Source organism: Scyliorhinus torazame, chromosome 9, assembly GCF_047496885.1.
Source record: "Scyliorhinus torazame isolate Kashiwa2021f chromosome 9, sScyTor2.1, whole genome shotgun sequence".
Classification (NCBI taxonomy): domain Eukaryota; kingdom Metazoa; phylum Chordata; class Chondrichthyes; order Carcharhiniformes; family Scyliorhinidae; genus Scyliorhinus; species Scyliorhinus torazame.
In genome coordinates this window covers 236,521,604-236,665,782 of record NC_092715.1, presented here as the reverse complement: position 1 = coordinate 236,665,782, position 144,179 = coordinate 236,521,604, and the positions used below count along the sequence as shown (strand labels likewise).

Sequence of the window (144,179 nt, the reverse complement as noted above, 5' to 3'; positions counted from 1 at the left end):
CACGAAACACGACAGTGTTGCCATTGCATTTTATGGAAACATTGCCGATCACAGCCTCGCAGCCTCACAGTGGTGCAGTGGTTAGCACTGCTGCCTCACAGCGCCAGGGACCCAGGTTTGATTCCGGCCTTGGGTGACTGTATGGAGTTTGCACACACTCAATGTATCTGCGTGGGTTTCCTCCGGGCGCTCCAGTTTCATCCCACGGTCCAAAGATAGGCAAGTTTAGCTGCATTGGCCATGCTGAATTTCCCTTTAGTGTCCAAAAATGTTTAGGTTATGTTATGGTGTTGCGGGGATGGGGTAAGGGAGTTGGCCTTGGTCTCGGTGGGGTGCTCTTTCAGAGGGTCGGCGCGCACTCGATGGGCTGAATGACCACCTTCTGCACTGTAGAGTTTCTATGGTTCTGTATTCAATTGTAGATGGCAAACCGTAGAAATGTCCCCCTCCAATATGGCATGGCTCCTTTCGATGGCAGTAAAATGCCAGCAGGAGCGAGAGGTAGCCCTTAATTGGGCATTGAAGAGGCTCACTTTGGCACCCAATGCTTAGCCACGCCACTGAGGTTCCTGCTAGCTCCCTTCCCAATACCCACATTGGGATTGGATAGGCAACATTGCCCCTAGATGAGGCTACGGGGATAGGGTGGGGTGCTCTTTCAGAGGGTCGGTGCAGAGTCGATGGGCCGAATGGCCTCCTTCTGCACTGTAGGAATTCTATGATTCTAAATCCCCAAACCTCCCACCTCCCAGTCCAACTCCAATGTACTGGTAAAATTCAGCTAATAATGAATAATTAGCCACTGTAATTGGCTAATCTTGTTCATTTGAACTTAAACATTTGTAAGTGACGACACAAACCAAACCAGCTACCCCTTTAAGACATTGAACCTGGTTGATACATGTACGGAAATGTTTCCTGACTCACAAACATAATGTACAGGTGTGAATGAGCCACCATTTCAGTAGTTCGGAAATTGATATGCCATCCAGTGCTCTCCCAAAACTTAGCAGCTGTTCTTTTAGTATTCCACATCTGCAATTTGAACATTTATTATTTCCTATACACAAATACTGATCATCTGCCTAAACTATTTATATCTTATAAGCTGTCTACTTCATTTCTTCTCCACCTCACTTCGATGTCAAGTTACTCTTCCAGTTTGCTATCAGACAGTGGTTACATCTTCACCCTTGAAAATGAAACAAGATTATGAGGGGCATAGACAGAGTGGATAGTCAGATACCTTTTCCCAGGGTAGAGGGGTCAATTTCTAGGGGCATAGGTTTAAGGAGCGAGCGGCAAGGTTTAGAGGAGATGTACGAGGTAAGTTTTTTACACAGAGGGGAGTGGGTGCCTGGAACTCGTTGCCGGAGGAGGTGGTGGAAGCAGGGATGATAGTGACGTTTAAGGGGTATCTTGAAAAATACATGAATAGGATGGGAATAGAGGGATATGGAGCCCGGAAGTGTAGAGGATTTCAGTTTAGACGGGCAGCATGGTCGGCACAGGCTTGGAGGGCAGAAGAGCCTGTTCCTGTGCTGTACTTTTCTTTGTTCTTTGTATGAACATGCTGCAGTTTCTGGCAAGTCCTTCCACAGTGCTGTTCTTTCATTCTGTGGATACTGTGTTAGTTTAGGGGTTCGGTGGTGCCAACATGGTTTGCCAGGAGGTAATCTCGACACTGCGTCCAAATGCAGGTTTAAAGGCAATACTGAAGTGGAGCTGATGAAGTGAGATAATTCCTTCAGTAATGTTTAGACGCTTTGGATTCTCAGCTGGACAGAAAATCGGGACCTCTTTTGAAAAATTCATGGATAGGCAATACTGATTCTGAGTAACTGTCATATTCACTGCTGGTAGCTTGGATACTGCCACTGGCACTGATTTATCTGATGTGCAATAATTAGCCAAATAATAACAATGCTCCAGAGGACTGCAAAACTGTTCCAATTCTCTTCCCACAACGAGCGATGCACTGAGGTAGACTTTTGTTCATATCCATAATTCTAATTCCTGGAACAGGTCTTGAGAGGCTTATATCTTGGGGCCACGCCTCCACATCAAGCAGGGCTGACCAGGAGTCTCTCCCGCTCTTGCCTGCAGCCATTAGCATGTTTGGAAGGATTTGCAGGTTGACACTCATGCTGTTTTGGATTGCATTATGAACATACCTTCCTTAGCCATCAAGTCCTGGGACGGGATTCAAACCCAGAGCTTCTGGCTCAGAGACAGAGATGCCACCCATTGAGCCACAAGACCTACGATGTTAAACTTTAGCACAATACAAATGGATTCATTGCACACAACATCAACATTCTTTAAAATTACTGCTGCTACCTAATTATAATATATCGGTAATGCTTCAATACATGTTTGACATTGTAAATTATTTCTAGTTTATCGTATAAATAGCAATGCGCATAAGAGTTAGAATGAAATCTATTCTTTATGATGTTTTTAATCCTGATAACAATCATTTTGAAAGAGATTAATGCAGTCAATGAATTGTGAACTGCTCCCTACAATTTGTTCCCTTTATGTTTCAATGCTTTAATTGTTAATAAACTGTTGTTACCATTGAACTAAGTCCGATCAAGAATGTGGTATTAACACTATTAGCTCAGTTGGCTGGTTTGTGATGTGGAGCTACACCAACACCATGGGTTCAATTTTCATACTGGCTGAGGTTATCTATGAAGGCCCTGACGTCTCACCTTGTCCCTCACCTGAGGTGTGTTAACCCTCAGGTTAAATTGTCACTAGTCTGCTCTCGCTCAGAAGGGGAGAGCAGCTTGTGGTCCTCAGGGACTGCAGCAACTTTCAATTCATTAGCCCCATATGGGCAGCTCGGTAGCACAGTGGTTAGCACTGTTGCTTCACAGCGTCAGGGACCCGGGTTCAATTCTCGGCTTGGGTCACTGGCTGTGCAGAGTCTACATGTTCTCCCCGTGTCTGCGTGGGTTTCCTCTGGGTGCTCCGGTTTCCTCCCACAACGTCACAAAAGACGTGCTTGTTAGGTGAATTAGACATTCTGAATTCTCCCTCAATGTACCATAGTGTGGCGACCAAGGATTTTTCACAGTAACTTCATTGCAGTGTTAATATAAGCCTCCTTTTGCCTCTAATAAAGATTATTATTATTAGTAGTAGATGGTGGTCTAGTTGAGGTGTTTGAAATTATAAAAAGAGATTGATTCGGTGAATACAGAGAAGTATTTTTATTCTTCGGGAGAAAGAATGCAGTAAAAGGGGGCACACCTCAAGTTGGAGTTAGGTCACACAGGAGTGAACTCAGGACGAACCTTTACATGGAAGTGGTTGTAGAAAACTGGAACTTACTCTCCTGTGGATACTTGGTCAACTGAAATTTTCAAAATTAAAATCAACATACTTATATTAAGTTGCATCGAGGGATATGGTTGAAAAGCAGTTAAGTGGAGTCAAAATACAGATCAGCTACAATAGAATTAAATGGTAGAAAGACTCAAGGGATTGAATGGCTTACTCTTGTTTCCAAGCAGCACAAAAATTAGACTATTATACATGTTTATTATTCTTGGAACTAGATGCATTAACCTATATTTAACTATATTAAAATCCATCTGCCAATTCTCAGCCCATCTGTATAGTTGGTCCAAGTCTCTCTGAGGATCGTCAACTTCCTTTCTGCTTTTTTGTGCTTAATAGTTTTGCATTATCATTATTACTACAGGCACCCAGTCCCACATCATTCAACATTATTGTGAAAAACAGAGACTCAGAGCAGATACAGCTGGAACACTGGCACTCCATGGCAGAGAATAGTCCATTTATCGTCTGTTGTTCATCCAATTTACACATTACCTAAATCTTCAATTCCATGAGTCTAAATTGTATCTATTAGTCTTACAGTAAGGAACTTTTTGAATATTTCATCCTTTGCCCTGTTGTTGGCAGATTGTTATTTTGGCACACTTTCACACATGACAACATTTCAAGGTTACATTTGGAGTAGATCTTGCCAGTCTTGCATCTGCTGAAAATGTATTATTAGAAAGAATAGCCTTCAATTTTCAAGCTGCCAACAATCTGGCAGTGTTCTAACTGAACAAAGAATTCTTCTCTCTTATGATTTGTATTACGAAGGTATATCTCGTTGTTACTTTACCGAGAACTGTTATTCTCCGTCCTTTACAAGCCAGTCCTATTTACAAAGATCAAATGATATTTGGTTGTTAAGAGGTAAATGATTATGTTAATAGAATGGTGTTTTCTGTGGACTTGTGCCATTGCAATTGGGGACACATCATAGGGACCCTTGAACAGTGCAAAGGGAAGATGAAATTATGGAGTAAATGGCTTATTACCTGAAAGGTTTGTTGCCCAATCCTGATTGCCCTTAAACTGATTGGCTTACTCGGCCCTTTCAGAGGTTGGTTAAGAGTTCACCACATTGCTGTGGGTCTGGAGTCACATGTAGGTCAGACCAGGTAAGGATGGCAGATTTCTTTCACAAAAAGACTAGTGAATCAGCTAGGTTTTACAACAAAAAATGATACTGAGACTAGAGCAACAATTCCAAATTTATGAATTAAATTTAAATTGCATCAGTTGCCATGGTGAGCTATGAACCCATGTCCCCAGGGCATTAGCTTGGGCCTCTGGATTACTAGGCCAGTGACATCATCACTATGTCACCATTTCCCTACTTACACTATCCTGGAGTTCCTTGTGAATCGTCATCACTCCAATGCTTTCCTCAATGGAAACAGCTACAAGCCTCTTTCCGAGGGCCGGTGTGGACCCAATGTGCCAAATTCTGCACTGTGGGGGATTCTATGATTCTAAGGTTATTTTCATAGCTACGCTTCCCATTAAAATCAATGGTGGTTGCAAATTTGCAAAATAATGCGAATTTTCAAATTGCTTCTTGCGAGATTTAAATCTACTTGGCGCCCTGGTTTCTCAGTTAGTTCCTTTAAGCATAATACTTGCATGATTATATTGTTAACCAGCAAAGTGTTACGTTAGCTTACACATTCATCAACATTAGCAACATCCAGAGGCATTGCCGCTGTGCATACAAAACAGGTTCAGTACATAGCCAAAACCATTGGATTCAAGAGTTTAAATAGAAGGAAGTCAACATTGGGATCTTGCTGATCCACTGATTCCACTGAGAAGAGCTTGTCCTGGTGCAGTGAGTGACCTGTTTTGACTTTGTATATATAAAAGGTGTAGCCACCTAAAATGGCTGATTCCCGATTAATTTAGCCAAAACCCAATGTAAAATGGCTAACCGAAAAGGCTGATGGGAAAAGCAGCCAACAGAGCACAAACAGACAGCTGCAGACAGAACAGCGTGTTCGGCTCTGGGGAAGTCTGCCCAGACATCTGCAGTTTAATCGGCTATCCCCGGGAACAATTGCAACATATTAGCAATTGAATGCCGATCCAGACCTCTCGGCGCCAGCAGTGGCCGAGACAAAGAAAGGTGAACGACCACCCCCCGATCAAGGAATCACCCCATTATTGGAGCATATCGAACTCAGTGATTGGGAACAAGTCCAATCATTTGGGACAAGGGTCAAGGTCCGCCCCGAGAGGCGGGAAGCCCCCGGGAACTATAAAAATAGGGGCCAAGTTCAGATCGACCCTTCTCTTCCTTCTTCTCCTGTTCGCAACCTTCACAAGAACCATCGACCAGCAACCGTAAGTTTGACTCCTGCGATCGCTACCCGATAGAGACCCCTAGCCATCGACCTGTATCAGCCTTTGAATCCCGCAGGCCAGACCCAATTCGATAAGCCATTCGTTTCCCTGACCTGGTGGGCCATTCCCAAAAGTTAAGTATTGGCCAGTAGTGGTAGGTAGTAGTCTAGAAAGTAGGATTATTGTGTAAGTATTTATTGCTGTAGATAATAAATGACTGTTGATTTTAATCTTACTAAGCGGTGTGCTGTCTTATTAATCATAACTAGAGCTTGAACCACGTGGCGGTATCAGAAAGATACCTGGCGACTCGTGAGCAAAGGTGACAGAATTAGAGCTAATAAAACTAAGGCTAATAAGAGCAACAAAGGGTACAGGAAAACATGGAGGATATTACCGATAGAGAGACTCACAGATTAGATTATTGTCAACTTTTAACAAAGGGTCACCTGGACTCGAAAAGTTAGCTCTTTTCTCTCCCTACAGATGCTGCCAGACCTGCTGAGATTTTCCAGCATTTCCTCTTTGGTACTCGATTGTTAAATTGTGCTATTGTCAGAAAATCTGGGCTGGGAATTTTTAACAATATCAACTAGCGTGAGAACCAAAGAGGGCAGTTGGGTGGTCAGCAGTTTAGTGGAAAGAGGATTGAGAGAGTAGGAGGAAGGTGTTTTGGCTAAGGTGAGCTTGAGAGGGCACGGGGATATAGGAGAGAAACTAGAGAAAGTTGAGAGTTCAGGGCTAGGTCATGGGTGAATTTGAGAGGAGGTTTCATCAGGTGGACAATCTTAGTGACTAAGAAATCCAACTCTTTGCACTACTGTTGGAAGTGAGGGTGAGGAGATGGAGGAAGATAGGTTTAAGAAGATGGCTTGCAGTGGAGAAAAGTGGACAAGGATTATTTGTGCATTCCAGAGTGATCCTGGAATTGTGTTTCATTTGGTCTGGCCAAATCTGGTGATGAATGACTAAAACAATGTCCACCATAACTGTTAAAATTTGCATCCTGCGATATACTGGTAAGAACTGTAAAGAGAGACAGACATGAGATTGCAAAGTCACATGTTCAATGATGTCATCACATACTGGGCATGCTCACAAATATGAATACATTGACTGCTTCCCCTTCATAAAAAGGACATTTTTCAATAAAACAGCTTCACTAAACTACACAATTTAAAAAAACAAACAAACAAACCTGTGTGCCTATGTACACTTGACATGAATACAACTGGCTTTTTTGTTAATTCAAATCTATAAATCAAGTCAAGCAACTGGCTTATGGAGTCTTCCTGACTCTCTCACAGGTTTCGATATTGAGTCAGGTTTTAGATTGGTTTCAATTTAGGACTTACACGGGAGCGTGTTTATTTTCCTGAAACTGGTACTCCAGACACTGAAGTGTGAATTGGTTCAAACCCAGGCATAAGCTCATTCATGTCGATCATGCTCGGTCTTCAGAACTTTCACTGGGATCATGTGATCTACATGAATGCTTCTCACTTTTCCAACAATTTAAACGAAGTGTCGCTTGGTGCTGCAAACTGCTATGACGTTTCCCACCTAATCCCCTACTTGTGTGATCTATGAGGGGTCTGAGAACACAAACATCTTCGCTTCTCCTGAAACGATGTTGTCTTTTATTTGTGTCGTACTGGCATTTCTGAATTAATTGTTTTCATTCAACTTTAGCAGTCAAATTTGGTAGAACTAAATTCAAGCATATTCTTAATCTTTGCTTCATTAAGAGCTCAGCACAGGTATAACCTTCAGTGGAAAGTAGAGTTCTCTACTTCAGGAGAAAATTAACTTATCTCCGTTTCAGTTGAAACTTGAACCTACGCTGCACTTGCTTGCTGAGTGCTTCCTTGTATATTCTCTCAGATCTTTCTGCTGCTTCATTGGACGTCCGAATGAGGATGTATTTGACACTATTTTGTTTTATGAACGCCTGGAAGGGAATGTACTGAAATTGAGGGTCGTTATCTGAGACAAGCGCCTCGGATAAACTATGGCAGGCAAAAATGGATTATAATTCATCTATGCTCCTTTCAGCATTGACACTTTGACCACATGCTTTTACTTCAATCCATTTACAATGACTGTCAATAATCACAAAGGTTGGGAATTTAAGGTCCTGTCGTGGTGGGACGCTCCGCGGGAAATGTTGTGGGCCAGTCAAAATGTCATTGACTTTTGGTAGGATCAGACGATCCTGCCGGCAGGTGAGGCCGGATGATCCCGTACAAAGAAATTTCCATCAGCCGGGGTATTGCGTACAAGAGTTGGGAAATCATGTTCAGCTGTATAAAACATTGGTTAGGGCGCATTTGTGTGCAGTTCTGGTCGCCATGTTATCAGAAGGACGTGGAAGCTTTTGCGAGAATGCAAAGGAAGTTCACCAGGATGTTGCCTGGTCTCGAGGGTGTTGCCTGTGAGGAGAGGTTGAATAAACTAGGATTGCTTTCACTGGAAAGACAAAGGCTGAGGGACGACCTGATAGAGGTCTACAAAATTTTGAGAGGCATAGACAGAGTGGACAGTCAAAGACTTTTTCCAAGGGTGGAAGTGTCAATTACAAGGGGGCACAGGTTCAAGATGAGAGGGAAAAAGTTTAAGGGAGATGCGTAGGGTAAGCTTTTCACGTAGAGAGTGGTGGGTACCTGGATCGAGCTTCCAGAGGGTGTTGTGGAAGGAGGCACATTAGCAACATTTAAGAGGCATCAGGATGGGTACATGAATAGGGAGGAAATAGAGGGATATGGACCGAGTAAGTGCAGAAGGTTTTTTTTTTAGTTAGGGCATCATGGTCGGCATAGGCTTGGAGAGCCGAAGCGCCTGTTTCTGTGCTGAACTTTTCTTTGTTCTCTTTGTTCTTTGTTCAAACGGTATGTTTGTGATGTCCAGCTGTAATTTCAGTTGCAGTGGTTGGGAAGTCATCATCCAGGACTCCTATTGTTCAGATTGTAACTTCCCTGCATTTTGAGTCTTTGTTGGCAAGCACAACAGTTAAAGCTTTCTCCTTTGAATCAGAAAGTGAAGAGAGAACAGAAAAGACAATGGGCTGGATTATCCTATCCCCTAGCCGCGTGTTTCTCGGTGGCGTGCCATTGGCTGGCGGAGGGATTCTATAATGAAATGTCCCATTAGAACCACACATACCGCCAGGAAGCCTGCGGGAAAAGTGAATTGCAAGGGCAGCACGGTAGCATTGTGGATAGCACAATTGCTTCACAGCTCCAGGGTCCCAGGTTCGATTCCGGCTTGGGTCACTGTCTGTGCGGAGTCTGCACATCCTCCCCGTGTGTGCGTGGGTTTCCTCCGGGTGCTCCGGTTTCCTCCCACAGTCCAAAGATGTGCAGGTTAGGTGGATTGGCCATGATAAATTGCCCTTCGTGTCCAAAATTGCCCTTAGTGTTGGATGGGGTTACTGGGTTATGGGGATAGGGTAGAGGTGTTGACCTTGGGTGGGGTGCTCTTTCCAAGAGCCGGTACAGACTCGATGGGCCGAATGGCCTCCTTCTGCACTGTAAATTTATGATCTATGACCTGGAGATTTCTAGTTAATATCGCAAAAAGCTCAGATCTGACTACGCATTACACTTCCTCCCCTTTTGAAAAATTTCCACATTGAAATGTAAAATGGTATATGTACACAAGATCCTGGCTCATTTTGCTCGGCATGTGGATTATGTAATACTGGTAAACATTCATTTTCTCTTTGACTTTCATTTTCTTTCTGACTGTCACTATGGGCTGCAGGAGGAATTTGGAATATAGAAGGTTTATCATGCTCTCCCATTGTCAGGTGTTTCTCTTTCAAGCAAATCATGATAACCTCAGAGGCTCCGTCCCATTTTCCTGCAAATGTAACTAGCCTCTTTACAACAACCCCAGTCATATAACCCTTATTACCATGGTGGCTTTTCACCATGACTTCTGATGAGCAATGAACTCTTGAAATATCATGCCTGAAATATCATGACTCATTGTGTTTGACTTGCTTTTCCTAACTTTGTTATTTTTGCCAGACTTAAGCAAACTAAAGCACCTTTAAATGAATGCTTGTAAGGTATTGCACAACTGCAGATATTCTGTAAGAGAACAGAAAGATTTAGCCTGTGTTGAATGGAAACTTTGAATTTACTGCCCAGACTGTCACCAAGCAAATATAAAGGTAATTACTTCTTCATAATCTGTATGCTTTTGTCAACACTATTTGAAATTGGGTGATATGGTGTCATGAGAGTGTTTTTGGCTCCATTTTTAGACAGAAATGTTTCAAATTCTTCAGATATAAACTGTAGACCATTGTCTGACACTAACTCTTCTGGAAACCCATAAATTGCAAATCAATTTCTTGGGATCATAGTGGGTTAAAACAGCTTCATTACTCAGTACTTTCTCCAATTCTCCACCTTACAGTAGCTGATACAGTGGAGAGAATTAGGGATGAGCTTAAACAATACACAACAATCCTTGCGATTGTTCTAAATTATTCTTTGTTTTCTGGTCTCTTTGTTTTCAAAATCCCCTCAACCTTCTCCTGCATTGAATGGATACCTTCATCATCTGTTCAGTGATCCAGGTATGTTACATTTGACACCATAAGTACACTTGTGCTTTTTAGTTTTGATGCCATGTTCCTGAATTCGATCTAGGGCTTTGTTCAACTTTACGATGTGCTCTTTTTCTGTCTTACTGCTAATTAGAATGTTATCTAAGACAAAACACATTCCTTTTATCCCACCTGATACATGATGCTCTAGAACATTGCAAGACCAGTAGGCGCTCCAAATGGTAACATTTTATCCTGGCACAGCTCTTTGTGTGTATGGATGATAAGCTAAATTAATTCTAATTGCAATTGTAATATGCATTTGACAAATCCATCTTACTGAACACCTTTTCGCTGACTAAATTAAAAAGCAAATCTTCACTGGTAGACAGTGAGTAAGTTCCATTCCAGATCACATTATTTGCTGTTGACTAAGAATTTATCTTTGTTCTTTAGGGTTTTGGCAAAGATTGGTATCATGACCGGTACAGGCTTGGAGGGCCAAAGGGCCTGTTCCTGAGCTGTAATGTTCTTTGTTCTTCACAAATCCAGATGGACCCATTTGCTTTTTGAATGACAGCAATAGGTGCATTTTTAAAATTACCCCTATTCTGTCGAATCTATTCAGTTCTTCATTTTTTGCTTCTAACTGTGCATAAGGCACGGGTCTCACCTTGCAAAATGTCAGCTGTAAAATGTCTTTTATCTTGATTTCAGCTGTGTGATGCTTAATTTTATCATTTGGTCCTCCTTGCCCAATGGCCAGTTTCTGCTCTCTTAACGTTTCCTCAATATCAGTCACACTCTTACTGATCCCGACTGTAAGTAACTCAGCCCAGTTAAACCTTATCTTCTCAAGCCAATTCTGTCTTTGTTCCCTCTTACTACTATCAATGGCAAGTAATTGGCTGTATTATCATATTGCAGACTCAGACTTACTCCACCGACGACTGGAGAATTGTTATTGGAATAACTGTTCGGTTTCACAGCGGTTGTTCATGAAGGCATGTAACTTTGAGGTTTCTTGTAGCCTTCTGAAATAACAGATATGACCGCAGTTGTATTAACAATGAAAGTAACTTGTGAATCTCTGTCTTTAATTCTACTTGGGCATTGGAATTTTATGCTCAGCCCTATTGCACTCATCTCCCATGTGTTATTTTTCTTTATCTCTGACAGGTAATAACTCTCGATATCCCTGCTTGACAACATCAACTTCTGTTTCCATATCTATCACATGCATTCAAGAATTTCCAGATTCCTAAATGAATAATCTACCATGACCTTGACCTGTTGTAGGGTTGCGTGCTTTAGCATGACCTGGAACATTAAGTTTTATCGACTCATACATGCCACGTAAACATTCATAACATTCCCCACAGTTATAGCACTTTGACTGGGAATGGGGGCACTTAATTGGTTGGTGGCTACCATAGCAATGGACAGCATAGAAGGCAACTTAACAAAATGTTCATATCTTACAATATACTACAGCAAATACAGTGGACTAAATTGAAAGTACTTGTAATTTTCTGCTTTACCTGTATTATGAACCTGCTGATGTTCAATGCGAGGGTATCCCAAATTCAGAGAGGAATACTAGTTTAAACTAGTATGGCAGGGGGGTGGGCACGGGAGCAATAGGTCAGAAGGTGAGAGCATTGAGGGAGAACTAGGGAATAGGGACAGTGTGGCTCTGAGGCAGAGCAGACGGGGAGAAGTTGCTGAACACAGCGGGTCTGGTGGCCTGAAGTGCATATGTTTTAATGCAAGGAGCATTACGGGTAAGGCAGATGAACTTAGAGCTTGGATTACTACTTGGAACTATGATGTTGTTGCCATTACAGAGACCTGGTTGAGGGAAGGGCAGGATTGGCAGCTAAACGTTCCAGGATTTAGATGTTTCAGGCGGGATAGAGGGGGATGTAAAAGGGGAGGCGGAGTTGCGCTACTTGTTCAGGAGAGTATCACAGCTATACAGCGAGAGGACACCTCAGAGGGCAGTGAGGCTATATGGGTAGAGATCAGGAATAAGAAGGGTGCAGTCACAATGTTGGGGGTATACTACAGGCCTCCCAACAGCCAGCGGGAGATAGAGGAGCAGATAGGTAGACAGATTTTGGAAAAGAGTAAAAACAACAGGGTTGTGGTGATGGGAGACTTCAACTTCCCCAATATTGACTGGGACTCACTTAGTGCCAGGGGCTTAGACGGGGCAGAGTTTGTAAGGAGCATCCAGGAGGGCTTCTTAAAACAATATGTAAACAGTCCAACTAGGGAAGGGGCGGTACTGGACCTGGTATTGGGGAATGAGCCCGGCCAGGTGGTAGATGTTTCAGTAGGGGAGCATTTCGGTAACAGTGACCACAATTCAGTAAGTTTTAAAGTACTGGTGGACAAGGATAAGAGTGGTCCGAGGATGAATGTGCTAAATTGGGGGAAGGCTAATTATAACAATATTAGGCGGGAACTGAAGAACATAGATTGGGGGCGGATGTTTGAGGGCAAATCAACATCTGACATGTGGGAGGCTTTCAAGTGTCAGTTGAAAGGAATACAGGACAGGCATGTTCCTGTGAGGAAGAAAGATAAATACGGCAATTTTCGGGAACCTTGGATGACGGGTGATATTGTAGGCCTCGTCAAAAAGAAAAAGGAGGCATTTGTCAGGGCTAAAAGGCTGGGAACAGACGAAGCCTGTGTGGCATATAAGGAAAGTAGGAAGGAACTTAAGCAAGGAGTCAGGAGGGCTAGAAGGGGTCATGAAAAGTCATTGGCAAATAGGGTTAAGGAAAATCCCAAGGCTTTTTACACTTACATAAAAAGCAAGAGGGTAGCCAGGGAAAGGGTTGGCCCACTGAAGGATAGGCAAGGGAATCTATGTGTGGAGCCAGAGGAAATGGGCGAGGTACTAAATGAATACTTTGCATCAGTATTCACCAAAGAGAAGGAATTGGTAGATGTTGAGTCTGGAGAAGGGGGTGTAGATAGCCTGGGTCACATTGTGATCCAAAAAGACGAGGTGTTGGGTGTCTTAAAAAATATTAAGGTAGATAAGTCCCCAGGGCCGGATGGGATCTACCCCAGAATACTGAAGGAGGCTGGAGAGGAAATTGCTGAGGCCTTGACAGAAATCTTTGGATCCTCGCTGTCTTCAGGGGATGTCCCGGAGGACTGGAGAATAGCCAATGTTGTTCCTCTGTTTAAGAAGGGTGGCAGGGATAATCCCGGGAACTACAGGCCGGTGAGCCTTACTTCAGTGGTAGGGAAATTACTGGAGAGAATTCTTCGAGACAGGATCTACTCCCATTTGGAAGCAAATGGACGTATTAGTGAGAGGCAGCACGGTTTTGTGAAGGGGAGGTCGTGTCTCACTAACTTGATAGAGTTTTTCGAGGAGGTCACTAAGATGATTGATGCAGGTAGGGCAGTAGATGTTGTCTATATGGACTTCAGTAAGGCCTTTGACAAGGTCCCTCATGGTAGACTAGTACAAAAGGTGAAGTCACACGGGATCAGGGGTGAACTGGCAAGGTGGATACAGAACTGGCTAGGCCATAGAAGGCAGAGGGTAGCAATGGAGGGATGCTTTTCTAATTGGAGGGCTGTGACCAGTGGTGTTCCACAGGGATCAGTGCTGGGACCTTTGCTCTTTGTAGTATATATAAATGATTTGGAGGAAAATGTAACTGGTCTGATTAGTAAGTTTGCAGACGACACAAAGGTTGGTGGAATTGCGGATAGCGATGAGGACTGTCTGAGGATACGGCAGGATTTAGATTGTCTGGAGACTTGGGCGGAGAGATGGCAGATGGAGTTTAACCTGGACAAATGTGAGGTAATGCATTTTGGAAGGGCTAATGCAGGTAGGGAATATACAGTGAATGGTAGAACCCTCAAGAGTATTGAAAGTCAAAGAGATCTAGGAGTACAGGTCCACAGATCACTGAAAGGGGCTACACAGGTGGAGAAGGTAGTCAAGAAGGCATACGGCATGCTTGCCTTCATTGGCCGGGGCATTGAGTATAAGAATTGGCAAGTCATGTTGCAGCTGTATAGAACCTTAGTTAGGCCACACTTGGAGTATAGTGTTCAATTCTGGTCGCCACACTACCAGAAGGATGTGGAGGCTTTAGAGAGGGTGCAGAAGAGATTTACCAGAATGTTGCCTGGTATGGAGGGCATAAGCTATGAGGAGCGATTGAATAAACTCGGTTTGTTCTCACTGGAACGAAGGAGGTTGAGGGGCGACCTGATAGAGGTATACAAAATTATGAGGGGCATAGACAGAGTGGATAGTCAGAGGCTTTTCCCCAGGGTAGAGGGGTCAATTACTAGGGGGCATAGGTTTAAGGTGAGAGGGGCAAAGTTTAGAGTAGATGTACGAGGCAAGTTTTTTACGCAGAGGGTAGTGGGTGCCTGGAACTCACTACCGGAGGAGGTAGTGGAGGCAGGGACGATAGGGACATTTAAGGGGCATCTTGACAAATATATGAATAGGATGGGAATAGAAGGATACGGACCCAGGAAGTGTAGAAGATTGTAGTTTAGTCGGGCAGTATGGTCGGCACGGGCTTGGAGGGCCGAAGGGCCTGTTCCTGTGCTGTACATTTCTTTGTTCTTTGTTCTTTGAAACTTGGAATGCCAGTTCTTAACAGTTTATTATTGCAATTTGAAAAAAATATGAGAAAAGAGATGAAAGCAAGTGAGGTCTTGTTGTAACTTATTCAAATAGCAACACAGAATAGGAAACAGTAAAGAAAATTTACAATTAACTACAGTAATAATAATTGCTTATTGTCACAAGTAGGCTTCAATGAAGTTACTGTGAAAAGCCCCTAGTCGCCACATTCCAGCGCCTGTTCGGGGAGGTCGGTACGGGAATTGAACCTACGCTGCTGGTCTTGTTCTGCATTACAAGCCAGCTGTTTAGCCCACTGTGCTAAACCAGCCCCTAGTCTGGTTACCCAGACAGCATACTTGAATTACCCCCAATTTAATCCATCTACTCTCCTAAAATCTGAGAATACACCTTCCACAAAACAACAGCCGATTGGTTTTAACACTATGAGCCAAATCTTTTAAATACTTACCACACACGACCTGTAGCTTGCTTTTGGGAAACTTTTCTTCCTATTTAGAATGTCTGTTATCTAACACAGACTGCTTCTTCAGATTTCAGCAGTTTAACTTTCTGAGAGAAAGGAAAAGCTGTTTGCAAACTGGGCATAGGTATGATCTAAGCCACTAGACCGCTCGGCTTCACTTTGCTTTACAAAGCATCGGTTTTACCCTGTTACTAATCTAATCTGCATTCCACAAGTCCTCAGTGCAGCTACTTGCCTATCTTTACAAATCTTTACTTTACATCTCATTCCAACTTCCAACACCTGGAGGAGTGCTTTTTGACCTTGGATGGTGAGGAGAGAGCAGGTAAAAGGGAAGGTGTTAGATCTTTTGCATTTGCCTGAAAAATTGACACGAGAAGGGGACCAGGTCTCAAACTTCAATTTCCATGTATTTGGGCAATATTTTTGAAACTTTCAATGACTTCTATTTACATATGATACGCTTTCAGTAGTAACCTTCTTTCAAAATGGCATACTCATCTTTAAGTTTAATATGGAGTAAAATATTTTTGGAGGGATTATTCACCTTGCTTTCTACACCAATAGCTGAGCTCACATTCTGAACCTGCACAAATCGTGGTCATGTTTCCTGTTGCAACACAGGATATATTAGAAACCTATACAAGGGAGTACCTCTTCTTTTCGTTATGTTAATTTAGATGGCCGAGATGTACAGATTTAAACTGATTCTTCTATAACTCGCTCTTCAAACACTTATTAAAATCCACCATTATTTGTGCTAAGTAATACCATAAATTTGAAGACTTGAAGACAAAAATTAAAAGTTTAGACAAGTAACTGGACTCCTATTCCTGATAAAGACATACTGAAGCTTCCTCTACATCTTGAATTATTATCAGAACTGGATTCTGGGTGCCGTTGATGGAAGAGTGCTGTTACAAACTAGCAAACATTTTTGACCATTTAAACTATCTGAAGAGACAGATGTTAGCACGTGAGAAACTTCTTTGCTCAGCTTCCAGCTATATGTGAACTGACACCATCTGACACCACTGATGATGCACTCTAACTATTAGCCCATTTGACTCAGCATCTCTGCAAAGTTTGAAGAAAAATAGCAAATAAAGTAGTCACTTGGTAATATAATACTTGAGTCATGTTGAAGCTTTTCATTTTGCCCTCATCAGTACACTTGGCAGGAATACTGATGTAACGGGAAAATGATAATTTATACTGTACAATTTATACTACATAGACAATTCATAGATACATGGATACATAGAAGATAGGAGCAGGAGGAGGCCTTTTGGCCCTTCGAGCCTGCTCCGCCATTCATCACGATCATGGCTGATCATCCAACTCAATAGCCTAATCCTGCTTTCTCCCCATAGCCTTTGATCTCATTCTCCCCAAGTGCTATACCAAGCCGCCTCTTGAATATATTCAAATTTTTAGCATCAACTACTTATGTGGTAATGAATTCCACAGGCTCACCACTCTTTATGTGAAGAAGTGTCTCCTTATCTCTCTCCGAAATGATTTACCCTGAATCCTCAGGCTGTGACCCCTGGTTCTGGATACACCTATCATTGGTAACATCTTCCCTGCACCTACCCTGTCTAGTCCTGTTAGAATTTTATAAGTCTCTATGAGATGCCCCTCATTCTTCTGAACTCCAACGAGAACAATCCCAACCTAGTCAATCTCTCCTCATATGACAGTCCTGCCATCCCTGGAACCAGTCTGGTAAACCTTCACTGCACTCCCTCGAGAACAAGAACATCCTTCCTCAGAGAAGGAGACCAATACTGCACACAATACTCCAAGTGTGGCCTCACCAAGGCCCTGTACAATTGCAGCAACACATCACTGCTTCTATACTTGAAACCTCTTGCAATGAAGGCCAACATACCATTAGCCTTCTTTACCGCCTGCTGCACCTGCATGCTTACCTTCAGCGAATGGTGCACAAGGATACCCAGGTCCCGCTGCACACTCCCCTCTCCCAATTTACAACCATTCAGGTAGTAATCTGCCTTCCTGTTTTTGCTTCCAAAATGAATAACCTCACACTTATCCAAATTATACTGCATCTGCCATTGGTTTGCCCACTCGCTCAATCTATCCAGATCTTGATGTGGAGATGCCGGCGTTGGACTGGGGTGAGCACAGTACGAAGTCTTCCAACACCAGGTTAAAGTCCAACAGGTTTGTTTCGATGTCACTAGCTTTCGGAGCGCTGCTCCTTCCTCAGGTGAATGAAGAGGTCTGTTCCAGAAACACATATATAGACAAATTCAAAGATGCCAAACAATGCTTGGAATGCGAGCATTAGCAGGTGATTAAATCTTTACAGATCCAGAGATGGGGTAACCCCAGGTTAAAGAGGTGTGAATTGTACCAAGCCAGGACAGTTGGTAGGATTTCGCAGGCCAGATGGTGGGGGATGAATGTAATGTGACATGAATCCCAGGTCCCGGTTGAGGCCGCACTCATGTGTGCGGAACTTGGCTATAAGTTTCTGCTCGGCGATTCTGCGTTGTCGCGGGTCCTGAAGGCCGCCTTGGAGAACGCTTACCCGGAGATCAGAGGCTGAATGCCCTTGACTGCTGAAGTGTTCCCCGACTGGAAGGGAACATTCCTGCCTGGTGATTGTTGCGCGATGTCCGTTCATTCGTTGTCGCAGCGTCTGCATGGTCTCGCCAATGTACCACGCTTCGGGACATCCTTTCCTGCAGCCTCTGTCTGGACTGCGCTCTAGCTTACAGACAGGGATCTCTCTTCTGGGGGGCTTCCAGGCAGGGGTTTCTCTTCGAGGGGGCTTACAGACAGGAATCTCTCTATTGGGGGGCTTCCAGGCTGCATCCCTCTTCTGGGGGGCTTCCAGGCTGGGTCCCTCTTGCGGTGGGCCTCCAGGCTGAATCCCTCTTCTGGGGGGTGTCATAAGAATGTCGCTTTAAGAAATGGTTAGCTGCTCATGTTACTGCAGTGATGTCAGAGTGTGGGTGGAGCTGAGCTTGGGTTCTGCTTTTTAGTTTCACTTTGGGAAAAAGCTCGGCGTGTCTGGGTTTTCCAGTGAGCTGCAGCTGAAGTTAAACAAAGAGCTGTCCTGTTGATCTCTGCCACCCAAAGACTATCTCTGGATCATTTGGTGAATTCAGAATTATAAAAGTTCTCAATAGTGAATGTGAACCTAATGTGCTCCTGTTTAAAGGTTTGTTAAGTCGTTTGGATGTTAAAAGGACAGCTTAAAGGATTACTTAGTGTTGTAATCTTTGTATATCTTTGAATTAATAGGTGCTACGGTATGCACTGTTTGTTTTAAAAAGGTTAACTTGAGTTCATAGAATAAACATTGTTTTGTTTTATAAAATACTGCTCCATTTCTGCTGTACCATATCTGTAGAGTGAGCCGTGTGCTCCCCATACCACAATCTATTAAAAGTTGTGGGTCAGCTGAACTCCAGGATACACTTTGGCGTTCTCTAAACTCTGACCCATAACAATTGGGGGCTCGAGGGGGATAAGTCTATCTACTGGATTGGCTTAGTGAACTTAAAGACAGTGAGGGGTGAGCACATTGTGGTTGCTTTTTGGGTGTGGTATTTTAGTTTAAGTGGGGAGTGTGTTGTGGACAATGGCTATTTCAGAGGCTCAGAAGCCTTTGGGGGTGGAGACGCTCACACGCAGTACCTTACAGACAGAGACTAAAAGCAGACTGTTAGATTTGGCAAAAACATTGCAGTTAACATTACCTGACAAAATGAGAAAAGATGAACATAGAACATAGAAAATACAGCACAGAACAGGCCCTTCGGCCCACGATGTTGTGCCGAACCTTTGTCCTAGATTGATCATAGATTATCATTGAATGTACAGTGCAGAAGAAGGCCATTCGGCCCTTTGAGTCTGCACCAGCTCCTGGAAAGAGCACCCTACCCAAACTCAACACCTCCACCCAACACCAAGGGCAATTTTGGACATTAAGGGCAATTTATCATTGGCCAATTCACCTAACCTGCACATCTTTGGACCGTGGGAGGAAACCGGAGCACCCGGAGGAAACCCACGCAGACATGGGGAGGACGTGCAGACTCCGCACAGACAATGACCCAAGCCGGAATTGAACCTGGGACCCTGGAGCTGTGAAGCATTGTGCTATCCACAATGCTACCGTGCTGCCCTTAAGAACAAATAAATCTACACTATATCATTTTACCGTAATCCATGTACCTATCCAATAGCTGCTTGAAGGTCCCTAATGTTTCCGACTCAACTACTTCCACAGGCAGTGCATTCCATGCCCCCACTACTCTCTGGGTAAAGAACCTACCTCTGATATCCCTCCTATATCTTCCACCTTTCACCTTAAATTTATGTCCCCTTGTAATGGTTTGTTCCACCCGGGGAAAAAGTCTCTGACTGTCTACTCTATCTATTCCCCTGATCATCTTACAAACCTCTATCAAGTCACCCCTCATCCTTGATCGGACCTACCCTCGCTCTAGTCATTCTCATATTTCTCACATATGTGTAAAAGGCCTTGGGGTTTTCCTTGATCCTACCCGCCAAAGATTGTTCATGCCCTCTCTTAGCTCTCCTAATCCCTTTCTTCAGTTTCCTCCTGGCTATCTTGTATCCCTCCAATGCCCTTTCTTTTTCTTTTTATTCTGCTAGGGCTATTCTTTCTTTCCCCCTTTCTTCTCTCTCCTTTTCTTTGGCCTCTCTATCTCTCTCTCTGAGGTAATTATGGTGGTGGTTAAGCATTTAAAGTTGCCTGGATACAGTTTGACTCATTGGAAATGGCAAAAAATTCAGTTACAAATTAAACAAATGGAACATGAGAAAGAATTAAAGCAGCTTGAATTCGAAAGAGAGGAAAAAGAAAAAGAAAGAGAGAGAGATAGAGAGGCCAAAGAAAAGGAGAGAGAAGAAAGGGGGAAAGAAAGAATAGCCCTAGCAGAATAAAAAGAAAAAGAAAGGGAGATACAGATCAGGGAAAAAGATAAAGAGAGAGAGTTTGAACTTCAGAAAATGGCCATGAAACATGACAGTCAGTTAAAATTGGCAGACGTAAAGGAAAACGTACAGTTGGATGATAGTGATGAGGATAGTGAGAAGGAGCGTCATAGTCAAAGGCGTGGTGGGAATCTATTTAAATATGTCCAAGTATTGCCAAGGTTTGACGAGAAGGATGTAGAAGCCTTTTCATTTAATTTGAGAAGGTAGCTAAACAAATGAAATGGCCACAGGGCATGTGGGTATTACTGATTCAAACAAAGCTGGTAGGTAGGGCTAGTGAAGTGTTTGCATCACTCCCAGAGGAGGTATCTGGGATGAATGAGGAGGTGAAAAAATCCATCTTAAGTGCATTTGAACTAGTGCCTGAAGCTTACAGATAAAGGTTTAGAAATTTAAGGAAATAATTTAGTCAAACATACATAGAGTTTGAAAGGCTCAAACAGAGTAGTTTTGATAGGTGGATAAGGGCTTTGAAAATAGACCAAACGTATGAAGCTCTCAGAGAAATTATACTTTTGGAGGAGTTTAAAAATTGAATTCCTGATGTAGTGAGAACTCATGTGGAAGAGCAGAGGGTTCAAACTGCGAGATTAACAACAGACATGGCAGATGATTATGAATTAGTTCATCAATCAAAGCTTGGTTTCTGACATCAGTTTCAGCCTGTGAGGGATAGAAACTGGGGACATGAGAAATACTCAAGTGGTAAAGGTAAAGGTGATCTGATGGGAGATAATAAGGAGAGTATACCTCAGATTAAAAAAGAAATCCAGGAGGGTGGAAGAGCAATGAAAAGTTTCAAATGTTTTCACTGTAATAAACGAGGCCATGTAAAGTCACAGTGTTGGTGGTTGAAGAAAAGCACTGGGAAGGCTGATGTGGTAAAACAGGATTTGACAGTGGGGTTTGTTAGAGTGGCAAAGGAAAGCCCAAGGGAAGCGAAGGAGGTGCAAATGATTGTACAGACTGTTCAAGAGTTGATTGATAAGGAGGTGCCAGATATCTGTAAAGAATTGACTTGTGTGGGTAAAGTTTACTCATGTGTATCAGGAGGAGTAGGTAAAGAAGTCACAATTTTAAGAGATACGGCAGCTAGTCAATCTTTAATGGTAAGAGATGAGGAGTTATGTAGGTTGGGAAGAATGTTGCCAGAAAAGGTGGTAATATGTGGAATTCAGGATGAGAGGAGTAGCATTCCATTATATGAGGTAAGGTTGGAAAGTCCAGTGAAGAGTGGTGAAGTGGTAGTAGGAGTTACAGAGAAACTATCTTGTCCAGGAATACAGTTTATCTTAGGTAATGTAGAGCTGGATCGCAAGTGGGAGTGATACCTACTGTGGTTGATAATCCAGTGGAAAATCAGACAACTGAAGTGTTGAAGGACGAATATCCTGGGATGTTTCCGGATTGTGTAGTAACAAGGTCGCAAAGTCACATGTTAAGACAAGAGGAGAAATCAAAGAGTGAAGATGACGTGGAAGTGCAATTATCAGAAACCATTTTTGATCAGATGGTTGAAAAAGAATAAGAACAGATGGAGGATGAGGCAGATATTTTTAGTTCAGGAAAATTGGCGGCGGTACAACAGAAAGATATAAAAATAAAACGGATGTACCAGAAAACATATACGGAAGAGGAATCTGACTGTATACCAGAGTTTTATTACCATAAAAGTGATGCCTTGATGAGAAAATGGAGACCTTTGCATATGCAGGCGGATGAAAAGTGGGCAGAAGTTCATCAAGTAGTATTGCCGGTAGGGTATAGAAAGGAGGTGTTGCGAGTTGCACATGAGGTACCAGTGGGAGGTTATTTGGGGCTAAGGAAAACTCAAGCTAAAATCCAGAAACATTTTTATTGGCCTGGACTACATAAAGACGTAGTTAAATTTTGTCAATCATGTCACACATGTCAAGTGATAGGGAAACCTCAGGCAGTCATTAAACCTGTGCCCTTAATACCCATTCCAGCATTTAAGGAATCTTTTACAAGGGTCCTAATTATTGCGTCGGACCACTTCCTAAAACAAAAAGTGGGAATCAACATCTTTTGACTATAATGGATGTGTCTACTAGGTTTCCAGAGGCCATTCCAGTACATAATATTACAGCTAGAAAGATTGTGGTGGAGTTACTTAAATTCTTTACTAGGTATGGACTACCCACAGAAATACAATCGGATCAAGGATCAAATTTTACCTCAAGGTTATTCAAAGAAGTACAGGATAGCTTAGGAATAAAACAATTTAAATCAACTGCGTACCATCCAGAATCGCAGGGAGCGTTAGAAAGGTGGCATCAGACATTAAACACAATGTTGAGGGCTTATTGTCATGATTATTCCATTCATACTGTTTGCAATTAGGGATGCACCTAATGAGTCAATCAAATTTAGTCCTTTTGAACTCATTTTTGGTCATGAGGTCAGAGGACCACTTAAATTGATTAAAGAAAAATTGGTGGGTGAGAAATCGGAAATTACATTATTGGATTATGTGTCAAATTTTAGGGAATGATTAAATAGAGCAGGTGAATTGGCCAGACAACATTTGAAAGTTGCACAAAATGTGATGAAACGGGTAGCGGGCAAGAAATCCAAAGTTCGTAGTTTTGCCAGTGGAGATAAAGTTTTAGCATTGTTACCAGTGGCAGGTGAGCCTGTAAAAGTTAGGTTTTGTGGACCTTATCAGATTGAAAGGAAATTAAGTGAGGTCAATTATGTGGTAAATACACCAGAAAGAAGGAAAATTCACCGAGTGTGTCATGTGAATATGCTTAAAAGGTACTTTAAAAGGGAAGGAGAGAAAAAGGAGGAGGTTTTAATGATTCTAACTCAAAGTGACGAACCAAATCCAGATGACTGTGAATTTGACATGCCTCAAATTAAATTGGAAAATGAGGATATTCTTAAAAATTGGGATAAATTGTTGAGTTATCTTCCAGAGGAAAAACGAACTGACCTGAAAGAGTTATTGATATCACATGGGCAAGTTTGTGGAGATAAATTGGGAAGTACTAAAATGGCTATACATGATGTAGATGTGGGAAATGCTGTTCCAATCAAACAACATCCAGAGAGACTTAGTCCTTTTAAATTGGCACAGGTTAACAAAGAGATTGAGAGTATGCTTAAAAATGGCATAATTGAAGTCGGTTGCAGCCAATTGAGCTCACCCATAGTGCTGATACCTAAACCAGACGGTACCCAGTGGTTGTGTGTGGACTATAGAAAGGTTCATGCAGTTACAAGAACGGACTGTTATCCTATCCCACGTTTGGAGGATTGCATTGAGAAATTGGGACAGTCCGCTTTTATTTCCAAATTGGATTTACTTAAAGGTTACTGGCAGGTACCTTTATCCGAAAGGGCGAAGAAGATTTCAACTTTTGTGGCTCCAGATGGTATATACCAATTCAGTTATGCCATTTGACATGAAAAACTCCCCAGCCACATTTCAACGGTTAACTAACAAAGTCATTTCAGGATTACCCAATTATGCGGTTTCCATCGACGATCTGGTAATTTTCAGTCAGACATGGAAAGAACATTTAAAACATCTGATGGAGTTATTCGATCGACATCAGGAGGCGGGTTTGGTGATAAACCTAACCAAAAGTGGATTTGGAAAAGCCCAAGTTACTTTCCTTGAGGAGTTTTCGATACCCTCAAGACAAAGGGAAATAATGCGATTTCTTGGCGTGAGTGGATTTGATCAAACATTTGTGAAAACGTTTTGTAGTATGATTGCTCCACTGATCGATGTGCTTAAGAAACGTCAAAAATTTCAATGGACAGCGGACTTTCGACAGGTATTTGACTGCCTGAAAGCTGCGATAACCAATGCTCATGTGTTGGAGAATTGCAAGGGACTCTGTGATCAGATTGAACTAAAGTATCTGACTTTAAAGAGAAATGCCGAGGCGTAGAGAAATGGACAGATCGTGCCAAGTCCTTCTTGTTAATCGAGAAGGATTTCAGTTGGAGGAAGAAGAATGATTAAAAAATGGACTATATTATTATACCTGTTTGAGTGTGTTGTTTTTTTGAAATGAAAAGTATATTTACTGTGTGCATTTCTTAAAGACTGGTGAAAAGGCGAAAAATGAAACCATCTTGAAGTTGATGGGTTTTTTTTTCTTGTGGGGAGGCGTCATGAGAATGTCGCTTGAAGAAATGGTTAGCTGCTCATGTTACTGCAGTGATGTCAGAGTGTGGGTGGAGCTGAGCTTGGGTTCTGCTTTTTAGTTTCACTTTGAGAAAAAGCTTGGGGAGTCTGGGTTTTCCAGTGAGCTGCAGCTGAAGTTCAACAGAGAGCTGTCCTGTTGATCTCTGCCATCCAAAGACTATCTCTGGATCATTTGGTGAATACAGAATTATAGAGGTTCTCAATAGTGAATGTGAACCTAATGTGCTCGTGTTTAAAGGTTTGTTAAGTCTTTTGGATGTTAAAAGGACAGCTTAAAGGATTACTTAGTGTTCTATTCTTTGGGGGTTATCTTTGAATTAATGGTTGCTAAGATATTCACTGTTTGTTTTAAAAAGGTTAACTTGAGTTCATAGAATAAACATTGTTTTGTTTTAAAAAACACTGCTCCATTTCTGCTGTACCATACCTGTCGAGTGAGCTGTCTGCTCCCCATACCACAATCTATTAAAAGTTGTGGGTCAGGTGAACTCCATGATACACTTTGGGGTTCTCTAAACTCTGAATCATAACAGGGGCTTCCAGGCTGAATCCCTCTTCTGGGAGGCTTCCAGGCAAGTGCCTCTTTTCTGCGGGGCTTCCAGGCAGGGGTGTATCTATAATGAATCTCATTATGGGTGGATCTCTGGTGCAAGTCTTTCTAAATAGGGGGTCTCTGAGGGGGAGCTTCCCTAAATAAAGTGTTTGGTGAGGGACTCTCTAATTAGGAATCTCTGGTGGGGATCTTTATAATTCAGGGGTCTCTGGCGGGGGGAAGTGGTGAGGGGGGTCGGGCCACCTCTATACTATCGGGATGGAGTTGACCCAGAAATTCCGGGAGCCTCAAATGCATTGTGGGATGCCCAGCTACCAGCCCTCGCTATTGGGCCGCCCACTCAAAATAGTTGCGCAATAGTGGGATTCCTGAGAGAATCCCTTGCAATCCTCTCCAAACATAAATTTGCTTACAGCGTGAGCCCAAATCAGGTGCAATTTACCTCAGGCTGGAGAACATAGGGCTGGATTCTACAAAGCAGCTTTGACAAAGGGTCACCTGGAGTCGAAACATTAGCTCTTTTCTCTCCCTACAGATGCTGCCAAACCTGCGGAGATTTTCCAGCATTTTCTCTTTTGGTTTCAGATTCCAGAATCCGCAGTAATTCGCTTTTATTAAGTTAGGTGGGCTTATGGGATTGCGGGGATGGGCGGGGGAGGGGGTGGGACCGAGGTAGGTTGCTCTTTCAGGAGGTCGGTGCAGACTCGATGGGCCATATGGCCTCCTTCTGCTCTGTAGGGATTCTATGGATATGGAAAGCACTTCACAGCCAATGTACTCTAAAATGACAGATATTGTGCACCACACTGTTTTATAAACAGTTAGAAGATAATGACTAGCTAATCTGTTTATTGAAACAAAACAGAAAGTGCTGGAGATATGCAGTTTATCAGGCTGTAAATTTGCCTACACAGTAATGTAAGAGCACATTATCCAGTTCATAGGTCAGTGTGATGTTGGATAAAGCCCTTTGTAGAAGTATAGCGATTAGCACAAAGCCCTCTGTAAGCATGGAGACAGCTCCTAGTTTGGACCTTTGTTGTACCCATGTACATAGTTTCTGGTAGTCAACAAATAGAGTCATACGGTACAGAAAAGGCCCTATGGCCCATTGAACCTGCACCAACAAAAGTGGACTAAATCTAGTCCCACTTTTCCACAGTTGACCCATAGCCTTGGAATGGTGTGACATTTTAAGTATTCACCCATGTTTAAAGCTTGTGAGGTTCCCCATCTCTACCAGCCTCCCACGCAGTGCATTCCAGCCTCCCACCACGCTCTTAGTGAAAATATTTATCATCAAATCCTCTCTAAACCTGCTGCCTTTCACCCGAAAATTATGTCCCTTGTATTATTGACAATTCAACTAAGGGGAACAGCTGCTTTCTATCCACCCTATCGATATACTTCATGCAGGCCCTTGGGCCAGTTTAGCTCAGTTGGCTAGACAGCTGGTTCGTGATGCAGAGCGAGGCCAGCAACACAGGTTTAATTTGTGTATCAGCTCAGGTTATTCATGAAGGCCCTGCCTTCTCAACCTTGCCCCTCACCTGAGGTGTGGTGACCCTCAGGTTAAATCGCCACCAGTCAGCTCTCCCCCTCAAAGAGGAAAGCAGCTTATGGTCATCTGGTACTGTGGCGACTTTGCGTTACTTTTATCTGTCTAATAATCTTATACACCTCAATCACGTTCCCTCTTCAGCCTTCTATACTCACCCGGACATATCCAGCCTCTCTTCATAGGTCACATGCTACATCCCAGGTAAAATCCTGGTGAATCTCCTCTCCAGCTCAATCACATCCTTCCTATAGCAAGGTGACCAGAAATGCACACAGCACTCCAACTGTGGCCTAACCAAAGTTTTATACATCTCCAACATAGCCTCCCTGCTCTTATAATCTATGTCATGACTGATAAAGGCAAGTGTCTCCTATGCCTTCTTAACCAGCTGACTAACCTTACTTATTGTTGAACTACCGAAGACTATGAGGGATTTGAAATGTGGATGAGGATTTTGAAATCAATTCCACCATTTCTGTAGATCCATGCCTTTTCCCTTCTCAGGTCTCTTCCCATTTGGTGTTTTCATCTTTTATTTCCCTTTCTTACTAACTTTATGATCATCAGTTGCCAGATGTTCTTCCGATGGAAAACACTCCAGTTGCCCTACATCATTTTATCGAACTAGCACTGCCTCGTTGGGCCAGAAATGAAGCTGAAAGGGGGAAAAGGTGCAGAACACATTGCCTCTTCGGAGTAACAGGAGGAGGAGGAAGAACAGGATGTGGCCTTAGCGTCAGCAACTGTGTACAATGCTGCCCGGAATAAGAACATAAGAACATAAGAATTAGGAGCCAGAGTAGGCCATCTGGCCCTTCGAGCCTGCTCCACCATTCAATGAGATCATGGTTGATCTTTTGTGGACTCAGCTCCACTTTCCCACCCGAACATAACCCTTTATTCCTTTATTCTTCAAAAAACTATCTATCTTTATCTTGAAAACGTTTAATGAAGGAGCCTCAACTGCTTGAATGATCTCATACTGGCCAGTTTCAACGAAGCTACAGCAGTGCAGCCATTTGGCAGTCACATGTTGAACCAACTCAGCACACAACCCTCTCCTGACAAAACAATCCTGCCTGTTTATGACAATCGACAATGGTTTCATGGTCATCATTAGACTTCCAGATTCTTTTTTAATTCATTTCATATTTCACCCTCTGTCATGGTGGGATTTGAACATATGTTCCCAGAACACTACCCTGGGTCTCTGGAATACTAGTCCAGTGGCATTACCAGCTGTAACACACCCTTTTGTACACCCTCGTGCAATTCCTGAGGTGCTCTTGGTTGACCGCTTCTACAGTTTGGGAGCCTTTAAGGACACTATTAAAGACTGCATTGGCACTTGGGCCACTCTCAAGCATCAGGGCATATGGCAGTAGGTGGCGAATTGAATCAAGTGGGAGCAACAGCTGAGAAGTGAAAGCGCTGTAGTGATCTCTGTATGTATTAATACATGATCAGACTATGTTAAGCAGGTACAGGCAATTGAACACTAGATGGCCACATTATCAGAACCTATATGAATGTTTTCCCGCTCTCTTTCCAACAGGAGTATGTGTCAGGATTGCAGAGAGAACAGAAATGAGAAAGCTAGAGAGAAGAAGTTATTAGTTATCAGAGTATTGTATCATCTTATTTAATAGTTTATTCTACAGTTGTTTGTTTCACTAGTTTAGTCTTAAGTAAAAGGAACTCACAAGATTATTTTATATTACTCATTAAATTACTTTATCATCACTGGAAGACTACGGCTATATTTCAACAACTCGATAAGACAAAAAAGAGTAATATATATATTACAACATCGTAATACAACATGCTGCCAGGACTGTAAAGATAATATAACAAGCGCTTTAAGAAAATTCCCATTTCCATATCCCCTTCCTCCACCTTCCGTCTCATGGCCATCATGTTCCCTGCTGATATTGAGGTCCTGCCATTAAATTCTGCGTAATCTCTGCTTCTCAGACCTCACCATGTTTTTCCCATTTTCCCCTGCTGCACCCTATAAATATCAGAGCCACCAACTTGTGTTTCATTTTAGGCAGATGCTGCACGATCCACTGAGTGTGTCTGTTTTTATTTTTCTGGAATTTGATGAAAGATTCATAGTATGGAAAATGCAGGAAAGTTGACATACACATTTGATGCGGTGTTGGGGGCAATAGGTTTGTGTAGTCCAGCTAGATTCTGCTTCATATTTCAAGGGATCTGCTGAAAGAGAAACAGAAGAACGCAAGGACTTAAGAAATAGGAACAGCAGTGGACCATACGGTCAATCAAGCCTGCTCCACTAGTCAATATGGTCATTGCTAACATTGAGCTTTAAATCCATTTTTCCACCTGCTCACCATATCCCTTGATTCTCTGAGAGGCCAAACATTTGTCAATATTAGGCTTAAATGTCTTCAACGATGGAGCAAACAGCCACAATCCTCTGTGTTAGACAATTCCAAATATTCTCAATCCTTTGTGTGGAGTAATTTCCCATCATCTCATTCCTAAATGATTGGCCCCTTATCCTGAGATTGTCCACCTGCAATTTAGATTCCCGGCCAATGGAAATGATCTCCCCATGCCCACCCCATTAGGCTGCTTCGGAATTTTGTAGATTTCAATGAGATTGTCTCTCATTCCTCTAAACTCTGGAGAATATGATCCCGATTTACTCAGCCATCCTGAGAGCACAACCCCCTCATCACAGAGGCCAATTTAGTGACCTTTCGCTGCACCATTTTCGATGCAAGTATCCTTTCTTATAGTGGAGGCCAAAACTGCACTCAATACTCCAGATGTGGCCTCACCAAACCCTGCACTGCTGTAGCATGCGTATTTATTCCTGCACTTCAATCCAAGAAACAGTGTTGATGATCATTATTTTGTAAAGGACTATGCACTAACGTAATCAGATCTCCTGGTCAATTAAAGCTGTGCCATTGAGCAAAATGATTATCAGTCCTCAGACTGTCTGAAAATTGCCGATTCTAAGGTAGACGTTACTTATTTATGGATTTGGACTGGAAGGTCAAAGTGCCAGAGCATTTTCTTTCCATCGGGTCTGTCTATGCAACATGAATTCAGAAAATCCATGTAGATTATTCCCGTTCTTTGACTCCTTGGGGTGAGACTCCCTGGCCTCCCGATAGCATGTTTCCCAGCAGCAGGAGGTGGCCCACTGTTGTTCGACGGCAGCATCTTCTGGTCCCAATTTATTCCATCCCAGGCCACCGTGGGGTTGTACCATCGGCAGGACTGGAAGATCCCAACAGCCTGAAGATCTCGCCCTTGTTCACACTATCAGGTTCTTGCAGAGTTAAATGGTCCCATAATCTACTGCTCCCAGAGATGATGATGCTCTCAAGGGAGCACATTTTACAAATTTCCACGCACACAATCCATGACTTTTTATCAGATAAAATTAATGGATAAAAATATAAAGTCTGCATCTCCCAAGCTCTGCTTCGTTGCCCCTAGAAATACTCATTGCCCCTAGAAATACTGAACTGCAGGCTCTACCCATTTGAATATTATTGATGTTTTTACATGTTTGCATTGTGAAGCAGAGAGAAGTAGCAATATTATGTTACTGCACTTAGTTTCTGGGCGCAGAAAATAATTCCAATTCTCTTCCTGCACCGAGTGCTGCACTAAGGCAGACCTTCATCCGTTTCCATAGATAGTAATTCCCAGAACAGGTAGCTAGTCTTGTCAGGCAGAGACGCGGCTTACTGCGCCGCAAGACCTCCTCACAGAAAACAATGGACTTACGCAAATAGCACAAAGCTGATGAAAGAATGTTCCATTGCTAAAGTATGCCCGTACCAATCTCCCCGAACAGGCGCAGGAATGTGGCGACTGGGGCCTTTTCACAGTAACTTCATTTGAAGCCTACTTGTGACAATAAGCAATTTTCATTTCATTTCATGTCACATTGGGTGTGTTTGCGGGAATGAGTCCGAAAGAATCACGCGACACTCGGGTCTTCTCCAAACATCAAACAGTTTATTGTTGTAGCACCGGCAGGGGGAAGGCCTCTGGGCAATACCAGACACCCCTCCACTGAACAAAGGGAATCATCATCATTTATGCAGTTTTAAATAGTTAGTTAGCCCACCTCGGCTGGACATGATCCAATCACAATGATAATAAATGACAGTTTTACCATAAGATCAAATGAAATTGGTTACTGGGCAGCAAGGAGCTATATGATCAGCTCATGGACAGCTAGGGGGTTACTCATGAACTCATGATGTGTTCCAGAACCCCTTCCTGACTGTCCTTGGGTCTTCTGCAGACATGACTCCCTTACCTTAACCTTGTTACTGCCTGGTATCATTGTCAACATTTCATGAGAGTATCTGCCCAGGGACTGTTGAAAAGGAGCATTCTGCTGAATGAGCCATTTCTGTGTGGATCTGTGTAAATCAGCCCTTACAAGGAATGTGGTCAAGTTAGTTACCTAGGCTCCATGATGCCTCGCGAACATTTCATTGCTAGGTAGGATTATGCATGCTATTATCATTGGCATGAATTACATTGTGCTTTCAAAAATACTTGTTGTTTATGTAATATTTATTGCAGGTGCCTCTGCCCTGGGAAACACACTTCAACAGGTGCAACCTTGTTGAAGCTTCACGGGTCACTTCTCTGGAAGCCCGTTCAACCACAAGCCAAACAGGCAATGGAGAGATCAGTGGTGGGCCTTCCCTTGGAATGAAGACCCTGGGGCAGAGATCTCACCCAACCAGAGCTGTCAACCATTCACCAGCTCCACTGCCAGAAGGACAGGCACCGATTCCCAGGATCGTGGAATGATCCAAGCCTCAGGTGAATAATGTGTGGGTGTGGGACAGATTAGGGGTCATGGGGGATGGTATGCAGACGGTTCAGCAGCAAGGGCACGGGGTATTTTTCAGCACATCCTCGCCTCCCGATGTCCAATCGCCCGATCAGGCACTGAGTGCTTTTCATCGAGGGACCTCTCTTGCACCACTTCCAGTCTATGCCTAAATTCCTCCTTCCAAAGCGCGTAACCTCACACTTTTCCACATTGTATTTCATTTGCCACTTCATTTCCCACTCTCCTAGCCGATCCAAATTCTTCTGCAGCCCCCTTGCTTCCTCAATACTACATGTACCTCGACAGATCTTTATATCATCTGCAAACTTAGCAACATTGCCTTCTGTTCCTTCTTCCAGATCATTAATGTATATTGTGAAACGTTGTAGTCCCAGCACAGACCCCTGAGGCACACCACTAGTCACCGGCTGCCATACTGAAAAAGACCCCTTTATCCCCACTCTCTGCCTTCTGCCAGTCAGCCAATCCTCTATTCATGCTAGGATCTTACCCTGAACACCATGGGCTCTTAACTTATTTAACAGTCTCCTATGCAGCACCTTGACAAAGGCCTTCTGGAAATCTAAATAAATTACGTCCACTGGTTCTCCTTTGTCTAACTTCCTTGTTACCTCCTCAAAGAACTCTAATAAGGTGACAGGGTTCCAGTACATTACTATCATGCATAACTAACTTGTCTTTCCTGCCTCCAAGCACACCAGCAGCAAGAACACAAGATTCCAGCCATTGTATTTGGGAAAAGCATTCTGCACCGAGGAGCTTGCTGGACAGAAAACAGTCAGGAAGGAGCAGAGAGCAGATCGAATGTAGCAGAGAAAAATGGGCAGGAGAAGGGGGAGAGATGTAAGAAATTGGGTGGCACGGTAGCTCAGTGGTTAGCCCTGCTGCGTCACGGCGCTGAGGTCCCAGATTCGATCCCGGCTCTGGGTCACTGTCCGTGTGGAGTTTGTACATTATCCCAGTGTCTGCATGGGCATCACCCCCATAACCCAAAGATGTGCAGGGTAGGTGGATTAGCCATACTTAATTGCCCCTTAATTGGAAAAAAAAGAATTGGACGCTTTAAATTTTTTTTTTTTAAATAAAGAAAGATGGAAGGAATGGAGGAGCCAGCTGGAAACAAGCGTAGGAGGTGAGAAGGTGGCAACATTTTTTCCAAAACATTGGTCATTTACACACGGAAACAAGCCGTTCATTCCAATGCATCTGTACCAGTAAAAATAGATCTACCCAACCTAACCCCACTTTCTTGCTCTTGATCCATTCCCCTGTCAGTTGCAGCACTTCAATCAAGTACGTTTCTAAACACAATGAGGGTTTCTGCCTCTACAACCTTTTCAGGCAATGAGTTTCATACATGGAGATCCTCAACAACCTTTTGTGATTTCAACACTGCTCTCAGATTAGGCAACAATGTTATGTTCCGACCATTATTCAGCTGGGAAAGAAGCTGAGAGTAGTCATCACTCAGTTGTGCGCTTCATGTATGTGTGGGCATTCGATGCTGATCATGTAGCCAATCCCTCTGCCAACGTGGAGACAGAAGCGAGAGACAGAACACAAAAGAATATAAGAACTAGGAGCAGGAGTACGCAATCTGGCCCTTCGAGCCTGTTCCGCCATTCAATGAGATCATGGCTGATCTTTTGTGGACTCAGCTCCACTTTCCCGCATGAACTCCATAACCCTTTATTCCTTTATTCTTCAAAAGCTTTTTACCTTGAAAACATTTAATGAAGGAGCCTCAACTGCTTCATTGGGCAGGGAATTCCATCGATTCACAACCCTTTGGGTGAAGAGGTTCCTCCTAAACTCAGTTCTAAATCTACTTCCCCTTATTTTGAGGCTATGCCCCCTAGTTCTGCTTTCATCCGCCAGTGGAAACAACCTTCTCACATCTATCCTATCTATTCCCTTCATAATTTTATATGTTTCGATAAGATCCCTCCGCATCCTTCTAAACTACAACGAGTTCAGTCCCAGTCTACTTTACCTCTCCTCGTAATCCAACCCCCTCAACTCTGGGATTAACCTCGTGAATCTCCTCTGCACACCCTCCAGCGCCAATACATTCTTCTTCAGGTAAAGAGACCAAAACGGAACACAATACTCCAGGAGTGGACTCATTAACACCTTAAACAGTTGCAGCATAACCTCCCTCGTCTTCAGCTCCATCCCTCTAGCAATGAAGGAGAAAACTCCATTTGCCTTCTTAATCACCTTTAAACCAACTTTTTGCGACTCATGCACGAGCACACCCAGATCCCTCTGCACAGCAGCATGTTTTAATATTTTATCATTTAAATAATTATCCCTTTTGCTTTTATTCCTACCAAAATGGATAACCCCACATTTGTCAACATTGGATTCCATCTGCCAGGCCCTAGCCCATTCACTCAAACTACCCAAATCCCTCTGCAGACTTCCAGTATCCTCTACACTTTTTGCTTCACCACTCATCTAAGCGTCGTCTGCAAACTTGGACACATTGCACTTGGTCCCCAACTCCAAATAATCTATGTAAATAGTGAACAATTGTGGATCCAACACTGATCCCTGAGGGACAGAGCTACTGATTGCCAGTCAGAGAAACACCCATTAATCCCCACTCTTTGTTTTCTATTAATTAACCAATCCTCTATCCATGCTACTACTTTACCCTTAACACCATGCATCTTTCTCTTATGCAGCAACCTTTTGTGTGGCACCTTGTCAAATGCTTTCTGGAAATCCAGATATACCACATCCATTGGCTCCCCATTGTCTACCACAGTGGTAATGTCCTCAAAAGATTCCATTAAGTTAGTTAGGCATGACCTGTCCTTTATTAACCCATGCTGCGTCTGTCCAATGGGACAATTTCCATCCAGATGCCTCGCTATTTCTCCCTTGATGATAGATTCCAGCATCTTCCCTACTACCGAAGTTAAGCTAACTGGCCTATAATTACCTGCTTTCTGCCTACCTCCTTTGTTAAACAGTGGCGTCCCGTTTGCTAATTTCCAATCCGCCAGGACCATCCCAGAGTCTAGTGAATTTTGGTAAATTATCACAAGTGCATTTGCAATTTCCCTAGCCATCTCTTTTAGTACCCTGGTATGCATTCCATCAGGGCCAGGAGATTTGTCTACCTTCAGCCCCATTAACTTGTCCATCACTACCTCCTTAGTAATAACAATCATCTCAAGGTCCTCACCTGTCATAGCCTCATTTCCATAAATCACTGGCATGTTATTTGTGTCTTCCATTGTGAAAATCGACCCAAAAAGCCTGTTCAGTTCCAATAAGGACCAATATTTACCTTAGCCCCTTTTTTTTGTTTTATATATTCATAGAAACTTTTACTATCTGTTTTTATATTCTGAGCAAGTTTACTCTCATAATCTATCTTATTCTTCCTTATAGCTTTTTTACTAGCTTTAGTAGCCCCCTAAAGATTTCCCAATCCTCTAGTCTCCCACTAATTTTGCCACATTGTATGCTTTTTCATTCAATTTGATACTTTCACTTCTGTCCTTAGATATCCACGGTCAATTTTCCCTCTTTCTACTGTCCTTCCTTTTTTGTTGGTATAAACTTTTGCTGAGCCCTGTGAAAAATCAATTGGAAGGTTCTCAACTGTTCCTCACCATAAAGTCTTTGCTCCCAGTCTACCTTAGCCAGCTCTACTCTTATCCCATTGTAATCTCCTTTGTTTAAGCACAAAACACTGGTGTTTGATTTTACCTTCTCACCCTCCATCTGTATTTTAAATTCCACCATATTGTGATCACTCCTTCCGAGAGGATCCCTAACTTTGATTAATCAATTCTGTCTCATTACATAGGACCAGATCTAGGATCGCTTGTAGATAGGTCCCATTACATACTGTTTTAGGAAACTATCACGGATACATTCTATAAATGTCTCCTCAAGGCTGCCTTGACTGACCTGGTTAAACCAATCGACATGTAGATTAAAATCCTCCATGATAAACTGCTGTACCATTTCTACATGCATCAGTTATTTCTTTGTTTATTGCCTGCCCCACCGTAATGTTACTATTTGGTGGCTTATAGACTACTCCTATCAGTGACCTTTTCACCTTACTATTCCTGATTTCCACCCAAATGGATTCAACCTTATCCTCCATATTACCAATGTCATCCCTCACTACTTCCCGGATGTCATCCTTAAATAACAGAGCTATACCACCTCCCTTACATCCACTCTGTCCTTCCGAATAGTTTGATACCCTTGGATATTAAACTCCTAGTCGTAACCATCCTTTAACCATGTTTTAGTAACGTCCACTAAATCATAGTCATTCACGATGATTTGCGCCATCAGCTCATTTACCTTATTCCGAATACTACGATCATTCAGGTAAAGTACCCTTATGTTGGCTTTTGTACCTCCGTTTTGAATGTTGACACCTCTATCAGTAACCTCTACTAAGTTATTTTTTCTTTCAACTTATCTCCTAATTTTCCTTATCGTTGAACCCATATCTTCATGTAATAACCTATTGCTTTGCTTTCCAGTTCTGTTTTTACTTCCCGTTTTATTCCTTTTAGTATTACTGGACTTATTCACTGAGCCCTCCTCAGTCACTGCACCCTGTACTGTGGCCCTTTTTGATTTTTGACTGTGTCTTCTCTGCCTTATACTTTCCCTCTTACTGCCTTTTGTTTCTGTCCTCAATTTACTTCCCTCCGACTTCCTGCATCGGTTCCCTGCCACATTAATTTAAACCCTCCCCAACACTGAGAAGAGGAAATTGTCTTGGCTCTGTTGGTGCTGACAGAGGCTAGCTGTAAAGTTTCCTTGCAGCAAATGACATTGTTCTGCAACAACCTCTGTGTCGATCCGAAGAATGTAGATGCAGCTCCCTTGAGTCTTTAACTGGTGAATGTGCCTCAGCTCATGTACAGCTGCTGGCACAATGACAGGAATAAGGGGGTCCAGCTCTACTGCCAACTGCTCCACCAAGCAGATGCTTCTTGAGACCCTTAATCAGATTGAATGATGTACTTGGAAGAAGTACTTGAAAAATAATTCTCATACCTTGTGAAATAAAATGTCTGTTTCAGAGTCCCCTTTCCAATGATTGTGAGCCTTTCTGTCTTTTCTTGCGTATTCTAAATGGATAAGCCAGATGATTAGAAAACAGGGATTCTTCATTCTACAAGAACATCAAAAGAAATAGAAGCAACCCATCCAGCCTAGTATCAGATCCCACTGGAATCAGATCCTACTGGAATCAGATCCTACTGGAATCAGATCCCACTGGAATCAGATCCTACTGGAATCAGATCCCACTGGAATCAGATCCCACTGGCATCAAATCCTACTGGAATCAGATCCTACTGAAATCAGATCCCACTGGAAACAGATCCCACTGGAATCAGATCCTACTGGAATCAGATCCTACTGGAATCAGATCCCACTGGAATCAGATCCTACTGGAATCAGATCCCACTGGAATCAGATCCCACTGGCATCAAATCCTACTGGAATCAGATCCCACTGGAATCAGATCCCACTGGCACCAAATCCTACTGGAATCAGATCCTACTGAAATCAGATCCCACTGGAAACAGATCCTACTGGAATCAGATCCTACTGGAATCAGATCCTACTGAAATCAGATCCCACTGGAGTCAGATCCTACTGGCATCATATCCCACGGGAATAAGATCCTACTGGAATCAGGTCCTATTGGAATCAGAATCCACTGGAATCAGATCCCACTGGCATCAAATCCCACTGGCATTAGATCTTTATAAACATTAATGGAACATTAAAAAAAAAAACAATGGTCCTTCCTGGCCAATACTCCAGATTAATCAGAATGCCAACAAGAGTTGAACTCTTCATCTCTGAACAGCAGGGTCACAGAGTTCAGTTTGTGGAGTTTTGGCTTCGGATTTCTCATGACCACGTGGCCCAGATTGCTTTGTCTGCCAGACACAAAAGGGATGTTCCCCTGCTCATGGCCTCTCAAACTCAGGAGTGCTGTCTTAGCAGTCAATTCACCTACTCTGCTGCCACTTCCTCGTTCTATAGCTACCATCAGAAGTTTCTTCCTGCCCAATTAGTGGCCTCAGCACCTCAATTCTGCAACTCACCAGTCTCAAAGTTTTGCACTATGTCCTTGCTGCTGCACTGCTTCCCCCTCCACCCCTCTCTCCATCAGGCCCATTCTTCAGTCCTTGTTCTATGCTCCAGCCTCTGCCTCCTCCTTCTTCAGCCCACACTCTGCATTCAAGCTCCACCCGCAGCCTGCCAAGGATTTTGCCACTTGTCACAAGGGGGGCGGAAAGGACCGACCGTTTCCCCAGCCTGGCATCCCCCACGGCCTGCAACCTCTCTCAGTTGGGACCTAGTGCCCTGCCATGGACATTGCGCAGTGTGTGGGACCTGGCATCCGACCCCACTCCAAAGTCCGAAGTCAGGGTGATAAGGACCTGCTTGTGATGTTCCTTGTATAGTTCTCCAAGATGTCTAAAAGTCGTAGTGTTGACAAAGAATATCAAGCTATGTATTTGAAACAAAGCTAGTTTGTTTTACACTACTTCAAATGGTGTGCACACTTCACTCAGTAATAGCTAATAAAACAACAGTATAAAATTTTTGTTACAGAAATCTATAATATCTTTTCAGTACAATTAACACTCTATCTCAACCTCTCACTATCCTTCTTCACAACCTTCTCCCAGAATACCTAGAGATGCAGTCTTTTATAAGACTGCTCTGTGGTGCCATCTAGTGTTGAGATACATGAACATTATCTTGTTAACCCTTTACACTTGTTACATTATACATATCATTACATCCACTTTCTTTTAGACTTTTGTACAGTATGTTTGTAATATAAGTAATGATATTACATGATACATTGATATGTATACCAAAAATATAGCAAGTGAGTCAAAATTTGTTTAAGTTTTTTTTACAGATTAAGTCTTTCAGGTGTCTTTCTGATTCTTGATGATCTTCTCAATCCAGTCAACTGAGTTGCAGATGTTTCCAATGTCTTCTGGAAGTCACCTTGTTTGTTATCAGGTCTTGCAGGAGTATGCAATAAGTTACCATCAAACTGAATACATGGAAACAAAGTTTGAGAAGACTTGACTTTCAAAAGAGCTCGTTGGTTTCTTCTGAGAACAGAACCATCAGTCGCTTTAACAATATACTAGTGAGTTGCTGCTTGGCGTATGACTTGAGCTAAGTCAGACCATCCGCCAGTGGGAATCTGAATTCTCACTAGAACACCTGGATCAAGCGGTTCCAGCGACTTTGCATTCTCATTGTCGTATTTCTCCTGAAGATGCTTTTGATGATGCATGTTCTTGATGACTTGCTGAAGATCAAGATCAGCTAGTTGTAAACATGGAAGAGTTGCACGCAGCGATCTGTTCATTAACAGCTGTGTAGGAGACAAACCCGTTGAGAGAGGAGTAGCCCTATAATTCAATAAAGCTAAGTGCATATCTGAGTCAGAGTCAAGTGCTTTCTTTAAAAGTTGTTTCACGATGTGAATGCCTTTTTCTATCTTGCCATTAGATTGCAGATAAAGAGGACGAGACGTGATATGAGTAAAATTATACTTTTGAGCAAATTCTGTCCAATTATTACTATCAAAGCAAGACCCATTGTTTGCCATAACTGTGCAAGATATTCCATGACGGGCAAATATTTCTTTAGTTGCTTTGATCACGGATTTGGAAGTAGAATCGGACAATGATCAATACATAATCACAACTATGAAAATGAAAAAGATCAATGCCAACTTTCGACCACGGAATCTTCACGAGATCGTGAGCTGTGAATTTCTCTTTTCTCTGTGTTGACTAATTACGCTGGCATGTGTCACATTCTAACACAAAATTGGTTATGTCAGCATTTATTCCAGGCCAATACACTGCTCAACCCTTTACAGTGCTGACATGATACATATCATTTCACTGCTCACTTCCCCCGTTGCATTGGATGTTGTGCAGGAAATGCTAGAAATTACGATCCTTCTCAATGTCTTCATTTGTGAGAGCAAACAATGGTGCTCGGAAAGTTCCGATGCAATTTAACAGTGAGTGAGAAGGAAGATAGCATGTGCCTCAGGTAGCAAAGAAAAATAGTTCTGCAGTTGAAGGAGGCTTCCAGTTTCTTTTCTCCCATTCCCATACTTTTCTAACAGGTAATTATATCCCTGGTGGCCGCCTCATAGTAAATCAGGGGTTTTGAATTCCTGGCTCTTTTCCAATTCAGGTCAGTTACCTTATCTTATGTGAAAACTTGTCATGGAAGCAGAAAAGTGGCCTTGAAATGCTGTAAGGAACAGAAATAATGACAGAGCGTGTTGAACAAATGCATTACAGTCACTGTTTTTAGGCATGAAGAAACAGGAGTATGTAAGGAGTATGAGCCTGTTCCGTCATTCAGTTTGATCATGGTTGGTCTGTACTTCAATGTCAATACTTCATGAAATGAGTGCATCCTCAGAGGGGGAGGAGGGGAGCTGCGTATCCTGGTGGAAGTTAAACAAGCTGATGTTAGAACTACCATTCTGCCAATCTTCTCTGTCACATCCCCCGGGATAGGGCACGGTCAATTCCAGCCTCACTTGATCCAGAGTCACAACACAAGTGAAATTAGATGTTATTTTAAAATACCCGCGGTCCTTGGTTGAATCCAATAAACTACAATCACCAGGTTTGTAATTGTAATACAAGTAACCTTTTATTATGTACTGTATTATAATTAAACTGACAATGTAACTGACTATCTAATACCCCTTTCCCACTCCCTTCCCTTTCTAACTACCCCCACTACCACCACGCTCGATGCATAAACACAAAACACAGAGAAGACAGGATGACTAAGAGGTAAAGAAAATATTAATAAAATAAAAGGGTAAAGGACCTTTGATGCTCTAGAATGAATTCAAAGTAATGTTTTTCTGAAGATTAGGCCTTCAGTTCGGTACTTTCTTTTCTTTGAGCTTGTAATGATCTTCACTGCAGACTAATGAGGACAGCAGGCAGCTGGTACCAGAGAGAAAGAGAGAGAGAGAGAAACCACAGCTCCTCTTCCTTCGAGGATCTAGAGGCTTCTTGCAAAGTTGTCTACTTTTTCTGCAGATTCAGATTCTTCTCAAGCGACGGTGTGATCCAGATCGCACTGGGCATAGCTAGTCGGGTGCATCGCGATCGGCTCAACGCCTGAAGCGAAACCCATTTTTGGTCCCTATCACAAACTACCCGGCACAACGGGATCAGCACCGGGCACAACGCACCTGAAAACCAAATCTGATAGAGCATCTCCCCAATTCACTTGATTAGCATACTTTGTAAATCACCATCAAGACTCGCATTCTTAAGATCATATTGTGGTCTCCACTGAAAGGCCTCCCAATCAATAGCAGGTAGATTGAAATCACCTGCAATGATTGTAAAATCTCTTTTTTGATCACCCAAATAAATACGGTAGTATGATATCACTTTCTTCTGTCGAATTGGGTGATTGGTAAAACACTCCTACTGTTATTGTAAGACTATTAGGGAGAGTAACAATGGCCCAGTTTGAATCTTCAAATCCAACATCATTCATCTGTAAACAAGTCAATGAGATAAAATCCCTTCTAACATAAAGCAACACCCCTCCTCCACAATCCTTTTGAAAGCAATAATAATTTGGCATAGCAAAATTGGCATCAGGGTGGTACAGTGGTTAGCACTGCTGCCTCACAGTGCCAGGGACCTGGGTTCAATTCCGGCCTTGGACGACTGTCTGTGTGGAATTTGCACATCCTCTGTATGCTCCTGTTTCCTTCCAATTCCGCATGGATCGGCCATGCTAATTTGTCCCTTTGTGTCCAAAGATGTGCAGATTAGGTGGAGTTACGGGGATTGGGTGGGGAATGGACCTAGGTAGGGTTCGTTTTCAGATGTTCGGTGCAGACCTGATGGATTGAATGGCCTCCTTCTGCACTATAGGGATTCAATCAATTCTATAACTGAGGAGTTGCCCACGATTCATTCACTACTACAAAAGCAGGTTTCAAGTCAGTCATGTAAATATACAACAAATGCTATTTGTTACAAATACCACGAGCATCAATTACAAGCATTTTAAAGGTCCCATCAACGTTTACTTGTTTCCCCTACCAGTAGTACATCGTTTCCAAGAGCGGTCATGAACTCATTTCCTATCATTTCCCTGATGGTATTTCTAAATCTGTCCATCATCACACAGACTGGAACTTTGCTATCGACCTTGTTATCTCGCTCTTTTATTGAGTTCATATGAAAGTTAACCATTCTTTCAAAAAACAACTCGCTCATCTCTCTTACTGGCAGGGCCACATATGAATATTTGGGAGACTGATGCCTCCTCTCCTAGCTCGGTCAAAACAAGCACGGAATACCCAAGCATCAAATTGGGTTGGAAAACAATAAAACATTTTTATCTTCACAAACAACTGTTTCCCTGTTCTCCAGCTATCTTGACTGTCAATTGTCCAGCAAAAAGTCACAACTGAATGACTTGATTTTGAACTGTATTTACAGGATAACATCCTTTATAACAGATTCTAAAAATGAATAGAATGATCAAACTCTTACACCTAAGGCTCCAGACTCGATTTCCTCTGGCCCTGACATCACACCTGTTGATTTAGGGAAGTGGAATTCACTGCACGATTTAGATAAGGATTAGAAGATAAAATAGGACTGGGTTTTGGGCTGAGCTCCCAATGGACGTTTCTCTCTCCGCTACATCCCAGCCCGTCCCTCCCATTTAAAATTGGGAACAGCCTTTCTAAACTATACTGTAATTGCCCTTCTCAAAGGCAATTTAAGATGGACAATAAATGTCCATCCCATTGTAATGATATGTATATTGACTGGGATTTAAGAGTTAACAAGTTAATGGTAATGCTTCTCACTACACGAGGAACCACAGAACAGTCATATATATATCATGTGCTTTGGGGGATTCTGGGAGTTAGGAGTTAGAACGAGTTAGAAGAGTGTCAGGCATAGAGAGCAGTTGTGTACTTGAGAGTTCTGCAATTATAGATAGCATAGTTTAATATAGAAATCTTCTACTTTAGGGATGTGAACAAATCTTTGTTCGTCATGTAATTAAATTTATAATTTTGTTCATTCACAAAGCTTTGTGTTCTTCATTCAACACTACGCATCCAAACCATCCAGTTGAAGCAAAATAGAGAATACAACACCCATGAAACAATTATTGTAAAAGTGTTAAATATAACTTCACTGTACTATAATTTTTAAATAGTATATATTTCACAGGATGTGCAAGGCCAGCATTTATTGCCCATCCCTAATTGTCACTGAGAAGTTGCTGGTGATCGGCCTTCTTGAACCATTCTAGTCCATGTGGTGTAAGCACACCCACAGCACTGTTCGGGTGGGAGTTTCAGGATTTTGACCCAGTAACAGTGAAGGAACAGAGATATAGTTCTACATCAGGATTGTGTGGGGCATGGAGGGAAACCTACAGTTGGTGGTGTTCCCATGCATCTGCTGAGCTTGACCTTCGAGGGGGTAGATGTTACAGGTTTGGAAGGTATTGTCGAAGACATCTTGACGATCATTGCAGTGTATGTTCTAGATTGTTCACACTGTTGATGCTGTACATGAGAGGTTAAGGAAATGAATGTTTCAGGTGATGGAAGGAGTGACAAGAAAGTCGGCTGCTTTGTCTTTGATGGTGTCAAGTTTATTAAGTGTTGTTGGAACTGCACTCATTCATTCAGGGAGGCAATATTCAATTACATTCCTGACTTGTGTCTTGTACATGGGCTTTGGGGAGTCAAGAGGTGAGTTTTCTCGGCACTGAATTTCCAGTCATTGACCCGTTCTTGCAGCTACAGTATTTATGTGTTTGGTCTAGTTCCGTTTCAGGTCAATGGTAATCCCCAGGAATGCAGGTTTTAGTAATAGCAATGCCATTGAATGCCACAGGACGATGGTTAGATTATTTCTTGTTGGATCCGGACATTGCCTGGCAGATATATGTCATGAATGGTACTCGCCACATATCAGCACATGCCTGTATATTGTCTACTTCATGCTGGATGAAGGCACTGACTCAGTAACCAAGAACTTGCAAATAATATACCCAATACTAAGGGCAATTTTGGACACTAAGGGCAATTTATCATGGCCAATCCACCTAACCTGCACATCTTTGTACTGTGGGTGGAAACCGGAGCACCCGGAGGAAACCCACGCACACACAGGGAGGATGTGCAGACTCCGCACAGACAGTGACCCTAGCCGGAATCGAACCTGGGACCCTGGAGCTGTGAAGCAATTGCGCTATCCACAATGCTACCGTGCTGCCTTGATCTGTCGTTGAGAGCGCCGCAGTGCTGGTGGCGACTCCGGCGGCGGCTTGGTCTTCGGAGACTCCGGGAGCGTGTCGAAATCCTCTTCATCCCCGGGTGTGAGCAAGGGGAGGACGGATTGTCCCGGAGCGGGGGCTGCAGTGGTGTGCGCGGGGGGGGAGGGTGGCACCGGGTTGGAGAGGGGGAGTGTGTGTGGAACCAACTGGTGCCAGGTCCCTGAGGGAGACTGTGTCTTGGCGACCGTCGGGGTACGCTACGTGGGCATACTGCGGGTTATCGTGAAGTAGCTGTACCCTCTCAACCAACGGGTCCGCCTTGTGGAGTCGAACGTGTCTACGGAGGAGAACGGGTCCTGGAGCTGCCAGCCATGTCGGGAGTGAAACCCCAAAAGTGGACTTACTGGGGAAGGCAAACAGATATTCATGGGGTTTTCATTAGTTACGGTGCACATGAGCGACCGAATGGAGTGAAGTGCGTCGGGGAGGACCTCCTGCCAGCGGGAGGCCGGGAGATTTCTGGATCGTAGGGCCAGCTGGACTGCCCTCCAGACCGTCCCATTCTCCCTCTCCACCTGCCCGTTTCCCCTGGGGTTGTAGCTGGTCATACTGCTCGAGGCAATTCCCCTGTTGAGCAGGACTGGTACAGCTCATCGCTCATGAATGAGGATCCCTGGTCGCTGTGGACGTAGGCGGGGAAGCCGAACAGAGCGAAGATGGTGTTGAGGGCTTTGATGACGGTGACAGACGTCATGTTGGGGAATGGGACGGCGAAGGGGAATCGTGAATATTCATCGACCACACTGAGAAAGTACGTGGTGCAGTCGGTGGAGGGGCCCTTTGAGATCCACGCTGAGGCGTTCAAAGGGGCGGGAGGCCTTCACTAGGCACGCATGGTCAGGCCGGTAGAAGTGTGTTTTACACTCCGCGCAGACCTGGCAGTCTCTGGTGATCGCCCTGACTTCCTCGATGGAGTAGGGCAGGTTGCGGCCTTGATGAAATGATAAAACCGTTTGACCCCTGGGTGACAGAGGTTGTCAGGCAGGGTCCGGAGTCGGTCCACTTGTGAGCTAGCACATGTACCTCGTGATAGGGCATCGGGGGGGCGATACAAAATCTCGTAATTGTAGGTGGAGAGCTCGATCCTCCACCTCAAGATTTTATCGTTTTTGTTCTTGCCCCGCTGTGTGTTATTAAACATGAAGGTAACCGACCAGAGGAAAGTGAATCTCCGGCCGACCAGGTAATGCCTCCAATGCCGCACAGCTTCAATGATGGCTTGGGCCTCTTTTTCGACGGAGGAGTGCCAAATTTTGGAGGCACGGAGGGTGCGGTAAAAGAATGCCACGGGCCTGCCTGCCTGGTTGAGGGGGCGGCCAGAGCGATGTCTGTGGCATTGCTCTCGACTTGGAAGGGGAACGTCTCATCGACCGCGTGCTTCGCGGCCTTGGCGATGTCGGCCTTGATACGGTGAAAGGCCTGGTGAGTCTCAGCCATCAGAGGCGAAACAGTGGATTGAATGAGTGGGCGGGCCTTGTCCGCATAGTTTGGGACCCTCTGGGCGTAATACGAAAAAAACCCCAGGCAATGTTTGAGGGCCTTGGGGCAGTAGGGGAGGGGGAGTTCCATGAGGGGGCGCATGCAATCAGGGTCGGGCCCCAGAACTCCGTTCTGGACCACATAGCCGAGGATGGCTAAGCGGTTTGTGCTGAACACGCACTTCTCCTTGTTATACGTGAGGTTGAGGAGAGTGACGGTGTGGAGAAATTTGGCAAGGTTGGTGTCATGATCCTGCTGATTATGGCCGCAGATGGTGACATTGTCAAGGTACGGGAAAGTGGCCCTCAGCCCGTACCGATCAACCATTCGGTCCATCTCCCGTTGGAAGACCGAGACCCTGTTGGTGACGCCGAAGGGAACCCTAAGAAAGTGGTAAAGGCGGCCGTCTGCCTCGAACGCAGTGTATGGGCGATCCGCCTTGCGGATGGGGAGCTGGTGGTAGGCGGATTTCAGGTCCACTGTCGAGAAGACCTGGTACTGTGCAATCTGATTGACCATATCAGATGTGCGTGGGAGGGTGTACGCGTCGATCTGCGTGTACCGATTGATGGTCTGACTGTCGTCAACAACCATCCTGTTTTTCTCCCCAGTTTTGACCATTTCCACTTGGGCTCTCCAGGGGCTGTTGCTGGCCTCGATGATGCCTTCCCGAAGCAGCCACTGGACTTCGGACCTGATGAAGGTCCTGTCCTTGGCGCTGTACCATCTCCTCCTGGTGGCGACAGGTTTGCAATTCGGGGTTAGGTTTGCGAAAAGGGAAGGTGGGTCGACCTTAAGGGTCGCGTGGCCGCACACAGTAAGGGGTGGTAGGGGCCTGCCGAATTTCAGGGTTAGGCTCTGGAGGTTGCACTGGAAGTCCAGGCCGAGTAGCAAGGCAGCGCAGAGGTTGGGGAGGACGTAGAGGCGGAAGGCGCTGAACTCCACACCCTGGACAGTGAGAGTGGCGATGCAGTACCCCCGGATCACCACGGAGTGGGACCCGGAGGCCAGGACGATTCTCTGGTTAGTGGGGTGTACCGCGAGGGCGCAGCGCCTTACCGTATCAGGGTGAATGAAGCTCTCAGTGCTCCCGGGGTCCAGCAGGCAGGAGATCTCGTGCCCGTTGACCTTCACTTTAGTTGAAGCAGTCGCGATGTTGTGTGGTCGAGACTGGTCAATCGTGACCGAGGTGAGACGCGGCTGGTCGTTGGCGGTTGCAGGTGATGATTGGCTGGATGAGTTGCCCGACGGGCATGGGTCCTGAGTCGGGTAACATTGCGGCACCCACGGGCCATACGTGTCGTGGGTGAAGCAAGATGGCAGTGCCCATTAGTCCTGGGAGGAACAATGTGGCGGCGCCCACAGGCCACACGTGTTGCGAGTCGAGCAAGATGGCGGCGTCGACTGGCCACTCATGGTGCTGGGAGGGGAAGATGGCGGCGCCCACTGGCTGCACGTGGGGGGTGCCGGGACAATAGCGGCGATTGAGCGGGCCTGGCACACTGCAGCAAAATGACTCTTCTTGCCACAGGCCTTGCAGAGGGCGCTCTGCACTGGGCAGCGCTGTCGGGGGTGCTTTGACTGCCCACAAAAGTAGCATTTGGGCCCCCCGGGGTTGGTTGGCTGCCACGCGGCCCAGGCGTGGGATTGGCTGAGGGCGGTCGCTGATGGGGTCCAAGATGGGGCGGCCACCTGCGGAGTCCACGATGCACAGTGGGGGGGGGGGGCGGGGGGGGGGGGGGGAGGGGGTGGGGGGGCGCGTGGTCGGGGGCATAGGCCTGAATGTTGCATTATGCGACCATAAGTGAAAGCGCTAGTTTTTTGGTCGCCGCGAGGTCGAGCGTGGCCCCCTCGAAGAGGCGCTGGCGGATGTAGTCAGACCCTATGCCTGTAGCAAATTCTAGTGTTCCGTGGCCGAAACGGCCTGACAGTCACAGTCTCTCACTAGGGGGAGCAGGACGCGCCTGAAATCTTCCGCCGACTCACCGGGAAGTTGATGCCGCGTGGAGAGGCGGTGCCTGGCGTAGAGTGTGTTAGTCCGCTGAGCGCAATTTTCCTTCAGTAGCGCCATGGCCTCTGCGTATGTCGGCGCCTCCGGAAAAGAGGAAAGACATTGGAGCTCAGCTGCGTGTAAAGGATCTGGAGCTTCTGTGCTTCTGGAGTTTCGTCTGGGGCAGACCAGATGTACGCTTCAAAACAGCCTAGCCAATGTTCAAAGTCCTTTTTGGCGTTGTCTGCTTGCGGATGCAGCTGCAGGCGATCCGGCTTGATGCGGAGATCCATCTTCTGAAAAACTGAGTGTAATAAATTGATGCACGATCAATTACACAAAGACGAGAGTAGGATGTAATCGAGGCTTTATTACACTGAGACGTGTGGCCTCCTGCAGCAGCTGATGAAATGGCTGCTGTACTGGGAGCACACATATTTATACTCCGCCTACTGGGTGGAGCCAGCAGGCAGGGATCTACCCCCGTACCTGTAGTACAGGGGCCTTACCGTAAAGCACTATATCAACATCCTATATATACAATATATACATCAGTGGTGACTACCCCAGTAGCATTGACAAGCGGCAGGAACAGGAACATGCGAATGGCATGTTGCTGAGGAACACACGGCTGGGAGATCGGAGAATCCAGCCCAGTGTGTATAAGGTGATTGTGAATAGATACCATCAACCTTCCATTGGATTGTGATAGTCTCATTCATCTAATTTGGACTAGGGAATCTCAAAGTGTCAAAGAACAACACAGGATGATTGCAATTAACATATACATCACCCTTTTGTTTGGAAATAGGGCTTTGAACTTGTGGAAGTCACGTGATGAGGGGACCAGTTTGTTGTTTGCTTTAAGAAGTAGCAAGGCATAAAGTTCTATTAAAAGCCACCAACCTAACTAGAAGTCACCAAAAGCTCCCAAGCTAATAAACAACAATCCTGTGAAAATGGGAATTTCTCTGAAGTCCCCAATCCATTTATTTGAGCACAGTACGAAGTCTTACAACACCAGGTTAAAGTCCAACAGGTTTGTTTCGATGTCACTAGCTTTCGGAGCGCTGCTCCTTCCTCAGGTGAATGAAGAGGTCTGTTCCAGAAACACATATATAGACAAATTCAAAGATGCCAAACAATGCTAGGAATGCGAGCATTGGCAGGTGATTAAATCTTTACAGATCCAGAGATGGGGTAACCCCAGGTTAAAGAGGTGTGAATTGTCTCAAGCCAGGACAGTTGGTAGGATTTCGCAGGCCAGATGGTGGGGGATGAATGTAATGTGACATGAATCCCAGGTCCCGGTTGAGGCCGCACTCATGTGTGCGGAACTTGGCTATAAGTTTCGGCTCGGCGATTCTGCGTTGTCGCGGGTCCTGAAGGCCGCCTTGGAGAACGCTTACCCGGAGATCGGAGGCTGAATGCCCTTGACTGCTGAAGTGTTCCCCGACTGGAAGGGAACATTCCTGCCTGGTGATTGTTGCGCGATGTACGTTCATTCGTTGTCGCAGCGTCTGCATGGTCTCGCCAATGTACCACGCTTCGGGACATCCTTTCCTGCAGCGTATGAGGTAGACAACGTTGGCCGAGTCGCACGAGTATGTACCGCGTACCTGGTGGGTGGTGTTCTCACGTGTAATAGTGGTATCCATGTCGATGATCTGGCACGTCTTGCAGAGATTGCCATGACAGGGTTGTGTGGTGTCGTGGTCACTGTTCTGAAGACTGGGTAGTTTGCTGCACACAATGGTTCGTTTGAGGTTGCGCGGTTGTTTGAAGGCAAGTAGTGGGGGTGTGGGGATGACCTTGGCAAGATGTTCATCGTCATCAATGACGTGTTGAAAGCTGTGAAGAAGATGACGTAGTTTCATCTTGCCAAGATCATCCCCACACCCCCACTACGTAGGTTTCGCCCCCACAACCCAAAGATGTGCAGGCTAGGTAGATTGGCCATGCCCCTTAATTGGAAAAAGTGAATTGGGCACACTAAATTTTTTTTTAAAACATGGAAGGTAAAAAAACCAGAAACAGCTTAACCCACATGAGCAGAGCAGGGAACAGGATAATGGCTTCACAACTGGCTTTATACAAACATTAAATGAAACTGGATACTCATACCGTCCCACCAGATACTGAGGGAGAAACAGGATAGGATCATAAAAACATGACAAAATGGCGCACATCCGTCCACACCGCACAACACCACAATCATCATGGGACATCAGGATAAACTTCCCGCGCCTTGATTAAGCAGGCACTAACATACATCCTCCCGACTCAAGCAGCAACAATGGCATCAATGACGTAGCACAACCTCCTCCTTCCAATTCAAGACCGACTGCCCCCATGTAGGGGCAAGGAACAGATTTGGCAGAGCCACCTTGGCAAAAACAATAGAAAATAAATGAAACCTCCAGAGCTGCGGGGAGTTACAAGCATTAGGCACAACGCAACTAAACCCCAAAAGTAGCCCAAAGCAGAACCATAATTATGTACCCTCAGTGAACCCGAACAGGCACCGTAGTGTGGTGACTAGGGGATTTTCACAGTAACTTCATTGTTAATGTAAGCCTGTTTGTGACACTAATAAAGATTATTATTATGATCATATTGATCACGGACAGTTAAAGGAAAAACAATAATTCCATTTGTGAGACCCCACTTCACACTTCAAAAAGCATTTCATTGGCTGGCTGTAATTCACTTTGAGACATCCTATAGTTTGGAAGTTGCTACATAAATGCAAGTCTTTCTTTCTTCTGTACATCACTTGGATTTCACTCAGCGACTGGGAAATCTAGAACATGGGGGCGCAATCTCAATATAAGGGGTTGACCATTTCGAACTGAGATTAGGAAGAAGTTCTTCACTGATAAGATTGGGAACCTTTGGATTTCTATAACCCAGAGGATTGTGAATGCTCCATTGTTGAGTGTATTCAGGGCCAGGATAAATAGATTTATGGCCTTTCAGAGAATAAAAGGATTTTGGGAGTAGGCAGGGGATCAGCCTTAATGACACTGAATGGAGGAACAGGCTTGGGGGGGCCATATCGTCTCTTGATCCTATCTCTTCAACGGTTTATGTTACTGCTGTTCTGTGAGTTAATGGGTTGAATCTTCTCGGGAGAGGCAACCACTGTCACTTTGCTCCTATTTCTTAACCCTAAGTTCAGGATCATTGGGGAAGCAAAGCCATGCCCACACTTACAACCCTAGCTGCCATATTTCTGTAAGTCGAGAGTTTCAACGTCCTAAAGCCACTTTGAGAAGCTATGGGAGAAGGTAAAAGTGAATGTGGGGATAGGGTGGCAGGTAAGTGGGTGAGAGGGTAGACTGGCGGGTGAGTGGGTGAGAGACTATGATGCCAGGTGAGTGGTTGCAGGGGTCAGATGACAGACAAATGGATGAGTGGGGCGGGTGGCAAGTGGGTGGCAGAGGGGGTTGGGTGGATGGGTCCGGAAAATTGTGGTCAGTGGGGAGGTTGGATGCTCAGGGATAGTTGGGTGGTTGGCAGAATAGATAATGGTCAGGGGTTTAGTCGGGTCAGGGTAGCTAGCCGGGGGTCGGGAGGGTAGTTGTGGCTCCAGTGGGGAGTTGGGAAGGAAATCGAGGAGTTGAGTGGGGGTGCGTGGGAAATCAGTAGTATTGTTAACTTGGAGTTAGAACTGGTTTGAATCCTTCCAACTATTACTTGGTAATTATTCTGCTAAGTGAGTCGAAACCGTCCGAAGTCACAGACTTTACCTCAATGTTTCAAAGGGTTTCAGGCGCAGTAGAATTGCCCATTGGAAGTTCAATGGTCCTGGGCGAATCCCACATAGGCCGTCTTTCAAAGTGTCCTCAGCTCATCTTGGGGTTTATATCCTGGTTACAACCATTGGGAGACCAAGGTTCTGGGCCATTTCTCCTTCTTGTAGGTGAGGTTAAGGAGTTTGGCGGTATGGAGGAATTTTTGGAGGTTTACGTCATGGTCCTGCTGATCGTGGCCGCAGATGGTGACATTATCTAGGTATGGGAACATGGCCCGCAGCCCGTACCGGTCAACTATTCGGTCTCTCGCTGGAAGACCGAGACCCCATTGGTAACGCCGAAGGGAACTCTAAGGAAGTGATCGAAGTGGCCACCTGCTTCAAACGCAGTGTAATGGCCGGATCGACCTTAAGAGTCGTGAGGCCACAGACGGCGAGGGGGGGCAGGGGTCCGCCGAATTTCAGAGTAAGGCTTTGGAGGTGGCACTGAAAATCGAGACCTAGTAACAGGGCAGCGCAGAGGTGGGGGAGGATGTAGAGTCTGAGGTTGCTGCACTCTACACCCTGTACGGAGAGGGTCGCGACGCAGTACCCCCAGATTTACACGGAATGGGATCCGGAGGCCAGGGAGATTTTCTGAGTGACGGGGAGAACTGGGAGGGAACAGTGCCTTACCGTAGCAGGGTGGATGGAACTCTCTGTGCTCCCGGAGTCAAAGAGGCAAGTCGTCTCGTGCCCGTTGATCTTTACGGTCGTCGTAGCGGTCGCGAAGTTGCGGGGCCGAGACTGATCGAGGGTGATGGAGATGAGCTGCGGAAGATATTGGGAGTTGCTGGGCTGATCAGCGGTGGCAGAGCGATCGGCGGGCCGTGAACGGCCGGGCAAGCAGGGGTCCTGAGGCGCGGTCCAAGATGGCGCCGGAGATGGCGGCGCCCACGGGGCGCACATAGCAGACGACATCCAAGATAGCTGGCTCCACGGGCCGCACGTGTCGTGTGGTGGCGAAGATGGCGACGCCCCTGGATCGCACGTGGGGGGGTGCAACAATGCTGGGCCTGGAAACGGCAGCGACCGATCGGGCCTGGCAAATGGAGACGAAGTGGCCCTTCTTTCCACACCCGTTGCAGGTCGCGCTCCGCATCGGGCAGCACTGCCTGGGATGTTTGCTCTTGCTGCAAAAATGACATTTGGGCCCTCCGGAGTTGGCTGGCTGCCATGTGGCGCAGGCTTGCGGTGTACCCGAGTCGGCAGATGGTGGGGCCCACGATGCCCACGAGGGTGCCGCGCGGTCGGTGGTGTAGGCCTCCAGGTTGCGGGAGGCCACTTCTAGGGAGTTAGCAAGTTGCACAGTCTCTGTAAGGTCGAGCGTACCCCCTTCCAATAACCGCTGGGGAACGTAATTAGACTTAATGCCCGTAACATAGGCATCTCTGATTAGCAGTTCTGTGTGCTGGACTGCTGACACTGCCTGGCAATTACAGTTCCTACCCAGTATCCGCAGAGCACGCAAGAAATTGTCCTGGGACTCCCCCAGGAGTTGCCATCTCGTGGCTAGGAGGTGCCTGGCGAACACTTGATTCACAGACCTGAGGTACTGTCCTTTTAGTAGCGCCATCACTTCCGTGTAGGTGGGCGCGTCCCGAATGAGGGGGAAAACTTGCGATCTTCGTGAGTAGAGGATCTGGAGCTCCTGCAGGTCTGAGAGGGCTTCTGTGGATGCTCCAAGGTATCCTTCAAAGCAGGTTAGCCAGTGTTCGAAGGTGGCTGTGGTGTCGGCTGCGTGAGGGTTCAGCTCCAGGCTTGATTAAGACGTTCATCTCTAAACATCTTGTGCAATAAATTGATGTACTATCAATGACCACGAGACGAAAATGGTGAAACTATTGAGGCTTTATTGAACAAGAAGTTGAGCCTCCTGCAGCTGGAACCAGAATGGAAGCAGCTCAGGAGAGCATACACTTTTATACAGCGCCTGCTGGGAGGAGTCAGCAGGCTGGGATTTACTGTGTTACCTGTAGTACAGTGGCAGCACCGTAATACACGTAGTGTGTTACCAGTGGCGTTTACCACACAAACAAGCTCAATTTACCCGTAATTATTTATTCACAAATGGTGGGTGGGCTGCCAACTTCTGCCCACTTCCTGTATTATGAGGCATAGCTTGGGGGTGGGTGAGAAGGTGGATGCCAGCCCTTGTATTTTATGTGCCTTGTAACCACTGTCCCCCCACACTACCCCCTCCCCCACCCACCCCCCCGCAACACAATATCCCCCACCCCACCGCCGAAAACATGCCCGATAGCCGGGGCTATAAAATCCATCCCAGTGATTTTAGGAAATTAAAAGTAGACCCTAATCTAGTTCTGATGTATAGGAGAGAGGGCAAAGATTGACCTGATACCCGTAATCATACAGGGGCTGAAATGATGGATCCTACATGTCTTGCATTCTATGCATGATCTAACGTTCAGAATGCTCTTACAAAACCATGTGCATTCCAGAATCATTTGATAACAATCTGTGGGATTTGGCAGGAACGCAGAAAGTATTGAGAATTCTACCTGCGTGCCACATAAAAATTAAAGCACTCTGTGATGCTTTGTCAGGTGGCTCGTTCCTTTGTGCTGCCCTGGGTCTGTATGGACAGGTCTATGTTATTTAGGTTGCCAGTAAAGGGTCCTAGGCTGCCTGCTGAATCCCCAATTACAGACAGGGTGCATGCATTACCTGCTCTAATTGGCATGCCCGTGTATACGTTGTGTGAAGGATTGCTCTGTGGCACATTGGAAGAATGCTGAGATTGCTTTCTCATGTAATTTCACTGTCCTAAAAATACCAGACCAAAAATAATCCTGCTTCTCAGTGAAATATGCCAGCAGGTGATTTTTTGCAACTGGAATTTGCTGAACACTGAGCGTTTTATGATTCCCGTAGAGACCATTAATGTTTCAAGAGAAATTTGAAATCCAAATTGTTTCCTGAAAGATTGAAGTCCAACAGTTCCAGGATTTAAAAGAAATGAATGTTGCTAATCAATGAAACACAAAATAAACACTATTTCAGGTAACTACCTATGCTTCACATCGAAAAGCACAATGAAACACAGTCGAACATACTTTATGTTAAACTCTTCAACAGAACATTCTCCTTTTCTGCTATGACTCCCCGAGGAAGTCTTTGGCTACTTATTTCTTGGGACCAACTCCAATCTTTTTTGCAGTGACTTTGTTTTTCACACAAACATGAACTTCAATTGCAACTCTTGCCCAGTGATTTTGACAGAAACTTAGAGACGTCCCCACTAGACTTCCAGTGATTCTCTTCACCTGGTCCACAGCTCTCGGAACATTCCTTTCTGCTACGTTTTGAACTCGGGGGCGCGATTCTGCGGACTGAGGTTAAAGTCTGCTGAACGGCACGTTTAGCGAGTGTTGGTCGGCACTGAGAAATATCTCGCTATCCATCGACACTTAGTCTTTTTTTGGCCTCGGGGAGTTTCTCACCATCGAGGCTGTACTTAGAGGGATTTCCTGAAGCTCACCAGCAGGAAAGGTTCCTCGCAGATTGGGGTGCCAATTTGTCTGGCAGTCCTAATCTTTGCCCCCCACTCCCCCTTTTCAGGCCTTCCCTCAATCTTTTGACCCATCCCCAAACCTGGGGAGGTTGCCAGGAACATCCCTTCATCCCCTCTACCAGGCAAGGCCCCAGGCCTGATCCCTGTCAGTGCAAACCTGGCACCTGGGCACCATGGCAGTGCCCCTGATAGCCTGGAAGTGCCATCTAAGCACTGGGGTAGTGCCTCAGTTGCATGCAAGGGTGTCTGGGTGGCACTGCCTATGTGCCAGGCTGGCAGTACCAGGTGTGCCGGGGAGTGCCAGGGTACCATTCTGCCCTGTCCCCAACCACTTGGGGGTCTCCAATAGCCTGGGGGACCCTCCCCAGGTGTTGTTATGCATGATCCATATATGTACGGACCAGGACTAAATGCCGCCCTGGTGAGGTCTCCCAGGCATGGCTGGTGAGTCTCTGCAGCAGATGAATCTGATGTCCGGGTATTTAACTAAGACGGTAGGCTCATTTAAATATTTAGGTGTGGATCTCGCCTCGTGAGGGCAAGAGTCAGATTGCGTGGGGCGGAACAAGTCCATTGACCTGCGATCGGCACAGTGACCAGTGTGGAGTCCAATTTGGGGCTTGCAAGCAATTCACCCGTCACGCCCAGATCCGCGCCGGGGACAACAGGTTCACTGAATCGCGTCCCAGAGCTAACACCCACCTACTTGGATGCTTTCAGCTCCAACCCCAGAGACCTTAACACTTCTCCAAATTAAACTGTTTGTCCATGTCAACAAAACACACAGATAAGCCCGATACAAAAGGGTAGTTCCTGCAACCTACCTCTATGCCAATGTGACATACCTGGGATGTTTCAAACAGAAATTTAGATTAATAAATTTTTGGCTTGAAAATAAAACTGCTGATTCTGACAGCCGCATGGATAATGTGATGAAAGATGTTAGGCAGGATTCTCTGTCCAGTGATGCCGGATTGGCGAAATGTGATTCATAGTATCATAGTATCATAGAATTTGCAGAGCAGAAGGAGGCCATTCGGCCCATCGAGTCTGCACCGGCTCTTGGAAAGAGCACCCTACCCAAGGTCAACACCGCCACCCTATCCCCATAACCCAGTAACGCCACCCAACACTAAGGGCAATTTTGGACAATAAGGGCAATTTATCATGGCCAATCCACCTAACCCGCACATCTTTGGACTGTGGGAGGAAACCGGAGCACCCGGAGGAAACCCACGCACTCACGGGGAGGATGTGCAGACTCCGCACAGACAGTGACCCAAGCCAGAATCGAACCTGGGACCCTGGAGCTGTGAAGCAATTGTGCTATCCACAAGGCTACCGTGCTGCCCCAATGACTAAGGGCATAACCAAATCAAATGGGAACTATGTTCCATAGCGAGCGAGTCTGGCCACATGTTTTCCGGCACTTGCAATGCCGAGAAACATGCTATCTAACGTGGCTCCAGTTAGATATAGGGCCTCTGCGAGGAACACCCAGCCGAGGCAGCACTTTGTCCCGTTTCCAGCACTGAGGAACCCCGCTCGCTGAACCTCCTCAGTGTTGGGGGAAAATCGGGACAGCATTTTTAAATGGCGCTCCGATCTCTCGAGCCCATGACGTGACCCCCCATCGCCCCCGCGCCCAATCACCACCGCACAAAAGATGCCAACTTGGAACCTTGGCAATGCCAGCCTAGCACCCAGGTGGTACTGCAAGGGCTCCACCCTACTCAGAGGGCATGCACCTGGGGGTGCTCCAATCCCCTGGGAGATTCCCACGAGTGCTGTTCCATCTGGTCCCTGTTTGGGGAGACCAGTACTGAACAGCACTTGCCCAAGGTCCCCAATGCGACTTGGGTGGCGAATCATGTGAGAGCCGAAAATTGAGGCTGGCACGGGCGCCTAACAGAATGCCATGCTCTGCTGCATCGACATGCATCCTATGCAGGCGTGGCCATGCAAATTGCAGAGTAAAGACCATTGGCATATAATAAAAACACCCATCCCTGCATTCCACGGGCCTTCCGCGATGCTCTGCCTCCGCCAGACAGAAGTACCGGCGGCAAGGTTCGCTAGTGGTATTTAAAATCAGGTAACAGGTGCCATGGTTGATGGGTGTGAGACCTAAGGTCAGACATGGTTGCAAAGATGCAGCCAATAGCTTGAAATCCTACGGCTGGCTGGGGGAGGGAAGGGGTGGTGGTGCCTGGCAGACCAGGGCCACCATGCAGCCTGTCAGACCTAGTTAGGCACTGGATACTCGCCATGCTATCATGTCTGGCCTTTACTACCTGCAAAGTTTGGATTTCAGTATCCAACCAGGAATGGTTGGGATCTGCCTAGCCGCTGCAGCCCTGGTGGATGCACTGAGGCTGTACGAGCAGGAGCTGCTCGGGGTGGGCCCTGGAGCAGTGGAGCCTGCCTTAGAGGAATAGGAGCCAGCCAGTGAGAATGGAGAGGCAGGCACCCAGCAGTCCAAGCAGGAGATGGGAAGGTGGCACCGCATCAAGCCTCTTGTGTACTGGCAGCGCCTGTCATTCGAGGACCTACTGGACTGGCAATGTCGTCCAAGGTGCCAGCTGACAGGATAGTGGCGACAAACCTCCCACATCATGGTGCACCAGGAACCATGGGGATATGAAGGCGGACACCCGTTCACGGTGGCCATCTAGGTGACAGTTGCCCTGAACGTCTATGACAGGGGGTCCTTCCAGGACCGAGTGGGAACCTGTCGGGGATCTCCCATACCTCAGTGCAAAGGTGCATCCGCGCCGTCACAGAGGCCCTGTATAGCCAGTTGGCGCAATACATCAGACTGAATATGGACCGAGTCCACAAGGTTGCCAGGGCAGTGGAGTTCACAGCCATTGCCGGGATGCTCCAGATCCAGAGCTGATAGACGGGGCTCATGCCCCCTATGAGCAGCACCACATGAGAGGGTGCACTTCATAAACTGCAGGGGGCACCATTCGATGAACGTGACCACAAGATGCACATCTGTGGCCGATACCGAGGCTACATGCACGGCGCCTTCAACCTGGAGCACTCGACGGGACTGACACTTTTGCAGTGCTCCCTCAGGTGAGCAGGGTGACAGGGGTTGCCCGCTGCGGTCGTGGCTGATGCCGCCTATCTGGAGGCCACAGACCAATGCTATAATGACATCCATGAAGCAACCAGGAGTGTGATTGAGCAGTGCATCAGCCTGCTCAACATGCGGTTCAGGTGCCTTGACCGCACTCGAGGAGCACTCCACTATAGCCCGGGGGGGATTTTGCATATCATAGTGGCCTGCTGCTTTCTCCACAGCATTGCGCAGCGGGGGTGGGGTGGGGGGGACATACTGGAGGAAGAGGAAGAACGGCAGGCCCCATCCAACGAGGACGATGCGGAGGGGGGCCAGAATGGTGAGGTCATGGGGCCCGGGCAGCCACAGGAGGCCACACAATGTGTGCGCCAGGGTTGACCCGCACATGGCAATCTAATCACCACCAGGTTCACCCAGCCACCCCTCCCCATCCCCTGCAAACCCCCCCCCCCACCTCCCCTGTGCTTCCTACCTGCTTCACTAAAGGGTGGTGGTCCTGGGTTGTACACAAAAGGGTGGTGGTCCTGGGTTGGCCTTATCAGCGGGTTGATCCATGTGATGAAGGATGATGATGACCCACTTCACGATGAGCTCTGGAGCTCCATATTGTTTGATGAGGTCTGATTCCTGCTCTGGGTAGCACTTCCCACCATCCTCCCGGGTGATCCCTGCATGTCTGCTGGCCATTCCATCTCACAGTCCCATCAAATCACTGGGATGGTAGAGGTGGGGATGGTATGGGGGTGGGTGGCAGCCGAGCATCGGGGCTGGCACTGGGGCGGTATACGATGATGGGTCACTTTCTCTGTAGGCCCTCCTACCACATGTCCCGCCCACATATCTGGCCCCATCCCCTGCACCCCCGTGGTCAACATCGAGGGTTGCCGCCTACTGCCCTGGGGGCCCTGACCCGTGCCCACCTCCAAAGCCTGCGCCCCGCACCAGTGCCTCCCCCACCCGGCACACCCACTCACCCCATCCCTCACCCTCTTCAAACAGAACACCAAGGCAGGTCGGAATGAAGGTGAACAGCTGAGTTTTGAGTTATGTACAAGTATTGTGCCGTAGCCCCTATTGCTAACCTATGTGCTTCACCCATGCCAACTTAACTGGTATCTAACTTCCTAGCCTTACGGGCCCTAATGCTCCTTCTAGTGGGTCCCCCAGGTGGTACAGCAGAAGTGGAGGTGGCCTGCTACGATTCCCACCCTGTAACCTGGGTCCTCTTTGGTGGCTGTCCTCCAGGACGGCCGGGTTGCCTTCCGGGTGTCACGGGTGGCATGGTGCCATCCTGTTCTGTCCGCTGCCAATCAGGTGTGCCAGGGACAGGTGCTGGGGATTCAGAGGCACTGCTTATATGCATCTCCAGCTGGACAGGCTCTTGAATGCCAATCCTAGCCCCGATTAATCACACACCAGTAATCGTTGAAATTGGTCTAGTTCTCCGTGTCTCCTGTTCTAGCGCATTAGGATGCACGGAATCGCTTCAAAACCAACGCCGCTTCCGGGTCCATAGAACTCACGTGATTCTATCCCAGCGTCAGCACTTAATCTCTGAAGTGAAGAATCCAACAGTTGTTATTTTTATTATTTTTAGCATTTATTGTGTTATTCTGTAAAGGAAGCTTGTGATTCTATGCATGTCTGTGTGTACACATAAGTTCATTAAGCTTGAGACTGATTTTCTGCAAGGTTTGGGAATCATGAGTTTTAAACACATGCATTTGAAGTAAATATAGCAATGTTGAATTTTCTATCAGTACAAAAGCAGTGGATAGAAATTTGCATTAGGAGATCAGGCAGGGATTGTTGTTTTCAGTTGTTAAATTTCAAAGAAAAGCAAAAGACAGTTAATGCTTGCAAAGGTTTCATAAACAAATAATTTTTTTTTGACCCAGATATGGAGGCAATAGGGAGAAAAAGAAAGCGGTTTATATCCTGGGTAAGTTGAGCTGCAAAGATGGGCAAAAGGTAATGGAATCCACTACGAAAGAGCAAAAATACTACTTCAGGAGAGATGTTTGAAGCTTGGGTGGAGTTATCATGTGAGACATCCTGGGTGCATTCTGTGGTGGGAAAACATCTATAAGGGATCATACCTGGTGGGTGTTTATTTTTAAGTTTAACCAAGTAAGAAGTATTTTAGGGGAAATGTTCTGTAAGGCTAAGCTGAACTGTGTGAATGTAATCTTGAATGTTTAAGTTTTCTTTTGTTTTGTCAATAAATGTTTTAATTCAATGTTTAAAACCCCATAAGCGTTCCTGGAATTTGTGGCTTCTGAATTCAGTAAACTTATCTTCTCGTGGTCAAAGTATAGAAAAGAAACAAATCTATGGTACATAGGCCAAGTTTGCCTTTGGGATTTGATTTTTCTGGCAGTTGCCATCTGTCGGATCATAACAATAATTTAAAATTCTAATTAAGTCACAATAATTCTCCTCAGACATAGCATCTGCAGTTCCCCCGTGAAATGAAGGCCACTGCCATTTGTTATGATTTTCACCCTCCAAACTCCAATCGCATAAGTGCACACGTAAGCTTCTTGCATGGTCTAGCACCTTCTGACCTCCAGAATGTAGTGTTCAATTGTTCTGTGTTTGATTATATAAGTCTGGTTACTATTGGTGCTCACTATGTTTGATTGGTTAAGCCGGGAAGTGCATTCATAAAAAAGTAAAACAAGTTCTCGAGAGAGCTGGAAGCTAGAGCTAGTCACCTATAGTGGCTGACACAGTAGCACAGTGGTTAGCACTGTTGCTTCACAGCGGCAGAGTCCCAGGTTTGATTCCCAGCTTGGGTCACTGTCGATTGCCTTTTGCCCATTCCCGTGTCTGCGTGGGTTTCCTCTGGGTGCTCCGGTTTCCCCCCACAAGTCCCGAAAGACATGCTTGTTAGGGGAATTGGACATTCTGAATTCTCTTTCAGTGTACCCGAACAGGGACCGGAGTGTGGGGACTAGGGGATTTTGACAGTAACTTCATTGCAGTGTTAATGTAAGCCTACTTGTGACAATAATAAAGATAATAATAAGAATACAAATATTAAAACTTTGTGAACATTGAAACTAATGTCATATCTACATAGCTCTGAGATATATAAAATATACAACACAGAGATTTAATTACCTTTCATTTAAAATCTTAATTCATCAACTCTAACTGTTATGCCTCTAAAATATTAATATTAACCAGGAAACCAGATAATTATGATGGCATCATTAAAATGAGAACTCCTTCTTCCACTGCATTTAGAGCCTATGGTTTGTCTCTTGAATATAGCTGTAACTCTTCAATCACTTTCTTTGTCTTTATTCTTGTCTGCAGTTTAGCAGTTTTTAAAAATTCTATCAAAAGTGCAATAAAAACCAATGTAACCAAAACTAAAATGAGCTGCTTAGCTACCTTAGTGCTTAAGACAACCCAGCAGACATTGAAAACTCAACCTCTATAGGTCTCAGCGCATTACAAGTTCAGAGGCTCACTCTGATCATCTTGATAGTCTCAACCCAATAAATTCAGGCAGCTGCAACCAAGTTCATCAAACAAATATCCCACACATCAACCGTCTTTTAGCCTTTGTGATATAAGTTTGAATCCAAGGTAGACTTGTTGCCTTTTTACCCTTCAGTTGAACCACAAGCTGTTTCTTATATTGACCAAATGACCACACAACCAGTATGTTAGCTCAAAACACAGTTTTTTAAGAACACAGGACTTGTATCTCTATGCAGTAATACACGCGGCTCCGTACTAAACTACACCTAATAACTAAGATGACCTTTACTCAACTTTGAGCGACCGGCACTGTGCGAAATAAGGCCTTTATCCGGGTCCACGTGATCGGTTGGAAGTTGTTGGGTTCGTCTCAGCTGGGCTCGTCCTTCAGGAAATGGTCGCGGGTCCTTGAACTTGGTTGTTCTGCTACCGTTGGCCGCGCACCGGCCGGTTCCAAAAGAGGCCGATCCCTAGTGCGCAGGGCTTTTTATCCTTTGTCGCTTTCGCGCCCTTTTGGGAATTCCTTACACCAGGACCAATGGATCGATAGAGTTTCGATTACCCTCATCGATATTAGCCAATTAGGGGGTGGATACCTCGATGGTTGGGCGGGTCCTAACTATCATTGTCCCAGGCACATAGGTCTTTCCAAATAAGGGGGGGGTGGCGCCAGTTAGTCTGCTATCGTTGATGGTCCTTAATGCGAATGCTATTGTCTTGGGGAAGATGGTGAACTGGGAGTTTCTTACCAGGTCTGGTTTCTTTGCACAATAGACAGAGGCTGTGTACCTGTCTGTGCCCCAAATTGTCCACTTTTCCCACAGTCCTTTGCAGTTGGTCATTTTAAATGAATGAAATGAAAATCGCTTATTGTCACAAGTAGGCTTTCAATGAAGTTACTGTGAAAAGCCCCTAGTCACCACATTCCGGCGCCTGTTTGGGGTGGCTGGTACGGGATTTGAACCATGCTGCTGGCCTGCCTTGGTCTGCTTTAAAAGCCAGCAATTTAGCCCAGTGTGCTAAATGGCTACATTCCACCCTTTTGATCCTGAATGCGAAGCGTGGTGGATCACAGTCTTGAACCCGTAGTCTGCCTTATCAAGCCGGCCACTGGTCAATCAAGTTCAGGTCCTACTCTACTCTGTCCTAGAATTCATTGTACAATTATACCTAATACCTTATCAAAAACATTCATTAAATCAATTCACTACCAATGGCTATTTTACATCTAAATTAAAGTCATATAAATTAATTTAACTTAAATTCTTACTAAACAGTTGGTTGCTAACTAAACTTTCTATGCTACACTCATGCTGCTGTTTTTTCATAAAGAACATATCTACAACACAAAATCTACAAACTTAAGCAGCAGCACCACATTCTTCCTTCTTAGCATATTTCATCAGTACAGAGGCACAGAGGGTCCATTTAGCAGCGGTTGGTACAGTTTTTTTTAATAAGTTGTACATTCTTAATAGAGCTCGATTGGATTCCAAAAAGGGGGGCTCAAACTGTGTATATAGGGGGCTGGGAGGCTTTTGCCTTCCATTTACGGAGTTTGATTGTGAGGGCTACCCTATAGATTACTGCAATCAGGAGGAGGGTCTCTGTTATGTATGAGAGTGGGTTCCATTTTGCAATGCCTTCCCACCAGGTGGAGGTTTCGGTCTCTATCTCTAACAGTTGTTGTGTGGTATCATGACTGGTGGTGGTCCGTGGGGTGGTGACGTTCGGGGCTGGCTTAGGGCCTACTCTAATTATGTGTGTTGCCAAATTACCTTTAGTGGGTGTCCCGGGGCAATTTTGTCCGATCCTTATTGTGTTCTCTGCAATTTTCTTTAAACATCCAATTTCGGGGCATCCTTCGTTAGTCAGTTCCCACCAATCTTCTGTTCTGGTTGTGCTAATGTAACATTCTGCTGTGGACCTGTTGGGCTTTGTGTATGTTGTCCGTTGGTTACTGCACCCATATATGATGCTTTTGTTCTTACGCACACATAGGGTGCCACTCACATTCGTCTGCATCTGGGGGACGGTACCACAAGCTGCCGGGCTGTGGAAAGTCTTGGGTATCTTGGGCTCGGAGTTCGGAAAGTGCGGCAACTATCCAGATGGCGATCATGGGGGCTGGGTTCATCCTGCGGTGTCTGGGGTCCGTGTAATCCGAGGGAATCAAGCATAGTGTCATGTCAGTATCGTTGGTTAATATCTGTGTGTGTTAGTCTCTCTCTCTCTCTTTTAGTTCCAATTTCCCTTCATGATTGTCACCATGTGTGACTCCCCCATTTTGTTTTTAAAATAATTTTTTTTTTGAGAGGTACTGATCCAAGTGTCTCAATTCAAGTATTCAAATGTCTCAGAGCTTGTGTGGTCGATGCGAGGAGTGGGTGGATGCTTTCTTTGACCATTCTCCATCTTTACTAGCAACCAAGGAGGTTGAGGCTTTGCTTAACCAGCCGAATTTCAGGGCGGCCAATTTTATAGTGTTTCGTCCCTGGGGTTCAGAGGTAGCAGAAGTCATCAACAACCATTGTGTTTTAAGTGTAAATAGCATTCGGAAGTGACCCTAAGGGGTCTAAAGAAAGGTGAAAGAAGTAAGGGTTTAGACTGTGGAGTGAAAGGAAGATTCAAGACCTGCCCAGGTCATTGTCGTGTGTAGTAAACCTTTCCAGGGAGCATGAAGGGAACATGCGGCGCGTGTGGGCCGCTGCGGGATAAGAATGGGTGGGATCCCCGGGTAGGGCGGGGGTTAGTGCCGTTGCTCCACTATCCAAGCTTGACTTGACCGGATAATTCTGGGGCCCTCAGGTAGGGCGGGAATTAGTGCCGTTATTCCCTACTTGGGTGACCGAAATAAGCGGGAAGAATTTGTAGCCATATGAGATTCAACAAGTGTGCATTTAACAGCCATTGGTCAGTAGCACGGTTCTGTGTTTCTGTGAAAAGAGTAACTATGACTGTATCAAGAAATCGGGTGTCATGCCGACATTAATTAAATGGAGAAGGAAGGTAAGGTAGAAAGAAGAAGACAGGCAGGCTCCATCAGAAATTTGGACATGTTAATTATTAGGTAGTGTCCGTTTCTCATCATCTGGACACCTCAGATATTTGCGTGCATCAGTTCCGTTAAATCATTTCCCAGAAGGGGCTCATCGCGTAAATCATCACCTTCTCCTGGTTGCCAGACTCGTGTCTGCAGATTTCGAGCGTTAACCGCGTAGGCCTGTGGATGGTCCAATTCGTCATGTCTTACCAACCTGTAGGAATTGTCACAGTGCCAAAAAGGAGTATCGGGGTTGTGGTGTGACGGAGGGTAGTCGGGAACTGGTGTACTGGAAGTGGAAGCAATGTTGCTGGGAGTGGGCGTAGGAGAAGTCGTTGGGCGGGGACGGTCGTACAAGGTGTCGGGAAAATCCAAGGTGTCATTCCAGGGGCTAGGGTAGCTGATGGTGGGGAGATCGCAAGGGATGGTAGTCAAATCAAGCCATAATAAATATTCAATGCCTTTCATGAGTCTCCCTGTCATAAGGGTGTGGTGGGTGAAACCTGTGGAACTGGAAACTGTGTTCCTGATAATCATAAGAGCAAAGGTTAGTACCGTGTCCCAAGTGGAATTGTTCTGCTGTACCGTTTTCCTAATGGTTGTTTTTAAAGTGCGGTTCATGCGCTCTACTATACCGCTGGACTGTGGGTGGTAGGCTATGTGGAATTTCAGATTGATACCGAAAATGGTCATATCATTTTGCATTACCCTGCCGGTGAAGTGGGAAACTTGATCTGACTCAATGCTGCGTGGAAGACCCCGACACGTCAAAATGTTAGCAGTGGCCTTTGCTGTGTTTGTCCGTGTGGGGGATGCTTCAACCCATTTTGTAAAGGCGTCTATAACAACCAGCACGTACTTGAAACCGTTTCTGCAGGGGGGGAAGGGACCGATGTAATCAATTTGCAGATTTGTCCAGGGGCCTTCTACAGGTCGGGTGTGTCTTAATTGTTCCTTCTTTGCATAATGTTCTGGATTGTTCTGGGCGCAAATGAGGCAATTCTCAACATAATGTGTGACATCGCTTTTTAATTCGGGCCACCAGCACAAGGGTCTTAAATGGGCAATGGTTGTGTCTATTCCCTGATGTCTGTGTCCGTCATGGAATTGGTAGATTAACTGGTTTCTGTCTTGGGTGGGGACCACATTAATTCCGTCCTTTAACACTATTCCGTTCTGTATTGTGAGTGTGTCCTTTTATTTATCACAGGGGGCTGGGTAGGTGCCGTTTAGTATCTGTTTAAGGGAGTCATCTGCTTTCTGTGCCTGAGATAAATTCTCAATATTGGTTTGGGAGACCTGGATTGAATGTATCTGTTCACACTCGGGGGGTTGCCAGATGTGACCAGTGCATGATCCAGCTTTAGCTAAGGTGTCGGCCTTGCGACTACCAGGGGAGGGGAGGTGCAGTGATAGATCTTTACTTTAATGATGCTGTATGTTGCGGCCGGTGGCTTTTCTAAGAATATGTTTCAGGAGTGGGGCGGAGGGTGGGGGCTTTCTGTCTGCAGATACAAAACCTCGAGATTCCCATAGGGGAAGGAATTTGGTTGAACTGTTGCAAACATACAAGCTGTCGGAGTATATGTCCGCGGGCGTTGGAAAAGAGTCTGGGTGATCAATTACATAAGCTACGGCTGCCAGTTCGGCTGCCTGTGAACCCAACTGGCTGGCTAATTTTAAAGATATCTCTTCTAGTGGGCGTCCCTGTGAGTCCCCCATGTAAATCCCGCATCCTGTGATTCTTACTCCATCCTCAACAGTGGAGGAGCCATCTACATAGATCTTTACTGTGTCCCCTGTGTCTTGGGAACTTAGTGTCTCACCGTTTACATGTGGTTGTAGCGATTTGGGAACAAAGGGTCCTGTGGGGTATGTGGCTGCAATTATCTGGCATTCGTGTGGGGTCCCTGCATATTGTAAATTGTCTGCTAAGAACGTGTGGGTTTTGGGGCGTTTCACAGAAATATCCCTGCCTTGTAATAAGAGTGTCCAGCGAGCTGCTCTGATCTGGCTAACTGAACCATCCTTTAGTTTGCCGTCTAAGAACAGTTGGGTGGGGGTGTGCTCGGTTAATATCGTGGCTGGGTTGAGGCCTGTAATGTAGGTTTTAAATCGTCTATGGCGTCTGTGTGCTGGGGAAGCCAATTCCATGGGGTGTTCTTTTTCAGAAGCTCTGAGAGCGGGGCGGCCTTGGTGGCAAAACTATCTATATAATTTCTACAGTATCCCACTAAACCTAAAAATGAGCGGAGTGCACTTACATTATGGGGCAGGGGCAATTTCACAATGGAGTCAATGCGTTTTGTTCAATTTCACTTTTGCCATAGGTAATAACGGTTCCTAAATAAAGTACCTTTTCCCTCAATACCTGTGCCTTTTTGGGGTTTACCTTACATCTGATGGACTGGAGCAGGGTTAGTAATTAGGCCAATAGAGCCACGTGCTCTTCCCTGGTCCTGGTTTGCAGGAGCAGGTCGTCTACATACTGAATGAGGCATTCGGGGCAGGAGAATTTGGAAAGAGCAGCAGCTAGCTGTCTGTGGAAAATGGAAGGGGAATTATGGAAGCTTGGGGGAGACACGTCCACGTGTACTGTTGTCCTTGAAAAGTGAATGCGAATTTATACAGGCAAGCCCGATCTAGGGGAATGGACCAAAAACCATTGCTGATATCCACCACGGTGAAATACTTTGCTTGCACTCCCTGCTTAAACATGGTAATGGCAACGGTGGGTGCTGCTAAAGGGGTAACTTTGTTTAGTTCGCGGTAGTCAATGGTGAGTCGCCATGACCCGTCTGGTTTCTTTACGGGCCGAATTGGGGCATTTTTAGTGGAAGCTATGGGTCGAATCACTCCTTGTTTTAACATACTGTTAATTACCTTTAACATTTCTCCCTCAGCCTGCTGTGGAAATCCATACTGTTTCTGTGGTTTGAGGTCAGAACCTGAGATCATAATTGTACCTGGAATCTGCCCACAGTCGTGCTTGTGTTGGGAAAACGCACATTTGTGTGTAGCTAATACCTGTTTAATGGTGGTGTCTGTGCTAATTGCCAAAGGGTTAAACCACTATTCCCCTACTGAGCAAATCCTATTTTTGTAAACTCCTACTGAGAGCGTGGCGGGGGCTCTAGCTGTCCTGGACATTCGCCAGACACACTTGTTTACGGGGTCGAATAAGAGGTAATGGGAGTTCATGAAATCTATCCCTAGGATGTGTTCTGCAGTCGGGGGTAGGTCTACTAGAACAACGGGGTGGGTAATGGTTATGTTTCCTATAGGGACAGGTATAGGGACTGTGATGTATCCCTCTTGCATGTGGCCTGTGAATCCACTGAGTGTGATGGTATCGGTGGTTGGCCATGGTGTATTTTGGAACAGGTTTGAGGAGTTTAGTGTGGTGCGGGGTCCTCCTGTGTCCCAAAGAAAATCAACTGCTTGTCCCCGGACTGTGCCTGTGACTACCGGTCTTCCGACATTATCCCAGTGGGTGTCACATACCCATGTTGGAGACGCTGGACACCGTCAATCTAGGGAGTTATAAGCAAGGTTATCTGATCAAGCGTTACGTTATGCATGGGGCGAACTTTGCCTTCTAGCTGTCGCGGCTGGCGATCGTAGTCTGGCCTATTGTTTCTGGGTGGGGGATTGGGCTGTTAGGGTCGTTGATTGTGTGGGGGATTTTGTCTGCAATCGCGTGCGAAATGTCCTATTTGTCCACAATTATAACATGAACCTCTTGGTACGTGGGCTGGACCTTGTGCTCTGGGGTTCTGTTCTCGGGGGTAATGTTCCTCTCCTCTGCCTTTATTTATCCATGCGGGTTCCTGGCTAGTTCTGACTGGGTACATTGTGGCTTCTAATCCGTTTTAGTCCATCTGATCCTGCAGTGACTGTTCCCATGCCCTGGATAGGCGTCTAAGTACCCAAACCTCATTGTGTGTGGTATCTGCCGGGTCATAGTTTGCACAAGCCCTTTTACCTGCTTCCGTGGCATGCAAAACTAAAGTTAGTGGTTTTGCCCTCACCTAGGTGAGTGCAGTTTAAATTTCCATATAATGCCTTGAAATTTATCCAGAGGCGGTCGGCCAAGGCGGTCAGATGTTCCCCTTTCTTTGGCCTGCATTTGTTCAAACCCTTGACCGGATCCCCTTTGTTGTATCCAATAGCATCTAATGTTGCGGCCTTCATTTTCTCTAGGGTTCCTCCTCCTACGTTTTGGGATTCTGGCAAAGCTGACCATACGGATTGGCTGAGACTTATCACAATCAATTTTACCTCCTCACTCTCATCTAACCCGTACATAATCTTTGGTTGGCGCACCTCCTCGAAGAAGCTATGCGGGTCTGCGGTGGGCTGAAATGGGGTAATTTTACTGCAAGCGTCCCTTAACTGGGTTACCGAAAGTGGGGTCGTGTAGGTGATATCTGGGCCTGCTTGGTCTCTAATCCTTCTCTATGTGGTTATTGGATTCATGGGTGTCGGGGCAGGGATGGGGGTTGGTGCGACCTGTGCAGCCGGTGCTGCCAGTGCCTTTCTTTTTGGGATGCGTGGCGGTTGCTTTTGCATTTCCGTACCTTTAACATACATTTGCGCGCTTTCAGTTAACTCTTCCCAATCTGCCATCTCTTCCTTATCTGGCTCGTCTGTCCCGAAGGCACACATAAAACCATTCTGAACTGAAAGTAACGACTGGAGCTTATCTATCTTCCGCTGGCATTTAACATGGTCAACAGTGCTCTGCCTTTGTTCTTTAGTGGATTGGTGGAGCGCTCTTAAAGCTGCCTGTAAATCGGTGCAGTTCTTTGTTAATTGGGTGACCTGGTGTTCAGTCTCCTCTCTTACCAAGTCTGCGTGCTGTGTATCTTTATAGGCCTTGTCATATTGGGTTTGGAAGCTGCTAAGGTGTACTATGCAAGACTGGTGGGCGCTTTTAACATTGGTGATTTCCCTGTCTTTGGCGGCTAACCTCTCCCGGAGTTCCTCAATTATGTTTCTTTACTGTTTCCCTCATTCTCTTCCTCCTTCTATATGAACTGTCTGCAGAGCGTCTCGACGACCTCCTCGGTGCAACTGTGCCAAACAGCACACTATTGCCATTGGCTTTCTAAACTTTGTGGCATTCTTCTTATAGACTTCACAAAAATTCTCCCAGCAAGTCTGTCCTATCTTCCCTGGACCTGACTCAGTATTTACACAAAAATTCGACCGAAGGGTCGACCATCCTTTCCCCTTTAATTACTTTCTCAACACATCTTCCCACACGGGGCACTGCTCTGATTTGTCGACTACTGCGACCTCGGGTTGCTGCTGTGGATTCATCATTCTCTCTATCATCTGCGCTGCCATCTCTTCTCTACTTTTAATTTGGAGCGGGGGGGAGGGGATAAGGAGTCGATCGAACAACGGGTACGGCTTACGGCTATATTCCGGTTCACAATCCCTCTAGATTTGCATGCAAGTCTGACGAGTTGCCTTTTTACCTTTTAGGTGAACCACAAGCTGTTTCTTATATTGACCAAATGACCACACAACCAATATGTTAGCTCAAAAACACAGTTTATTAATAACACAGGACTTGTATCTCTTTGCAATAATACACGCGGTTCCGTACTAAACTACACCTAATAACTCAGATGACCTTTACTTAACTTCGAGCGACCGGCACTGTGCAAGATAAGGCCTTTATCCGGGTCCACGTGGTCGGTTGGAAGTCGTTGGGTTCATCTCAGCTGGGCTCGTCCTTCAGGAAATGGTCGTGGGTCCTTGAACTTGGTTGTTCTGCTACAGTTGGTCACGCACAGGCCGGTCCCAAAAGAGGCCGATCCCTAGTGCGCAGGGATTTTTATCCTTCGTCTCTTTCGCAACCTTTTGGGCGGTCCTTACTCCAGGTCCAATGGAGCGATAGGGTTTCGATCACCCTCATTGATCTTAGCCAATTAGGGAGCCGATACCTCGATGGCTGGGTGGGCCCTAGCTATCATTGTCCCAGGCACGTTGGCATTTCCAAATAAGGGGGGGGTTGCCGGTTAGTCTGCTATCGTTGATGGTCCTTAATGCGAATGCTATTGTCTTGGAGAAAATGGTGATCGATCTTTAATGAACTGGGATTTTCTTACCAGGTCTGGTTTCTTTGCACAATACCCAGAGGCTGTGTACCTGTCTGTGTCCCAAATTGTCCACAATTCCCATAGTCCTTTGCAGGTGGCCATTTTAAATGGCTATGGACTGATAGGATAACTATATCCCTGCTATTCATATGGGTCAGTGTGAAGTGTGTTCAGATCACTGAAAACAAGTTGCCCAGAGATATCCATCCCAAAGCAAAGGAAACAAAGTGTCCATAGTTAGGCACTGAATTAGCAATACCATGGAGACAGTGTAGGACCGTCAATATGACGCAAGGCAGGTTGAGTTAACATCAGTTAAAGGCTTTATTGAGCAGAACTTGTTCCCCAGCAGCTCGGTTACAGAATACAGCTGCTGGGAGAAATCCGGGTTCTTATACCGGCATTTCTGGGTGGAGCCCAGTAGACGGTAGATCCTATCAGGACCCGGTATCCATCTACCAATAGCCTGTCGGCATCATGGTGTACCGTATTACCCATAATACATACCACCACAGACAGGGAATAATCTTTGGAGGTCAGAGAAAATGTATGTTGCTGGGGCATAGTAATATGCGTTTGTCCACAGACAGGACTGAATTTTTCCGATCTTGAGGGTCCCGACTTTGGAACGTTTTCCAGATCCTACTCCCACTGAATGTCAGAGTGCATGGTTGTCAGCAGTTTGCAGGAAGCGACCAATTGGTGGATTACCTTTGCGATGTCCATCCAATAGTAGGTGCAAGGATGAAGCATTAGTTAGCAGTAACGGGCCCCATTCAAAGAGCACTCAGAAGCAGTCAAAGTGGATGTATCCAGAAAGAGTCAGCCCTGAAGGAACCGGCTTTCAGAGCAGGAGCTTAGCAGTTCGTATTGGTCGAGCAGTCGCAAGGTCACCTGATAAGGTCACCTTTCCGATAATTAGAGAGATGGTCCGAGCCAGGAGGAACATTTTGTTTCCAGGGAGACGCCTGACAGGCAAATAAAGGAGGCTAGAGGTGGTTAGCATGACTAGTGCTAGGCTTTAGATTTAAATTTAGATTTATTGTCACATGTCCTGAGGAACAATGAAAAGTATTATCCTGCGTACAATCCAGGCAGATCATTCCATACATGAAACACATAGGACATATGATAAATACAGAATGTAAATACAGAGACATAGACATTGGGTGAAGCATACAGCATATGGGACTGCACTGTAGAGAAGATGTGTGGAGAGATCAGTTCAGTCCAATAGAGGGTCATTGAGGAGTCTGCTAACAACAGGGAAGAAGCTATTTTTGAACCTGTTAGTGCGTGTTCTCAGTCCTTCGCATCTTCTGCCTGATGGAAGAGATTGGAAAAGAGAATAACCCAAATGGAAGGGGTCTTTGATTATGCTGTCCGCTTTCCCAAGGCAGCGGGAGGTGTAGACTGAGTCAATGGATGGGAGATGGGTTTGTGTGATGGACTAGGCTGTGTTCACGACTCTGTAGATTCTTATGGGCTTGGGCCGAGCAGTTGCCATACCAGGCTGTGATGCAGCCAGATAGGATGCTTTGTATGGTGCATCTGTAAAAATTTGTAAGAGCCAATGTGGACATGCCGAATTTCCTTAGTTTCCTGAAGAAGTATAGGTGTTGTTGTGCTATCTTGGTCATAGCAAGACGTGGCTGAACCAGGACAGATTATTGATGATGTGTACATCTTGGAATTTTAATCTGTCACCCATCGCCACCTCAGCACCATTGATACAGACTGGAGGACTTCAACGCATTCTCACAAGCTGAACAGGAATCAAAGCCAAGCTTTCAGACATGGATATCTAATGGAGAATCTGAGCAGGAGGGCCTCAAGGCAAGTTATGATTAAAGCAAGGAGATCATTGGCATTGCCAAATTCCATCACATGATGGAAGTGAGCTTGGCAGGATGGTCATGTAAGCCCTTGGGAAATGCAATAACACATGTTTCACTTCTGGTGGTTGAGTGTGGATGGCCTCCCCATCCCAACATTGTAGGGGAAAGGAGTGCACAATGTCTGCGAGATGAGTTGTTACGTGGATGAGGGGGAGTGGCCCACCTAGCAATCCTGATGCTCAGGGAGGATGAGACAATTCGCTGCATTGCAGCAGAGTGAGGCAGAGAGAGAGGGGGGGGGGGGGGGGGGAGGAGCACTTAATGAGAGCCCTGTGGAAGCACTTTCCAGCAGATTTCAACTTTTTGAAGTCATCTCTAGTAAATGCCACTTGATGTATGGGAAGATGTCTCCTGAGAAGAGGGACCTTGAGTAACTATTGTTTCTCACTTACACAAGGCTGCTGCTGTAGGATCAGCAGCAATTGACTGTGAAGGTTATGGCTACCTCAGAGGATTGACTGCACATGGTTTGACAACAAAGTCCCATTATCCCAGGCCAGAGCATTCATCAACAGCAAAGGTTTCCACTCAGCAAATTGTCTGAGGGATTATGACCATTGTAAAGACTTCCATCAGGCTTGAGCAAGGTTTCCGGGCCGCTGTCATGATTCATTCATTCTGAAGCAGTCGCATGGGCCGCAGTTGTTCTTTCCATTGCACAACCTCCCTGGGGGGCTCCTGGCTGACCAGGAATACCCGGTGAGGAGATGGCTGCTGAGCCCAGAGAGAAACCTCACAGCAGAGGCACAGCAGAGCTGCAACCACTGCCAAAACAGCATAAGGACCACCACTATGCAGACCATCAGAGCCAAGAATGTGTCTCCCGAACAGGACAGATTCTCCAGTGGAAAGTTCTAAATCAGACTGTCATATAATACATCGCAGTCTCTCTCCAGATCCATTTCGCATGCGCTTTAGCATTCATTATATAAGGAGCCTTCTCCTTACACAAACCTCATCCTCAGATCCAAGGGATTCAGAAGATGCCCTCGCTGTACCTTGTGACAATGTTGCTATCCCCCCACAATAAACTTTGCGACAGAATAAACTTTTCCAATAAAGTCATTTACTGAAATAAAACTTAGCAAAAGCTTCAAAATGTGCATCCAGGTGAACCCCCAAGTGATGTCAGCACCACATCTTTGGTTTCGCTCAAGGGTTCCTCCATTGTGTTGCCAGGTGGTTGGAATATTTGGAGGTAGGCAGCTCGAGAGGGTGTGTCGGCGGTTCAAACAATTGTGATGCACTTCAGCAGGGTCACCGTGTGCATGAGCGTTAACATGCACCTCAGTGAAAGGGACAGTGAGAGGGACAGTGAGAGGGACAGAGAGGCCAGGTTCTACAGGTGGAACCCTTGGATCTGAATATCTACACTTATCAGCACGTGAAGGAAAACCCCACATCCCTCATGCCTCAATGGCTGCAGCTTGAGCTGAAGGTGGCCAAGTCAGCTGTCCTCACAAGAAGTGTATCCATCCCCTGCGGAATGCGGCCGTGGTCTACCGATTGGAAGATCCCAGATAGGTCAACTTATGACCGCTGAAATTAGTCAGATGCTAGAAAGTCACTGTCAGCTTGGCAAAGGGTGCAGCCTTAGCCTTGTGATAAGGTCATCACTCAGCAGTGCAGACAACTCAGCCACCATCTGCCAAGGTCGACAAAGCCGATGTTGGACTTCCGCTCTGAAATAGCTGATCCTCTGGCAGTAGAGTCAATTCCTCTGGTATCACCTTCTGATCCCTGCTAACATTCAACCAGCTCTTCCTGCATCCCTCGGCATCAAGTAACTACCTCTGTTGCTGGGTCTGTTGCTCTACCCCATTATCCCACTCTCCCCCTGAGTAGGTGGCCCGCATTATCAAGGACAATGTCATGAATTAGGACCATGGCTGACAAACTTTCCTTGTACCTGTATGTCAGAGACTTTCTCCATGCCCCCACCGCCGCCACCACCCCGCGGCACCCTCCCCCACCCCCCACCTGCTAACACTCTTTTCCAATTGTACAGCCCTGCTTCAGAAATGGAAGGTTAGAGGACATGCAGTAGTTTCTGCTTAAATGATTGCTCTGCTTTTAAGTGGCTGCTACTTCAATCAAGGGCTTTCCGCCTCACAGCCAGCACATTTGTTTGGAAAAGATGCTGCACAGGATGGGGGCCCGCCTACCTCAGGAAAATTCTCAAAGTCTCCTTAATGATCTTAATTACCTGTCTGCTGGCACTGGACGGTTGGCCTTCCATCTTGAGGAGCCGCCTCCAGAAAGCTGACACGGTGGCACCTTCAAGTACAACATCCTGCATGGCTGCTTTGTAGCGCCAACCTTTCAGCCCTCTGACCTGTCTCCAGCTCAGTAAGGGCTCCTGTTCCATATCCTGTTAAATTATTTTAAAGTGGTTCAGCACTTAGTGCGTGGAGAAAAGGGAGAGCTTTTAACTTCAGTATGAACAAAACAAGTTGAACCATGAAAATCAAGCATCAAAGTCAAAGGATGCTGTTGCTGAACAAAGAACAAAGAACAAAGAAGTGTACAGCACAGGAAGAGGCCCTTCGGCCCTCCAGGCCCGTGCCGACCATGCTGCCCGTCTAAACTAAAATCTTCCACACTTCCTGGGTCCATATCCCTCTAGTCCCATCCTATTCATGTATTTGTCAAGATGCCCCTTAAATATCACTATCGTCCCTGCTTCCACCACCTCCTCCAGCAGCGGGTGCCAGGCACCCACTACCCTTTTTTAAAAAACTTGCCTCGTACATCTCCTCTAAACCTTTCCCCTCGCATCTTAAACCTATGCCCCCTAGTAATTGACCCCTCTACCCTGGGAGAAAGCCTCTGAATATCCATTCCGTCTATGCCCCTCATAATTTTGTAGACCTCTATCAGGTCGCCCCTCAATCTCCGTCGTTCCAGCGAGAACAAACCGAGTTTATTCAACCGTTCCTCATAGCTAATGCCCTCCATACCAGGCAACATCCTGGTAAATCTCTTCTGCACCCTCTCTAAAGCCTCCACATCCTTCTGGTAGTGTGTCGACCAGAATTGAACACTCTACTCCAAGTGTGGCCTAACTAAGGTTCTATACAGCTGCAACATGACTTGCCAATTCTTATACTCAATGCCCCGGCCAATAAAGGCAAGCATGCCGTATGCCTTCTTGACTACCTTCTCCACCTGTGTTGCCCATTTCAGTGACCTGTGGACCTGTACACCTAGATCTCTTTGACTGTCAATACTCTTGAGGGTTCTACCATTCACTGTATATTCCCTACCTGCATTAGACCTTCCAAAATGCATCACCTCACATTTGTCCAGATTAAACTCCATCTGCCATCTCTCCGCCCAAGTCTCCAAACAATCTAAATCCTGCTGTATCCTCTGACAGTCCTCATCGCTATCCGCAATTCCACCAACCTTTGTGTCGTCCTCAAACTGACTAATCAGACCAGTTACATTTTCCTCCAAATCATTTATGTATACTACGAACAGAAAAGGTCCCAGCACTGATCCCTGCAGAACACCACTAGTCACAGCCCACCAATTAGAAAAGCACCATTCCATTGCTACTCTCTGCCTTCTATGACCTAGCCAGTTCTGTATCCACCTTGCCAGCTCAACCCTGATCCCGTGTGACTTCACCTTTTGTACAAGTCTACCATGAGGGACCTTGTCAAAGGCCTTACTGAAGTCCATATAGACAACATCCACTGCATCAATCATCTTTGTGACCTCTTCGGAAAACTCTATCAAGTTAGTGAGACACGACCTCCCCTTCACAAAACCATGCTGCCCCTCACTAATGCGTCCATTTACTTCCAAATGGGAGTAGATCATGTCTCGAAGAATTCTCACCAGTAATTTCCCTACCACTGACGTAAGGCTCACCGGCCTGCAGTTCCCTGGATTATCCTTGCTACCCTTCTTAAACAAAGGAACAACATTGGCTATTCTCTAGTCCTCCGGGACATCACCTGAAGATAGTGAGGATCCAAAGATTTCTGTCAAGGCCTCAGCAATTTCCTCTCTAGCCTCCTTCAGTATTCTGCGGTAGATCCCATCAGGCCCTGGGGACTTATCTGCTTTAATATTTTTCAAGACGTCGAAAACCTGGGGCGAAATTCTCTGGTATCGGCGCGATGTCCGCCGATCGGCGCCAAAATCGGCGCAAATCAGTCGGGCATCGCGCCGCCCCAAAAGTGCGGAATCCTCCACATCTTGGGGGGCCGAGCCCTAACGTTGAGGGGCTAGGCCCGCGCTGGACTGATTTCCGCCCCGCCAGCTGGCGGAAGTGCCCCGCCAGCTGACGCGGAAATTACATTGCCGGGCGGCGCATGCGCGGGAGCGTTCAGGGACGCTCACGGCACCCCGTGCATGCGCAGTGGAGGGAGTCTCTTCCGCCTCCGCCATGGTGGAGACCGTGGCGAAGGCGGAAGGAAAAGAGTGCCCCCATGGCACAGGCCCGCCCGCGGATCGGTGGGCCCAGATCGCGGGCCAGGCCACCGTGGGGGCACCTCCCGGGGCCAGATCGCCCCGCGCCCCCCTAGGACCCCGGAGCCCGCCCGCGCCACCTTGTCCCGCCGGTAAGAGAGGTGGTTTAATCCACGCCGGCAGGACAGGCATCCTAGCAGCGGGACTTCGGTCCATCCGGGCCGGAGAATCGCAGCGGGGGGGGCCCGCCAACCGGTGCGGCGCGATTCCCCCCCCCGCCGAATATCCGGTGCCGGAGAATTCGGCAACCGGCGGGGGCGGGATTCACGCCAGCCCCCGGTGATTCTCCAACCCGGCGGGTGGTCGGAGAATCTCGCCCCTCGTCTTTTTGGATCTCAACCACCACCAAACTCATGATATCGCGAAAGCCATTAGAAGTTTGAAGGCCTGAGGGCCACCAGTACATTATCCTACACATTATAACACAATAAACAGAGCTAGTGGAAAAATATTTGAGGCTGAAAAAATTAAGGCTTTGTGTAAAATGCCTTTAGCATCAGTTTGCTGGGATACTGCCATGAACATGAGCGGCTCAAAATAGATGAATAGTGTATGGTTAAACATCGACAGTCAAAAGTTCTTTCATGTTTAACAGTATCGCAGGAAGGTTGGAACCCAACCAGGTTGTTTGGATTTTGTGAAGGAAATAGGTTGCATTAATTTTATTAGGAAAACAAAGGTCATTAAGAAATTGTAAGTGTGGGGGTTGGTTAAGTTTTAACTGTGTTTCTATTGTGCTTAGAGAGGGCTATGGTGTTGCATGTTGGAGAAGCTTTTAATTGTTAGGTTTAGCTGAATTTGTAGGAAGTTGGAGACAGGACTTTGGGGAATGAAAATCTCTCAATTCTGCCAGAAGAAAGACTGGAAATGATGGGAGCTGCGAAGAGGCAGGCTTCCTAAAGTACAGGTTCCAGTCTAGATAACCAGGGAATTGGAACAGACAGAATGTTTAAGATGGATGAAGTTAAGAGAGCAGAGAACCAAGGCGCGATTCACCCAAAAAATGTAAAAGTGTCATTTTTGGCGAGTTTGGCAGGGTTTTTCACACCAGCTGCCATGGCGGGATCGTGGCCTGCATTTACCAGCATTTAGTCCAAAACCTAGTCCCCCACGTGAATCTCGCCATGTCTGGCACCCTCGCCATCAGATTCACCCACCTCATGCCTCAGTTGCTTGCCGCTAAGCAGAGGAAACTGCTTTTAAAGGTTCCATCACCACACTCAAGTATGGCAGTGCACAAATCTGCTCCTTGCATTGTGGGTGCTGACCTGGCCAGGCTTCCTGACATCATGGATGAGAGATGGGGGGGCGAGATTCTCCACTCCCGCGCCGGTAGGGAGAATCGCCTGGGCCACCAAAATTTCCCGGGACGCCGGTCCGACGCCCTCCTGCGATTCTCCCAAGCGGCGGGAACGGCCCGGTCGAGTTTCGCGGGACCCAGGCCGGAGAATCGCCGGAGACACCCAAAATGGCGATTATCCGGCACCCCCGCTATTCTCAGGCCCGGATGGGCCGAGCGGCCAGGCCAAAACGCCGTCCACACCTGGTCGCTGCCGTCGGGAACACCGCGCGAACGCTGGGGGGGCGGTCTGCGGGGGTGCGAGGGGGGATCCTGCACCGAGGGTACCTCAAATGCGGGGTGCCCCGCGATCGATGCCCACCGGTTGTCGGGCCATCCTCTCTGAAGGAGGACCTCCTTCCTTCCGCGGCCCCGCAAGATCCGTCCGCCATCTTCTTGTGGGGCGGACTTAGAGAGGACGGCAACCACGCATACGCGGGTTGGCGCCGGCCAACCTGCGCATGGGCGGATGACGGCAGTTATGCGGCGCCAGCCGCGTCATCTATGCGGCGCCACCTTTACGCGGGCGACAAGGCCTGGCGCGTGTAGATGACGCGGGCCCGATCCTGGCCCATTGTCAGGGCCTGAATCGGTCGGGATCGGGGCCGTTTCACGCCATCGTGAACCTCGACGGCGTTCACGACGGCGCGGCCACTTCGGCGCGCGAGTGGAGAATCCCGCCCGGGGTACCCGGTTCCGCTGAGGGGATCAGAGAACCAGCAGCAGGGCCAGCAATGCTGCCTAGGAGGCAGTGGTAACTGCAAAGAATATGGGCAGCATGAGAAAGAGGACCGTCATCCAATGTCACCCACCAGCACAATCCCTTCATGTTTAAATTCAGTGCCCACACATGCCACCTGCTATGGAACCCTCTGACCCATCAAGTGTGCAACTCACAATTCCTCACTTAGTCCCGCAGGAGGCGATAGCCCATAATAAAAAGGAAAGGGCAAAACAGGGGGAGGGGTGGGGGGGAGGGGGGGGCTGCAGGGTGCCAGGGATCAGAGTCCCTATGAGGAATGGCCCCAGGAGAATACGGGGAGGAGAGCGCAGTCAATGACAGCAAGGTCAGCCTGCGCCGGAGAAGAGAGGATTCATTGTCCCTTCATCCAGATGACCTGACTCAAGTGAGTTGCTGGTGTCCCAAAACGTTTTCCTTCCCTTTCACTGACCACAGTGTTCCGACACTCTGGGCTGGTGTGCGGTCAATTCCAGCCCACTTGACCTGGTGTCACAACAAACGTGAATTAACCAATATATCTTTGAAAAATACCCAAAGACTTTGGCCCTTGGCTGCCCAATAATTACACTCACCAGGTTTGTAAATTGAAACACAAATACTTATATTAATAACAAGAACTGTAACGAAATATGCAGTAAATACAATTGGTTAACTATTATCAAACTCCTAATTCCCCAAATTAACTTTCACCCCACCCTCTACACTCTCACAAGACAGACAAAACAGAGGGGAAGAAAGGGGTAAAAACCATAAGTAAAAGGCAAAAAAGAGTCTTCATTTCGGGTGGTGGTTTCCAGCACCTTACTCCTCTTCTCTTTGCTTTCAGTTTGTGGTTTTTATCGTGAATTCATTCAGGCCTCTGTAGTTTCAGAAATACAGCATTCACAGGCTTCCTGTGAGCACCCTCCACCAGCGCAGAGATGCACACCTTGGTGGATGACATTAGGGGACAGGCTTCGGGGGCACTATCTGATCAGCACCACACAGTTGCTAATGCGTATTAGGTGGAGGCAGGAACATCCAAGTGAGAAAGCAGTCAGAGGTCTGCTGGATCCCAGGAGTCAGCTGGGTCCCAGCCAAATGTCGAGCCTCTGGACAAGGTTCTCCCAGAACTGATGCAGATGATAGGACACAGCGTGACATTCAGGAGGAGGTGTCAGCAACATTCCAGTGACTGCAAGGCCGATTGAAGAAGTCCCAAAGGCTTCAGGTGCAGGAGATGGTGCCGGCAATGCATGGCACCCAGGCCAACTCTGTGAGGGTGTGGAAAACCTGGAGCACGATGTTTGATCCTGAGTGGTGGTGTTCAAGGCATTGCTCAGTCTGTGACTACCATGGCTGATGGCCTCAACATCATGTCCCAGTCAATGAGGGAATGTCCCAGACATAGCTAGACATTTAATAATAAATATAATAATCGCTTATTGTCACAAGTCGGCTTCAATGAAGTTACTGTGAAAAGCCCCTAGTCGCCACATTCCGGCGCCTGTTCGGGGAGGCCGGTATGGGAAACAAGAGCATGGACGAGTCACTGAGGAGCATTGAGGAGGGCATCGACACCAAGGTGCAGGAGCCTCTAGGACTCGCGGAGCCTGATGACTCAGACGCCTTTGGAGATCTCACTCGAGCTGCCCCTCCATCCGATGGAGTCACCAAGGGCTGTACAGGAACTCTCAAGGAGGAGGAAGTGCTGGAGGCCAACCCAGGGCCTTCCACCAAGGAGACTTTGGTGGTCTCCAGTTCTTCCAAATCCCCCCTCCTGACATTGGCACATCTCAAGGGCAGCGGACAGAACAGGGTTGCACGGCAACGCCTGTGACACTGGTAAGTCGACCAGGATCCCCTGGCTCCAGGACCTCCAGAGGACGTCCGTCAAGGGCATCAAAGGCCACAGGGTGTAGAAGGCATCAGGCCACCTCCACCTCTAATAAGCACTCTGGGGACACACTTAGATGTAGCACTAGACCACAGAAGATCTAGATAAGTGAGGAGCACTGAGTGAGCTGTGGTGAGGTCATTATCTGTAGCTAGGAGGAATGGCAATCCATCGCGTTAAAATATTCACCATTAAAATATTCCACACTTGATACATGTGAAGCGCCTGTCACTTTAATCTTCACAAGGGGCCTGTCCACAGCCCCCATCACCTGTTCCTCTCCCTCCACCTTCCTGCTCCACCACATCCCTGCCCCCACAACCTCAGCACAGTAGTCCAAGATCAAAAGCCCCTGATGCAGACTCCGCCATGAGGATAGGTGTGAGTGTAGTGTCAGCATAAAGACAGGAGTCAGACTTATTCAGATCCTGAGGAGAGCCCGAGATTTCCTCACACCAAGTGGCTCTTGGGGCGGGGGGGGGGGGGGGGGGGGGTTGGAGGTCTGTTGAGCTGATGGACACAGCCTCGTCCTAGGAATATCTGAAGACGATGAGGGCCTTTCTGGTCCTCCTCGCATCTTGGGTCTTTCCGCTGCCTGTCTTCCATCTTCTGGCTCCTCCTCGGGCTTGTCTTCCAGCCCCTCCTGGTCCACCTCCTCCTCAGAAGAGGTTGCATATTCCTCCACCTCTTCCTCCTCCAGCATGTCGTTCCACTGCTGTGCCAGACTGTGGAGGGCACAGCAGACCAGACCAAAGCGGGATATACTCTGGGGGTGGGGTACTGTTGGGCTCTGCCAGAGTGGTCCAGGCATCAGAACCACATCTTGAGCAGATTGTTGCACCGCTCAATGACAACATGGTTGGTATTATATCCGGTCTCCGCTTCGGTCTTAGGCCTTCACACTGGCGTCATCAGCCATGACCTCAGCAGATACCCCTTGTCCCCTATGAGCCAACTGGTCATCCTGGGGTGGTCATTGAAGATTCCAAGGATCTCTGAGTAGCTGCCCTGCATGCACCCAGAGTAGCAGGCACACACATGCATGATTCTGAGGTGGTGGTTGCACATGATCTGAACATTCAGGGAGTGGGACCCCTTCCTGTTAATACAGGGCACTCCCTGATGCCCCGGTGCTCACAGGACTGGGGCATTCCGGCGATGGCACCGAATCTTGCAGCCCGGGCACTTGGTGGGCGTGACCCAGATCAAAGGTGATATAGCCTGATGCCCGAGCATACAGAGCATCCATCACCTCCCAGATGCACCTGTGGCCTGATGACTGTGATATGCCACACAGGTCCCCACTCGAGCTCTGGAATGATCCGGTGGCATAGCAGTTTAGCGCTGCAGTGACCTTCACACCAATGGGAGTGTGTGTCTCCTCCTCCTTCACAGGATGCCATGTCTGCGAGGATGTGGCACAGGTGTCACACTGTCTACCTGCTGGGACACAGTTTTCTGTGGCATATGCTGTCTGTCAGCTCATTGAAGGACCAACGACTCTGGTACAACCTGGCACAGCGCTGGCCTCCTTTTCTGGCCCCCTCCTCAGCCTGATGGCTGGCTGGATTTTCAGGGTGTGTTCCGGCCCCCTGCACAGGTGGTGCCACCTCCAGTCTGTATTGGCATTGCTGCTGTCTTCACGTCTGCCCGCCTCAGCTGCTACAAGCACATCAAGGGCACCCTGCGTGGGATCCACACCAGCAAACATCTTAGTATCTGGAAGGAATTGGAAAGGAGAGACACTGACAATCAGTTGGGACTTCCATTCTGGGACCGTCATATCTGCCAAGTCTCGCCCACCCTTACCATGACCGTCCCACCTTCGCTCAGAGAGCCATCAGCGAGCTAATTCTGCTGGCAAACCTCGCTCTGCACACTCACACCCAGCCAGATCAGGAACCCCTCGACCCCAAACCTCTGCCAGCAACATTAGTGAGGTCATGCTCAGATGTCCTCTGCTCATCCTGACACTTAATATTTAGCCATGAGAGGATCCTCAGTGGTGAAGCCCTGCTCTTTAAAATATGATTGTTGGTAGCTGTCTCTATGGTGCTGATGCTCCTCAAGTTCAGGCACCAAAGGTTGCTGAACATGCAATGCATTAATCATCCTCTGAGACACGGTACCTGTTCCTTTGGGGAGGCACCTGAGAGTTCGGGAGCATGAAATTTGATCACAACTCACAAGACTAATTCCTTATTTGAAATAGGCTTCCGTTGTGAAATTGTCAAAGAGGCTGCTCACAGTCAAAGATGGTGAAATGAACTTTCATGAGAGAAGCTGGGTGGATTTAGTAGGACGGACAGACTGCAGCTGTGGATGCTCCCATTATGGGCCTCCACAATGCTTAAAGATGGCTTGAAGACCTCACAGACGTGAAGTCCCGAACCCCCCACCTGGCCCAGGGGCAACCCCCGACCTAGACCCCTCCAGTCCCCCGAACAACACCTGAAGGTCCTCCCCACTCCAAGCACTAGGGTAGCAGTTCCAGTGCCCATGAACCGAATGCTGGTGAATGGAAAGGGTTACTCACCTCCTCACCTCCCCCCAGCAACCACTGCTGCAGCGTCACGTTATGCAAGGAGTACTAAATGTCACCTGCATGACCTCTCACCGGGGAGTCGGGTTGACTTCCAGGAGGCCGCTACATTCGACGTCAATCTTATTAATGAGACTGAAATTAATGCAAATTAGGCTTGATGACCATCTCGTCATTTTTGTGCGAAATCTGGAACTCGCCATTGGGAGCGGGCCGGGTGAATTGCAAAATGGTTCACGATTTGCGCTTGTCTCGTGATTCACTCGATGCGTCCAGATTGGCATCGGGCACAATGCAGTGGGAAAATCGAGCCCCAAGGTATTGCTCAGAAGAATTCAAGGAAGAATAAATAAACTGTTCTGAATTAAAGAGACAATTGCAGTAACTAGATTTAAAGTGGGACAGCAAACTTCAGAGGTAGATGACCTGTTTGATGTCATGAGAATTGAGAATTAAAGTAATTATGAGCATTTTGCACAGCAGTCAAAACACCACCAAATCCTAAATGGGTTGGTGCAAATTCCTGGACGGGATTTCATGTTAAATGTGGAGTGGAAGCTTTGTTTCAAAGAGACATTTGGAAATCCTGGTCTGGAGGTTTGAATGCAAACCACGAAGGGAAAGAATAATTATGAGAGAAGACTTTGTGTGTTTTAGACATAGATCACACAGTGCAGAAGGAGGCCATTCAGCCATCGAGTCTGCACCGACCCACTTAATCCCTCACTTCCAAACTATCCCCGTTACCCAATAACCCCTCCTAACCTTTCTGGTCACTAAGGGCAATTTACCATGGCCAATCCACTTAACCTGCATGTCTTTGGACTGTGGGAGGAAACCGGAGCACCCGGAGGAAACCCACGCAGACATGGGGAGAACATGCAGACACCCCACAGGCAGTAACCCAGTGGGGAATTGAACCTGGGACCGTGGCGGTGTGAAGCCACAGTGCTATCCACTTGTGCTACCGTGCTGCCCTGTTTTGGGAGTAGAGTTTGGAAATTCCCATGTGGCAATCACCTGGGGAGATTCTGAGGAGACATCCACAAACAATCACTTGGGGTTCATAGTGTAGAGTGTATTTGTCCGCAATCATCTTGTGTGCTTAAAAGGATCTTCCTGTGTTAATGAGACCATTGTAGTTTAAGATGTACTTTATAATCCATGTCAATCTTTAAAGCTGTGTGCATTTGTGTAAGCGAGAAGCAAAGATGTGTTGTATCATAATCCAATTTTTCCATGCTTAATAAAACATTTTTCTTGTTGAAAAAACTAATTAGCAGACCTGTGATTCTGTTCCTCCACATTTATTTAACACAATGAAAGTTTTGAGCCAGGGTTCCATTCTGTGAGCTTCCCGTCCAGTTATAGCATCAACCGGGATGGTAACAATTCCTTATTAAAGCAAAATACTGCAGATGCTGGAGATCTGAATAAAAACAGAAAATGCTGGAAAATCCCATCAGGTCTGGCAGCATCTGTGGAGAGAGAAACAGGGTTGAAGTTTCAAGTCCTTATGATGCTTCTACAGAACGTTCTACAGAATGCCTTGCCAGTTAATGTGATACTGTAGAACAGATGTATATGAACAATACTGTTATTCGTCAATATACACTAAAGTCGGTAATTTTAATCCACTCAGGTCTGAATCACAGAAATAATTGTGGCCGAACTAGAAACCATTTGTTGTGACTGCAACCACAGGAAATTCACTAACAAATGCTATCCAATGACAGGCTTGCTAATGTACAGGCAGCAACTTATCACTGCTCCAGATAACGTGACGTGTGTTATCATAGAATCATAGAATTTACAGTACAGAAGGAGGCCATTCGGCCCATCAAGTCTGCACCGGCTCTTGGAAAGAGCACCCTACCCAGGCCCACATCTCCACCCTATCCCCATAACCCAGTAATCCCACCCAACACTAAGGGCAATTTTGGACACTAAGGGCAATTTAGCATGGCCAATCCACCTAACCTGCACATCTTTGGACTGTGGTGTTTGAAAAGACTACTTTGAGTTTTTTTGTGGGGTGAAGGTGCAGATAAAACAATGAGTGGAATTTTACTCTGCCTCTCCCATTCCCTTGGAAATGGGCTGCCAGGCAAGTTGGCATATCATTGAATGGCATGGCAGAGGAAGTTTACCAGTGGAAGGATAGTTGTTGGCAGCTTGCCAACCCTTGGATCAATTGAGGCCCTTAACTGGCCAATTAATGGCACTGGTATTTTACCCTGGGGACCCGGCCGTGGGCTGAGGGGTGTTTCCTGTTCAGGCACCCTGTGCCCAACAGAAGTTCCCCCCATATTAAATGGTCATCCCTGCTTGTTTCCATCCTCCATGACCATGGCTCCCTATCCCTTATCCTGCTTACTAGTCCAAATGAGGCTGCCCTACATACATTCCAGTCCGATCTCCTTGCCTCATATTTGGGCACTTATTGCAGTCCCAGCGGCACCAGTTGTGGTCACCGCTCCTGGTGGTGCTGCTGGGACTGGAGATCTGCCAGCCATCTGATTGGTTGATAACACTAAGAGGTAGGTCACCCTCCCACAGTAGGGCAGAAGCCATGACCCTCAGGTGGTTTATAGCTTGACGACCGTAAACTCCAGTTGTGACATCTGATGGATGAGGCCATCGCCTCTGTTAAAAATTTTGATCAATGAAATATAGTTCCCCTCCACATAAAGGTACTCCTTGCAGCAGGACACCCTATAGAACTTGAAACACCATAGCTCCCACAATTGTCATTGAGGCTGGAGTCCATGCTCCCCAGCTGGCACAGTGGAAGGCATGGGAGGGCAGATAAAATCCGATAAACAATGTGTCTACTGCTTATCCATCTGCCCCTACCACAATTCTCCGGCAACGGAGATGGCAGGGGGAGGCCCATTTAAGGCCCTCATCCAACCAGCACCAAGATTTAACAAGCAACGGGGGAGGTCCATGCCAAGTCGCCAACAGATACCCTTGCATTGCCAGTGATAGACAGGGTTCCCTCCTTAAAAGACTCCTGTGGGAGAGGGGGTGCTTTTCTGGCTGAAAATCCCAGCTCTGAGGTATAGATCGTCAACTTCCAATTTTAAGAGTTGTGAGTGTTTTTATGGAGGCAATGGAGGCTCACGGCGAGGTTCTTGATTTAGAGAGAGTACTGTTCCTGGTTGGAGCCCGCTTCCATATGGTGGAGTTCCTGCCGCATGGCCTAACGTCCATCCTAATGGAGTCGGAAGAGAGAGGGAGAGAGAGGGAGAACTGGAGAGGAATCCTGCAAAGCACGGTCGATGAGGTAGGATGGTGGAGCAGTTCGAGAATTGGATGCTATGTTTTGGGAATCTTGATCTGGAGACTGGCAAATTAAATTCAAAGGAGCACATCTAATCCTGCCTTCAAGGCCTTGGGTCCTGATGAGACGGTATGGTGGAAGTAATGGTCTCTCGTGCTTTGATTGTTGGTATCCTTGAGAAATCCTGAAGAATGCTCATTTATCCTGATCCTGCCTCATCCTTGATTTTGGATTTCTTCGTGCGCCAGTGAGGACGTCTTTATTCTGAGGACTGCTTTGTATTTCTGCATCTCGGTTGTTATCCTGAACTTTTCCCACATTGTCAATTTTTTCCATTTACAGGGAAGTGATGAATGTGGGTGAGATGCCCTGTACAGTTAATTATCCTGATTTGACAACATGTTTAGTTGAATGTTGTATGCGGGGTTTGGGCACAGTCTTTATGCTAAATACAGTTGGGCATTTTAGTGTCTGACATTCTTAGTAGTGGAGGAAGGGGAGGTGTTTATCATTGTCTCTCCCATTTCACTTGGAAGGAAGATGAGCAGAACTGGAGCAGTGTGAGGGGTGGAGGGTTGGAATTGGTAGGGTTAGTTTGTCCTCGCTGTGATCGAGGAAGGTCTCCCAGTTAGAGCTAATCAATTTGGGACTTTTTTCATACTTTTTCTTTTGATTTGGATTCAAAGCATCCATGCTTTTTTTCTTTTAGGCCCAAGCAAACTGCATGCTACCCTGACTGGGATTGGGTTGTATTTGACTCCTCCTTTGGGTCGAGACAGCTTTGTCTCCCGATATGGGCCTTCCACTTTGGCTATTCTTGTTGCTGTTGGAGCTTCACTGAGGACCATGGTGTCATCTATGAGTATACCTTATATGACAGTAGTTTCCAAGATCCTGCTGGGTGTCCACTCCTTGGGGACATTTTCTTCTCTTGTCCTATCTGGGTGGGTGTGGTGTTGGTTCTGTTACTGGCTTGGCCAGGTGGGGAGGTTGGGGGCCTTTGGGTATGGGAGTGGGGGGGCAGTTACTGGCTTTACCTCCCAGGACACCCACAATGTGCGTGTCTTGACCGTTCTCCTTACTTCGGTGCTGGCATTCCCCATTGGTTAGGGCCCATTTTTATATCCTTTCTTGTCGGGTTGGGGGGAAGTTCCTTTTCCTGATTAGGAATGGGTTGAAGCAACCTTGGTGGAGTGTAAGGTTTGGGTCTGCTTGGGGGTTCCTGGGGTCAGTTTCTCCTGAGTTTCCTGCTGTGATGGTGCTGGGTTAGGCCAAGCCCGGTGCCTTGGTCAATATTCTGCTGTCCCGAAGGAATGGGGGAGCTCTGCTTCAGGGAACCCGTTGGGGTAGTCCGGTGTGTCTGGGTCTGGCACATGGGTGAGCAATGATTTTGGGACAGGCTGAGCGTTGTGCCCAAGATTTGTCACTTATTTCTTTATTCCCCTGGGGTAGGAGTGAGGAGTGTTAAGATCACGGATCTCGGTGCTACGGTTAATTGAGGTGGCATATATGATAGGTTGCCTTTTGGTAGCCCTACCTCTTTTTTCTGAGTGGCCTTGCTTGTCGGGGTGGGTTCCCTGATGTTGGGGGGAGGTGGGCTGGCTCTCCCTCTCAAGGTCACCCCTCTCTCCCTTCGATGGGTGACCTGATGGCCCCCTCTTCTCTGGGACGGGGTTCCCCCACTTCCGGCTGGGATCTGATGATATCCTTCTTTATTTCGGGACTCTTGGCTATCTTGGTGTTCCACTGGAGGATGTGTCATTGCTTCATGGTCCTTTGATCTATTCCTCCTTTGGACCTGGGACCCGGTGGATGGGGTTTGGTGTCTCAGGTCTTCGCTCCTTTTCTTTGCTCTTTTTAATTTTATATGGGAGACCATGGGTTTGAGGTCTGAGGTCTGAAGTTTCCTTGGACTTGCAGTAAAATAATGGTTGTCTACACTATCCTGGACCTGGAAGAGTGTTGGATTGTGTTGTAGATATCTGTGTAAATCTCCCTGAGCTCTGGGGTTCTCTGTTTATTGCTCTGTTATTTTTATTTGAAGCTATGGGTTTGATGTAACTCTGTGTTGTTGACTGTATCCAGGTGGGGCGGGATTCTCCGACCCCCCGCCGGGTCGGAGAATTGCCGGGGGCTGGCGTGAATCCCGCCCCCGCCAGTTGCCGAATTCTCCGGCACCGGAGATTCGGCGGGGGCGGGAATCGAACCGCGCCGGTTGGCGGGTCCGCCCCCCGGCGATTCTCCGGCCTGGATGGGCTGAAGTCCCGCTGCTGGAATGCCTGTCATGCCGGCATGGATTATACCACCTCTCTTACTGGCGGGACAAGGTGGCGCAGACAGGCTCCGGGGTCCTGGGGGGGCGCGGGGTGATCTGGCCCCGGGGGGTGCCCCCACGGTGGCCTGGCCCGCGATCGGGGCCCACCGATCCGCGGGCGGGCCTGTGCCGTGGGGGCACTCTTTTCCTTCCGCCTTCGCCATGGTCTCCATCATGGCGGAGGCGGAAGGGAACCCTCCACTGCGCATGCGTGGGGATGCCGTGAGCGGCTGCTAACGCTCCCGTGCATGCGCCACCTGGCAATGTCATTCCGCGCCAGCTGGTGGGGCACCAAAGGCTTTTCTCGCCAGCTGGCGGGGCGGAAATAAGTCCGGCGCAGGCCTAGCCCCTCAAGGTTAGGGCTCGGCCGCTCAAGATGCGGAGGATTCTGCACCTTTGGGGCAGCGCGATGCCGGACTGATTTGCGCCGTCTTTCGCGCCGGTTGGCGGACATCGCGCCGATTACGGAGAATTTCGCCCCTGCTTTGGTGCAGATGGATCTTGTATCCGTGGAGAGAACACATTGGGGATATTGTCCCCGACGCGTTAGATCTTACTTGTTCCTATGCTTATAACTCCTGTTATGTGCTGTACTTGTATTGCAATGAGACATTTTTTCTCTTTTTCTTTTGTTTTGACGCGGTGATTGTAAAAACCTGAAAACTTCAACAAAAATACATTTTTTAAAAAAGGATCTTCTGATCCCAGTGGAATTGGATTTGGGTTTACTGTCACGTGTACCGAGGTAGAGTAAAGTATTGTTCTGCATACAGTCCAGACAGATCGCTCCATAAATGGAAAAACATGGGACATACGATCAATACACAAAGTAAATGCATAGACATAAACATCAGGTGAAGCATAGACATAAACATCAGGTGAAGCATACGGACTGCAGACTACTCGGTAGAGGAGATGGGTGTAGAGATCAGTTCATTCCATAAGAGGGTCATTCAGGAGCCTGGTAACAGCAGGGAAGAAGCTGTTTTTGAATCTGACAGTGTGTGTTCTCAGACTTTTGTATCTCCTGTCCGATGGAAGAGGTTGGAAGAGAGAATAACCGGGTGGAAGGGGTCTTTGATTATGCTGCCCGCTTTCCCAAGGCAGTGGGAGGGGAGGTGTAGACAGAGTCAATGGATGGGAGGCGGGTTCGCATGATGGACTGGGATTTGTTCACGACTCTCTAGTTTCATACGGTCTTGGGCCGAGCAGTTGCCATACCAGGCTCTGATGCAGCCAGATAGAATGCTATCAATGATGCATCTGTAACAATTGGTAAGAGTCAATGTGGACATGTAGAATTTCCTTAGTTTCCTGAGGAAGTATAGGCGCTGTTGTGCTTTCTTGGTCGTAGCATTGACGTGAATGGACCAGGACAGATTGTTGGTGATGTGCACACCTTGGAATTTTAAACTGTCAACCGTCTCCACCTTGGCATCATTGATGCAGTCAGTGGTGTGTACGATACTTCACTTGCTGAAGTCAAGGACTACCATGGAGGAGGTGTTATTGTTTATGTGGAGGAATACCTTCACAAAGTATGACCCCCCCCCCCCCCCCCCCCCCAAACAGCTTCCCCAACTCTTGTGGCCTGCCTGCATGGCCGCAGCAACACTCTAAACATTTACAAAGTTGAGATCCAGCGCAGTTCGCCTCCTCTAGTCCTCAGTGCAGTACCGGCAGTGGCCACTGCCCCACCTGACACTGCCAGAGCTGGAGAGCTGTCAACCTCTGATTAGCTCTGAGGAGCACAGGCCCATTTCTAATCTATTAATGGCCAATCAGCTGTTGAATGGCTGCGGGGAAGCTGTTTTTCTCCTGTGCGGGCTCTCCAACCCCAACTTTTTAACCGTGGGGCACCCTGTAAAATCGAGCTCTGGGTCGTTTTCTGATAAAAGTCCATTTTGTTCCAAAAAGGCACATCTTTAATGGCAGCCAGCAATCCTTTAACAGTTGCTGGTGACATTGGTGTTCTCGAAGTGGGGTAAAGTAAAATGGGGAATCTTGTGACAAGTGCAGAGTTCTCAATAATGCAGAAAAGCTAAAAGAGTGTGAAAAGTGAAATTTCAGGTGGTGAAATTAAAATGGAAATTATGGAAGCAAAGAGATGCCATGAAAAGATACTGGCAAGTAAAACTAAGGAAAACAGGAACCTCTTTTAATAAATACAAGAGAGCAAGATGATAATTAAAGAACAATTAGAACCTCCTTGGGATCATTAACGTAACCTATGTATGGAGACGAATGATGTTGGCACGTCTTTATGTCTATTTTCATGAAAGAGAGTAATAATACAGATATTTTAATCAAGGAGAAGGTTTGTGAAATATTAAATGAAATTAATATAGTGAGATGGGAAGTATTGAGTGGTTAGCATTTTTGGAAGTAGATGAATTCCCAGGCCTGAATAATAGGTATCCTGGGCCACTAAGGGAAGAAAGTTAAGAAATAGCGGAGACTCTGACCATCACTTTCCACTTTTCTCTGGCTCCAAGCACGATGTGGGGACAGCTAACATTGTGTTATTGATTATAAAGAGACAGAACAGGTCAGTCAGCCTAACCACAGAGGTAGGAAATTACTGGAAAATTTCTGAGGAACAGGGTGAATCTTCATTTAGACATGCAGTCAGCAGGGATTTGTTGAAGGAAGGTCATGTCTGACGAACATGTTTGAAGTTTTGAGGAATTAACAAGGAGTCTTGTGCATTTGATGTAGCCTATATGGATTTTAGCAAGGCTTTTGATATGGACCGGATTGGCAGGCTGGTCACAAAAGTAAAGACCAGTAGAATCCAAGGAAAAGTGGCAAGTTGGATCCAAAATCGGCTCAGAGGCAGGAAGCAGTGTTCCGGTAAATGGGTACTTTTGCGACTGGAAATCATTTCTAGTTGAGTTCCACGGTGGTATCTATCAGTGATTTGGAATTGAGTGGTGTGGATAGAAGTAAGGAGTTTACCAACAATACATAAAATGACCATGTTATTAATAACAAAGAAGAAATCTGTAGATTGCTGGAAAATAACACTGAGTTAGTCAGGTGGTCGGAAGAGCAGTAAATAGTCTGGAAAATGTGAGGTTTCAGAAAGGTTAACAAGGCAGTGGAAAACATAACAAATGGTAGATTCTTAGAAGTGCTGTGGAACACTTGGGATGCATGGACACAGATCCATGAAGGTACCTGGACAGGTAGTTCATATGGTCAAGTAGGCAAGCAAGATACTGGACTTTATTTACCAAGGTAAGGAATATAAAAGCTAGAAGGCAATGTGGAATTGTATAAAACACTCGTTAGACTGCAGCTGGAGTATGAGACGTAGGAAATATGGTCAGTTCTAATTATAACCTTATTATTCTGCACACTGCACTATTGGAAAGATGTGATTGCACTACAGACAGTTCAGAGGGTGTTACCTGGACTGGAGAATTTTAGTTATGATGAAAGATTGGATAGACTATAACTATTTTCTTTGCAACAGGGGAATCTGGTTTAAGATTTAATTGAAGCGTATAAGGGAATTATGCATTGCTAAGAAGGGAAGCATTTGTTGCCCAAACTTGATCTCCCTTGAGAAGGTGGTTGTGAGTCACTTTCTTGATTCGCTGCAGGTACACTCATAGTGCTGTTGGGGAGGAAGTTCCAAGCTTTTGACCCGTGGCGGTAAAAGGATGGTGATATGGTTCCAAGTCAGGATGTGGTGTGGCTTGGAGGGGAACTTGCAGGTGGCAGTGTTCCTACGTACCTGGTGGCTCTTGTCCTGCAAAAATCTATGGTCCAAGAAGTAGAAAGTGGGATGAGACTGGATGGCTATTTGTCAGCCGCTGTGGATGCAATGGGCCAAATGGCCTCTTTCTGTGCTGTACATTTCCATGATTCTAAGATTCAGCAATGCCAACTAAATATTTAAATCAATTAACCTTACATTTTGGGACAAGGTGCGTTCATAACCCTGCAGGTGAGGCCATGCTCCAGAAAATGGGAGAGGTTCTTTCCTCTTCCAAACTCTTTCTGTGATTTACTCTCCCTATTACCTGTTGTATCACTGGCACTCCCCCACAATTCTTGTCTTTAGCATGCTCTGGGTGGTCAGACTAATTGTAGTGGGCACATTGCCGATTAAATTTCAAAGAACAATGATATGACAGACAGCTTGTTAGGATTCCAGGTCAGAGTCTCCTGTAGTTTATACAACAACTTCTACGCACAACTTTCTACCCTGATAAAGATTTGCATTTCAAAGGTTGGCTTTGAATTTAACAATTCAAGTTTCCCATTGCAAGTTTATCATTGACATACTATTTAAAATGCAGCTTTAATTGCAACCTGTTTTTATTTTCCATGTTTTTATTTGTTTCCTTTTCCACTCTTTCCATTTTTTGCCTTTCTCTCATGCACCCTTTTGTTCCTTCATTCATTCCAATATTTTCTTACTCCACTTTCTATAATTTTTATTATTATTTTATTATTATTTATGCTTTTACTTTCATCCTCCCTAACAAACCGCCAGAAATTCAAGAGTTATTCACGCAATGCAAGTGTTGAGCCGAGCTTCCACTTATTCATCCTACCTCAGAACCAGCATATGGTTGATACCCACCAGACCCAGTAATATCCCATCTACCCACCAATGTTCCCCCTTTCTCATGCGGTATATGCAAATTTATAAAACCTCCCCACAATGTCAATATTAGCAAAAGTTGCTGAACATTTTATTTCAGAAAGTGGAAAATGATAAAGTTGCCAGCCAACGAACATACAAACGTACAAGATAGGAGCAGAAGTAGGCCATCTGTCTCTTCCGGCCTTCGCCCCCATTCAATAAGATCATGGTTGATCTGTTTGTGTGATGTTCACATTCGGCATCTATCCCCGATTTAACCTTTGCTTCCCTAGCCCAACAAGAATCTATCTACCTCCCCATTAAAAGTATTCAGTGATCCCATTCTTCCACCATCTTCTGAGGCATAGAGTCCCAATGTCACACAAACATTTGATCCCATTCTTCCACCATCTTCTGAGGCATAGAGTCCCAATGTCACACAAACATTTGAGAGCAAAACATTTTCCTCATCTCTGTCCTATTAGGACAGCCCCTAATATTAAAATGGTGCTCCCTAGTTCTGGACTCAACCACAAGTGGAAACAACCTTTCAAGGTCCACCTTGTCAGGATCTTAATACTTCAATCAAGTCATCACTCATTCTTCTAAACTCTAGTGGAAACAAGCCCTGCCTTTCCAACCTATCCTCATGAGACAACCCACTCACTCCAGGTATAAGTCTAATAAACTTCCTCCAATTCATTTACATCCTTCCTTAAATAAGGAGTCCAAAACTGCAGACAGTATTCGAGATGCGGACTCAACAATGCCCTGTATAATTGAAGCATAACATCCTTCCTTTTATATTCAATTCCTCTCATACTAATGGATAGAATTCCATTAGATTTCTTCATTACTTGCTGCACCTGCATACTAACATTTTGCACCTCATGCATGAGAACTCCTAAATGCCTCAGCACTTTGGCATTCTCCATTTAAGTAATACTCTGCTTTTTATTCTTCCTGCCAAACAACTTCAAAATTTCCCACATTTTACTCCATCAGCCAGATTTTTGCCCACTCACTTATCCTATCTATTTCCAACAGTAAACTCCATTTGTCTTCTTCACAACATACTTTACTCCCCATCTTTGTGTCATCTACAAATTTAGTGACATGCCTTCGCTCATCTCATAAGACGTAGGAGCTGAATTAGGTCCTTTGGCCCATCGAGCCTGCTCCACCATTCGATCACGGCTGATCTCATCATGGCTTCAACTGCACCTTCCTGCCCGTTCTCCATAACGCTTCAACCCATTACAAATTAAAAATCTGTCCAACTCCTCCTTAAATTTACTCACTGTCCCAGCATCCACCGCACTCTGGGGTAGTGAATTCCACAGATTCATAATTCTTTGGGAGAAGTAATTTCTCCTCAATTCCTTTTTAAATAAATTTGCTACCTCTTATCCGAAGGCTATGACCTCTCGTTCTAAAATACCCCACAAGAGGAAGCATCCACTCCACGTCTACTTCATCCGTATCTTTTATCATCTTGTATACTTCATTTTGATCTCCCCTCATTCTTCTAAACTCTAGAGAGTACAGGCCTAAACTGTTCAATCTCTCTTCATATGACAAACCCCTCATCTCTGGAATAAACCGAGTGAACCCCCTCTGAATTGCCTTTTTCCTCAAATAAGGAGGCCAAAATACTCCAGGTGTGGTCTTACCAATGTCTTGTTGCAACAACACTTCCTTTACACTCTATTCCTTTAACTATAAATGCCAACATGCCATTGGCTTTCATTATTATCTGCTGTACCTGCATCTAAATCATTGATGTAAATTGTAAAGAGTTGAGACCTCAGCACAGACCCCTTGCAAGCCTCCACTCATCAGGTCCTGCCAATCACACTAAGATCATTTCATGCGTACTCTGTTTTCTGCCAGCGAGCTAATCAGCCAGCCTGGATGATAGCCTCCCAACTAAGTTCAAGGAGTTTGGACAGGAGCGGTGAAAGCTGTTTGCCCACATTTCTAATAGCTCGTTGGAGTCTGGGACTGTTACCTTAGACTGGAAGGAGGATGATGTAGCTCCAGTCCTTACACAGGGAGACAATGAAGATTTGGGTTAAAAATAAGCCTATTCGTTCGAGGGCTGTGCTAGGGAAGATGTTTGAAGGAATAATTAGGTGTGTACAATATCACTAGGTATTCAGAGAAGGTCATACCAGGGATATCCAATGTGGTATTTGAAATGCAATTGTATTATTTGAAGAAGTTACCAAAAAATTGGTGTGGGAAACCTCAAACTATAGTTTGTCTGTACTTTTAGAATGTTTTTGATAAGATGTTGCGTTGAATCTTCTGGAAATAGTAGTATCTTCCATGATGGATTGAAATCAGGCTGATGCAGATGGGTTTGGATTTGTCATTGTTTTTACTATCTTCAATCATGATCTAAATGTAGGTTTGCGGGCAATAATCTGCAAGTTTGCAAATTACATCAAGATCTCAGAAGGTGCTGGATGACTATAAAGAGATCTGGGTGTGCTGAAGGATTAAGCTAACGACAGGCAAATATGTTTTCCTCAGGAATGTTCATTTCTAGATAATAATAATCTTTATTGTCACAAGTAGGCATACATTAACCCTGCAATAAAGTTACTGTGAAAAACCACATTCCAGCGCCTGTTTGGGTACACAGAGGGAAAATTCAGAATGTCCAAATTACCTAATAGCATGTCTTTCGGGATTTGAGGGAGGAAACTGGAGCACCCGGAGGAAACTCACGCAGACACGGGGAGAACGTGCAGACTCCGCACAATAAAAATGTTGATACAGAGTTGGCAAGTTTACAGTTGGGATAACAAGTTCGCACTCCAGAATTCATGCCAATCAGCCGAGCTGACAAGGATTTGTTCAGGACCAAGGTCTTATCTGAAGTTATTACACACAAAGGTCTAATAGTGAGCCATGCGAAGAATGAATCAGATCCATTGCAGCTCCTTAATCATCGTAGAGCCTTATTAAATCTAGGACAGTGTCCCAAATGCAACCAGGAACAACATCCAAGATTGATAGTCCCATAGATCACTGGAAGCAATGAAAGAAACATCCAATGTTACCATCATAAGATCTAGGCATGCCTGCGGATGACTTCTATGTTTTAGAGACTCATAGATGTGTTATTTCTGCACACCTATGTAATAGTAGCTGAACATGAAAATGTATTGTAAATAATCATAATTCTTTGAAAGAGGAAGAAGTGTCTTTAAAAAGAAAGGGGGATGTTGTGATATGCCTTTCAGTAACAACAGCAAAATACAAAGTATTGGTCTCCTTCTTTAAAGAAGGATGTAAATGTGTCGGTAGCAGTTCAGGGCAGGTTTACTCAACTAATACCTGGAACAGGAGGGTTGTCTTATGAAGAAAGGTTGGATAGGCTAGGCTTGTATCTGGTTAGATTTAAACCAGTAAGAGGCAACTTGATTGAAACATAAGATCCTGAGGGGTCTTGACAGGGTGGATGTGCAGAGGATGTTTCCTCTTGGGGGAGAATCTAGAACTGTTTAAAAATAAGAGGTCTCACAGTTAAGACAGAGATGAGGAGACATTTTTTCTCTCCGAGTGTGATGAGTCTTTGGAAGTCTTTTCGTCAAAAGGCAGTGGAAGCAGAGACTTTAAATATTTTTAAGGCAGAGGTAGATTCTTGATAAGCAAAGGAGTGACATGCCATCAGGGGAAGGTGGGAATGTGAGTTGAGGTTACAATCAGATCGGCCATGATCCTATTGAATGGCGGAAGCTGGCTTGAGGGGCCAAGTGGCTTACTCCTGTTCTTAATTCGTATGTTCATGGTATGAATCAGGTGATCCAGTTTAATTTCACATCTGCTTTGAGAAGAACACAGACACAGCTCTGATGTCTTCAAGCATTATACCGATGAATAACTGTTCTCATCTGCCTTGTCTTAATAAATGAATCAACAACATGTTTACCCAATTCCTTATGAGTGATCGGTTCCTTATGTCTTATACAGCAAATAAGTTAAGGCTTTCATATCTTTATAATAAAATAACAGACTTCAGTGGTTCAAAATGCAATTCACCTCCACCGGGCTAACAGAAATTAGGGAGAGGCAATAAATGGTGGCATAGTCTGTGATGCTCACAGTCTATGGACAAATAAAAATATGAATGTGCATCCATGATGACAGCAGTCACAGTTTCCACTGTAACACCCAAATGTTGAGGACTGCACTGGAAGTAGCAACACCAGCCATCAGACATTGGTGGGTCTACGTGTGTGGAATTGATGTTGGTCACAATTCCACATCGAGAGGGTGGGCTCAAAACTCCACGCAAAGCCCTGTGCAAATTTGGCGCTGGATTCCTCTATGGTCCTTGGCAATAACTGCAAGCTTTCTGACAGTCTTCCCAGTGCCTCAAGCAATCCGTTGTTCATACCACCGTCCTTCGCTAGCTGTCTCATCTATCTAAGCTGTCGACTGCAGATGCAAAATTGAGTGACAGTGTGTCTTCATTGTCATTGTGTTCTTGATGTTCCTGCACTGCCTGGCCAGGTTAAACGTCTTGGGCAACTGAAAGGAGAATGGCACAAGGATAAGGTTGTGGCTCGTGAGGAAGGGGGAGCGGAAGTAATCGGCCTACACCACCTGTAACTTGTAAATCAGAAAAGTGTGCGCAATGAAGGACAGGAGGTGTGAGGAGAAAGATTAGGAATGGGAATGCTGTCATCCCTGATGGTTTCAGCTCCGCTTCTGGCTGTGACCTCAGGCAGGGGCTGTTTAGCACAGGGCTAAATCACTGGCTTTGAAACAGACCAAGGCAGGCCAGCAGCACGGTTCAATGCCCATAACAGCCTCCCCGAACAGGTGTCGGAATATGGCGACTAGGGGCTTTTCACAGTAACTTCATTGAAGCCTACTTGTGACAATAAGCAATTTTCATTTCATTTCATGCATGTTCCAATAATAATCAGTGCTGTCTCCTCCAACAGGGTTAGGATTTGCTGGCTCACCTGTACCAATCTGGTGAGTGTTTGCTGCCTCTGGTTGTGTGCCATTTTACTCTGCAAGAGGGAAGGAGGTGTGTCATTGAGCATTGTGAATCTTTAAGAACGACGCAACAATCATGGCAATGTAAGTGACAGTGTGTGCAAGCTGTGAGATACATGTGTGTGGCTTGCAACGCTAAGGCTACAGTGGGGAATATGAAGTATGAATAGGATTCCTGATTGATAGAGATTGCTGGTAGGTGAGTGATGAGTTCTGGTGATTCATTGACCTTGATCAATGAAATATTAGAAGGTTATCAAATTACTGCATCCATCTTCTTGGGGCTTGACCTCTCCCAGCATTGACTTTGAGGGCAACCTTCTTCCACTGCCTTCTGAAATGTCTCTGGAGGGCCTCTTGGTCCTCTGGAGATACATGACATCTTTCCTCTCTTCTATCTCCTCCACCAAGGCCTCCACCATTATGCCCTTCATTAGGTCAGATTCCTGCACAATTGCCAGCATCTCTTTCAGCCAAAAATATATATTTCAGCATATGTTCTCCTTAATTGACAGAGGTATAGAATATAAAAGTAAGGATATAATGTTGGAATTGTATAAAACACTGGTGAGGCAACAATTGGAGTACAGGAAGGACATTATTGCTCTGGAAAGAGTGCAGAGGAGGTTTCCAAGAATGTTGCCTGTGCTAGAAAAGTGTAGCTGCGAGGAGAGATTGGAGGTTGGGGTTATTTTCCTTGGATCAAAGGAGGTTGAGGGGTGACTTAATTGAGGTGTACAAAATTATGAGGGGAAGAGATAGAATGGATAATATTATTTCCCTTGGTGTAGAGGGGTCGTGAGGAAGATCTCTTTTACGCAGAGGGTAGAGGGAGTCTGGAATTCACTGCTCAAGTTGGTGGTGGAGGCAGAGACTCTGAACTCTTTTAAGAAGTACCAGGATCTGCACCTCAAGTGCTGTAAGATACAGGGCTAGGGACCGGGTGCAGGAAGGTGGGATTAGAAAGGGAATCTGGGTGTCCTCGGGCTGGCATGGACACGATGGGCTGAATGGCCTTCTTCTCTAGGATTCTATTCTAATTCACTTCCCCTTTAAGTGGTCCAAGCTAACTTTGAGCAGCGCAGGCCAGTTTTACATGGTGCTCGCTGGTGTGTCCAGAGCCAATCAACAGTGTAGTTAGCACTGCCTGGATGCTGAAATTATTCCAATTAGCAAAAAGCACGAACTTGGCATGGCTGTGCCTGTATTGCAATGAATGTCTGCAAAAAGATTGCACATTGTGATCCCTGGGTCCTTTTCTGGGCAGTATCCAATTTAACATGCTCCCATTCCCAAAATCACAGGCTTCAAGCAATTGTGAAAATTACAGGTCAGAAGATTATAAAGAACGGATTCCTTTCAAGCAAGATTATGAATGGTTTGTAAAAATGCAAGTGACCAGTGGAAATCACCGCACTTGATGCTTTACTGGAACAATATTTTTTTAAACGGGCTGATTGGTCTAATCAGGTGCTCCTGGCAATGATATTACCGTCTGATTTTCTGACCAGTAAGTTAAATGGAAGGAAAATGAGGTATTATTTCCTTCATGATTTTCCGACCAGGACTCTGTGAGCAGACCACCTCAGCGAGAGCAACTGATCTGTGGTTTCAATTGTTTTGAATCCTGTTCAATTTGTTTCATTTCATTCAAGCCAACCCATGCCACATTTTTCGGAGTTGCTGCTTAAAACTTGCTCACTTGGTTGGGTGGTTGACACCAGGCATGATGTCTCGAAAGTGTTACAATTTGATGACAAGGTCATAATCTCAACCAAGCCTTCAAATAATCTGTAAACCATTAGAGAGAAGTTTGAGTAGTTGATAAATGTTCTGCAAACCGGAAATGAGATTGTAGCCTTGACATAACTCCAGGTTAGTGTAGTTTTCAATGCTGTGTTGTGCTAGATTTATATGCAGGGTAACACACAAGTTTTAGTGTGTTACAAGGCCGTAAAACACCGAATGGTTTCAATAAGATCATCACTTGTAAGAGCTGTTCTCAGGTTGTTTATCAACCTCACCTGGACCCTGAGAAACGTAACATTCTTCGATGGTAGGAGAGACCTGGAGCAGTTTAAAACAGTGCAGGGAACTAATAGGCACTGCAGGGGGACACAGAGCATCTTAAAACTTGCGTGAGGAATGATGAAGTAGCAGAAAATTGGGAATGAGACCTGGAACAGCTTAATGCAGTGCAGGGAAGGAGAGCTAAACAACTGAAGGAAAAGTATTTAACAAATTGTGCCATAGTCAACAGATATGAAGCAATGGCCGAGAGTAACAAATGTGAGTTCATTAGACACATTGGAATTCAAACTATGTACAACTTTGTAAAATAAATTTAGAGTACCCAATTATTTTTTTTTCCAATTAAGAGGCAATTTAGCGTGGCCAATCCACCTACCCTGCACATCTTTGGGTTGTGGGGGTGAAACCCACACAGACATGGGGAGAATGTGCAAACTCCACACGGACAGTGACCCAGGGCCGGGATTCAAACCTGGGTCCTCAGTGCCGCAGTCCAAGTGCTAACCACTGCGCCTCATGCTACCCCAAACTATGTACTGCAAATGTGCGATTTAACTTAAAAATAATTCGCAAGGGGCAAGAGTAAAAACTAAACTATCAACTTGAAATAAGTAAATGAGAAATAGACAGAGTAGGATGACTATATCATAGAGTTCCTACGGTTCAGAAGGAGGCCGTTCGGCTCATAGGGTCTGCACCGACCTCTGAAAGATCACCTGCTCCCCAGTCACCCGCTAGGCCTGCTCCCCGGTCCTATCCCAGTAACCCCACCGAACCTGCACATCTTTGGACACTAAGGGGCAATTTACTGAGGCCAATCCACCTAACCTGCACATCTTTGGACTGTGGGAGGAAACCGGAGCATCTGGAGGACACCCACATAGATGAGGGGAGAACGTTTTAACTCCACACAGTCACTCAAGGCCGGAATTGAACCCGGATCCTTGACACAGCGAGGCTGCAGAGTTAACTACTGCGTCACTGTGCCACCCCTGTACTCAAGACACCGTGCTAGGTCTGGGACCCACAACACTTAATGCACTGTGACTGATTAATTGACATAATGTGCCTTAAAGATAGAGCAAATAGCGTAAATTTACTGAGCTGAGCAGTGGATGAAACTAATTTAACCCAGTAATCACTTGAGATTAATAAGTAACTGCTATAAAAATGACAATAAAAACGATAAATAAGTAATTCTAGAATAGAGAATGGCAGCAGAGTGTGCGTCAGGACTACAGAATGTGGGGATTTGTGAATCGCGTTGGCCGCATCTACAAAATATGCTTCTGCATTCAGTCACTAGTTCATAGCCATTACAACAGATAAAGGTCGAGGATAAATACCTTGATTGATTTCACCTCCATGCCTTTCCCACTACTGTATCCCAAGCATCAACTCGTCCTTTCACTTATGTCATGATGAGTATCATTATATCACAACTATATTAATTGGGTGAGTATTGTCACAAACCTCACTGATGCTATCTGCGAGGGTTGCCCAACTTAGAACACCTGTTCATGGGGGTGTATAGTTTTGTTTTGTTTTGGTGTGAGGAGACAAGCGAAACCCAGTGAGAATAAATAGCCCAGTTGTCAGGTAACAATATTCAAGACTATTATTCAAGTAAAGAAAAGGCAAAAACACACAAACCAGACTCCTCTACTCTCACACAATTAAGATGTATGAATTATTAAACACACACAGTACCTACAGAAGACCCCTTGTTATAAAATATATCTACGATACCTGAACTCTGTAAGACTTTCCCTGTTCCCCAAACAACATCCAAATTAAATAACCAACTTTAGGTACCAGGCAATACAGGGATGACAGTTAAATCTGGGGAGCATCCTTTCCTTGTCCAACAAAGATACTTCAAAACTTCTGTTACGAAGGTTTTCTGCACTGTCGTGGCTCTAAGATTTAGAAGCTTTGCTGTAAACTTGGCCTTCAGGCTTGGTGGCTGGAAACTGGCATGTCTGCTTTCTGAGACTGCTAGTTGGTAATTGCCTCCCTTCCTTCACAGGGACTGGTCAATTATACCTTTGTTGTGCTTTGGTTATGCCTTCTGTATATTCAGCTGTCTGCCCCCGTCACCTTCCTTGACTATACATTAACATATGTATATCTCAGAGATCTTCCCAAACATCAATAATCTGTTGCTCCTCCATAAGCTACTTACACTTGATTATCTAAACTGATGTTCTATGCTCATTATCAGGTGACTCGCATACCTATTGAGGCCCTTTGAATACTGTCTAGTTCTGTCTCCCGGATGATTGTTGATAGTATGCAATGAATAAATTAGTGTTGAATAGCCATTTGGTTCAAAGGTTTAAAGGTAATTGGGGGGGGGGGGGAATGGGTGGTCATGGTGGAGGGAGTGGACCACAGGATCTAATGCCTAATGATTCACACTATTTGAACCTTTGAAATTTTAGGGCATCCTGGGTAACAAATCTCTGAGGCTGGAACTTGCCCACACTCCAAAATAGGGCAATTAATATATCTGTGGGCTTGTTAATTGCCCAGTTCTGTGAAGGTTTTGGATTTCCTGGAGGTTGCTGGTGCTTTGGAGCTGACTGCCACAGATCAGCTGAAGCACGTGTAGACCATGTGAGTGGAGGTCAGAAAAGTTTCTAACTGCGTGCAGTTTTGGTTCCTATACTTGACGAAGGATGAAAATGCACTAGAGGTGGTTTAGAGAAGGTTCACTAAATTGATTCCAGGGACGAAGAACTTTTCCGCACAAAGAGAAATTGAGCAGTTTAGGCCCAATGCTTGCTTGAGTTTAGAAGAATGAAACAAGATCTAATTGAGGTATTTAAAATGCTAAGGGGGATTGACAGGGTAGATGGAGAGCATACGTTTCCCCTTATTGGACATTCTAGAATGAGAGGGCGTAGTTTTAGGCTAAGGGGTGGCAAATTTCAAACAGAAATGAGGAAGAATTACTTCACGCAAAGGGTTATCGATCTGTGGAATTCTCTACCTCAGAGTGCAATGGACGTTGGAACACTAAACAAGTTTAAGGAAGAGATAGATAGGTTTTTAATTGGTGGCGGGATGAAGGGTAATGGGAGCAGGCAAGAAGCTGGAAATGAGGCTGAGAGGAGATCAACCATGATCATATTGAACGGCGGAGTGGGCTTGAGAGGCCGAATTGCCGACTCCTGCTCCTAGTTCTGGGGCGGGATTCTCCACCCCCACGCCGAAGTGGCCGCGCCGTCGTGAACGCCATCGAGGTTCACGACGGCGCGGAACGGCCCCGGTCCCGACCGATTCAGGCCCTGACAATGGGCCAATATCGGGGCCGCGTCATCTACCCGCGCCAGGCCTTGTCGCCCGCGTAAAGGCGGCGCCGCATAGATGACGCGGCCAGCGCCGCATAACAGACGTCATCCGCGCATGCACGGGTTGGCCGCCGCCAACCCGTGCATGCGTGGTTGCCGTCCTGTCCAGATCCGCCCCGCAAGAAGATGGGGGACGGATCTTGCGGGGCCGTGGAAGGAAGGAGGTCCTCCTTCGTGGGCACCGATCGCGGGTCACCCCACATTCAAGGTGAAGCCCGGTGCAGGATCCCCCCCCCCCCCAGCGTTCACGCACCGCCCACGACTGCAGCGACCAGGTGTGGACGGCGCCGGGGGGAACCCGCCGTTTTGGCCTGGCTGCTCGGCCCATCCGGGCCTCAGAATTGCGGGGGTGCCGGAGAATCGCCATTTTGGGTGTCTCCGGCGATTCTGCAGCCCGCGAAACGCGACCGGCCCGTTCCCGCCGCTTGGGAGAATCGCGGGAGGGCGTCGGACCGGCGTCCCCGGAAATTTCGGCGGCCCAGGCGATTCTCCCAACCGGAGTGGGAGTGGAGAATCGCGCCCCTTATGTTCTTATGAGAAAATAAGGATAATGACGATCATGGCTGACAGGGTTTATCCCTTTGAAGTTAAAGTTGCAGCAGCCCATCAAGTCAGACGAGGCTGAGAATTAAGACTATTGCCAGTTCAGGGAGTTGACATCCACCAGACATTGTCTGGCATTGAGTGGGAATAGATTAGCAGGAAAGGCTCCTTCCCGGTGATGCAGCATTTTACTTGCACCTCCTTCAATTTGACGTATTGTTTTTGCTGCTCCCGAAGCGGTCTCCTCTACATAGGGAAAACTAAACGCAGACTGGGTGACCGCTTTGCAGAGCACTGTCGCTCAGTCCGCAAGCATGACCCCAACCTGCCTATTACATGCCATTTTAACTCAGCACCTTGCTCTCATGCCCACATGTCAATCCTTGGCCTGCTGCAAAGCTCCAGTGAAACCTGATGCAAGCTGCAGGAGCTGCATTTCATCTTCCGGTTGCGCACATTGCTGCCTTCAGGACTCAAGGTTGAGTTCAACAACTTTAGGTTATGACCTTTCTCCTCCATTAAAAATATTCCATACACTATTATCTCAATGCAAAACACCCTCTCCCCCCTCACACCAGGCCATCTGTCATTGGTTCTTAAAGTTGCTACTTTTTGCGACAGTTTCTTTTGCGCTGACACATTTTCCCGCCTTTCAAGTTCCGACGAAAGATTTATGACTCGATACGGTAACTCTCTTTCTCTCCTGATAGATACTGGGAGACCTGCTGAGTTTTTCCAGCATCCTCTGTTCTTGTCTGAACAACTCATTGATGGCAGTCATGGCGGCTGAATGAATCCCCCAGTTAATCTGATCTGTTTCCAGTCCTGCCCCCACTAGCTTTAATTGGATGGGAAACCTGTCTCCATATCAATTAAGGGTTCACGCTTGTTGTGTTATGTATTTTGGAATAACACAAGCTGCCACTTGATGCAGATTTGAGTAAAAGATGCTCCAGACTTTGAAGTGAGTTCAATGTGTTTTATTGAACTATTAGCACAGTTCTCAATGAGTTCGACTCTCTGCTAATCTAACTGTAGTAACTCAGTCTAACTGAACCAGCCTTGCTCTAAGCCACGTGCTGGGGTGTGATGCTGAGGATACACCCTGTCTTACTCTGTAGATGTTGGTCTGTGGAAAGAGGTGGGGTCCCTTTTATAGTGAGATACCAGCCCTGAGTGTCCTGACTGCTCATTGGTCATATCCTATTCTATGTGTTCATTAGCTGCATGTTTGCATATCATGACATCTCCCCAATTTTTTATGTTTTGTTGGCGTATGTGAATGTATTTACATGTGAATGAGTCTGTGTAACGTGACTGACGGAGGAAAACAGAACAGAGCAAACAAAACAAACGTTCACAAGTCCAGTCTCTGAGGCTTGCGTCTGATCCTGGTCGATTGCCGGAGAGGTGGCAGAGGGGATGATAGCTCCTTGACAGATGCAATGGAGCCTGACTGGTGGCCTCGTGATGCGAGGCATCAGGAGGTAGCAATTCAACATATGGAAATGGAGGAGAAAGTGGTTGCGGGCAAGCAACTTTGCACAGTGCCCATCGATTCCTTCGCATGATGGAACCATCAGCCATACGTACAATATAAGAGCGGGACGCGGCCTGTCGATCAACGACAGCCGGGGCAGACCACCCACCATCCGGAATCTTGATCCTGACAGTGGCTGCCGGGGATAGCACGGCCAGATCGGTGGCATGGGCATCATAGCCCTGCTTTTGACGGTCTCTGAGCTGCTGCATCTTCTGCAGCACCGGGAGGTGATCCAGGTTGGGCAGGTGTATGGCTGGAAGTGTCATCCGCAGGTCCCTGTTCATTGGGAGTTGAGCCGGCAAAATTCCAGTAGACAATGGAGTCACCCTGTACGTGAGCAGTGCAAGGTGTATGTCGGAAGCAGAGTCCGCGGCCTTGCAAATGAGCTGTTTCACAATGGGCATCCCTTTCTCGACTTTTCCATTGGACTGCAGATGTGCGGACTGGAGGTGACATGCTGGAAATTGTATGACCTGGCAAATGTGGAACATTCTCGCCTGCTAAAGCATGGGCCATTGTCGCTCATGACAGCGATTGGGATGCCATGCCTTGAGAACGTCTCCTTACAGGCTTTGATGGCGGTCCGAGAGGTGAGGTCCGGGAGCTTCAGCACCTCAGGGTAATTTGTGAAATAGTCGATGATCAATACGTAGGCGCGGCCATTCGCATGAAAGAGGTTGATGCCAACCTTGGACCATGGAGAGGTCACTATGTCATGCTGTTGGAGCGTCTCCTTGCTCTGCACTGGCTGGAACCGCTGACAGGTAGCACAGTTCAGGACCATGTTCGTGATGTCCTGGTTGATGCCGGGCCAGTAGACAGCTTGCCAGGCTCTGCGTCTGCACTTCTCGACGCCCAGGTGTCCCTCATGAATCTGGCGCAGCACCAAGCTCTGTAGACTGAGTGGATTGACAATCCAGTCCAGCTTCAGGAGGATACCATCAATCACCATCAGGTCATCCTTCCCATTGTAAAATTGTGGGCACTGCCCTTTCTGCCAGCCATTGGTGAGGTTGTGGATGATGCGCTGCAAGAGGGGGTCTTTGGCTGTCTCATCACGGATGAGAACTACCTTCTCATCTGTCGCCGGGAGAGTGCTGGCCCACAGCTACACCTGCAATTCAATGTGCTGGATGATCTCCAGCGGCTCACTGGGCGAGGTGACAGAGCGGGACAATGTATCAGCGATGATGAGCTCCTTGCCAGGTGTGTACACCAAGTTGAAGTCATACCTCATGCCAGGTGTGTACACCAAGTTGAAGTTTAAGCAGGATTCTCTGCAACTGAGGTGTCATGTCGTTCAGGTCCTTGTGGATGATGTGGACCAGAGGCCTATGAACCATTTCGACAGAGACTGCCGGCAGGGCATAGACATAATCATGAAATTTGAGGATGCCGGTGAGAAGACCCAAGCACTCCTTCTCAATCTGTGCATATCTGGTTTCAGTGGGCGTCATCGGCCTTGATACGTAGGCTACTGTTGCCCAGGATGATGTGTCATCTCGTTGAAGCAACACCGCACCGATGCCATCCTGACTCGCATCTGTGGATATCTTTGTCTCCCGTTCCGGGTCGAAGAATGCCAGGACTGGTGCAGTGGTGAGCTTGGCTTTCAGCTCCAGCCACTCTGTCTGGTGTGCTGCCTTCCACTCAAAAGCAGTTGACTTTTTCACCAGGTTGCGTAGGGCCGTGGTGTGTGTGGCCATGTTTGGAATGAACTTGCCCAGAAAATTGACCATTCCCAAGAAGCGTAGCACCGCCTTTTTGTCCTCAGGGTCCTTCATCGCCTCGATGGCCTTGATTTTGTCTGTATCCAGGCGCACACCATGCTGTGAGATCTGGTCGCCGAGGAACTTGAGCGTCGATGTGCCAAAACAACATTTGGACCTGTTTAACTTTAGGCCATTGGCATGTACACGGCGGAATACCTTCTGGAGACGGGACACATGTTCTTCAGGGGTTGTGGACCATATGATGATGTCGTCCACGTACACACAAACCCCTTCAATGCCTTCCATCATCTGCTCCATGATGCGATGGAATATCTCCGATGCCAAGATGATGCCAAATGGCATGCGATTGTAGCAGTATCTGCCAAAAGGCGTGTTGAAGGTGGACTCTTCCAGCTGGATTTGCCAAACTCCCTGTGATGCATCCAATTTGGTGGAGAATTGCGCGTGTGCCATCTCACTCGTGAGTTCCTCCCGCTTTGGGATGGGGTAGTGTTCCCGCATGATATTCTTATTGAAATCCTTGGGATCAATGCAGATGCGCAGGTCCCCCGAAGGCTTCTTTATGCACACCATCGAGCTGACCCAGTCAGTCGGTTCGGTGACCTTGGATATGATGCCTTTTTGCTGAAGATCCTTGAGCTGTGCCTTCAGGCGCTCTCTCAGTGGAGCAGGGACTCGTCGTGGTGCGTGGACCACTGGCTTGGCAACAGGTTGTAGCAGAATCTTGTATCGATACTGCAGCATGCCCATCCCATTGAACACATCTGGATACTGGGCAAGGATGTCGTCGAAGATCGACATGGGAGGATGTCGTGGTGTAAACCCTTTGAATGAGGTTCAGCTGCTTGCAGGCATGCACACCTAGTAGGGATCTCCTGTCCGGCTTAACAATTTCAAAGCGCAACCGTGCTAGTGTGTGTCGGTTGGATACGTGCAGATGGCAGGATCCCAGTGCCGTGATGGCATTCCCGTTGTAATCCAGGAGCTTGCAGACAGCTGGAAGGACTGTGGGGGCTTCTTAATGCATCTGAACTCTGCCTGTGAGAGGAGGTTGGCAGAGGCACCTGTGTCCAGCTTGAACTGGATGGGGCAGTGGTTGACCTTCATCACTGCTCACCATTCGTCCTCGGAATCCACAGCCAGGATGGATTGGACTTGCAATGTGTCTGGTGTGGCATATTCACACGTTGTAACAATGCCCACACAGTAGGCGTTGTCCAAGCATTCATCATCTGGATCCGTTGCCGGGATCAGAATCCTGTAGGCATTGTTGCATACTCCGGTTGCACTGTCGTCGGAATTGGGAGCGCTGGCTCCTGACTGATGGTGCAGATCTGCACAGGGCTGCATAGTGGCCTGGCTTTCTGCAGTTTAAACAGCGTCTGCCACTTGCAGGGCAGTGTTTCTTTAAATGGGTGGTGCCTCAGTTCGAACACATCATGACGTCGGCGTCCTGGCGTTCCGTGCGTCATTGCACCTGCGCAGTGCGGTTTCGGCCGCTTCGTTATCCCGCAGTCTAAGGTTAGTTAAATGTAAGGTGAAGGATTGGTCTTTACCTTGCAATCGCTGCTTCAATATGTAGCGCTCGAAGATTTTGTTGGTGTCCACCTCACAGTGGCAGTCAAACTTGTCCAGGATGTTCTGAAACTTTGTCTGGTCCTGGTCTTCGGCAAAGTGAAAGGAGTTGAATATTTCCAAAGCGTGATCACCCACTGTGGTGAGGAAATCAGCTATCTTCCGTGCATCAGACACACCATTGAGGTCTGATGCTTCGACGTAAAGCTGAAATTTCTGCTTGAATGTCTGCCAGTTGGCACCGAGATTGCCAGAGGTCCTGATCTGGTGAGGAGCCTGAATCTTTTCCATTGTGCCGGGATACATTCGCTGGTCGTCACGGATCTTGCTGAGTTGAACTAACTCGATTGAACAGACTCTTGGTATCATGTGTGTTGTGTAATTTGGAATAACACAAGCTGCCACTTGATGCAGTTTTGAGTAAAAGATGCTCCAGACTTTGAAGTGAGTTCAATGTGTTTTATTGAACGATCAGCACAGTTCTCAATGAGTTCGACTCTCTGCTAATCTAAATGTAGTAACTCAGTCTAACTGAACCAGCCTTGCTCTAAGCCACGTGCTGGGGTGTTGTAGTGTTGGGTGTTCCGATGCACAAATGATCCAACACGGCAGTAGATGGTACAACTCTGTTTTATTGTCTTAAACAATAACAACTACTAACTGCTGGCTGAGGTTTGTGCTTCACCAGCTAACCTGTGGACCCAGCTCTATCACTATCTTGGTGAGGCACTCAGCACATGGTCTATGTCTGAGTGGCGCGCTGCTGTGAGCTGTGTGCTCTGAGCTATCTCCTGGTAGAATGAGCGGGAACTGTGGTGTTCCCTGTTTTATAGTGTGTGTGCTCTCACTGGTGATCGGCTGCGATGTTGTGTGTGTGTTGGTTGGTCCAACTACCTGTCCATCAGTGTGTGTGTGATTGCACCATGATATGCTGATGTGGATATCATGACATCCCCCCTTTTCACAAGGATATGTGCCTACATGCTAATCAATAGAAGTGTGTACTAAGTGCATCTGAGTATGTGTGTGCAATATTTACAGCATGTACATGAGGCTAAACTATATACAGAGGAAGGTGTCAGGTGCAACAGATCAACGAGGTTGTACCAATAACAAAACAAATGCAGTCAGCAAACGACGAGAGAGAACTTCTGAAACAACAAGAAAAGAAACTCGTTAACAGTACTGTAAAATAATTCAGTGAGTCCAATGTGCTAACAGGCTCATAAGTCAAGTCTCTCAGGTGGGCGACGAATTTGGGTTGACCGCCTCAAGGGTGGGTCAGGATCCACCGGCTGAGGAATGGGCCTGGCCACGGGTGAGAGAGGAATAGGCAGAGTGGCAGGAAGCTCAACGAAGTCGACATCAGGGATAACAAGAGTGTGTGGCACCGGTGCATGATCTCGTAGCGAGCGCGGAACCAGACGAAGGGCCCGCCGATTACGTCGGCAAATGGAGCCATCAGGCATGCGAACCAGGAACGAGCGGGGATCAACGTGGCGGAGAACCTCGGCGGTTGCCGACCAGCCACCCTCCGGTAGGTGTATGCGGACGTTGTCTCCAGGCGCCAGGGCAGGAAATCAGTCGCCCGAGCGTCATGTGCCACTTTCTGCTGAGCACGCTGTTGTTGCATCCTTCGCAATACTGGAGCATGGTCGAGGTCAGGAACATGAATGGACGGCACAGTGGTCCTGAGGGTGCGACCCATCAACAGTTGGCCTGGCGAAAGTCCGTGGACAGTGGGGCCAAGCGATAGGCCAGCAGGGCTAAACAGAAGTCAGATCCGGCATCGGCAACCTTGCAGAGGAGCCGCTTCGCAATGTGGACGCCCTTTTCCGCCTTGCCATTCGACTGGGGGTGCAAGGGACTGGACGTCACGTACGTGAAGTTGTATGAACGGACAAAGGAAGACCATTCTTGGCTCGCAAAGGAAGGCCCGTTGTCAGACATGACGGTGAGCGGAATTCCATGGCGAGCAAAGGTTTCTTTGCATGCCCGGATGACAGCTGATGATGTCATGTCGTGCAGGCGTATTACCTCCGGATAATTTGAGAAGTAGTCCATCAGAATGATGTAGTCCCTGCCGAGCGCATGAAAGAGGTCCACGCCCACCTTTCGCCCAGGGGGGCGTGACCAACTCATGGGGCTGAAGAGTCTCAGGGGGTTGCGCCGGCTGAAACCTTTGGCAGGTGGGGCAGTTGAGCACCATGTTGGCGATGTCATCGCAGATGCCCTGCCAGTACACAGCCTCTCGGGCCCTCCGCCTGCACTTTTCAACTCCGAGATGGCCTTAGTGCAGTTGTTCGAGGACAAGCCGGTGCATGCTGTGTGGGATCACAATCCGGTCCAACTTCAAGAGAACACCATCAATGACGGCCAAGTAGTCCCGGGCATTGTAAAATTGTGAGCACTGCCCCTTGAGCCACCCTTCCGTTATGTGGCGCATGACAGGCTGCAGAAGGGGGTCATCCGCAGTCTCACGGCGAATGTGGGCCAGACGTGCATCAGAGGCCGGCAGATTGGCCGATGTGAAGGCTACTTGTGCGTCTACCTGACAAATGAACCCCTCCAAGTCGGGCAGTGTGTTAACCGCCCTGGACAGAGCATCTGCGATGATGAGGTCCTTCCCCGGGGTGTACACAAGTTGGAAGTTGTACCTCCGGAGCTTGAGCAGAATGTGCTGGAGGAGAGAGGTCATCTCGTTGAGGTCCTTCTGAATGATGCCAACCAGGGGGCGATGGTCGGTCTCCACAGTGAACTGCAGAAGACCATACACATAATCGTGAAATTTGTCGATGCCGGTCAACAAGCCTAGGCACTACTTTTCAATCTGCGCATAGCGCTGTTCTGTGGGGGTCATGGCCCGCGACGCATAGGCGACCGGAGCCCATGTTGCGGTGTTGCAGGAGTACCTCCCCAATGCCGGACTGGCTAGTGTCAGTTGAGATCTTTACCATGTGGTATCGAAAAATGCCAGTAGCGGGGCGGTGGTGAGCTTGACCTGGAGCTCCTCCCATTCACTCTGGTGTGTGGGCAGCCACTGGAACTCCGTTGTCTTTTTGACCAGGTGGCGAAGAGCAGTCGTGTGCGAGGCAAGGTTAGGAATAAACTTTCCAGGAAGTTGACCATTCCAAGAACGCGCAGCACTGCCTTCTTGTCTGCCGGCTGCTGCATGGCTGCGATGGCTGCCACTTTGTCGGCATCCGGCCGCACCCCTGACCGGGAGATGTGATCCCCCAAAAACTTTAGCTCAGTCTGGCCAAAAGGGCACTTGGCTCGGTTGAAGCGCCGGCCCTGACCTCGTATCCGTGCAAAGACACGCTGGAGACGACTGATGTGCTCCTGTGGTGTGGTGGACTAGATGATAATGGCGTCTACATAGATGCGTACCCCTTCGATACCCTCCATCATCCGTTCCATGATGCGATGCAACACCTTGGAGGCCGAGATGATGCTGAATGGCATCCTATTGTAGCAGTATCTGCCAAATGGAGTGTTGAAAGTGCACAGCCTCCTGCTAGACTGATCCAGTTGAATCTGCCAAAAACCCTTTGAGGCATCAAGCTTGGTGAATATTTTTGCCCGAGCCATTTCGCTCGTGATTTCTTATCGTTTGGGTATGGGGTAGTATTCCCTCATAATGTTATTATTCAACTTTTTTGGGTCAATACAGATCAGGAGCTCGCCGGAGGGCTTCTTGACGCACACCATGGAGCTGACCCATGGCGTTGGCTCCGTTACCCGGGAAAGCACTCCTTGGTCATGCAGCTGCTGCGTGAGGCGGTCCTTGAGTGGTGCTGGGACTCTACGAGGAGCGTGAATGACCGGGGTGGCATCCGGTTTGAGCCGTATTCTGTACGTGTAGGGCAGTGTGCCCATACCCTCGAAAACCTCCTGGTTGTGCGCGAGGAGTGAGTGGAGCTGCGCCCTAAAGTCTGCATCCGGGAAATCGGACGTGCCTTCTGGAAACAGAGTGTGTACCCGCTGAACGAGGTGGAGGACCTTGCACGCCTGTGCGCCTAACAGAGAGTCCTTCGAGGATCCAACTATTTCAAAAGACAATGTGGCTTTATGTGAGTTGTGTGTAACCTCGAGCTGGCAGGACCCCGTGGCCGGGTTGACGTTTCCATTATAGTCAACCAGCTGACAGTGGGATGGCAGAATCGGTGGTTTAACCTTCAAGGTCTGGAAGGCTGACCATGCAAGGAGATTGGCAGAGGCACCAGTGTCCAAGCGAAATGTGATCTGTGATCGGTTGACCATTAGGGTGGCACACCACTCATCGCCCGGATCAATGCTGTGCACTGGCAGCGGCTGGTGGTTCCGACTTGGGGGACATCCGGTTCTTGTGGATTACCGCAACGCGGAAGGGTTCCCTGTCTTCAGTATCACTGGTCTGCATGTTGTCAGGATATGACTCAGTGTATGGGGGCTGAATAGCCCGCACGTCCCTGCGAGGCTGGCGGAATTGTTGAGAGTTGGCAGGTTGAGCTGCTCGACAGCAGGCAGCATAGTGGCCCATCCTGCCACAGCGGAGGCATTGTCGCGCTTTGGCCGGACATTGCCGCTTTAAGTGGGCAGAGCCACAGTTGCCGCACGTCGTGACGTCATGGCGTTTGTTGCACCACCGCGCATGCGCGGTGCGGTCCTGCGTAGAGTGCGCCTGTGCATCACGTCCCTCTGGTCAACGTCCCCTCTTTTGGCTCGTACAAGCGCGGAAGGCCTCGGAAAGCGCGCAAAATGGCCGCCCTCGTCCGGGCCGCGGGCCGGGAGGAACTCGATCGACTGGACCCGCTCCGCCTTGTAGGACCCCTGCCATGCCGTTTCGGCCGCCTGGGTTTGGGAGTACCGGCTGGTCGCGTTCTCGTGGAGGAGGCAGGTCTCGATGGCAGTCGCTAGGGTGAGGCACTTAATTTTGAGGAGCTGCTGGCACAGGGTGTCCGAGATAACCCCAAAAACTATCTGATCCCATATCATGGAGTCGGAGGTGGCCTCATAGCCGCAGGACTGCGCGAGGATACGGAGGTGTGTCAAGTAAGATTGAAAAGGCTCATCCTTACCCTGCAGGCGCTGCTGGAAGAGGTACCTCTCGAAGCTCTCATTGACTTCCACGCTGAAGAGTTCCTCGAATTTTAGAATCACCGTCTTGTATTTTGTCTTGTCCTCGCCTTCCGCGAATGCCAGGGAGTTGTAGATGTGGATGGCGTGTTGCCCCGCCGTGGAGAGGAGGAGGGCGATCTTCCTGGTGTCCGATGCAGTCTCCCTGTCTGTGGCTTCTAGGAAGAGCTGGAAGCGCTGTTTAACCAGCTTCCAGTTGATGCCAAGATTTCCAGCGATTCGGAGCGGCTGCGGCGGGCGGGCTGATGTTTTCCATGGAGTAGGATGGCGGATTTCTGAAAGGGTGCAGGTAGGTCTCACAGTCACTGGTTAGCTTCCAATACTGGTATCATGTCCTGTTGGGTGTTCCGATGCACAAATGATCCAACACGGCTGTAGATGATACAACTCTGTTTTATCATGTTAAACAATAACAACTACTAACTGCTGGCTGAGGTTCGTGCTTCACCAGCTAACCTGTGGACCCAGCCCTATCACTATCTTGGTGAGGCACTCAGCACATGGTCTATGTCTGAGTGGCACGCTGTGAGCTCTGTGCTCTGAGCTATCTCCTGGTAGAATGAGCGGGAACTGTGGTGTTCCCTGTTTTATAGTGCGTGTGCTCTCACTGGTGATTGGCTGCGATGTTGTGTGTGTGTTGGTTGGTCCAACTACCTGTCCATCAGTGTGTGTGTGATTGCACCATGATATGTGGATGCGGATATCATGACAGGTGTGATGCTGAGGATACACCCTGTCTCACTCTGTAGATGTTGGTCTGTGGAAAGAAGCGGGGTGTGAGTGCCTCATCCCTTTTATAGTGAGATATCACCCCTGAGTGTCCTGACTGCTCATTGGTCGTGTCCTATTCTATGTGTTCATTAGCTGCATGTTTGCATATAGAACATAGAACATTACAGTGCAGTTCCAGTTCCCGCTTCCTTCACCAAACTCCAGCCCCTGGTATCATGCTTAAAGTTTAAAGTGCTGGTATGCCAATGGGTCCTCCAACTTCACCCTCTTCCTCTACATTTTCCTCATCCGAAGATGAGAAACAAGCATCTCAATCCTCCTCCACCCATATTGTTCTCTGTTGTGTAGCACAAATATTAACATTCCAGACACCCACGCTGGCAAGGATTGACAGGTGCCTCCAGGCCTTTGCAGGCTGCTGAAGTGCATCTTCAACATTCAATTACACAATGGTTTGGTGATCATATGGTTCACAATGTCGCACTCCTGCAGCTAATTGATGTGGTTTCTCACAGGTGTCATGTGCCAAGGTTGAACGGAGTATCCCCGGTGACCCCCGCACCAGCCCTCAAGTCTGCTCCCTGAAGCACAAAGGTTCAGAATGTTTACCTGCCTCAGTATGAAGAATCATGGCAGTTCTGAGGTAAATTCATGCAGACTTGCTCAAGCCTCTTCTTATAGTTGCCGGCCAACTATGTATTGGTAGACTCCGAACATTTTTAGATTCAAAAAACCCCCAGTTGCTTTTGCGGTTCTTAGATTGCAACGGATGCCAATGCCTGTGATTGTGGAAATTCAGCCAGAGGTGAATCTGAGTGCCCGTTCATTCTGACCATTGCCGGCACTTGGGAAATTCACATGGTTGCTGGTCATCAATGTCACCAGTGACCCGTCTTATATATCTATGTGCTGTTGTACTTATATTCCACTGACAGATCCTGGATATGTCTCACAAGTACCTTAGAAGCATCCGGAGTTAGAATGGCAATGACAGCAGTCATTTTCACATCTACTCATCACGCGTACCATCTCATCCAGCAAGGAGCATTCCTTCCAGGCCACCATCATAATCATAGAATCATTACAGTGCATAAGGAGGCCATTTGGCCCAAGAAGTCTGCACCTACCTTCCAAAAGAATGCCACATCTAATCCCACACCCCCTCTATACCTCAACTAACCTTTTTTGGACACTTAAGGGGCAATTTATCAATGCCAATCCATTTAACCTGCACACCTTTAGACTGTGGGAGGAAATAGGAGCACCCGGAGGAAACCCACGCAGACATGGGGAGTATGTGCAAACCCTTCACAGGCAGTCAACCAAGATCAGATTCTAACCAGAGTCCCTGGTGAGGCAGCAGTGATAACCAGTGCGCCATTGTCACTGCCTGTAATAACCCGAACCTGTGAACGCACTGCTCTTCGGAGAGGTCACAGAAGCTGGACCTCTGTCATTACATCCTGTGACATGGGTGAAACCAACTGAGTGCTCAGCTCCACCTGTAAAATTCTCTCCTGTGTCATCCCCTCTTAAGCACCTACTCACCAGCCCCAACCAGCACCACCCCTAACTGGGTGACCTCCTGGCTGCGACTTCTCTTCTCTGTGCCTCTTTACTTTCCATCTGCTGATCCCACCACAGTGTATCACGGATGTGGATGGGGATCTTCCTCTTCTGACGTGTTGTCAAACACATCCAAATTACCTTCTTATCCTGATGTTGTCAATTTGAAAGCCTGGAAGTTTGAAAAAAAAAGTTATATTCACACTTGCACTTATTGCCAATCTTTTGATTCCCCTTTAAGACTGAGACTTTTGTTAGGAAGGGACACGAAGGGGCATCTATCATTGCCAGTTGAATAGGGTTGAGATACCGATCAACCATGACCTAACTGACTGCCGGAACAGGCTCAAGCGGCTGAATGACCTATTCCTGTCCCTATGCTCCTATGGTCCACCAACAGCACATCATGGACTGTCAGCAAAGTTTACAGGGCTTCTTTATTCCACTTATTGCCACCCTAATGCTGAATGCTAAAGTGGTCAGTGATGTAACACTGTGATTAGGAACATGGGGGAATAGGAGCAGGAGCATTGTCCAGTTAGCCCCTCGAGCCAGTTCAACCATTCACTATTTCTAGATTTTCACCATTTAAAAAGTATCAGGTTCTATCCTTTCTAACTTCAAAGAGATGATCTCATTCATTTACCTTGAAATCCATTTACCACAGAATATTCCATTCATTTAACCTAACAATATCTCATACATGTTAGATGTAAAATACACTGTTTACAATACCACCAATCATTACGTCATTGCCAAATTTGGATATGAAATTAAATGAAATGAAAATTGTTTATTGTCACAAGTAGGCTTCAAATGAAGTTACTGTGAAAAGCCCCTAGTCGCCACTTACGGCGCCTGTTAACAAACACAGTGAATAGTTGATATACCAGCACAGATCAGAGAGGACAACATTAATCACATCTTGCCAATTAGAACACCCATTATCCTTTTCTCTGTTTCCTGTTTCCTTCTGCTCACACTATCTCCTAATCAAGCTGAATTTAGGGAGTTAGGAGTTAAATTAAAAAGTAGGACCTCAAAGGTAGTAATCTCAGGATTGCTACCAGTGCCACGTGATAGTCAGAGTAGGAATGACAGGATAGCTAGGATGAATACGTGGCTTGAGAGATGGTGCAAGAGGGAGGGTTTCAAATTCCTGGGACATTGGGACCGGTTCTGGGGGAGGTGGGACCTGTACAAATCGGACGGTCTGCATCTGGGTGGGACCGGAACCAATGTTCTCGGGGGTGTGTTTGCTAGTGCAGTTGGGGAGGGTTTAAACTAATGTGGCAGGGGGATGGGAACCAATGTAGGAAGTCAGTGGGGACAGAAACAAAAGGCAGGAAGGGAGAGTGTGTAAAGCATGACCTGAGAAAGCAGGGCAGAGAGCAAGGAAGGTCTACATTAAACTGCATTTATTTCAATGCAAGGGGCCTGACGGGTAAAGCGGATGAACTCAGGGCATGGACGGGCACATGGGACTGGGATATTATAGCTATGACTGAAACATGGCTAAGGGAGGGGCAGGACTGGCAGCTCAATGTTCCGGGGTACAGATGCTATAGAAAGGATAGAACAGGAGGTAAGAGAGGAGGGGGAGTGGCGTTTTTGATTAGGGAGAACATCACGGCAGTACTTAGAGGGGATATATCCGAGGGTTCGCCCACTGAGTCTATATGGGTGGAACAGAAAAATAAGAAGGGAGAGATCACCTTGGTAGGACTGTACTACAGGCCCCCAAATAGTCAGCAGGAAATTGAGGAGCAAATATGTAAGGAGATTACAGATAGCTGCAAGAATAATAGGGTGGTAGTAGTAGGGGACTTTAACTTTCCCAACATTGACTGGGACAGCCAGAGCATTAGGGGCTTGGATGGAGGGAAATTTGTTGAGTGTATTCAGGAGGAATTTCTCATTCAGTATGTGGATGGACCGACTAGAGAGGGGGCAAAACTTGACCTCGTCTTGGGAAATAAGGAAGGGCAAGTGACAGAAGTGCTAGTGAGAGATCACTTTGGGACAAGTGACCATAACTCCATTAGTTTTAAGATAGCGATGGAGAATGATAGGTCTGGCCCAAGAGTTAAAATTCTTAATTGGGGCAAGGCCAATTTTGATGGTATCAGACAGGAACTTGCAGAGGTAGATTGGGGGAGACTGTTGGCAGGCAAAGGGACGGCTGGTAAATGGGAGGCTTTTAAAAATGTGTTAACCAGGGTGCAGGGTAAGCACATTCCCTTTAGAGTGAAGGGTAAGGCTGGTAGAAGTAGGGAACCCTGGATGACTCGAGATATTGAGACTCTGGTCAAAAAGAAGAAGAAGGCATATGACGTACATAAGCAACTGGGATCAAGTGGATCCCTTGAAGAGTATAGAGATTGTCGAAATAGAGTTAAGAGGGAAATCAGGAGGGCAAAAAGGGGACATGAAATTGCTTTGGCAAATAATGCAAGGGAGAATCCAAAGAGATTCTACAAATACATAAAGGGGAAAAGAGTAACTAGGGACAGAGTAGGGCCTCTTAAGGATCAATAAGGGCATCTATGTGCAGAGCCACAAGAGTTGGGTGAGATCCTGAATGAATATTTCTCATCGGTATTCACGGTGGAGAAAGGCATGGATGTTAGGAAACTAAGGGAAATAAATAGTGATGTCTTGAGAAGTGTGCATATTACAGAGGAGGAGGTGCTGGAAGTCTTAAAGCGCATCAAGGTAGATAAATCCCCGGGACCTGATGAACTGTATCCCAGGGTGTTGTGGGAGGCTAGGGAGGAAATTGCGGGTCCCCTAACAGAGATATTTGAATCATCGTTAGCCACAGGTGAGGTGCCTGAAGATTGGAGAGTGGCGAATGTTGTGCCCTTGTTTAAGAAGGGCAGCAGGGAAAAGCCTGGGAACTACAGACCAGTGAGCCTAACGTCTGTAGTAGGTAAGTTGCTAGAAGGTATTCTGAGAGACAGGATCTACAAGCATTTAGAGAGGCAAGGACTGATTCGGGGCAGTCAGCATGGCTTTGTGCGTGGAAAATCATGTCTCACAAATTTGATTGAGTTTTTTGAGGGGGTGACCAAGAAGGTAGATGAGGGCAGTGCAGTAGATGTTGTCTACATGGACTTTAGCAAAGCCTTTGACAAGGTACCGCATGGTAGGTTGTTGCAGAAGGTTAAGGCTCACGGGATCCAGGGTGAGGTTGCCAATTGGATTCAAAATTGGCTGGACGACAGAAGGCAGAGGGTGGTTGTAGAGGGTTGTTTTTCAAACTGGAGGCCTGTGACCAGTGGTGTGCCTCAGGGATCGGTGCTGGGTCCACTGTTATTTGTGATTTATATTAATGATTTGGATGAGAATTTAGGAGGCATGGTTAGTAAGTTTGCAGATGACACCAAGATTGGTGGCACAGTGGATAGTGAAGAAGGTTATCTAGGATTGCAAAGGGATCTTGATCAATTAGGCCAGTGGGCCGACGAATGGCAGATGGAGTTTAATTTAGATAAATGTGAGGTGATGCATTTTGGCAGATCGAATCAGCCAGGACCTACTGAGTTAATGGTATGGCGTTGGGGAGAGTTATAGAACAAAGAGATCTAGGAGTACTATAGCTCCTTGAAGGTGGAGTCGCAGGTGGACAGGGTGGTGAAGAAGGCATTCGGCATGCTTGGTTTCATTGGTCAGAACATTGAATACAGGAGTTGGGACGTCTTGTTGAAGTTGTACAAGACATTGGTACGGCCACACTTGGAATACTGTGTGCAGTTCTGGTCACCATATTATAGGAAGGATATTATTAAACTGGAAAGAGTGCAGAAAAGATTTACTAGGATGTTGCCGGGACTTTTAAGGAGAGGCTGGATAGACTGGGACTTTTTCCCTTGGAGCGTAGGAGGCTTAGGGGTGATCTTATAGAGGTCTATAAAATAATGAGGGGCATAGATAAGGTAGATAGTCAACATCTTTTCCCAAAGGTAGGGGAGTCTAAAACTAGAGGGCATAGGTTTAAGGTGAGAGGGGAGAGATTCAGAAGGGCCCAGAGGGGCAATTTCTTCACTCAGAGGGTAGTGAGTGTCTGGAATGGGCTGCCAGAGGTAGCAGTAGAGGCGGGTACAATTGTGTCTTTTAAAAAACATTTAGCTAGTTACATGGGTAAGATGGGTATAGAGGGTTATGGGCCAAGTGCGGGCAACTGGGACTAGCTTAATGGTAAAAACTGGGCGGCATGGACTGGTTGGGCCAAAGGGCCTGTTTCCATGCTGTAAACTTCTATGATTCTATGATTCTATCAGTTTAATCATTTTTATTTCAATTCCATGAGCTTCAACTTGCGTTAACATCATTTATGAGGGACTTTATTCTCGAATGCCATATAAAAACACTCATAGATGTTCCTCTGACCATTATTTTAGTTACTTTTTCAACAAATTCAATTTGGTTCATCAGGCACTGTTGTGTCTGTAAAATCTCAGACACTTGCGACCAGTGTATTAATGAAAAGTTTTATCCAGATGTCGTTATTGATGAGGCAAACAAAGGACAACACAGGGGTATGAATCAGATAACTTTATTCCAATATTGTAAAAATCAGTTACCCTTAAATTAGCCCAAATTACTACTTAAAGGTGCCAAGATTCAGTTGCGCTGTGGGTCCAATTCTCTGAGTCTCGATTCCGCAGGGTCTACCTTTGTTGTGAATGTGGGTCTTGCATGCTGCTTCCTTCCATCTCTGCTGATTGGAGTCTTTGCTGCTGGGAGGTCTGGTGCTTTGAATCTTACACTTCTCCTCGTGCCTGTCCAGAATGTTCTCCGGCCCCCAGCTAATGAGGTCATCGGGTGGCAGCGCCACCATCCAATGGACTCACTAATGCCTACCCAGCAGGATATCAGGGGCCCATTTCCTGATGCATTGTTTGTATGTAACTTTGATTGCTGAAAACGATCACTCCATGAATAGAGCTGATTGTCTCTTGATATGTGATTGATTTACTCAACCACATGAATAGTGCCAATTGTCTCTTGATGGGCGATTGATAGGGCAGGTCCAGACATTTCCTGGCAGCTTGTCTGATTGTCAATGTATTCGAACTTGACCAAGTTTGAATTCCCATCAGACTGTTTGCTGGAGCTGACTATGGCTTGATTTAAAATGTCCAATATTTTAAATTAAAGTGTCCGATTTTATCGAGCCTAAAATTCAAGCCATTCCAGATTACCACAGTTCCTCTTCTTGATCTAGTGAGCATCAGCAAACCGGATCACACAACTTCAACCAAGTCACTGAATGGACAAGTATCAGAATCTTGGGCTGACAATCCTATCCCTCATACACAAGCATTGACTTGAGTGCTCTTGCACTCACCAGCAATGATTACCAGAGCAGAGGGGGAAGTGGAACGGAAATCTCATTCTCATCCCCATTAAGGTCAATCTTATATGTTAGAAAGTTTCTTTATAACTTTAGTGCGGGGAAAGAGTGGGATAGTGTAATAAGGCAGTTAAAATAGCGGGCGCGATTCGGAGACTGCACTGCACTCAGCACGGACCCAGACTGAACAGGTGAATGGCATGAGAACCCCAAATGGACGCCATATGCCAGGCTGATTGCGAGTCACCTAACTCGCTCCACCCGGCAAGATCTTGATCTCACCCTCGTTGGGAATGATCCAGATATGCATATTTAAGTTAGCTGCCAGTCTTGCACCCTGACAGTGCCACCCTGGCAGCACCACCTGGCACCCTGCCGCTGCCAGATGTATGGGTAATACTGTCAGAGTGCCAGGTTAACACAGCCAGTGGTTGGACCCATGGGGGCATTGCCCATTGGAGGGGGAGGAGGTGGGATTCCAGAGGCCTCATCAAGGTTTGAGGGGTAAAAGAAGGTCAATAAAGCAGGGGGAGCCTGAAAGGGGGGGAGGTACAGAGATCCAGGCTGCCAGACAAAATGGTGTCCCAACCTGCGAGGGGATTGCCGGCAGAAAATCAACTAAAATGTGGCCTCAGGAAACTCCCAATGGTCCAAAACACCGGCAAAGTGCCGATGAATCGTGAGGTGAATCTCGGCACTGCAGCCGCCATGAAACACCCCGTCAGGCGCCCCAAAAACAGACTTTTCTCCGCTGAACTGCGCAGCATCATGTAATAATTGGGCCGCTCCATGCAATAAAAAAACTTGTTTAGTCACTAGTTACAATTCACAATCTCTCCACTCAAATACCTGGCAAGATCTAACATATGGAAGTTCTGTGAAACAGCATAATCTGCACATTAACTTCAACTACCTCTGATGAAGGGAAATAGATTGCCATCTTTAAAGGAGATCATATGGGCAATCCTCCGGCTGCGTTGCACCCGTTGCAAATCCCGCTATGTCGGGAGAATAGTGGGAGAGGCACGACATGAGATCTACATTCGGCACCCAACAATGCGCGATGTTCCTGGCCCGTTGCAGCAGATGTAATATGGTCAAGCCCTCACTGGGCATGAACCAGATTCGCATATTTAAATCTTCATTTAAATATGCTGGGATTGTTTGAAACTGGATTCTCATGGCTCCTGATGTTCAACCACCCGCCAGCACAATGTGAAGCCGATGGGAATCACTACTAGTTTCCACCACCAGAGACCAGACACGATGACCACACTGGGGGCGCTGAGGACATTGTAGCGCCTGGGTGGTCAGAGACTTGGCATTGCTAGGGTGCCAGGGGGCTGTACCGTGATGGCACTGCCAAGGGGCAAGATCCGAAAATGGGTGGGACCTGAAAGGGGTTGGAACCTGAAGGAGGGGACATGACTAGGGAGTTTTTGGTGACCTCCATAGCGGGGAGTTGTTCAAAGGGGTTGGGGTCTGTGGTACCAGTGATGGGGAGGAATGGCAGATCCCTGATACTAGCAATCCTTGGGGCTGGAAGGGTTGGAGGGTTGGAGGGGGCTAATGCCATTGATGGTAGTGGGGTGTGGGCACTGAAGGTCTGATGCCAGCAATGGTGGTGGTGTGAGGGGCGAGGGTGGGGGGGCTTACCTATCAAAAACCTGTTGAATTCCGCCTTGAATAAATTCAATGCCCCAGCTTCTATTGCATCCTAGGGAAGATAATTCCACATACCAATGACCCTTTGAGAGAAATAATTCCCCAGTACCCAATGGGTATAGGCCCAACCTGTCCAACCTTTCTTCAAAACATAAGCCCCTCATCCCAGGAAGGAGTTGAGTGAACCTTCACCGAACGGCCAGTAATGCAATTATATCGTTTATCAAACAAGGGGACCCAAACTGTACACAGTATTCCAGACGAGGTATCATCAAGGCCCTCTATAGTTGCAGTAAAACTTCCTACTTTTCTGTCCTATTTCCTTTGCAATAAATGCTCTCATTCCACATGTCTTCCTAATTACTTAATATCTGCATACTAACTTTTTGTGATTCACTGTGATGTATGCTCAGCTGGCATCACATGTAGTGTGATGTCTTATTCTGTCACAAAAAAACAATTCTGAATTGGATGACTATGATCTTTAAGGCCACAAATTCTGACTGCCACAAGGAAAAAACAGCTCGGTACAGTTTATTTTTTATTCCCCCGGTTTACTGATGTTTCATTTCAAATTGTACAAGACCATTTCAGACCAGCATTCTTATTTCTCTCTTATACTTTTCTTTTTCCTTCCGGTTGGATGCACCCGAGCATGAATGAACTCTTCTTCTCCACTCACCCAAAGGCAGGCCTGGTCCACAGCACTATGATCTCCTCCATGGGGAGGGCAAGGAGGCACCTTCCTTGGTCTGGAGTGGGACTTGAAACTGAAGCTTCCATCCAGCAGGGGCACTCTCCACTGCACCACAAGACTTTGTATCGTGAATTATTTAGTATTTGCTTTTCAGTAAATTTTAGCTTTCCTTGAAGTATGTGACATCTAACATGTGATGAATATATGACCTCCTCTGGCATTGCTCATGTTGATATGCTACTTCCTATTCAACACAGTTTCATGGACATTGATTTATTGGTTTGATCTTAACTCTGAGTAAGTGGGTAGTGTTTGAATGCGTTAGCTCTTGTCTGATGTGTTTTAGAAGACAGATTTGCTTTTTAATACAGAATGTTGCAGTACTATCAATACTATTTTATGCTTGAATTCTCTGAGTGTGTGTAAATTTAAGTGAAAAATGTCTGTCAATATCATTGTGGGTGATTCTCAATTACCCAATCATCTGTTTATCAACTAAGCAGGAAACTCAAAATTGGGGTGAGTGGAGACCACATCTGATCCATTGACACCCAAGGCCTGACTGATACAATCTTAGACAAGCCTGTAAATCGATTAGCAGTATGCCTCTAAATTCACACAATGTGTTTGAATATTCAAATTGAGCTTTAATGCATGATCAGCAGATTCTATCACAAGGAGGGCAATTGGTGCTAGGAGGGTTAGGTAGATTTGTTGATCGGAGGCATATGCACTCTTTCCGTTCCCTGACTTCAGCTCTGCATCAACACATCCTTCCTGGCAAAGTGGGCAGCACGTGGCGCAGTGGTTAGCACTGGGAGTGCGGCACTGAGGACCCGGATTCGAATCCCGGCCCTGGGTCACTGTCCGTGTGGAGTTTGCACATTCTCCCCGTGTCTGCGTGGGTTCCACCCCCACAACCCAAAGATGTGCAGGCTAGGTGGATTGGCCACGCTAAATTGCCCCTTATTTGGAAAAAACAATAGTTGGGTACTCTAAATTTAAAAAAAAAATCTTTCCTGGCAAAGTCACTTGATGGGATAGGTGCTGTTGTACCTTCTAAACCACAGTGTGTATTTAACCCGTGTATGATGACAAATGATCACACAAGCTGCTGAATACAATAATTGTTTATTAACAAACATACAAGGTTAATCGTAATCAATTACACACACATGCAAGTTGAACTCTAAATTACCTTAACTTAACTTCCAGGTGACTGGCAAGTACAGTGCAGACATGGCCTTATCTGTAATATTGTAGTCTGGCAGTGCTGGGTGTCTGTTGCTGGTCGTCCGTGTCCTCGGCTCTGGTCCCTCTGTGAATGCGTGGGTGGTCTTCTTCTTGGCTGGTGAAGATATCACCGTTGTTGTTGGCTGTCGAAAGCTGCAGTCGAGAGAGCGAGTGGTGGGCTGCGCAGCACCTTTTATCCCTGGGATTTTTGTGCACTTTTGGGCGGTCCCAGGTGACGATCCAATGGATCGATCAGGTCTTGATCACCCTGATTGATCTTTGCCAATTGGGGGTGGACACCTTGATGGCTGGGCGGGTCCTGGTCGGCTATAGCCGTTAGTGTCCGAGGCACGTAGGCCTTCCCAAATAAGGAAAGCATCCCCGCCCGCGGATTTCCCATTGGCATGTTGTGGCTTCAATGGGAATTCCCATTGACAGCAGCGAGAGCAGAGGATTCCATTGCCAGCGAACTGCGCACTGCCGGGAATCATGTGGTTGGGAGGCTGGAGAATCCCGCCCTTAATATCTTTGCTGGACCAGGAAAAGAGATTTGATCATCAACTATGTATTGTGTGGTAATTATAGGCTGGGCTTGACTAACAGATTTAGCTACTTGGAAGTTTTGGGGGAAAGGGGAAGTCTGAAGGAGTTCAGGGATCACAGGTATATTTTGGAACAAGCAGTACGTTCTACATAAAGTGGGTGTATGTTTAGTAATTCGTATACTTAATTGTCTTAGCATAGCACAGTCCTGTTTGTGTGTATTTGTCCTTTCTTTAGTTTAATAAATAGTCTTTAATAATTGTTACACGACGACTGGGCTACTTATTCCCACTGTAGTTTCACTTGTCTCCTCACACCAACACAAAACAAAGCTATAGACTCCCACGAACCAGTGTTCCAAGTTGGGATACCCTCGCAGATCACATCAGCGTGTTTGTGACAGTGACTACACTGGAGTGGCAGTTGTGGGAAGTAGGTGCATTGGAGAAGGGAGTTATTGGGTGAGACTATGAAGATGGTGTTATTAGGCACTAATGACAAAGCTATTTTATCAAGATATTTAAACATTTGAAATAAACAGATTAATGCTGGTATTAAAAGAGCAACCAAAAGAATATCATTTAGCATTCATATTACTAATTTAATTTCTAATTCACTGACTGCGTTCCAATATTCCTGCAAAACTACACAAATTATACATTCTAAGGTAACTGTTCGCTTTGATTTTCCTCTTTTCTATCATATGCACTTTCAAACTCTTCATAGAATTTACAGTGCAGGAGGCCATTTGGCCCATCGGGTATGTACCAGCCCTTGGAAAGAGCACCCTACTTAAGCCCCATGCCTCCACACTATCCCCGTAACCCACTTAATATTTTTTGGATACTAACAGGCAATTTATCACAGCCAATCCACCTGACCTGCACATCTTTGGACTGTGGGAGGAAAGTGGAGCACCCGGAGGAAACCCACGCACACACGGGGAGAAAGTGCAAATTCCACACAGACAGTCACCTGAGGCTGGAATTGAACCCGGAACTCTGCAGGTGTGATGCAGCAGTGGTAACCACTGTGTCACCGTGCCTTAGTTGGGGAACGAATATGCTTTTGCATTATTGAGCTGGAGATTTTATCAGCTTTTGCATAAACACGCTGTAGCGCACAAAGACTCCATGAGACGAATAGAGTGAAGTCGATGAGGCTTTATTAAGCGTGTCTGTTCCCCAGCAGCTCGATAGTAAACTGGCCTGGGGGGGAAGACACCGGCTTCTTATACTTCGCCTTCAGGGCGGAGCTTGAGGTCAACGGCCAACCAGGACCCGGGATCTGTCAGCCAATGACATTAGGGCTTCCAGTCCCACATGACCCCCAGTACATACTACCACATTCACCTCTTGTCAAAAATGAACCCGGCGGGGTGATGCTTCGTATGGTGGTAAGGGTTTACAGGGCTGGTCCTGGGAGGATAGAACATTCACATGGTAGTACAGTATTGGACAGTTTTGTCCTGTTGCAACTATTTACAGAGGGTATAGGAAAAAAACAAAATGTTCTTTGAACAGTCCATCTTTGTTTTACATCGACGCCACGAGTCGGTCAGGCGGTCTGGTCGTCCGTGTCGATCGCCTCGGCCCCGGCGGTGGTGGTGGTGCTTGTACCAGTGTTGTCGCCTCCAGGAGCCGTACGGTTTCAGCTGTCGGTGCAAAGGGGAGGGGGACTGATCCTCCTGGGAAGGGGGCGGTTGCGGGGTGCCGCGGTGGCAGGAAGGGGGGCGGTTGGGTTGATGGTGTCGGGGGGGTGTGCGTGGTGCCGGCGGGCGCCAGATCCCGCAGGGAGACCGTGTCCTGTCGGCCGTCGGGGTACTCCACGTAAGCGTACTGGGGGTTTGCGTGGAGGAGGTGAACCCTTTCGACCAACGGGTCCGCCTTATGTGCCCGCACATGCTTTCGGAGCAGGATGGGTCCTGGGGCCGCCAGCCAGGTCGGCAGCGACGTTCCAGAGGAGGACCTCCTAGGGAAGACAAGGAGACGCTCGTGGGGCGTTTGATTAGTGCTTGTACATAATAACGACCGGATGGAATGGAGAGCGTCCGGGAGGACCTCCTGCCACCGTGAAACTGGGAGATCCCTGGACCGTAGGGCCAGTAGGACGGCCTTCCAGACCGTGCCGTTTTCCCTTTCTACTTGCCCGTTCCCCCGGGGGTTGTAGCTGGTCATCCTGCTTGAGGCTATGCCCTTGCTGAGCAGGAACTGGCGCAGCTCGTCACTCATGAAAGAGGACACCCTGTCGCTGTGGACGTATGCGGGGTAACCGAACAGTGTGAAGATGCTGTTCAGGGCTTTAATGACTGTGGCCGCGGTCATGTCGGAGCAGGGAATGGCAAAAGGGAAGCGGGAGTATTCGTCCACTACATTAAGAAAATATGCGTTGCGGTCGGTGGAGGGGAGGGGCCCTTTGAAATTGAGACTGAGGCGTTAAAAGGGGCGGGAAGCCTTAATCAGGTGCGCTCCATCTGGCCTGAAAAAATGCGGCTTGCATTCCGCGCAGATGTGGCAGTCCCTTGTGACTGTATGGACCTCTTCTTAAGAGTATGGGAGATTGCGGGACTTGATGAAGTGGTAAAACCGAGTGACCCCCGGGTGGCAGAGGTCCTCGTGGAGGGTTTGGAGGCGGTCAATTTGTGCGTTGGCACATGTGCCGCGGGATAGGGCATCGGACGGCTCGTTCAGCTTTCCGGGCCGGTACAAGATCTCATAGTTGAAGGTGGAGAGCTCGATCCTCCACCTTAAGATCTTGTCATTTTTAATTTTGCCCCGCTGTGCATTATCGAACATGAAAGCTACCGACCGTTGGTCAGTGAGGAGAGTGAATCTCCTGCCGGCCAGGTAATGCCTCCAATGTCGCACAGCTTCCACTATGGCTTGGGCTTCCTTTTCCACTGAGGAGTGGCGGATTTCTGAGGCGTGGAGGGTTCGGGAGAAAAAGGCCACGGGTCTGCCCGCTTGGTTAAGGGTGGCCGCTAGAGCTACGTCGGAGGCGTCGCTCTCGACCTGGAAGGGGAGGGACTCATCGATGGCGCGCATCGTGGCCTTTGCGATGTCCGCTTTGATGCGGCTGAAGGCCTGGCAAGCCTCTGTCTGCGTACTGGGGGCCCACTGGGCGTAGTACGAAAAGAACCCCAGGCAGCGTTTCAGGGCTTTTGGGCAGTGCGGGAGGGGAAATTCCATGAGTGCGCGCATACGTTCGGGGTCGGGGCCTATTATCCCATTGCGTACTATGTAGCCCAGAATGGCTAGCCGGTCGGTGCTAAAAACGCACTTGTCCTCGTTGTACGTGAGGTTCAAGGCTTTGGCGGTCTGGAGGAATTTTTGGAGGTTGGCGTCGTGGTCCTGCTGATCGTGGCCGCAGATGGTTACATTGTCGAGATACGGGAACGTGGCCCGTAACCCATGTTGATCAACCATCCGGTCCATCTCCCGTTGGAAGACCGTGACACCGTTTGTGACGCCAAAAGGGACCCGTAGGAAATGGTATAATCGCCCGTCTGCCTCGAAGGCTGTGTACTTGCGGTCACTTGGGCGGATGGGGAGCTGATGGTAGGCGGACCTGAGGTCCACGGTGGAGAAGACTTTATACTGGGCAATCCGATTGACCATGTCGGATATGCGGGGGAGAGGGTACGCGTCTAGTTGTGTGTACCTGTTGATGGTCTGGCTATAGTCAATGACCATCCTTTGTTTCTCCCCTGTCTTCACTACTACCACCTGCGCTCTCCAGGGACTATTGCTGGCCTGGATTATGCCCTCCTTTAGTAGCCGCTGGACTTCGGACCGAATGAAGGTCCGGTCCTGGGTGCTGTACCGTCTGCTCCTAGTGGCAACGGGTTTGCAATCCGGGGTGAGGTTCGCAAACAAGGACGGGGGTTGCACCTTGAGGGTAGCGAGGCCGCAGATAGTGAGTGGGGGTATGGGGCCGCCGAATTTAAACGTAAGGCTCTGTAGATTACATTGGAAATCTAATCCCAGCAAGGTGGGGGCACAGAGTTGGGGAAGGACGTTAAGTTTGTAGTTTTTGAACTCCCTCCCCTGCACCGTTAGGGTAACTATGCAGAATCCCTGGATCTGTACGGAGTAGGATCCTGCAGCTAGGCAAATCTTTTGTGCGCTGGGATAGGTGGTCAAGGAACAGCGTCTTACCGTGTCGGGGTGTATAAAGCTTTCCATGCTCCCGGAGTCGACTAGGCATGGCGTCTCGTGGCCGTTAATTAGGACCGTTGTTGTCGTCGTCTGGAGTGTCCGGGGCCGAGCCTGATCGAGCGTAACCGAAGCGAGCCGTGGTTGTAGTAGTGGGGTGGGGTCCGTTGTTGCCGTCCAAGATGGCGTCGGGGATGGACAAAATGGCCGCCCCCATACATCGCACGTGGCTGGGGGGTCACAAGATGGCGGCGGGGGTGGACAAAATGGCCGCCCCCATGCGTCGTACAGGTCGGGGGCGGTCCAAGATGGCAGCGCCCCTCCTCCCCTCGTGGTGGTCGGGACCCAAAATGGCGGCGTCTGCGTGTCGCACAACGGCGCCCCTCCTCCCCTCGTGGTGGTCGGGACCCAAAATGGCGGCGTCTGCGGGTCGCACATGGTGTGCTGGGGGGTCTGGGGAGCGCTAGGACCGCGAGCGCTAGGACCGCGCGGAGCTCCCTTACCGCGAGCGCTAGGACCGCGAGCGCTAGGACCGCGCGGAGCTCCCTCACCGGGGACAGCGGTGGTCGGGGCCCAAGTCGGCGGCGCCGGCGGGTCAGGCGTGGGGCTGCGAGTGCAAGGTGCGCGAGGAGCTCCCTCACCGGGGACAGCGGTGTTCGGGGTCCAAGTAGGTGGCGCCGGCGGGTCAGGCGTGGGGCCGCGAGCGCAAGGAGCGCGAGGAGCTCCCTCACCGGGGGCAGCGGTGGTCGGGGTCCAAGTAGGTGGCGCCGGCGGGTCAGGCGTGGGGCGCGGGACGGGGGTGAGGGTGGCGTTAGGGACGCGAAAAACCCCCTCCTCTCCGTGGAGATTGTTGACCGGGACCCAAAGCGGTAGCGCCGGCGGCGGGTCGTACATGGGCTGCGGGGAGGGGGGTTGGGGAGCGTAGGCGGCGTGCAGGGCTCCCAGTTCTCCCGGGACCGCGGTGGTCGGGACCCAGAGCGGCTGCGCCTGCGGGTCGCACATGGCGTGCTGGGGGGGTTGGGACGCATAGACTGCTTGTAGGGCTCCCTGTGGCTCCGGGACGGCGGCGACCTCGCGGGATCGGCACACCACCGCATAATGGCCCTTTTTCCCGCAGCTTTTGCAGATGGCTGCGCGGGCCGGACAGCGCTGTCGGGGGTGTTTCGCCTGGCCGCAGAAATAACAGCGGGTGCCCCCGGTGCGTCTCGGCGTTTGGACCGCGCAAGCCTGTGGGGTGTCCGGGGGGGGGGGTCGGGGGTTTGCCGTGATGGGTACGTACGGGGCCCAATGGCCTGCCGCACGGTCGGGGCCGTAGGCGCGGGTATTACGCGCGGCCACGTCGAGGGAGGCTGCTAGGGCCCGTGCCTCTGAGAGTCCTAGCGACTCTTTTTCTAGAAGTATTTGGCGGATTTGGGAGGATTGCATACCTGCCACAAAAGCGTCGCGCATTAACATGTCCGTGTGTTCGTTTGCATTCACCGACGGGCAGCTGCAGGCTCGTCCCAAAATCAGCAGCGCGGCGTAGAACTCGTCCATCGATTCTCCGGGAGCTTGCCGTCTCGTCGCGAGCTGGTAGCGAGCGTAGATTTGGTTAACTGGGCGAACGTAGAGACTTCTCAGTGCTGCGAACGCCGTCTGGAAATCGTCGGTGTCTTCGATGAGGGTGAAAATCTCCGTGCTCACCCTCGAGTGCAGGACCTGCAGTTTTTGTTCGTCTGAGACCCGGCCGGTGGTCGGTCTGAGGTAGGCCTCGAAGCAAGTCTGCCAGTGTTTGAAGGCTGCTGCCGCATTCACTGCGTGGGGGCTGATCCTCAGGCATTCTGGAATGATCCTGAGCTCCATAGTCCTTTTTAGGCACGCTTAATAAATTGTAGCGCACAAAGACTCCATGAGACGAATAGCGTGAAGTCGATGAGGCTTTATTAAGCGTGTCTGTTCCCCAGCAGCTCGATAGTAAACTGGCCTGGGGGGGAAGACACCGGCTTCTTATACTTCGCCTTCAGGGCGGAGCTTGAGGTCAACGGCCAACCAGGACCCGGGATCTGTCAGCCAATGACATTAGGGCTTCCAGTCCCACATGACCCCCAATACATACTACCACACCCACCAACATTTAGACGCTCCCTATTGAACATAATCTCAATGAATTTGTGGTTTGAAATGTTGAGCCATGGTACTCATTCAGAAAGATCTTACAGATCCACAGGGTCGGATTTAGTCCAACCATAGTGGCACCTAACGATAGGCCTGTAGGTTGTCGAGGACCGGGTGTAGGCCCATGACGGTCAGCTGAACACCATTCCCCTGCAACCCATCAAGTACAGCATCTTGAGGATTTGTTGAAGTCGGGCCTAGATTGCTTCTCACAATTTCGCAGCTCCATTCATCGTGAATGCCTAAACTCTAATCTCAGAAGGACAGCATGTGCTGGAACAAGCTGTTTTCATTTCTTACACGAACCATTCTTTTTGCTTCTCTGAGTGAATTAGAGCCGATTTAGTGCTGTAGACTTCGATTCACTCTAAACACTGAGTTGAGACTCCCCAGACTCATTTAATCCAGAACCCTTAGCAGTCATCAATGAAAACAGTTCTTCATTCCAGCTGCCAAGATAAGAATTCAAATTCATAAATGAATGAGTAGAACTTTAAGTGCTGTCAAGTTTCCAAAAAGAATATTTAGATGACAGAAACATCTAATCAATATCCTTCGGTAGAGTATTCATTCATAGATTATTCTTAAAATACAGAAATCCGATTGGTTAGTGAGCAGGGATTACTCTTTGTCAAAATTCATATTCACAGAATGTGCCTTGAATTTTAAGCAAGATACTGTATGGATCCTGCCGAGTAATGGCTTTAATAAGTGATCTATCAATAATATTAATACTAGGTTTTCAAGCAATTAAAGCATGACCTAATTAGCTTCCTGTACTCTCTTTCAGAATATCGGTTGCTACATCATTCATTATGCCTTATTAAAACTTCAAAATTCATTTCCTTATAATTACATTCAACAACAAAAAAATGCCAGTAATTAGTTATAATTGCCATTATTGTAACAAATCACAGAGTATAATAGACCATAATTTAATTTTGTCAAGTATTGCTGCAGTCAATAGCTTGCTATTTCCCCTTTGGATCCACAAATGCTTTAATTGCTGTCGCATTTTTTCCCTCTGGATATAGGGGGCTTTAGATTTCTGTACAACAACCAAAGATCCTGTGGTCGGATGCCGGGAGATAATTTTGATGGTGCAGTTCTGGTCTTAATAGTGTCCCCACCTATTGATCAAAATGGAAGTTATCGGTCCAGAATTTCCTGGAGCAAGGCATCTCATGACACGTGCTGTTATTTGCATTTGTTTCTGCACCCTTTAGCGTGTCACATTTTAGTCATAACACTGCTAGAAATGCAAGCTGATAACAAGGCCAAAAGGGCTTTTGGGACCTTGGTAGACCATGGGCAAATGGTGACTTTTCTCCATCAGTGATATTTAAGGATTGGAAAATCCACAACGAAAGGAATATGAGGGAGGGGAAATTAGAATGGTTGAATGTACTAACAAATCAGGGACAGAAAGAGGAAGGAGAGGGAAGAACACATGGGATTAAAGGAGAGAGAGAACTAGACAAAGAAAAATGCTAAACTCTCGAACAATAATTCACTACCTAAAGGAATGAGACTCCACATTTTGAATGTTTTGCTTTTGGGCCAATGGTTAATTGATAGCAATTACCACATTGTTAAAAGGCAATTATACTACAAATTACTCGACTTAGCTTTCTATGCCAGATCTAACTGGCAATTAATGTGCAAACTGCAGGAACTCCATGAAAACCAAGGGCATTTAAGGGCAAGGTGCCATTTTTGGGAAGGTAACAGTGGTATGCCACAAATCACTCCGCAACTTGCGATAATTCTCAAGTCACATGGTGTCTTCCCCACTCCCTGTAGCTGATTTGCACATTATTAATGCTGCAAACGTTGTTCATCAGGCATCATTTTCTTTCAGCAAACTGTGGGTCATTATGTTCGTCCTGCTTGCAGTATGTGTAGGAAGAGAACAATGTGCTGACGCTGCCACCCCAAACATCCTTGGGGGGAATGGTATTTATACCAGCAGGACCTACAGTGTGGAATAGTACAAGATGTGAATTGAAAAGAAACACACTGCAAATCGATATGCTCACACCCTGGAGAGTGATCAAACTGTGCTGACAAATCTCATTTATGTATAAAATTAGATTGTAAGGTTGGAATGGAGAACAACTGAGAGATGGAGTTAAGAAGAATAAATCTTTCTGACTATAAAACCAATGTATGATTTAATTTTAATACGTCCAGTGCTAGTTGGTGTAGTAAGAAAAACACGACACAGCATACACTATGATAGAATTATGTGCAAGGAATAACCAACATTGTTATCATGGTCGTACTGTATCATGGATGTCTGGAATAAATCTGCATGATCACAAAGATAATATTTGTTTTTTTTTTAAATTCATTACTCAAAGGTTAAAGGAAAACTGAGCTTCGTGTGCACCCGGCCAATTGAAGGCTGGTCCACCGTCTCGCTGGTTGAGAGGAGGAAATAACTACAGGAGAATTGGATGAAGATCTATAAAAGCCCACAGAGAGGACAGAAGATGATTCAGGGGACCTTTGAAGGATTACGTTCTGAAGATGTATGGATGAGGTTTGTTGACGGTACGCTGACTGCGTTGACCATCTGCTTTACCCGACCATTCCAGTCCAATTATAGAATAGGATGCAGTGTTACCATGTAAACTACATTACAACTGCAGCTTCCTACACTTCAGCATGTATTACGACACTTAAACAAGTGCTAAAATGACTGTAAAGCACTTTGTCACATTCCAAAGTCGATAAATAAACGCATGTTTTTTTTTCTTTGCAAACTGGGTGCTTCCAATTCGTGTTCTCTAAAGATATGTGGTAATACCAGGTATTGCGGTACTTGAGAGGTGGATGACCATTGGCTAGACCCAGGAGTCTACCATTGGCTGATGTACATAGCTCCGCCCTGAGAGGCGGAATATAAGAACCAATGCCGTACCAGCAGCCTTCACTTTCTGTATCGAAGCTGCTGGGGAACAGTTCTCATAGATTCATAGAATTTACAGTGCAGAAGGAGGCCATTTGGCCCATCGAGTCTGCACCGGCTCTTGGAAAGAGCACCCTACTCAAGGTCAACACCACCACCCTATCCCCATAACCCAGTAACCCCACCGAACACTAAGGGCAATTTTGGACACTAAGGGCAATTTATCATGGCCAATCCACCTAACCTGCACATCTTTGGACTGTGGGAGGAAACCGGAGCACCCGGAGGAAACCCACGCACACACGGGGAGAACGTGCAGACTCCGCACAGGCAGTGACCGAAGCTGGAATCGAACCTGGGACCCTGGAGCTGTGAAGCAATTGTGCTATCCACAAGGCTACCGTTCTATTAGATTAAAGCCTATTAGTTATGACTCACCTTGTCTCGAGAGTAATTGATTGCGTATCAATTTAATCTGCTACAACTTCAGTTGAAAGGATGGATCTCCGTATCAAACCGGAGTGCCTTCAGCTCAACCCCCACGTGGACAACTCTGCTGCTATCTTCAAACATTGGCTGGCGTGCTTTAAGGGCTACCTCGACACGGCCGCCGACACCCCCACGGAAAGACAAAAGATGCACCTTCTAAGCTCGCGGGTCAGCCCTGGGATCTACCCTCTGATCGAGGAGGCAGAGAATTATGCTGCAGCGATCGAGCTGCTAGAAGGACATTATATCCGCCCTGTGAACCAGGTCTACGCTCGTCACCTGCTGGCGACTAGGAGGCAAAGCCCGGAGGAAACATTGGAAGACTTCTACCGGGCGCTGCTGGAGCTGGGCCGAAACTGGCAGGCAGCCACAGTGGCTGCCTGCCAGTTTCGGGGAACGAGCACACGGAACTTTTGATCAGAGTTGCTTTTGTGGCAGGTATGACCTCCCCCGATATCCGCCGAAGGCTCCTAGAAATGGACACTCTGGGACTGGCTGAGGCACGGGCCCTGGCGGGATCCATGGATGTTGCGTATAAAAATGCGCTGGCTTTTGCTCCCGGATGCGCGGCGGCCCCCTGGGCTGCGTGGCACCCCTCTGCGGCAGCCCCTCAGACCCTCCCCCTGACCCCGCAAGCCTGCGCGGCAAGACGACCCGCTACCGCCGCCGGACAACGCTGTTTCTTCTGCGGGCAGGCGAATCATCCCCGCCCGCGCTGCCCGGCCCGCAGGGCCACCTGCAAAGGGTACAGCAAGAAGGGCCACTATGTCGGGGTCTGCCAGGCCCGTGCCGTGGCCGGGGTCTCCAGTGACTATTGGCAGCCCCCCTTTCAGGCCCCGGCCATCCAGAGCCCACCGCCACCCCCTATCATCAGGCCGCGTGCGACCTGCGGGCGTGGCCATTTTGCCTCCCGGCCACCACGCTGGCCATTTTGTCCCTCGCCGCCGCCATCTTCTTCATTCCCGGAATCCATGTGTGACCCATGGCTGACGCCATCTTGGATGGGGCCCCAGGCCCCCAGCACAGCCGACCACACGCTGCCCGACCAGAACTCGAACTCTCCATTACTGCAGCTGGCCTCGGTGACTCTGGACCAGAGCCGGCCCCGGACGCTTGCGAAAGCAACAACGGCGATCTCCATCAACGGCCACGTGTCGTCGTGCTTGATCGACTCTGGGAGCACGGAAAGCTTTGTTCACCCCGACACGGTAAGGCGCTGTTCTCTTGTCACCCATCCCGTAAACCAAAGGATCTCCCTGGCCTCCGGGTCACACACGGTGGAGATAAAGGGGTTCTGCCTAGCGAACCTCACTGTCCAAGGCAGGGAATTCCACAATTTCCGTCTGTACATCCTGCCACACCTCTGCGCAGCCACCCTCCTTGGGCTGGACTTCCAATGCCATCTGCAAAGCCTGACTTTTAAATTTGGCGGCCCGATACTCCCCCTTACTGTCTGCGGCTTCGCGACCCTTAAGGTCGACCCGTCCTCCCTGTTTGCGAACCTCACCCCGGATTGCAAACCCGTCGCCACCAGGAGCAGACGGTACAGTGCCCAGGACCGGACCTTTATCAGGTCGGAGGTCCAAAGGCTGCTGAGGGAAGGGGTCATCGAGACGAGCAACAGCCCCTGGAGGGCTCAAGTAGTGGTGGTAAAGACCGGGGAGAAATATAGGATGGTCATTGACTAAAGCCAGACCATCAACAGGTTTACGCAGCTGGATGCGTACCCTCTCCCCCTTATAGCCAACCTGGTGAACAGGATCGCGCAATACAAGGTTTTCTCCACGGTGGTTCTCAAGTCTGCCTACCACCAGCTACCCCTCCGTCATGGTGACCGCCAGCACACAGCCTTCGAAGCAGATGGGCGGCTCTATCACTTTTTAAGGGTTCTCTTCGGTGTCACGAACGGGGTCTCAGTCTTCCAATGAGAGATGGACCGAATGGTTGACCGGTACAGCTTACGCGCAACGTTCCCGTATCTTGATAACGTCACCATCTGCAGCCATGACCAGAAGGACCACGACACCAATCTCCGAATATTTCTCCAGACCGCGAATATCCTTAATCTGACTTACAATAAGGATAAATGCGTGTTTAGCACCGACCGTCTGGCCATTCTGGGCTACCTAGTGCGAAGTGGAGTCATAGGCCCCGACCCTGAGCGCATGCGCCCCCTCAGGGAGTTCCCCCTCCCTCACTGCCCCAAGGCCCTAAAGTGCTGCCTCGACTTCTTCAGCTATTATGCACAGTGGGTCACCAATTACACAGGCAAGGCTCGACCCCTGATCCAGTCCACAACCTTCCCCATGTTGACGGAGGCCCGCCAGGCCTTCTGCCGCATCGAAGCAGACATTGCTAAAGCCACGATGAGCGCCATCGACAAGTCCCTCCCCTTCCAGGTCGAGAGCGATCCGTCCGACGTAGCTCTGACGACCACCCTCAACCAAGCAGGCAGGCCTGTTGCTTTCTTCTCCCGCACTCTCCATGCTTCCGCAATTCGCCACTCATTGGTCGAAAAGGAGGCCCAGGCCACAGTAGAAGCTGTGCGATACTGGAGGCATTACCTGGCCGGCAGGAGATTCACTCTGCTCACGGACCAACGGTCGGTTGCCTTCATGTTCGATAATGCGCAGCGGGGCAAGATTAAGAACGACAAGATCTTGCGATGGAGGATCGAACCCTACAATTACGAGATCTTGTACCGTCTGGGAAGCTGAACGAGCCTCCTGATGCCCTGTCCCGCGGCACTTGTGCCACCGCACAAGTGGACCGCCTCCGATCCCTCCACGAGGACCTCTGCCACCCGGGGGTCACTCATCTCTGTTCTTTTATCAAGACCCGCAACCTGCCCTACTCCATCGAGGAGGTCAGGTCCGTCACCAGGGACTGCCAAATCTGCGCGGAGTGCAAGCCGCACTTCTACCGGCCAGAGAGGGCGCACCTGATAAAGGCTTCCTGTCCCTTTGAACGCCTCAGCATGGATTTCAAAGGCCCCATCCCCTCCACCGACTGCAACACGTATTTCCTGAATGTGATTGACGAGTACTCCCGGTTCCCGTTCGCCATCCCCTGCCCAGACATGACCACAACCACCGTCATCAAGGCCCTCCAGGGTTTCTGTTCGGTTTCCCCGCATACATTCACAGTGAAAGGGGGTCCTCCTTTATAAGTGACGAACTGCGTCAATTCCTGCTCAGCAAAGGCATCGTCTCAAGCAGGACGACCAGTTACAACCCCCGGCGAAACGGTCAGCTTGAGAGGGAGAACGGCACGGTCTGGAAGACCGTCCTGCTGGCCCTACGGTCCAGGAATCTCACAGTCTCCCGCTGGCAGGAAGTCCTCCCGGTCGCCCTTCATTCCATCCGGTCGCTGCTCTGTACTACCACAAATCAGACACTTCATGAACGTCTCCTTGTTTTCCCCAGGAAGTCCTCCTCCGGGACCTCGCTCCCAACCTGGCTAGCGACACCCAGACCTATCCTGCTTCGGAAACATGTGAGGGCGCACAAGTCGGACCCGTTGGTCGAGAGGGTCCACCTGCTGCACGCGAACCCCCAGTACGCCTATGTAGCGTTCCCTGACGGCCACCAAGACACGGTCTCCCTTCGGGACCTGGCGCCCGCCAGAGCCCCACGCGCACCCGCACCAGTGCCCCCACCCCCACCCTCCCCGCAGCACCTGACCGGCAGGTCAGTACTCCCGCCGCCCCTGCCTAGGCCCGAACAAGCACCGGCGCCCCCTACAGGTGCCCCCCTGCCCACTTTTCACCCCAACAGCAGCGCCTAGGGGTGACGAAGCTGCCTGGGAGGACGACACCACGTTCCCGGAATCGCAACCACTGGGACCCCCATCAGGATCACCGCCGAAGCCCAGACGCTCCAGAAGGATGACCAGGCCACCCGATCGACTGATTGCTGCACCATGAACACTTTGCTATTACCCTCAACATCACGGCACCTCAATACCTGGTCCTACCATGCGAAAGGCGACATTAACGCTGGCCATCACCCCGCCGGGCTCTTTTTTAACAGGGGGTGAATGTGGTAACACCAGATATTGCGGTACCTGAGAGGTGGATGACCATTGGCTAGACCCAGGAGTCTACCATTGGCTCATGTACATAGCTCCGCCCTGAGAGGCGGAGTATAAGAACCGATTCCGTCCCAGCAGCCTTCACTTTCTGTATCAAAGCTGCTGGGGAACAGTTCTAGCAGATTAAAGCCTATTAGTCATGACTCACCTTGTCTCGAGAGTAATTGATTGCGCATCAAGATAACAACCATTCAGACGGAGTCCATTCAGGCCCCCGTGCTGGCCCCTTGGGAGAATTATCCACAGCTTTGAAAGTCCAGACACAAAGCACACTTCGTCACAATCTTTATCAATCCTCTCATATATTTAATCAAGTTCAGCAGGCACAATTTGCCTTTAAAAACGGCATTCTGGCTGGGCAGCTGGTAAAGCAAAGATATTAGGGAGTATGGGCCAAAGGCAGGTATATGGACTTAGGCCACAGATCAGCCTTGATCACATTGAATGGTGGGACAGGCGCGAGTGGCTGAATGACCTACTTCTGTTCCTATGTCATTTACTAACCCATATTCTTCCAATTCAAATCTCAGTTTCATGGATTATGGCCACAATAGGATTCCCCATCACCGACTAAGCTGACAAGGCTGTGGATGAATGGTTTAACCCTGTTTCCATTTTTGTAAAAGCATAATATTTGCATGCCTCTAGTGCTATAACACCATGACCATATCCGAGGAATATGAAGGACTATAATACAGTTTCCAAGGTTTACAGCCTTACCTTCATCAGGAACCTCAGATGCACCCCATCTAAACAGCTACTTTCCTACTTTCAGTGTGATCATCCTCTTACATACCAGCTCTTCAACTATTACTTCATTTCTCTACCATCTTCATTGTGACATTGGCGACAATCTCTTCTTTTGTGAGGTCATAACGAGTAATCATAACTATCAGGAAAATTGCCAATGGTGCATTTCAGTAGGTATATCCACTTCAGCAAGGGGATGGAAAGGAGAGATGGAGGGTGATACTGAAGTGTGAGCACCTGATTTATGACTGATGATGTGTCCCTCAAACTCCATTGCAGAGCATGCAAAATTCTTGTTGTGTCATATAGCACCTGGCAACCGGTGATGGGCCATTCTTCCTCTTAGAAGGATGTCTTCCTGGCTGACAATTATTGACTGATCTCACATTGTTGGTCTGTTACTTTCTTATGCATTGCAGCAAAATACAGCAGAACTGGATGAAGATGAATCCCCTGTGGACACAGGAAGAATGTTGTGCAATTTAGGACACAAGCTTATCCATGGACTGGGAATAATGACAACATTGTTTTGCATCATGTTATGCAGGCCATGATATATGTAGGTCACATACTCCTTTGGAATATATAAAATAGACTTTGTGTTTGAGTATTTTGGAGTTTGCAAACAAGTCTGAGTGTGAAACTTGAGGTAGATAAAAAGTGATTCTCCAACTATTTGAATGCACTGATTGTTATTTAGCTGAATGTAATTTAAACTTTCCAGACTACTGATACTTCAAGGACAGACTTCCATTATCAGGTCAATCCTGAATAGTTCTTTATGGGTGTCCATGTTCATGCCAAATTTCCCGAGGCTGATAGTCTCCTGAGTGTGCTTTGGGCATTTGAGCGCCTGCTCGTTTTGAAACTTCATTGTACTGATATGATTAGTCTTCACTTTGAAACTACTTCAGTTGGGTGGAATATTCAGCCCAGTGAAGAGTTCCTTCATTCTGCACATCCTGCTGTCCCAAATTGGTATTTACACATAGATTACAACACAAAAGTCAGCAGCTTACCCCAAACAATGTATTGATCTTCCATGTGAACTGTAACGCTAATCCCTTGTTCCCATTTCCCTCTTTTTCTCCTTTCCTTGAATTTACTGGAATCTGCTTCAATCACTGACAATGCAGTCCACAGCCTCACAATTCTCTGTAGTGAAAAACATTTTTCCTGACTTCTGCCCTAAATCGCTTGCTTTTAGTTATATTCTACTGCTTCTTGACCCCCTCTTTCATGGAAAAATCAGGAAGACTGGGCGCGATTCTCCGATCCTGGGGCTAAGTATTGATGCCGTCGTAAACGCCGGAACGTTTTACAACGGCGTGATCTGGCCCCTAGGATCAGCGATCCTGCGCTGCACAGGGGACCAGTACGGCACTGGAGAGCCTCACATTGCTTCAGCTTCCGATACGGACGTCAGCACAGGCGCCGCAGGTCCGCGCATGCGTGCCACGGCTGGCGCGCATTCGCGCATGTGCGCCACGGCCAGCGCGTTGGTTGCCATCTCCGTGCCGGCCCCGACCCAACATGGCGGAGACCAACAGGGGCCCGGCGTGGAGGAACATAGGCCCCCACTGGGATAAGCCCTCCCGCTGATCGGTAGGCCCCTATCACGGGCCAGGCCACCGTGGAGGGCCCCACGCCCCCTAGGGTCGGATACCACCCCCCCCACCCCCCCCCCCAACATGAATGCTGAGGTCCTGCCAGGAAGGACCAGACGAGAACGACGCCGGTGGGACTCGGCCTAACTCGGCGGGCACTCGGCCCATCACGCGGGGAGAATCGCCGGTGTCATGATATCCAGGTAAACATCATAGCACATACATACATACATACTGATGGACAGATCAACGGACCAATCAACACACACACAACACGACAGCCAATCACAGGCAAGAGCATACACAGTACAAAACAGGGAACACGACACTTCCTGGGCACTCGAGCACGAGACAGCTCAGGGCACAGAGCACATAGCAAGCCACTCTGACATCCACCATGTGCTGAGTGCCACTACAAGATAGAATTAGGAATAGGTCCACAGATTCAAGGGTTATGATCAAACCTCAGTAAACAGTATACAACTGTAAATAGATGTTTGAAATAAAACTGAGTTGTACCATTCACAACCGTGTTGGTTCGTCTGTGTAGCAGAGTACCCAACACTTCAGCCGGGGGCGGCCACGTTGAGCAGCCCCCGACCGGTGCCGCACCAGCGCCAATGGCGCCGATTCTCCGGTCGCCAGATTCACGCCCCCCCCCCCAGCGATTCTCCAACCCGTCGCGGGTTCGGAGAATCCCGCCCCGTGTTTCTATCTACTCTGTCACAATTCTTCATCATTTTAACCAGCTCAATCAAATTGCCCCATCTTCGCTTCTGATATATTCAGGTACCATTGGCCTATCAAACATAAACTGGCTTTCATTTATACTCAACAGCCCTTAAGCGAGATCCTGGAAGCTGAATGGACATTAAATTGATAATGTTTTTCTTCCTTCATTGCAGAATGTGAAGAGGAGCTCTGCTAATTCCCAGTAATTGCAGCAATTCTCCCATTCACTCTATTTGCTAAATGTATTGTCACTGGACAGCAATGCCGAGACCCAGGGTAATGCTCTGGGGACCTGGATTTGAATCCTACCAGGGCAGATGGTGGAATTTGAAAATGCCCAGCCAGCAACGCCCACGTGAATGAATAGAAAAATAATAATTCTCTGTACACTTTTATTGGTCATATTGGTATGTCCACCTTTTCTTATTTTAAAATTTCAGAGTTCCCAATTATTTCTTTTCCAATTAAGGGGTAATTTAGCATGGCCAATCCACCTAACCTGCACATCTTTGGGTTGTGGGGGTGAAACCCATGCAGACACGGGGAGAATGTGCAAACTCCACTTTGACAGTGACCCAGGGCCGGGATTTGAACCTGGGTCCTTAGCGCCACAGTTCCAGTGCTACCCACTGCGCCACATGCCACCCCAATAATAGCTATTCTAATATTGCTAAGGATGCATTAATCCAAATTGCTTGCTCACCTTGCAGCACTGGGAAAGTTGCAAATGAAGCAGACAATGTCCAAATCAAGCAAGACCTGGACAATATCCAGGCTTGGCTGACAAGTGGCAAGTTACATTTGCACCTCACAAGGGTCATGCAATGTCCATCTCCAACAAGAGAGATCCCACTACCAACATCCTGGGGGTTACCATTGGGCAGACTGGATTCGCCATATAAACACTGTGGCCACAACAACTGGTCAGAGACTGGGAGTTCTACTGAGAGTAACACAGCTCCTCACTTCCCAGTGCCTGTTCACCATCTACACGGCACATGT

General features: G+C 47.3%; 1 long non-coding RNA gene across 1 annotated transcript; it reads right to left on the bottom strand.

The window, feature by feature from the left end:
• Positions 1 to 84,660: 84,660 nt before the first annotated feature.
• On the bottom strand, positions 84,661 to 140,858 carry LOC140430080 (uncharacterized). Its single transcript, XR_011949316.1, has 3 exons — positions 140,809 to 140,858; positions 116,771 to 116,960; positions 84,661 to 84,847 (listed from the first exon to the last, which is right to left on the bottom strand). It is a non-coding gene; the product is annotated as an uncharacterized lncRNA (long non-coding RNA).
• Between the last annotated feature and the right edge of the window lie 3,321 nt (positions 140,859 to 144,179).